The sequence below is a fragment of the Manduca sexta genome, chromosome 19 (genome assembly GCF_014839805.1).
Source record: "Manduca sexta isolate Smith_Timp_Sample1 chromosome 19, JHU_Msex_v1.0, whole genome shotgun sequence".
In the NCBI taxonomy this organism is placed as follows: Eukaryota; Metazoa; Arthropoda; class Insecta; order Lepidoptera; family Sphingidae; genus Manduca; species Manduca sexta.
In genome coordinates, this window is record NC_051133.1 from 12,862,411 (window position 1) to 12,986,308 (window position 123,898).

The 123,898-nt window shown below is 36.3% G+C and overlaps 7 protein-coding genes across 8 annotated transcripts; 4 read left to right on the forward strand and 3 right to left on the reverse strand.

Annotated features, from left to right (window-relative positions):
- Window positions 1-8,092: 8,092 nt before the first annotated feature.
- LOC119189860 (liprin-alpha-2-like) lies at window positions 8,093-8,677 on the reverse strand. The gene has a single exon (XM_037440543.1). The coding sequence runs from the start codon at window positions 8,399-8,401 to the stop codon at window positions 8,108-8,110; it is 294 nt and encodes a 97-aa protein (XP_037296440.1). The 5' UTR covers window positions 8,402-8,677; the 3' UTR covers window positions 8,093-8,107.
- A 1,633-nt stretch (window positions 8,678-10,310) lies between these two features.
- Window positions 10,311-14,645, forward strand: LOC119189811 (transmembrane protein 183B-like). Its single transcript, XM_037440437.1, has 3 exons — window positions 10,311-10,589; window positions 11,379-12,049; window positions 14,287-14,645. Exons 1-3 carry the CDS (start codon window positions 10,550-10,552, stop codon window positions 14,599-14,601), a joined length of 1,026 nt encoding a protein of 341 aa, XP_037296334.1. The 5' UTR covers window positions 10,311-10,549; the 3' UTR covers window positions 14,602-14,645.
- Window positions 14,646-15,317: 672 nt separating this feature from the next.
- Window positions 15,318-17,638, forward strand: LOC115445918. The gene is made up of 5 exons (XM_030172419.2): window positions 15,318-15,533; window positions 16,038-16,100; window positions 16,583-16,657; window positions 16,895-17,128; window positions 17,420-17,638. The coding sequence occupies exons 1-5, from the start codon at window positions 15,495-15,497 to the stop codon at window positions 17,570-17,572; spliced, it is 564 nt and encodes a 187-aa protein (XP_030028279.2). The 5' UTR covers window positions 15,318-15,494; the 3' UTR covers window positions 17,573-17,638.
- A 109-nt stretch (window positions 17,639-17,747) lies between these two features.
- Window positions 17,748-64,659, forward strand: LOC115445914 (vacuolar protein sorting-associated protein 13A). Its single transcript, XM_030172416.2, has 55 exons — window positions 17,748-18,492; window positions 26,513-26,673; window positions 27,004-27,404; window positions 27,781-27,992; window positions 28,262-28,436; window positions 28,587-28,860; window positions 29,075-29,318; window positions 29,607-29,737; window positions 29,895-30,095; window positions 30,442-30,650; window positions 30,867-31,011; window positions 31,341-31,477; window positions 31,954-32,223; window positions 32,473-32,660; window positions 33,077-33,306; window positions 33,604-33,746; window positions 33,867-34,001; window positions 34,389-34,560; window positions 34,846-35,007; window positions 35,367-35,492; window positions 35,602-35,668; window positions 36,028-36,185; window positions 36,625-36,832; window positions 37,376-37,487; window positions 39,881-40,099; window positions 40,505-40,707; window positions 40,889-41,023; window positions 41,307-41,494; window positions 41,753-41,927; window positions 43,068-43,342; window positions 43,682-43,858; window positions 44,131-44,450; window positions 44,903-45,068; window positions 45,221-45,446; window positions 45,702-45,815; window positions 46,405-46,492; window positions 46,660-46,807; window positions 47,029-47,163; window positions 47,495-47,697; window positions 47,959-48,095; window positions 48,230-48,478; window positions 48,749-48,909; window positions 49,181-49,381; window positions 49,657-49,929; window positions 53,361-53,492; window positions 53,647-53,789; window positions 53,937-55,160; window positions 55,327-55,531; window positions 55,748-55,898; window positions 59,648-59,758; window positions 60,518-60,541; window positions 61,298-61,443; window positions 61,703-61,848; window positions 62,203-62,329; window positions 62,619-64,659. The coding sequence occupies exons 2-55, from the start codon at window positions 26,533-26,535 to the stop codon at window positions 62,757-62,759; spliced, it is 10,584 nt and encodes a 3,527-aa protein (XP_030028276.2). The 5' UTR covers window positions 17,748-18,492; window positions 26,513-26,532; the 3' UTR covers window positions 62,760-64,659.
- Window positions 50,637-52,797, reverse strand: LOC115445916. Its single transcript, XM_030172418.2, has 2 exons — window positions 51,549-52,797; window positions 50,637-50,960 (listed from the first exon to the last, which is right to left on the reverse strand). Exons 1-2 carry the CDS (start codon window positions 52,692-52,694, stop codon window positions 50,721-50,723), a joined length of 1,386 nt encoding a protein of 461 aa, XP_030028278.2. The 5' UTR covers window positions 52,695-52,797; the 3' UTR covers window positions 50,637-50,720.
- Window positions 64,660-65,058: 399 nt separating the features above from the next.
- LOC115445915 (coiled-coil domain-containing protein 130 homolog) lies at window positions 65,059-67,513 on the reverse strand. The gene is made up of 3 exons (XM_030172417.2): window positions 66,981-67,513; window positions 66,169-66,429; window positions 65,059-65,916 (listed from the first exon to the last, which is right to left on the reverse strand). The coding sequence occupies exons 1-3, from the start codon at window positions 67,290-67,292 to the stop codon at window positions 65,242-65,244; spliced, it is 1,248 nt and encodes a 415-aa protein (XP_030028277.1). The 5' UTR covers window positions 67,293-67,513; the 3' UTR covers window positions 65,059-65,241.
- Window positions 67,514-67,924: 411 nt separating this feature from the next.
- Window positions 67,925-86,902, forward strand: LOC115445911 (WD and tetratricopeptide repeats protein 1). 2 transcript variants are annotated; one of them, XM_030172413.2, is made up of 13 exons: window positions 67,925-68,387; window positions 70,384-70,495; window positions 72,516-72,694; window positions 72,895-73,099; window positions 74,545-74,662; window positions 75,118-75,227; window positions 75,634-75,819; window positions 76,298-76,425; window positions 76,822-77,066; window positions 77,812-78,007; window positions 78,346-78,514; window positions 78,839-79,000; window positions 79,729-86,902. In XM_030172413.2, exons 1-12 carry the CDS (start codon window positions 68,191-68,193, stop codon window positions 78,998-79,000), a joined length of 2,007 nt encoding a protein of 668 aa, XP_030028273.1. In that variant the 5' UTR covers window positions 67,925-68,190; the 3' UTR covers window positions 79,729-86,902. The 2 variants fall into 2 exon arrangements, with proteins under 2 accessions (XP_030028273.1, XP_030028272.1); XM_030172412.2 differs by having other exon boundaries at window positions 67,926-68,387; window positions 74,542-74,662.
- The last annotated feature ends 36,996 nt before the right edge of the window (window positions 86,903-123,898 follow it).

The window sequence follows — 123,898 nt, forward strand, 5'->3', positions numbered from 1 at the left end:
CTTGGCGGCAGAAATAGATTTTGCTGTGATGCCTACCCAGGCGGACTGTCACATATGAGAAACCTACCACCAGTAAAAAACACATATTTAGAATATCACAGTTCGCAGTTACATTTATTTTAACCTAATATTGCACAACTCACATAGAGTTTACACTGCATGTGATGCTAAAATACTTTCAGACGAAATATGATTGCGACCAGCGAAATTCGAATGGCATCCAAATTCGATTTTTGTATTTTGTATACACCAACTGATCCTACTACTGCGCAAAATGAGCTACTCTGGCGAGTTTTCCACCACTTTCACCATCCGACGAAGTAATAAGATAACTTTTTAATATAGCGTCAAATGATCGCAGATACCACTTCTCAATTTAATCAATTCGCAATGGCGCATCTCGAGGAACACAGCGCTGCTCATTATGTGAATGTTGTGAATTTATCTACAAGTATCAAAACCTCATTTAGCGCGTAACTGGCGTTTCTTGGTAATGTTTTATAAACGACCGTAGTAAACCTAGAACATGAACATAAATAACACGAGTTCATCAATTCTGTTAAAATACTTCGATCTAGTGGTAGTATACTTGGAGCAGTAACCTTGCAGAGATTTTGAGAGATAATGATTGAAAAAACGCGTGAATACGAACTGAGATTTATAACCAATATGGTGATGAATTAGTTCACTAATTTTAAAATACTGTTTGGGAACAGTGAGTTATGTTTTGTATCTATCTATAAAGTATAGTATTGGACCATTGATAATATAAATCAACTGAATATTTAAATATATTTATGATGAGTATTAAAGGCACTCACAATATTACGAAATGGAATGCAGTTGTAGTTAGTGGCTGCTACCGCTGAGTGAGTTATTGAGATTGATGGATGAAATTAATTTTGACGGCCATATGAACTTTATGCCAACTGCTAAATAATATATGTTGGTCTTTTTTGTATACCAAATTATTGACGAGATGAGCAAACAAGATGCTTAAGATGATGATGACACTTAGATGTTAAGTCTCAAGTCTGGCAAATAATCACCACCTGATAGAATATTAAAATATGTGTAGAATACTGCATTATACTATTCTACATTCATTGCCCTCAGTGTTAACTCTCAAGTCTGCCAATTATCACCACCTGATAAAATATTCAAATAGATATGTGTAGAATACTTCATTATAGTGGACTATATTCGTCGCCCTCAGACATCATTTAGTTTCACAATATCCTGTAATTATACTTTCTAGAACAACTGGCTTTATGAAACTATATTGCATCGTGATCCTAGTTTTTAGTAACTCCTTAATCTACACGTGTTAGAAGGAACACAGCTTCGGAAGACGGTGTAGGATGTCCTCACTGTGACCGGCGGGCAGATGAAGCGATGACCCGCGAGATCCGATTGGTCGTAACTAAATGAGACGAGCGGAGCGAGCGGGCTCAGTGACTTGATATTGGCGGGACCAATATCTGGCTATGGATTGGAATAGACTATTTATGCTAAACTTAGCTAAAATTGAGACGCGACAACTCTATAAATAAGGTATGATATTATTTACCAGAAAAGTATTTTTTTAAGAAATTTATTGACGAAACGAACTGGTCGTTCTCTTTATAATACTAGACTGTCTACAAACAGAGTGCCACCTCGACCCTCGCATCGTAATTGCATAGCACCAATGTGCGATCTTCATCCTGAGTTAGATATTAAGTATAAAACTCCCAACAGTGTTCTTCAAACATGAATACCAACACTTCCAAAACGCTGCTTGAAATAGGCAATGCGGCACTAGCGAAGCGAACTTTCATTACGATACTTAACACCTATATTTAACCATATTACATAAAACCACCAGAGTCCAAATCCGCCTATCATTCCCGAAACAACTCCAGAACTGTGCGACCTATTTGGATTTCGTATTTTCGGATTTACCAATCCCTATTTAAGTTAACAGAGGACAACGTTCTGTAGTTAGGTCAATAATCCAATAATAACGTCTGGTGAAATGCCGCAGCGGACCGTCCCAATATCGCAAATAGCTGTGTCAGCGTTTAATGCGAAAATAATTGTAGATCTTATTTAAATATTTGGTGTAATTCTAACAGTGTTGTAATAAGTTGCATTTAATATATCTATTATCTACCAAGTGTATCGTGATGCCTGTATCCTCGAAAGGGTAAGCACTAAGCGCGTATGCAATGAGTATACTTGCCGCTTACTGCTTCCAATGGTATTTCAGTCCTAGGTAGGTTTCATAACTGCATCGAGACAAACTTTTGTAGGTTTGCTAGCACACACTAGCTTTTGCTGGCGGCTTCACCCGCGTGGAAGAGTTTTTCGGGATAAAAATCCCGCTATATATTTTCTCGGGTTAGAAGGTAGCGTATGTCCTTCCCAGGGGCTCTAACTCCAAATGTATCTCTTTACCCAATTTCATCGAAATCCGTTGGGTAGTTTTTTAGTCTATCGTGTAAAGACAGGCAGACAGAGTTGGGCCTTGGACTTTGTTTTACAATATTATTTTTTATTTAAGAGGAACAATTTCGTCGTACAACACTGTTGCGTAATTTTAACCGTTTACGCAGCGCACGTAACAGAAGCTCTTAAAAAGAATAAGATTTCCCCGTTTTTGCGATATTCATTGATGCTCCGCTCCCATTGGTCATAGTGTGATGTTGTATAGCCGATAGCCTTTCTCGATAAATGGGCTATCCAACACTAAAAGAGTTTTTAAATTCGAACCAGTAGTTCCTGAGATTAACACGCTCAAACAAACTCTTCAGCTTTATTTAATAGAATAGAAGAATAGAAGTCGGATTTGGGTATTGGGTGCCAGAAAATCTTTTCCAATCCCTGATACCATCCAGGAACTTATTATATCCTTTATCCAACCTAATATCTTAAGTCAAAGTCCGGGCCATTTTTTGGTTATATGACATAGTTACTATGATTCCAAGAGCTTAATAAAACATTACCCGATCTCAAACCATAGCATAGGAAGAATAGAACATCGCTTGCCCATCGGTCACTAAACTACGAACACCACTCATAAAATTGATAAACTAATTATGCAGAAAGCTATTACGTTTAAGTGGCGGCTAGTGCAATCCAGAATCGGTTGTGAGTGGCTCATTAATCTCAAACATTGTGTCAGCTTTACAAACATAAACGAACGTTTATACGTGGTACGTCCCTCGGCGGACTCCGTCTCATAGGTATCATGGAAATGTCTATTCTTATCGCCAAGCAAGAGTTTGTATGCATTGTCGTTGTTGTAAAGGACTTGGTAGCCAGTGTACTAGAAGATTTAACATCCTATGCACAAAGTGACGCTAGCAGCGCAGTACAATTTTTTCGTATTTTTTATTTCGTGTCAAGTCTATCACTTACCTATACATATATCGTACATATTGTGATCTCTGCCGACATTCCCTAAACATATATTATTACACGAAGCTGTGGTCTTGTCATAAACGCGCTAATCTCTGAAACTACTGGACCGATTCTAATTTTTTTCCCTTATAAGAAGTAACACCTAATGTTGTGAGCTACATGTAGTTTTTTTCAAACGTAACCTTATAAATATAAGTGCGATTTTTGTTAAAACCTCACTGTTGTGTCGCTATATCGCCTATTACATACTCATTTCACATGTAGCATCATCAACACGTCAACAAACATAGCTAACGTGTTACACATGTTAAATAATAATTGATAGCATCCATTAATCTTTATTTGTAAACGAAAGGCAAAGGAGACGATCGGCAAGTTCACGGGCATTCAGTCGGCTGATGGGAACGGACGAGATTATACCGTGAGGAACCAACGTTTAAGTGTATAATTGATTAACAAGGGTCGACCGAGACGAGGTCACTTCGACGACTTCTGGTTATCTTAAAAGATGATGAATCTTATAAAGATGGAACATGGCCAAGAACCGATCTCCATTGTTTTAACCTGCACACAACGTAATCTTAGAGTTGTGGCGATATACTCAAGTCACTTTACATTCCACAGTAACTCTAATCAAGGTTTTCTTTAATACTCGAGTTATTTGAAGAGAGAGAATAAAACATCATTGATTTACCTTAAATATCTGCTTAACAATGTTTTGCGAGTAAGTCTTCATTTCCAATGCTTATAATGTAAAGTTGTAATATTTGTACGACCATGGGCTTGCTTACGTTGATTTAACAAACTCATAATTTTAAGCGGAAGCGGACAAATATTTTCGCAATACCAAATATTTTATTATTGTACACAATATGTATGCTAGGGTGACAAGTGCTAGTGAAAGCGGATTGCAGAGCATATCGCAGAAGTACGTGTTCAATATTAACAAAAAATTGTATTATACAATAGTTTATAACATTCGTTCTTAAGTACGATATGGCGATTATTAAAAATACAAATAAGGACAGGAAATAAAACGTGTCAATTGTAAAAAAATATCAAAACTGGCAGTCGTCTAATGGGCGAAATTCGAACGTTGGATTTAATATATTTGTATTATACATAAAGTTTATTTTTCTGCATATGAACTTTAATAATACTAAATCACACTCCTCCATGCGCGCAATGGCCTTAAAAAAGATGAGGTGTTTTATCTCCGCGTATAAATATGAAGAGCGAACAAAAAAGCAAAAAAAAACAACTGACTCATTCATACATAACGCGGTCCACTCGAGTGGGTCGTGTGAATGTGACATAACTCGGCCGATAACAATGCTGATGTGTTGAACCTTACTTGCTCGATACACCGCACGCCGCGCCGCACGCATACCGCGACTAAATGTTGCTAGATATCTGCTTTGTAATGCCCCCATACGAATTAAATTTGCTTCAGAATATAGGGATAAGCGAGAAAAAACTCACCAAAAATGTTTGCTGAACCAACAATAACTTGGATTTATACAATGTATTTCCGCTCTGGGAAGGTTAATTTCCAAAAGTCCCAATAAACATGATGTATCCCCTAAATTTCCCTTTTGCCCCCAAATTTGGGAACGAACCCCCCTATTTGGCAATTGTGCCGCGACGCTATAAAACACTAGATAACATTCCCAAGAAATGCAAGATAACTGCAGGTGATAAGGAAACAAAATGCACCTTGTATCCTAAAGCTATAATGCGTGAAGATTACTGAAAGTAAAGCATAATGATAAAGTCAAGATCATGCATGCATGAAGATTTTTTTATAATTTTATGTTAATTAATTGAATGAAGCAAAAAGCAATGTGGTCAACTACTTAGGGTGAGGAATGTAATGTAATTAATTCAAGGCACACAATTGTTGATTTGAATACTAAATACTATAACCATACAGCTTATATTCTTTGTATAGACTTTAAAACTTGTAATAAGGCAAAAAGGCTTTTGTGGAAAACACTTAAAACCTTAAAAGTGTAAAAATAACTATGCTTACAAAATTTTTTTTGCTTGCTAGTTAAAACTTACACACTTGGGATTTCAGTTTGTTTAAAAGGATAAAATCTGTGGTTATTATACTGTAAAATATACTACAGAGCTTGAGAATAAAGCTTTAATTATACAAGCAATATTCCTTACCTACAAATATTTTATTATCTCTTTTGTTTGTTTAACTCTTAAACTGTTGGATCTAGCAAAGATAGCGTTAAAACAGTAAATAATTATAAAACTGATTAAAAATGTGGTAAGGGGGAATTTCTGAATTTTAAATACCACACAAGTTCACAATGTTTGTTACTTATAACATACATATTATGTTTATTGTCATAATATTTACAGTACACTTAATAGACTATGATAGAATTATATAAATAGGAGCTAGAGAATGAAAGTAGATATTTTATTATAAGAAAGTAAAAATTTCATCATGAAATGTTGCCATAAAAAATATTATAACTAAAAATTTGATGAGACAAATTTTGAGTTTTAATAATTTTTAAGCTGCTTGGATATAATTAATATAATATATGCCTGGATATGATAAACATATGAGTAACAATTTCATTTTTAGGTGAATAATTTTCTAAAGCACTACTTGTTATGTATACACACTCTTTCTAGATAATTTTCTGCTGTAGAATATATTATGTTTCATATAAATTGATACCATTTCTGTTAATGCAGCAGGAACAACACATTACCCCGTATTGTGACCTAAATAGCCCATATCCAAGTAAATGGTCCACTTTGAATGCTCTACACTGAGTCATGTGATCTGGTTATCTATTGATAATAGAATGTTTTATATAATTAATTGACATCAGTACTATTCATGATACTATTGTGTATAATAGTATACTAAAATTAATTTACATATTCGGCAAATTATTACAATATAAAAATAATCATATTTAACTGAAAGAATGAAAAGATATTAGAAACAAAACATGACAAACAATGATTTTATTTATCTACCTTTACATTGTTTAAACACAAACTAGCATTCCACCAGTTAGAACAAAAGATAAACCAACACTGAAGGTCATACAACATGCTTAAAAATTAAAACACATTCTAACATATTTTTTTATGATTATGTACCAAATAGTTGTAGTAATCAAGCAAAATTAAATATGTTTCGCCATTGCGTTCCATTGGCTGAGCATTATTTGCAATGGTTCCCTTGACCCAGTCATTTAATATTACCGTCTAACGCATTACAATTGTAATTACCAAGACTGGTTTAAAATATATTCAATTTATCTCATCTTAATAGCAGTTAAGATTATTTGTTTTTAATGAGATTAGTGTGAAATTGTTATAGGAAAATTTTCCAATTAATTAATAAAATATACTAGCAGGTTTGACTAAGTTTATGGTTCTACCGAATCTAATTGGATGTTAATAAAAGTGTATCTGAGCCTGCAAGAATAATAATTTTTGTATTCATAAATGTTGTCTGGTCCTCCAAATAAAAATAAATAAATGAGAACAATTAATATTGAGAGCTAAAACACTTTGTAGAGTTGATTCATTTGAATGGAAATATGTGGTAAATACCAATACCAAACATATCCCACCCAGCATATGGTTTGAAATCAAAATTGCCCAATAATGTGAGACGATGCATAACAAACACATTGTGTGGTCCACACCACACAAATACTGTCAAAGGATCCTTTGATCATTTCTCAGTACAATCCACTAGAATAGGTTACTCAACAATGGATGTAGTAATTCTGTGTACAATATTACTTAATCTAAATGAACCATTTTGTGTTATGTAAATATAAACAAAATTATGTTACATTAATAACATGTTAGTTAGTTTTGTCAACTCAGAGACAATGAATGGTTTATGAGTTATGACATTGTTTGAGTATATATAAATTATTATTGGCTATTTTTCTGATAAATGTATACTATTAATTATTGAATAAATGTAAAGAATTCATATTTTTGATATTCTATATATGAGTTGTAAAATAAGAAACAAAAGATATAATTTATAGTTAAAGACATCAGATCGATATTGAAGATAGATTTTAAGAAAAAACATTAATTTTATTTAAATAAATTGCCATACATGTATGAACAAAATAAGCAAAACCATTAACTAATTACTGATTTTATTCATACAAACATGAAAAATTAAAATGTTAATACAATATATTTACAAAAAAAACATATATAGATGCTTATTTAAAGATCTTATTATCATTTCAAATTTTATGTTCATAAATACACCTTTACATCAGTTTTAGCCCAAATTATTCATAAGTACAAACATAAATTAATATTCATTAAGTCTAAAAGAAGCATTTAAAGCTCCAAATATGTATTGTCTAATAAATATAATCGACCATGTAATAGCTACTTCTAAATGCTAACCAAATAATAAATCAACACTTTATACAGTAGAGAGCCAATGACCATTAAAATATTTGTCAAATGAAATAACTTCAGGAGAATTTCGTATTTTCATAGGGAATAATATCTATGTTTTAGTTTCGTAAATTTACTATATAATTTTTTACATAACTCTAAAATATAATATGCATCCTAATTAGTACATATACACATATGTACACATAGGAAAAAGATACATTGTCTTATTTGATAATAAGACTCGCAGTTCAAAGACGCTAATCGCGACAAGCTAATACTAAGGATAGGGTGAGCTTTGCAGTAGTGGGTAGTGGGCACTGACCTGGGGCAGGTTGGCGGCGATCTGTCTCTGCAGCGAGTCGCGCTCCTTCTCCACCTCCTTGAGCCGCAACTCCGAGTCACCGAGCCGCTCCTGCGTCTCCCGCAGGCTCTCCACCAGCTTGTCCCTCTCGTCCAGCATAGACACCATAAGCTGTTCGAAGTTCGCATCCTCGCCGGATAGCTGCGAACTCCGCTGGCTGATACTGTCCTCGGATATCGTGGGCATCACGTCGCACATCATATTCCACATTTTAATTTAACATCAAACCAGAATACTTATCGTACACGACACACCGAAAAATACAATTTCGATCACTGATTATTACATATGTTCCGGCACAAACGTTACCTAAATCTAACGCACGTAACGCGCGGAAGCAGTTTCACATCGTAACAACATTCGTATAAGACTTTAGTCAAGAATTCGGGAGACATTCTATTTCGATATTTAGAAAGACACACCTAAAAATCGCACTCCTACGATTCCATACTATCATGGCTCAAGCGGCATGTCTGCCATCTTGGAATGGAACGTCACTCACATCAAAGAATAAATAGTCGTATATTTCAGAGACATGCAAATAGGTAACTTGTACTTCTAGGGCATCATTATAATCAAACATACATTTTATTTTATTTACAACTAGCTCTTGGCTGCGGCTTCACCCACGCGATAAAGTTTTTCTGGGGTAATTATTTTCCTAAAGTAAATGTAGCTTATAGGAAATTAACGCATTCAAACAAGGTTTTTAGATTTATATATTAAAATAGATTATTGAATAAAATGCATTTGCGAACAGACTTAAATAATACCTTAAAGCCTCATTTAGACGATGCAATTATTGATAACAATAATTATGCTATTTAGACGTAGTCGGGAACTAAAAACGTGTATGTAATTATGTCATATAAGAATCGTTTCAGCAACTTTCTCGCCAACTATGACTATTTCCTTGATGATATTTTTTCTCGAAGATGGTACATTTTTTATTAAATATCTGTTAAAAGCTAAATACGTTTGTTGTTAACGCTAGGCGCGTATTTTCTGTCATCGCGGGCGAAAATTACCTCATATTTTCGCATATTCAACCGGTGCATCGTTTTTATGTCCTTTTAAGAATAACACGTGCGTAGCTTGAAAATTGTTTAGTCTCAACGAGGCTTAATTTATTCGTAGTTATAATACGTACAATTTGATTGTCGGATAAGATATTATATAATTCAATAATCTAAGAGTATTTGTAGATTAACTTTAACTACTTAAAAAATTTTGATGTGCATGAATGTTGAAGGGTTTACGAAGATCTCTTCATAAACAGAATATATTGTGGTTATGATCTTTTACAGAAAATATTACATTAATATACTTACTTACTAGCTTCAGAAAAATTCATATTATCACGGACATATCACCTACAATGTAATTCTTTTATGTTCAATTAAACAAAGGTATTAAACTAAATTTACATTTCATCAGGATATTTTAATAATTGTCATCGATTTTTCTAACTATTCATGTTATATATAAAAATCAATGTTTAATTGTTTATTATTTCTTAAATGCGCTATTTCACCACTCTATCGAGTTTAATCCAACTCTATCAACTTATTGTGTGTATTTTGGCCAATGTGGTAAGGATAATACAATCTTACAGTAGGTAGGTATAAGTAGAAGGAAGTTACTTTAATGGTCTTTTAAAAACATGTAACATATTTACACGCGCTTCTTCACCCATTGACACGCGCTAAGTAAAATAAAATTGAATAATATTATAACATTGTATTTTATGCGGAATAGGTGTAATACTTTACCATGAAGTTACAAGATCCTTAGACTTATTCTTTGACTGTGATAGCCGTTCCGCCGATTACAGCTTATGTCAATAGATGACGCTAAAATCCTGTGAATGAAATTTACAAAGACTGTTACGCTAAAATGTATTATATCACATGGACTTTGACATGGACTATACAAATAATAAGATCAAAAGATTAAAAGGAGTAATAAATAAAATGTATTATGTCTTGTTTTTTTGGATATTCTAGGTATTTATAATAATATTTATATTTGATTGCTATGTTAGAAAATAGAAATTCGTTCGGGAATAACTCACTTTACTTTTGACACAGTCACAGTGTATTTGTCAATAAAAACTTTGACATTTTCTACATTTTGTTGGCAAAAAAGATATCGTATAAATATAGCAAAAAATAAAAACAGCAATCAGAAAATCAACATCCTGACTTATTGAATTTAAACTTTTAGTGCTCTATATATTTTGTAGTTTATAAGATAGCTTGACGCTGGTGCACATTGGAAAAAGTGTAAAACGTTGAAACTTTGAATGCAGACTGGATATCGAAGTTTTTCCGGCTTTATAGTCCGAACAGTGATTAAATGCCGAAGAAAAAGGGGCAAAAAAAGAACATACCAAGAGGTAAGTCACTCTCATAATATATATATTTTTTATAAACCAATTGCAAAACAAGATTCAGATATTTCTCTGGATAACCTATGACTGTGTTTATACCATACGTATATGTATTAAACATAGTTTAACCACTCACAAGATATAATAACCTAATCGTATTTGGAGTTTTTTTAATGGATTACTTATTGCGTCATATTTCTTTATAGATTATGTACAAGAGTTATAGATTCCCTCCAATAATTTTGGCTGTTGATTCACGTGTATTCAGCCTGACGCACTGTTTGCAACACTTACCAAATATCTTACTTGTTTTGTTCTTATAAGATTAGCTCCAATAAATGAATGTTTGTATGTTTATTAAGTTATAAATATACACAAGTTATTGCTGTTCAATCTACACCAGCATCATAGATATGAATGTCATTGTTGATATTTAAATATATCGCTCATATTAATGTATGCTATAATACTTGTAAGTGGCAATGGCCAAATCCTATTTGAAGGGGTTTGTGCAAAAATGGCACTAAATTTAAAATCCTATCCAGCAAGTTGATGTGACACAGTCATTTTAGCCTAGTTATTACCTTATTAAGGGATACCATCTTTTTAATAATTAATTAGAAATTTATTTAATTGTATATTGTCATGAAAATTACAATTGCTCCAATATAAATAATAATTTGATTGTGCATTATTCATTAATTTTTGGTGCATATTTGTATACATATTTTGATATTTGATAGTGCATATAATCCAATGTCTAGTCATTAATATGCCTATTGTAATTAATTCCAGACTTCACAATAAACGACAGTGCCAATGCACCTAAGCCTGTGGCTAGAGTAAAGAAGTCCACCACTGAAGTTACCTGGGATCAGATTGCTGACGACGATCTTGACATTGTAGAAGAAATCAATGAAGATGGCACCAAAAACTTTGTTTACAAAAAGAAGCGTAACAACTCAAAATGTGAGGACAACATTGATGACAGACCGGGTAATGTCTACCCTGAAATCATCTGGTACTGGATATCACAGTTTATAAAACCGGATGATATTGGTAATTTTGCTGGGATAAACAGAGCAACATACTTTATCACTAGGTGTGAATCGTTTTGGCGGGGGATATACAGAAGGTATTGCGAAAAGCATCCTAAACTGCCGGTGAAGTTGCAGATTGACACTTTCAGAGCATATGGTCTACGTCAGAGGGTGATTCGAGCTCTGTACCATACACATGATGTGTTTATTAAAAAAGTAGCGCAACAGGCCGCTCAGGATAGTAAACCTCATGACCTGGTCAAAAGGAGGTGTGTCAGCGTATGGTACTGTAAGGGTGCGGCACACTGGTCAATATATTTTAAGTTAAAAAAAATGCAGGCAACAGAAAGTGTTCAGAGTCACGATTTTTTTGAAGAGTTGGGAAGGATTGATGCAAACCCTGAGGAGAATACACAAGTGTTACAGGTAAATCATTATTTAATATTGTAGTGTATGCTGGTTAGGGATCTTTAAACATTTTAGTATCTGGTGTTCTTTACATACAGATCATAAACAAATTTTAAGCTATATCAATTGAGCAACATGTCTTCTAAAAGAACATTTTCCTATTATAAAAATGAATAGTAAGAACATGGTAATTAAAGCGTTCCATAAAAAAAATATAAAATTTTAAAACCAACAGTTTTTTCTGCATAATGAGTAGTCACTAAAATAGAAACAATAAATATAAACCTTAAGGGTGAGGTTGGGATATTCTTCCTTTCCTTCTATTCATCACAGTTATACTTCTTGACACAATTCAATGCATCAAATTATATAATTATGTTATCAAATGTAAACAAACCAAACTGCATACAATATTGTTGTGCTGTGCCTACTGATAGCTTATCTTTTGCACTACACTCATTGATAATATTATTTGCTTAAGTACTTTTCCATTTTTAAAATAATCTTTATGTAGGAAATTAGCTGAAGTATGTAATATAGTAAGTCATTTAAGATTATATAAGTACATTATTATATTATGCTAAATTAACTAAAATCTTAGTAGAAATATTTTTAGAGCATTTTGGCAATTTTCGTTGCATACATAGATTTACGATCATAAGAATATTTCTCAAAATAAATGTAGTTGTGTAAAGAAATGGTTTTTACATAAATGTCTGTTTCATTTGACTTCTATTTGTTTGTCTTAATACATTTGTTGTATTGAGTTAGAGTGAATGTATTTGGACAAACAACAAAAAACGGATGAGGAAGAAAAAATGTAATGACATTGTCGGAAAAACTATTACATTATGTACATAACATAATACAATGATATAAATGTTACGCAAAGAATCTTCAATAGTTTTATATAGCATACTAGCTTTTGCCCGCGGCTCCGCCCGCGTTATAAAGTTTTTCAGGCTAAAATTTTACGTTATAAAGGTAGTAGTTTCCCGGGAGCCTATGTTCTTCCCAGGGTCTCAAACTGTCTCCATACCAAATTTCATTTAATACATTGGGTAGTTTTTGAGTTTAACACGTTTAGGCAGACAGATGCAGCGGGGGACTTTGTTTTATAATATTATTTTTTAGAACTTTTTAAGAGGAATAATCCCGTCATTCATCATTGTTGCATAACTTTAACCGTTTACGCAGCGCACGCAACGGAAGCTCTCAAAACTAATATTTTTTTTCCGTTTTTGCAACATGTTTCATTACTGCACCGCTCCGATTGGTCATAGCGTGATGATATATAGCCTATAGCACTCCAGGGACAAAGGGCTATCCAACACAAAAAGATTTTTTCAGTTCAAACACGGTAGTTCCTGAGATTAGCCATTACTGCTCCGCTCCTATTAGTCATAGCGTGATGATATATAGCCTATAGTACTCCAGGAACAAAGAGCTATCCAACACAAAAAGAATTTTTCAGTTTGGACCGGTAGTTCCTGAGATTGGCCATTACTGCTCTGCTCCTATTGGGTATAGCGTGATGATATATAGCCTATAGCACTCCACGAACAAAGGGCTATCCAACGCAAAAAGAATTTTTCAGTTTGGACCGGTAGTTCCTGAGATTGGCCATTACTGCTCTGCTCCTATTGGGTATAGCGTGATGATATATAGCCTATAGCACTCCACGAACAAAGGGCTATCCAACGCAAAAAGAATTTTTCAGTTTGGATCGGTAGTTCCTGAGATTAGCGCGTTCAAACAAACAAACAAACAAACAAACAAACAAACAAACTCTTCAGCTTTATATAATAGTATAGATATTAGGCGTGCACCTAAAAATTATGTACTCTGGCACTCACTTGGTAAAGTTTTGCACAAAATTATACACAAGCGAACACTGGACAGTTTAATATATAGCTCGTACTTGTATCGCCATCGATGTTTCATTTATTAACCATGTTAATTGAATCAGAAATTAGAAATCCTACCTATTAAGTTAAAAAAAAGAAATGTAATTCCAGTTTGTATAGGAAAATCGTTTGTGTTTCGTAAGTGCTGAATTAAATCTCATTCAATCTCAGGATTCTTTTTATTTTGAATTTGCGAAATTTCTGTGTATTCATACCTAATGGCCATGCTCGCAAAGCAATATTTTCTGATCCAAGGCCAATTGAAGCCAATATATACCAGTATTACATCAGTAATAGATATAGCATTACCATTTCAACATAGTCATAAAAATACAACTACTGTTCCAGGTAAACTGCCAACACTTCTACGAAGTGCCGCCACTGATGGGCATGACGCTGTCCTCAGTAAGCGTGGTGCTGTCTCAAGGATTCCGCCACCACCGCCTTCACCTGGGCTTCAACACGGGATCCCACAACGTCTCCAAGGACATCCTGCCAGAGTGCACAGTGGTGCTGGACAAAGTTGTGAATATCTTCGTGTTTGATTGGTGGCATCCAAAGTACCCGCATTTTGATAACAATCTGCCAATAAACGTTGTGGATGAGGAGTCGTTGCCAGTGCTGAAAAAAGATTTTTTCGCGACACGCGATGCTGATTTGTAGAGAAGCATAATGTGATATAAATCTAATATATTTTTTAATATGTTTTTGGTGTTTTTATTTGATAGGATCTAGATTTATATATTGTCTTGCTCAGTATATTGTGGAATTTGTTTAATCTTTTAGTGATATTGTCTAATTACTTCAATCGATTTAAAATTACATATTTTAAATGTGAATATATACTTCTAAAAACTACAGGTAATTTCTCGTAAAAACACATTAATTGTTTATTGACTGGGAATCAATTTCGGTATCACACTTTTCACAGCGCAAGTAAACTGTCATCAGATCAGACATACTCATGTTCTACGGAGTCCAAGGGCCCGCGACCCCTTTGTATGCGTATACTGACTGCAATGGAACACTATGTTGGACATGCCACTCCCAAATCTCTTGTATCAAGCCTGACACCAATTAATTCAAAATAAAATGTTAATGTCATGAAATACGATTATAAATAAAGAATTGATACACAAAACCATACGAACGTTCTTTTACTTAATTACATATTTTAGGACTCAGTTAAATATTAAGTGTTCCAAAAATGTTTCGTACAAAAAAGTTTGGGCACATCATTAAACTAATAAGACTGCAGTTTAGACGCGGTTCCAATACCATCATACATAACCAAATATTATATCGTTTCCATTGTATCATCTAGGAATATGTAAATAAAAAACGCATTAATTATTCTAAGCATAATCGCTTCAAGGCTGGCCAGTCGTACGTATCAACTTGTTTATAGTTGTCTGAACATCATCGAACACGAGTTGTGAGCGACCTCTTGTAAATGACCTAATGATAGCACTTATTGAGTTGACTTCAATGAGATAATTCCGTCATTCTCAGTGAAGTGACCCGTTCCGAACTCTTCTGTTGGAAAGTGAACAAAAATGTTTAAAATTGTTTTAATTTGTGCGTTTGGGATTGCTGTGAGTATCTTTCTATTGTTATTTAGTGATTCGATAATTTAGAATTGTGTTTTATTTTTATTAGAGTTCACCATGTTTCATTGATGTTAAACTAATATTTTATATTACATTTTTCGTGTTTAATACAAATCTAACTTATAAGGACTCTATTAACATTAATATTTATTTCTGATTAGCCTAATGCGAAAGTAAAATTAACGCAATAATGATAAATCAAAACACTGATTAATGATGTTTATTTCTAAGAGGGTAAATGTTATCGTTAAGCTCAGTCTATTGAACTTGATAGTTACCATATGAACAGCTAATTAGGTAATCATAGTGCCCATAAAATCATATTTTAGTAAAATAACTTGTTAAATTAAATATTTTACCAAAATAATGTTTGGTAGGTATCTAAGTTCGATGTAATTAATTGAAACAAGGCAAAAGCTAACGGTTTCTTGAGTGAAGGTTCAAAAGCGTCGTAAATAGTTTGCTTTAATAACAAAGATGTTATTCTAGGCCAGCAATGCAGACGCTCCGGGAGACCCGCCCAAGGTGTACTGCGGAGAGATTCCTTATAAGGTAAGTTACACATAACACACACGCACATATACACCTTTACCTCTGAAGGGGTAGTCAGCGGTGCAACCAGGGCATTTAATTTGCCCAAGTGTGTTCCGTCCCATAATGTCATAAGGAGCTCGCCTATCGTCATATCCGGCGCAAATTTCAGACTCCGTGCTGATATTGAGCAGAAAATGCAATATCGCATTGCCATCCGAAATTCGAACCCAGGACGTTAGAACGCTATCTTACCGCGCACGCAAGACAACTACGCCACTGAGGTCAGTGATCAAATTTTTGAAACATATGTTTTGGCAAGTGGAAGGGACACTGCCTATAGTTTTGCTAAATAGTAATACGGCGTACATTACACGTAATGCTTGTTAAATGCGTAGGGTGTAATGTGACACGTGGCGCACAAAATAACTGATCTATGGTCCCACAACTTTACTTCGCTCGTAATCTTAAGGAACACAAAACGCATTTTCTTTTACTTTCAGATATTTGAATGTCTGGGCAGCCCGAGGATAATAAAGCCAGAGAGCTCTATGAAATGTGACAAATCCATATCCGAAGTGAGTATGAGTTTTGGGATGTTTAAAAAAATTATTAAGTGTGTAACTATGTATGGGATAACAAACATATTTTTTTGGGTTGTTTACCTATTCGTCATGCCTTTTATTTACTAAGTAGGAACCTACTATCTTATATAGTCTAGTATATAAAGGAAACAAACAAATCTCTATACTAATAAACACATAAACTCATTAGGAATATTAGAAATTTGTTTAGTTCTTGTTCTATGCTTCCAGTGTGACAAAATGAGATGCATCTTCAGAGAGGAAGGTTGGATGGTGAATAATATGGTAGACAAAAGTAAGGTTGGCGCGAACTTCGACCAGTTCGGCAAGGACAACCCCGACTGGGCCGCTGCTATCGGGGCCGCTAAGACCGAGTGCCTGGCGCAGGAGCTGCCAGCCCAGGGGGTTTTCATCGGCTGCCCAGCGTACGACATCTTGCATTGCACGCTCACTACTCTTATTAGGGTAAGTTATTTTTTTTATAGTATTTGGATTTTGGTCTTCTAGAAATTTTCAATGACAGCATGTGGAGGTCGATAATATTTAAGATTTCCTAATTTTCACAGTACATTTACCCAATCTTTGTGGCTGCAAAACAATCCACAAAAAAATAAAAAATAAAGTTAAAATCCTCTTAAAACCTGATTTTCTTTGTATCGATATAGATATAATTATTAATTTAGTCTTTAGTTGCGGGTAATATCGCAAGTATGCACCAGCTACCCTATTTAACAAAAATAACTTTTTTCCCCACAGAATGCTAACCCAGCCAAGTGGTCTTCCTCTGAAGAGTGCAAGTACCCGCGCCAGTACGCCGGCGCCTGTCCCATCTGCCCATCCAACTGCTTCGTGCCGGCCATACCCACTGGCTCCTGCAATGCTTGCCTCTCACTGCCTCGCACACCTTGATCGATTCTATGAATATATAAACAAATATGTATATACTACAGCATTAAAATATATGTACTTATTATTTGTTTGGGTTTTGCAAAAATATATAGAGTGTCCGAAAAATAAAGTACATCTTATCAAAGACAAGACAAAGTGAAGTCATTCGACTAATAAAGCTGAAGTTTCTGGACCAAATTTAACTTAAACACAGTATACGTTATTTATAAGACTATATAATTATGCCCTTTATGATTAGGTATACAAAATATATGAAATTAATTAAAAACTGTATAATCATCTAATGGCAATTGAAATAAAGCCGTGAAAGTAATCTACGCTCAAGTCCAATCAATTTCTTTAATATTCGCTACAAAAATTGCATAAATACGCTCTATTTGTAAGAATTCAAAAACAATCAATGAATCTATTACTAATCTCAGCGGTGACATGAATGCGGACTTGTATAATAACTTACGACATTTTATCAGGAGGCACAAATCTGCGCATCTATTAATAGAAAGCTCTTACTGTGAGCTACCTGGGATTTGTGGTAAACTATTGGCTGTAGGTATATTGCCTCTTCAACATCATTCAAATACCAAGAATATAATAAAACCTTATTTCTCCTTAATACTTTGTAAGTGATATCTTAATGGATATAAATCTTAATAAGATAGCATTAAGTATTAAGAGTGTGAGATGTCCATTTCCTTTCACGTGATGTCACGTCCTGATGCGCATATTTATCGAGCGCAGCCTTTTCCGCCCACGGTTTTCCCATTATTTTCCACTGGCTGTGCGCATGCGTGCGGTCGTCGCGAACCGGGTGACACCTGTCAAAAACAGTAAGCATCGGCCGCCGTGCTGTGAGGTGCTTTGACGTCATCGCTGGCATTTCCAAATTAATTACTGGATTTTTGGAACACCATGTAAATTAGGTGAGACAAAAAAGTATACCCATTTGATAAATGTAGATTTTTATTTAGTTATAGCTTTTAGCGTCCCGAAGATATTTTTTAGTAAAATATTTTGTAGATCAATTTATTTAACAATTTTTTTTTGGTAGGTATGTATTTAGAAATTTTAGTTTTTAATTTCCCGTGTAGATCTATTTTTTTCCTGAGTTTTCCTAGCTTTAATCTGTAGTGTGTGGGATGTATCCTTGATCTGCTATTAATAGATGATAGATGAACGATTACAGAAACAGACGGGCGGGTGCACATTTCAGAATTCACTTATCGTGACCTTTACTCGATATCTTTTATCTTTAATACTTTAAGGGTAGTCTTAATCAACGAGTTTTAATTGAATAATTGGTTCTGACCAAACGCTTGTAATTATCAAATTGATAGAACAAAGTAATTGTTATTGTTAGAGAGATATCTTGAAGTAGGTATACATGTATTTGCTTTAGTTAATAGCCATTTTATTCCAGATAATACAAATTTTGAACCTGATTAAGTAACTCTTATTATTCAAGTTGTTAAACATTATGTTCTTGAGTTTATATGATATTTCGTAGTCGTAAATCAGACGGTTGAAGCGATATGACTCACGAAATCGTCGCTTGTTTAAACTATTAAGTATGTAGGTACTGCTAGATAAATATTAATTATCTATACTATCATACAGTTATAATATCTGATTTATTATTATATATGGACAGTTTCTCGCATTAAAAACGAGAATATAAAATAAATAAATAATTTTTGTTCGTCTCGTCTTCATCTGTTTATTGTACCTAGTAAAGGTATGTAATGAAATATTAAATGGGAGAATCGATGAAGCCTCGAATAATGTCGAATACGCGACGTTTTGGCATATTTTGATCTCTGGTCGACGAGAAATCCTTGTGTATATCCGGTTTAATATAATTTGAACTATATGTATAATGTAAAATTTCTGAATTATTTATCAGAAATGTTACATACAGTATTGAATCTGATAAACTGAAATTACTTAAATATTATATAATTCTCCGATACTTCACCGTCTAAATAATGGTTTTGACTTTTGAGTCGAAGAAAATCTTAAAAAAAAAGAAGTTTAAGCATTAGATTTTAGTATTTTCATTATAAAAATATTAACGAATCAATATTTTAAATGCTCAATTCGATATTTGCTTTTGTATGTCAATGAGAAGAAATTTTATGTTTCGATTATAGGTAACACTCAGACATTTGTCTCGGCGCGGGAATTGAACCTAACTCTTTTGTTTGGTAGCTGGTACATCGCTTATTTATTACTCATGGAAGAACTGAATCACCCCTGGGGTGGCCCAGCGCCAAACTAATTTAAAAACTGACTTTCCCTGAGACTCAAGATATGTAAAACAGTATTATTCTTTTGTTATAATGATTTATGACTGAAATACTTATAATGTAAGAATGATTTTACAGTCTGGTTATTTTCCCGAGTCGTTTGCTTCGTATTGTTTTAAAACTTCGACGTAATTGTTATGATAGTATCTATTAAATTTCATTACGGTCTGGAGAATTAAATTAAGGTTATGTTTTAAAATTCTCTGAAACAAAAGTATTTTAAATGTTTATAGTGTTTATCTAAATGTACCTCGCTCCACCTCCGCTCATTAATAATGAGTACCTAATAACAGTACACGCGACTCGGAGCCTTCAATTGCATTTTATTGCACTCGTTACCCTAACACATTATAAATCTTATAATTTTAGTAATTATCGGAATATAAGCGACTTTATACTACTGCCTGGCGACAGAAAAAGACTAAGTGGCGATACATGCTTAAATCAACTCTTGTACACAAGTAAGCAGATACCTAGTAAAACTGTACATAAAACCTTTACTTCTTCGTGTATTTAGGTTTGACGACGACGACGACGACGAAACGACATTTGCAGTAAAATATCAATACATAGCTATACTTAGTGATTAGAAACCTATATATAGCTTATTTCCTGTCTGTAGGAGTGTGGGCGACAATGCTTGAAATGTCAGCAAGGTAAGCGCAGTTATCATAAAAATATTTTCCCATTCATGTTTGGAGACAGCGCGTGGTTTGCAGCGGTACTCTTTATAAATAATTTCTTCTACGAATAATAGCAGTGATATTATGCTTGTTTTTGCACAACTTACCCTTCAATCCTTAATACTTACAATAAGAATCGAGGTAAAGCGTTGGAAGCTAATACTTAAACCTTCAAGTCTTTATCCTTCTTCTGATATATTTTCGAAGCTTTTTTTATAACTGGTAGGAAAGAACACTAAACATGCAAGCCTTGCGTTGACTGGCGATGGGTATTCATCTCTCGTCAGTTGACATTCTGTTTGACCCCCACTGTCTATCATCAGGTGCAGTGCGGTCACTTATTAGTGGTCACAGAGAAATAAATCTTTCACAAAGGAACCTACAGTTTCTCTCGGAAGAAGACTTTAACGCGGACGGTATCGTGAGTGGGTAGTTAATGAAATATGCATAGTTAATGACGGAACTGAATTACTAATCTGCGTGTCACTGAACTGCGCTCAACTATTTGGCACTTTCATCAAATATCTGACGACTATTACAAAACATTGAATTTTCTCTTCTACAGTAAAACTTTCTGTATGGTTTAAACATTATTCGAAGGACTGCGTGGAAAAGATATTTAACTCTAGACGCTGCCCGCGGCTTTCTTCGCGCAGTCATAGCGATTCATAGCGCCAAATGTGACCCGCTAGCGGCAACAATAATAAAATCCGTTATTTTCCATGGAAGCAAATAACCAGGATAAAATGTAATCTAAGTTTTAATTCAGGACATGTCCTATCCACACGGATAGGACATGATCCTCAATGGATTTTGATGTTATTTGGTACACACCAAATAACATCAAAATCCATTCAGCTGTTTCTATGTTTACCTACTTCTAATAAACATACACACCTTTTCACATACTTTCGCATGTATTATACTAGTAAGTAAGATTAAATTTTGATAATTATTACACTTTGGTCACAGATAGGCATAGTATTTGGCTAAGAGAGAAATAGAATTTCGCTTATCTCACCACCGAAACTAATACACAGACAATTTATAACATTTTAGTTTAATTACGGACGTGTTCACTGTTCGTGCGCACCCTTTCCGACACAATAAATGGGCCGGGCGTGCGTTCGTTACCATTTTAATGATTTTCTGGGAATTGAACCAGCGTACTCACCGCTTTCAGTGGTCCAGCGCTCGTTTACCCTTTTATTACGTCTGGGCTCGAGGGCTGCTTGCGGAGGATGCTCTATAAACTCGATATTGGACTACTTACCTGTGCCCGACGCAAACATAGTGGCTGGGATTGGAGACGTTGTGACTGTGATATTTTATTAGCTGTAAATAGTATTTATGTATTGGACATAACATTTATAACTTGTTCATTTTATTAGCAGGTATTAGAGACTTTTTAAAACTTGTCTTGCCGCAAATTTTTGTAAGTCATAAGTCGAATGTCCCTGGCCTTTATTCGAATATATAAATGAAATTTGAGTTCAACGCACCGATAGCAACTTAAGTTTAGTAAAAACAATTTGTCGCTACAAATGTATACAAATAGAATAACGAAATAATACAATGTATTAATGAAAAAGCTGGTAGCAACTGATCATACTATTACGAAGCTGGGCAAATCAGTTACAGGTGTTCTCTACGAAAACGCGTTACCGGAATTATCATCAACAATATATGAATTTCAGGGTTGAACAGTGAAATTCTGTAGTTTTTTCCCCTACTTACACGATACAGGCTTTATCTATGTAACTAAAAGAACAACATGTAAGGTGTAGTATATCTAAAAGGAATTTCATCTGTAACACGTTATTGATCAAAACAGAGTTGGGATCTGAAGTGACCTCTTAAAACTCGCATCGTCTGCGGCTTCATTTAGATGACGTAGGTATAAGAACCTCCTCATTAATCTGGCAGCGTTCTGAAGCTGTTAAATTGACCTGATTCTAGGACCAAGATTTGCGAACGAACGGCAAGTGTGAGTTTTATATTTCTTAAAGAAAAATGTCTAATTTTTTAATAAAGAATAGTTTATTTCTTAAATGGATCAAAAAACTTAAATCCGTTTTGTACAGAATTGATAACCATGGAGAGTTGCTGGTTCTGTAGGTAACTGACTCCTAGGAGCGAATCATTATGCCAGATATTCTTCCCTATAAATTGTTCATTATGCATTTCGTTTGAAATATTGATTCTTCTATTTTCCAGCGGTAGTAAAAATATTGTCGATGTTATAATTTTATTTACATTTCACGCGTAATATAGCGGATGTAATCCCGTAGCCATTCTGTACCAGTCTATCTATTATCTCTCGGATATTCCTCCCCAGTTGAATGAGATTCTATTTCCTCTGCCACTGGATATCCAACAACTATGTTTACACTTATACTTGTTCTATGTGGATACTCGATACTGCGTTGACATGCCTTATGCAACTAAGCTGTGATATAGTCGAGTTATTTATGTCTGAATGCCGCCCTTACATGCCAATAAAGGTTATCCTAGATTCAGTTATGTAAACAATTATCGAGTGACGAGCGTTGACGTCAGTCGATCGGGGAGGGCTTAATTTTCAGTAAGGTTTTCGAGATAGTATGATTGAACTATTATCATTCCTCCTTCAAATATTTATAGCACTGTTGGTGTACTAGATTACGTCAAGGTTGTTGATACGACTAATGACGTTACTTAAACTTTGTGTAAGCTTTTTAATTTCTAAAATTATTGCCTATATGCCTGAAGTGGGTATAGGCTCACCCCCTCTCACATCACGGAATATACAATAAGTTTAGTGAAAAATATTATGACCTAGTCTTATAACTACAGTGTCCATGAAATTCTAGAGGATGTGTGTAAGCCCTTATATAGTTTTCTGTGACAAACATATAAGAAAACAGCAATAAACTTGAACAGGATTGCTACGAACACAACTAGCAAGTAATTGCACGAGCAAACAGCACAAGGCGACTGAGTTCACGCGCAATTTCCTCTCAGAGATTAATTGTGAAACTGCTAGTCGCTTGTGATTGCTTTCGGGGTGTTTTACTTGTTACTACACGAGACGACTAATTTCTTCTTTACGATTACTTTAGTAGAATTTGTTTCGTTATAGATTTAGTAGATAAAAGTAATAAGCAGTTATATTTTCTATTTGATTTGAATGTAGAGTCGGCACAATGTCATTTTTCGAATGTCGTTGAAAATGTTTGCAATTGGAAAAGCTGAAATGACCGTTTCTTTTTGACAGTTAGTTTTGTAAAAGTTGTTAGGATTTCAATTAAATAAATTTAATTCCTAAAAAACCAAGATTCGACAACAGAAGCGGCAAAACGTATTGTCGTCACTACTGATCAGTAAAGTAGGTGCCTGTACGTATACACTCTAAATATTATAAAGATGGGATATGAGTAATTTCTGTAAAAATCCAGACAGATAGCGTCGCTGGCATAACTTATTATATTAAACAATAATGACAACAATTAACATTGTTTTCTTCAAGCCTCACTTTCAATGAGAATGAAAAATAATATATTTAAGAACACGTCGCGTGGAAGGATATTAAAAGATACTATCCAACGAGACGTCGAGACAATATCAATTATTTTGATTTCATTCTTTTCTTTGTTTATTTTCCTTTTTCTTTCCGGCGAGGCTTTGGAAACGGGTCCACCCCTTTAGAGCTTTCAAGATAATTAAGTATAATTCGACAGTAAAATCTTTTTAACGTAAAATTACTGGCCTTACTGATTTTAATTAAGTTGTAATAAAAATAATATTGTAGCCAGTTAATTCCTCAGCATATTTCAAGGTATCATCTAAAGTCTCAAAGTAATAGGCGCAGTTTTGTCATGCGATTTACTTATACTTTAGTAAAATTTGTTTTAAGATGAAAAACAAATCACAAACTCCTAGTCATTCAGTTGTAATAAATCTAAATTGGACGGAACTTTGTTGTCCTCGTTTATCCCTAATTATGTGCTGTTATAAAGAGCGCTATTCTCACACCCGATATATCAAATGAACATGTCTCGGCAATCACCGACACTCATCTCACTACAAAATTGGATTTACATTTTTATGCGTACATAACTTTCATATTGGAATTTTCCATGAAGGAGAGACAAGTTTAGACGATTAGTATTCCGCGCGATCCCGAGCTCTAATTACCAGAATCTGTGTCAAGTTCCTCGGGGTGGATACGCTGTGCCAGCTACTGGCTTACAAGTTTGCTATCATACTAGCAACGTGACTCACAGTCAAAAATAAAATTGGTTTAATTAGATAGCGTTAGTACCGGCTTAACTTAACTGAAGTAACAATAGCAAGTTGTGACGATGATCTTGGTCGACTGTTAGATTGTTTTTGAAGACCTGAGCAGCTTGTTGAATCACACCAACACTTAATTTGGTGCCACAAACAGCTTTGAAAACTCGAAAACCAAACCTTGCTAAATTTACGTTTTGAAATTGTTGTGAGTGTCCTAGGAACTACGCGGTGCAAGTGTTCATCGGGTAGCGAGTAGAAAGAAGAAGGAACGATGGAACCATTTACCATTAGATGACCCATTTGAGCCGAACTACAAGCTACATGCGGCGATACGAGTAGCTGCACTGCGGTGATCCAACTCGCTCTATGTGGATAAGACATTAGATGCAGTGCGCATGCCGCTCGTATTGACAAATCTCTGATACGAGGGCTATCTACGATATCGTGTGATAATGTTTCAATAAACCGAACACCAGTCGACACTCCACGCCGCCTGTACAACACTATCTTTACATTGTTTGCTGATGTATATTTGGGGATAATGCACTGTCATTTTCTAATACAATGGCTTTGCGTGGATCCAATTAGTTCCGAATAAACAAGGGAGATGTTTTGAATTATTACAATATTATGTTTGCTTACTGAGTTGGTTTTTGCTCCAGACTTCTATCTACCAAGGGCAACCAGCAATCCTCTGTATTATTTCTACAGACAAAGAAACGGAGATTAGAGAGAGGATGGGAATTTTTAGTTTTCGGAAATCTCAATCATCATACAAAATTGTATGCAAAACACTATGAAACTGTGATTACTCGTCGGTTTTTATGAAACTGATCCCTACTGTCTTCGTCGACCTGCGTCATTCATTCTATAAACAAACATTTCAGTGTGGCTCTACCCTTATTCAACATAGTATTTCTAAAGAGTAAGAACGAGGGGAGCGAAGTGCGAGTGGAGAGCGGGGTTACCACACTTTGTATTTAATTAAATGAAAGCTGGATTATAAAGCTATTATATTAATGAGTAGGCGCTTACTTCAATAGACGTGAAGCTACTTACCTAACCTTATAAGTATAACTTCAATTCCATGATATCATTGATAAGCAGATATACAGATCAAAAAAGTTTTAGTAAGGAAACATAAAAAGTAATAGTTGAGTGGTGCCGTTTTTAGACTTTAGTGTCGACCTTGCGTTTCGATAAAATTGTTACAAGCGCCGACAGTGAAAATTCAATCAATAAATCCGTTTCTAAATGCCAGAAACATTACATTCTGTAGTCTAACTGCGTACGTTGTATTAATAAATAACACCGTATCGATTCCCACACGAGCTACACATAAATATATTTTCCTAATCTAACTATCAATAGTACATTAGCTATGTAGCTTGACTAGACCTTTGATGTGATTTAAATAGCACTTGTACGTACTTTCCTCAGGCTTGTTACTTGTAACGTAACCAATTATAAGTTCCTTGCACTACGCTCGTAACCTTGAAACATTGGATGTTAATTATAATCAAAATACATTATTTACAGGATCTTTCAATCAAGAAATCTGGACATTGATGTCATAAATACACAAAACCATAGTCCGCAATATACATACATCATCCTTGTTGCAAAAAAAAATTACGGTTCCTAAATTAATCAAAACTATCAACCATTCTCATCTACAGGTCTACCAGCAGCGTTCACAATGTTCGAGGGCGCGGTCGCCGGGTTCCTGAACCGGTTGCTGGGCAAGTATGTGCAGGATCTGGACACCGAGAACCTTAACGTAGGCATATTCTCCGGGAATGTCAACCTTACCGATCTGAAGTTAAAGCCTGAGGCCTTGGTAAGTGTCGGTAGATAAAGATAAAGATTTTGAATTTATACGATTTGTTTGAATCGAATTTGATTATACTTTACATTATATTTATTTGTCTGTATATGATGTTAAATTATTATTCCATGTATCGTTTAATGACCTTATTTAACTCGATATAACACATGTTAATAATATTTATGATCAATTTACTAATAATTTCGCATAGTATCAAGGTATTTATTAGTGATACGTCATTTTGTTCTATATTTCAGTTATTATCGATCTACCCAATGGTTACGCATATTCGTTGCAAATTCCAAAATTAAATAAACAATTAATTCTACACCTTGTTCTCAGTATGAGCTAGACCTACCTATCGATGTGAAGATAGGGACTATCGGCCGCATCAGTCTTCAAATACCCTGGACAGGACTTTACTCCCAACCAGTAGTAGTTCACATAGAAGATGTGCTACTGCTAGTCGGTCCTGCCATCTCGAACAGCTACTACGATCCAGAGCGAGAGAAAAGATTAACCAGAGCGGCCAAGAGGAAGATTCTCCAAGATCTCGAGGCAGAGAGCGAGGTCCTGAAAGGTCCTAGAAACTTCTTCGAGCATTTGTTTACAGCTATTGTGAATAATATTCAGATTTACGTGCGGAATGTTCACGTGAGGTATGAGGACTCAATCAGCTCCAAGGACGGGCCGCTGGCATGCGGATTATGCCTGCAGGGCTTGTCTATTGAGACTACTAACAGGTGAGTTGAAATTGTGTAAATTAATTTTAATCTTAATGTTTGTCTGACAAACATTTAGTTTTAGAGATGAAGCCAGTCTCAATTGTTTACTAAAAACATTAATACTTACATAATTACTCAATTATATCAAGCTCATGGAAGCGGAAAGTTTGTACTAAAAACTAGGTCTTAGAAATGGAGTTGACAAACATAACAAAAATCATAAAAAAGAGATTAAACATTATTTATCAATCATAAATTGGAGTGCTAATTCTTATCTTATACGTCTCAAAACAGCTTTAATATTGTAAACTCTAACTGTCCACCATTCTCGATAAAGAATTTCTGAAGCAAAATCGGGCACAAAATGCTAGAGATTTCAATCCTGCCCTTCCAGCAAATGGAAGCCATCAGTGACTCCGCAGAACGCTTCCACCGTGTACCAGATGATGCGTGTGGAGTCTCTCTCGCTGTACTGGAACCCGACAGCGACGACCCTGGACGACACGGAGACGGCGCATATCACCCCCGTCCAGTACTACACCTGGAAGCACTACATGCTCACCGGGCTGGATAAGTTCTCGATGCATAGGGAAGACTTCGAGTTCTGTGAGTTTTTAGTGTTTTTTTCTGCCTGGTGTTACCCTAGTTTAGTAACCGAGTCCGCCTCTCTAGGTTTTACCATCTGTTTTTATAAAATTCTACCTGTATTAGCTACTTACTTCAATATCAAGAAAAAAACAATTTATAAACCATTATTATTATGACCAAGAGGCAACTTTCTTCTGTAATTCTTGATAGTAGATAGTATAAGTTGTAACATAAAATGTTTAATGACAATAAAAATGCTCGCATCTGATACAACATAATATTTTTAGTATTGAAGCCGGTGACGTGTAAAGTAAAGGTGCTCATCAACCGTTCTGGTGAGGCGCGCGTGCCGAGACTCTTGCTGGATGCTGTACTGCAGGATAGTGCCCTGCAGCTGTCACGAAGGCAATACCTTTCCATCGACAATCTGCTCTCATCTTTTGCTAGAATCAAACTCAACCGGTAAGTTTTACAAACATGTTTGTATCAACAAATTACCATTTATCATTCATTTTGATATATTACGAGCATATAAAAAAAAATTAAAGTTCGTTTTTGGAAAATTATGATAATGCCTTTGTCTCAACCAAATATTATTGTTTTTTATTCCAGAAAATATCGCCATCTTCATCCAGGAGTACCTCTCTCCAAAGACATAAAGAAGTGGTGGCGATACGCATACAACGTGGTAGTGGAACAGCGCGTGCGTCCATACACCTGGGCCTCTATACAGAAGCACAGGGAGAACTACAACATTTACAAACAGACGTACAAGAGCACGCTCCGTAGCCCCAATGATACAGAGTTGAAGCTAGACCTTCAGAAATGCGAGGACAGTCTGCCGATCGTCTCTGTTGTTATTGCTAGGGAACAGGCCAAGTTTGAGGTAAGTTTTTAGTTTTTATTTACAATCGATTCGGAGAAGACCTTTAAAATATATTTTCCTTCATACCATGTATTATGATGTATGAACGTCGTAAATAGAAAAAATATAAGTATACAATTAAGTTTTGTAGTCCAGTAAATAAAATTCTTAAGGAAAATTTAAGGTTGTTATGAAAGCAATTTATGTCATATTGACCGATCTTTGTATCTCCTAGCTGCTCTCTCAAGAACCAGATCGCATCGAGGTTGTGGAATCAGAGTTCGACTGGTGGAAACCCACCAGCTCTCCTTCAGAGAGTGAGTCCGAGGATGCGAAGGCTCACGTGGAGTTGTGCGTGAAGACCGAGAGGAGCAAGACTCTGTGGAGTCATCTGTCCAGTCCGGAGAAGAAGCGAGTCTGCGAGCTTATCGGCTACGTGGAGGGTGCTCCTAGCAAGGATAAATCTAAACAGTATATTGGTGAGAGATATTCTAAATTGGATTTGCTTGGGCTTTCTAGGTATTTGGTGCTGTTAATCACTCGTTATAATATATGGGATGCTAACAGTTGGTCGATACTTAATCTTGTACAAACTGTAGAAAGATTTTCTAAGAAACTATAATATTTCTTTCATTGACGCTTTAATGGTGTTAGTCAATGCTACAAGCCAGTTGTTACACCGTTTGGCCACCGATCTCTGCTATCTCAAGTTTCTCGGCAATAACAGTATGTTTTTTGGTTGTACATCATTTATTTATTTGTTTCAGAACACAAATTGAACTTAACGCTAGCAAATTGTTCACTGACTTTGATAAACAGAAGCAAAGAGGTACTCGTGGTGACCCTTACACAATTTTTAGCCTCATTGGAGACCAGACCTTCAGCTAAGGCATATAAGGTAGGAGATTACAAATCCTTTTGCTAAATTTCTCGAGGTTGTGATACGTAAGTACATTGTTTTTCGCATGAAGCATTGTTAATCTCCTCATTGGGCTAGTGTTAGAACGGGTTATTATAAATCCGCGAGGTAATAAAACAACTAAATATTTTCACAGTTATCAGCTCGGGCAGAGAGCATAGTTATTGAAGGAGTAACATCAGACGGAGAGTTGACGCCATTAGTGACTGCCGAAAAGGGAACCAACCTAGCTGGTACTAATCTACTGGCAATCGATCTTGAACGCAATCCTGCCAACATAGAAGCAGACTATGCGTTATGTTGTCTGCTGGAACCACTGGAGTTATTGTATATTGAGGTAATTTCTAGAATTAAAATGATAGTATAGAATTTAATTTCAAAGTTGGGTTTTTTAATTAGAATGTGAAGATCTAATTTGACTGTCATAAATGTACCGTATTTGAGATCTAATCAGTGTGTATTCGGTGAAAAGCATAATTGGGATTATGGTTTCGAGTCCTGCGGCAAAAAATATATTGAAGAAGCTACCATAGAGTGCACCTCGTGGTGTTGTTTATCAATATCTGTGGTGGTGTTTAAATTTAGAACAGATATGCCACCGGCCACCCCACCTGTTTCACACCCATCGCCTTCTGCCTCTTGTTAGGCCACTGGTAACATGTGATCTGTTGTTGGTTCCACAGCACGCGTTCACGGAGCTGATAAACTTCGTCCAAACGCATTCGATGTCGCCGGAGCAGATGGCGGCGGCGCTGGGCGCAGGCGCGCGCGCAGCGGCGGCGGGAGGCGGTGCACTGCTCGCGCACGCGGTGGCGCGCCGCAAACTCTTCCATCTCAACGTCGACGTCAAGGGGCCTTGTCTCAGGCTACCAGAGCATGGATGCGTCCACAAGTTAGTATGCAAATATGCACAGGTATCGTGTAGATGCTTATGCTTTGGAACTGACAGTTGCTTTAACAAGTTGATAGGGTCAAAGCTAAACCTAAACAATATCAATAAAAATTTGAATCAACAAATAAATAATATAATTAACAACCAAATTATAAATTTAAATACTATAAATTAAGTAATAAAACCATGTTTTAAAAAGTGATTTTCAACTCCTAGGTCGGGTCGATTAATGATAGTGGACATTAGCCGCATCATAATAAAGTCGGATTTGCAACCGTCAAACCTGGCGCTGGAAGACGCAACTTGCATGGAATTAGAAGAACGGCTCTACGATCGTCTACATGCGGAATGCGTTTCTCAGGTAAGACTGGATATTAGCAACTTGTGATCCTTGAATTTGAATTATTTACTTTTCATAGTCTTTTTTATTTTACCATCATTCGGTAACATAGTAGAATTTATATTTATTACTTAAAAACATCGACTGAAAATGCGATTGTTTTATTAAGTATGCAATTAGCTTCCTGTATCGTCGGATTCTAACACTGTTTATTGCTCTACAAGATGTAGATAGAGGTCTTTTTTCGCCATAGGTATTTTAAGTAACATCTTTGCTGTGCTCCAGATATTGTAGTTCCAGACTAGTCACAGACCATCTTATAGACTGTAATCAAAGTCCCAAATTTCCAGGTGTTGTTCTGTGAATGGAACGACCCGTGGAGGGAACAGCGCAAGCATGCCGACTCCGAGTTGCATCTAATACCCAAGATCAAGGCTCAAGTCGTGTTCTCCAACAGCATCAAGAAAGAATACAAACTTTTACCACGGTAAGAGTGATTACTTTTTCCGACCTGGATTTACAGTCTAAAAAATTCTTGAAACTCGTCACTCAGAGGACTACCAAGTAATCATAACATCGGGTTATTCAGCGTTTACCATTAATGTGTCTAAAATAATACTTAGAAATTGATTAAATATTTTAGTCCGCCTATACTTTTGTATATAAAGTGGTAAATAAATAAATAATAATAACTAAAGTTGTCTGCTCAGTACCAGCCCCGAATTTGGAATTTGTGCCCAATATGGCGATAGGCACGCCCCTAATTACATCATGGCATGAAATACATATGGCGAAAGCTGTATCATCTAGTAGCACCTTTGCCTATCCTTTCGGAGGTAAAGGCATGTCGTATGTGTATTTTTTTAAATACCTACTTTAAAATTTTGAGATGTATTTGAGGCATTAGATCGATGGCCAAGATTAACATAAAATACTTTTTTTTTTAATTATCCTTTTTTTTAGATACAAGCTCAACATATCTCTATCAAGTTTCAAGCTGAACCTCTCAGACCGTATCATAGGTCTTCTCCTGGACTTTTGCGACAACCTGCCAGCTCCGGTGCCCAACACTGTCCCGGTCTCGTTCATGGACTCCGGCGACTATGCCGAAGATATGGAAGACCCTGAGCTGATTGAACTCCTCGAGTGTGATAGAGTAACTGCGGATCCAGGGTATACCGACCTGCTTAAATTGCGGCAGAAGATTGTCGCTGCCTATTTGAGAAGGAATAGGTAATTTAATTGGCTATTACTGGAATATAATTTTATGGAAAGTAATGGTTTGTTCAACGATGTTAAAGTAAAGCGTATCGCACGCATTAGGCCTGCCTCTCCGATGTCTACACTGACATATTCTGAAACACGTGTCAGTAATAGTAAATACCACACATAGTAAATATCTATCGTGGATATTTTACCGACGTCCTCTTCGACAGTAAAAAAAAGTTTGAAGCATCATTATGTTAAATCTTTATATGCTAGGTTGGCGGAGACTACGTTCGACAAAGCGAGCGCCAAGCTTGGCTTCCAAGAGTCAGAGCGTGCGTTCAGCACATCAGAGCACAGCGACGAGGACATGGAGTTGTTCGCACGTTGCGTCGACCTGCCCGGCTTCGACGACAACGTCTCACCCAACAACACCATCAACACGCTACTTAGGTTTATTGTTGGTAAGCACTTATTCATTAAGGATTTGTTTTTATTCAAGGACAGGAATGTGACCCCACTGCACCGGATGGTAAGTGGAGTGTAGTCCAGATAGAGTGTCGACTGACGAGATATGATTATTCTTCGCCTGTCGACACAATTATGGCAGTCTGTATGAATTCTCTTCCATTGTCAGGACGACGACGACTAGCCACGGTTATCTTTCCACAATTGTTCTACGGCAACTAATTTGGCCCGTAACCTAAGTCCTTGTAGGTAATATAAAGCAGTTTACAATCACTTATATCCAATTATTTATATATTTCCCTAGTATTTTAATATTACTAGAATCGTGTTACTAAACGTGGCAAAAAATAGGTAGATATATTAGATAGATGGATATTTCTGATTTTTAAAAAAATAAACCATTCTCCTTTAGGTGAAATAGTAATCAACCTATCTCGATCGACGGACCAAACTGAGCGTCCGTACATAATGCTCAGCATCACGAAGGTATGCCTGGACGTGGCGCTGATGGAGTACGGGCCAGCTGTCCAGCTGTCGGTAGCCCAGGCCTTGCTGACTGATAAGCAACACCACAGTAGCAACGGGCAGTACTTGGAACTGCTGACTAGTTCGGGAGAGTTGTTTAATTTGCTTTATAGGAAGGTGAGAACATTTCTTTAATTTCCTAAACTGGCTGTGAATGTAGTTTGGCATAGATAAAGATATTGGGTTGCATTTATCAAAATGGAGAACTTTATGCAGATCAAACAGACCCATCTTCTTTCGAATCTAGTTCTTAATTTTAACAACTCAGCATTTTCTTTTTTATTAAGGTGCTTTGGAACTATACTCTATAGAGTATAGTTCCAAAGCACCTTAATAAAAAAATGCATTATAATGCCGTAATGTAATTTGGAGTGTTACTCCAGAGCAGAATTATAACATTTAGAATGTTACCAGGTGCGAGCCGACTGTCCAGAGTTTAAGTCGCATTTCCACAGCGTGGAGCAAGCCCTCGTCGCTGACATGGGACACGTTTCCCTGCTATTACATGCAGACGCTCTCAGAACTCTGATGAAATACCTGCAATATATTTTCGACAAGTGAGTTTCACCTATTGTTTAGTTAGGGATAGTTTCAGAACTCATGGATAATGGGATGTATTCCACCGTTTCAAAATACTCTGATTTAGTCAAATTCGTTATTATTATTTTCTGTAACAGAATTCAAAATCGTCATTCACTGAACATTACCAAGGTAGTGGTTCCGAAGACGTTGTCCTTATGGAACTCTATGATGAAATCTGAAACTGACCCTCCAGTTCCACCAGGTGCTACGAAGTTCAGTTACTCTGTCAGGTAAGGTCTACCCAGTCTAATTCATTGGATTGTATTTCTTTACTCAGGGCGGAAAGTGCGTCCACCAGTTGCGCCTCTACTAACCTCTTTGGGGATAAAAAGTGTGAGAGTGTGTGTGTATGTCTAGCATGGTAAAATGATTACACTGGTTCTAATTGCAACAACATTTAGCTCTGATGTAGCATTGAGGACCTGTCCTATTAGAATATAATCACTGTGTTGATTAGGAATTCTATCCAAAATATGACAGTCAATTTCGATATGATCACAGCAGCTATTTAACAGGACTTTACGATGGTTAGTTTATGTTAAGACTAATCCACGTGGTCTATGTTTCTCTCAAGGCTGATGCAACAAAAATGCGGTAAATTAAAAATGGATATTTAGGGTATCATCGATATCGATAAAGCTGTGCCACCTGGAGTGCTCGGTGCTGGAGATCAGACTGTCGGCGCTGGAGAGCGACTGCGTGTTCCGCGCCAACGACCGCATGATCTTCAAGTTGTTCCTCAGCTCTCTGCAGCTTGATGACTTGTCTGAAGCTACCCTGTATCCTAAAGTAAGTATATGTTTATCCTGCTTATAGGAGCACTGGGTTTTAATTTAAATATTTTTTTTAGAAATGTAATCTGACTTTACAGATATAAATTCAATTTTTTTTAGTACAAGTTCGATTTATTTGGTTTATTTAACGTTTTTAAAAACGCCATTTATTAGGGTTATTCGAAGTCAATGTAAGTAATGGCTAACCGTTAGGTTACATCATAGATTTGTTTTTCTACTTTTGAATCCAGTGATATTGGAACCCTTTTAAGTCAAGTCTAACATTATCATTCTTGTCCAGCTGGTATGGCCTGATGAGGACAAGGTTCTCGAAGTAAAATATGTGCGAGCAGCTCCAAGGGTCTACGGCTCGCAGCACGACATCAAGGCTCATGGAGAACTGCGCGTGTACGTGGGCCGACTGCACGTTGTTGTCTTCTGCTGCGTGCTCTACCACCTACAGGTTTGCCTATTTTTATTCTAGGGATTTAAAAAGACATAACTGTACGTAATAACCTGCTGGTCATTTTATAGTTAGAGCGGGGAGTTAAAAAAATGTCAAGGAGAACTGATTATACAGCGTATTACAGCATATTATGTAGTTTATGGGTACAGTGTCTTTATGCTTCGATATAAGTGGGATCTCCGCACTAATATAGGATTATAGTAGAAATTGCTATAGCTTTAATACGTATTTATAGTAAATATAAACCATCAGTGAAATGATGTCTAGTCCGCTATGATCATTGCGATTTGATATTGATAATGAGGGACATCTCAAATACCCACTTGCAACATTCAAGGAACTTTATTTATTTGCAGCAATTCCTGGAGCCGTTAGTTCCTGGCTCCGTGGCGTCGGAAGCAATGATGGCGACGGAGAGAGTGGTCGAGAAACACGCACAAGAAGTCCGCTCCTGGTCTACCAGACTTAATCTAGTCATTGAGGTATGGTATACACATCCAAAAATTTAGTAAGATAAGATGAGATAGTAAAAAGTAAGATAGGATAATCCGTAATTTAAAATTTTTTAATTTTGCATATTTCTGTTCGCAGATCCATGCTCCCGTATTACTCCTGCCGCAAAAACCGTCATCACCTAATCTTTTAGTGCTCAATTTAGGTATGCGAGCTCAGTAACATTATTACATTATATTATGACTATTTTACTTTTATCTTCTGGAATTCCTCGTGTTCTTGTACGCATACAGCAAAGTAATCCACTGAAACTGATGGCAAGTGGAGTATGGTCCGGATAAAGTGTCGATTGACGAAAGATAACCAATCCTCTCTCACCAGTCGATACAATTATGCCGGCCTGTTTGGAACCGGATATACACAGGCTGTAACGAGATACACTTCGTGCGCCACTGTGGCGGATTTACACTTTGTATACGATGCTTGTTATTGGGGCGCATACATATATCCTACCACCAACATATAATTCCCAGTATACTTAATTGAAGTATTTGCTTTTGCCAGGTGATCTGCAAATGGAGAATTTCTTCAAGCAAATGAACACTAACCAGGAGGTGACTAGTCCGATACAGAGCCCCGTCATAGACAACATTCTTATAAAGCTAAGCAATATTACGTTCTCACGAGCGGTCATGACGCTGGCGGGGACTTTGGAAGTTCAGGCAAGAAATTAAATTATTTCGTGTTTATTAATTAATGTATGACGTATAAGAAAAATAAATTAAAACAGATGTGCCTAGTGTTTAATTCCACATAAAAGTAAATCTACTTCGACCAAAATTTATAAAGTATTCTTTATAAGTATTGGTCGAAGTAGATCTCCGCCGCGGTGGCTTAGTTGTATTGCATTCTGTAGATAGAATTACCGCACGTAGAACTTGCTGTAAAATCCCGGATCGGGCAAATTGATATTGTGTTTTCTGATCAGTATTAGCCCGGAGTTTGAAAATTATTCCCGATATGACAGGCTCGCCGCCATCACATTATAGGACGGAATTTAAACGGCGACGAGACATGCACTAGTTAGACCCCACCGACCACTTTCCGGATAAAGGAATGACCGCACGTACACATAGCAAACGATTATAATTTATGCTCTAGGAACCTATTCTGGAACCGATGTGCATCCGCTGCGACCTGAAGCGCGCGGTGTGCTACCAGCAAATGGTCACCATCGCAGCATACCGAGACTTGCTGGCATTGTCCGCTGATGTCTCAGTGGACACCATATTCCTCAACATTGGACAGAAGGACCTGGCCACCGTGCTCGCCGTGTGGAGCGATAACTTGAGCGAGGGACATTATATAGGTAAGATGGGAAACCTTTCGAGAGTTAATGGTACCGTGTATGTAGAGTGATTGGCAAGTGCAGGTCGCGAGTAAGGTCCAACGGTAATGAATTTTTTTTATTTCCATTAGGCCGGATCTGGGATTGTTCTCGGTTAATTGAAATAACATATGACTTAACATAGTTCCATGGTGTGATATAACACTGCTAACCTAATTCTGAAACGGGAAACGCTTCATGGAATGTTTGTGTGAATGGAAACACAAAAGAATGCGTGGTCTCACATCGAGTTTAGGAATAATTCTTTACGAGACCATCCAACTTAAGCACCGTTCTTTAAGCCAACCAACCAGGACTCTCTTTTTTTTAAATTGGAATAATACTTAAGTATATATAATGTCATTCACATTACATTTAACTCGGAAATGCGTCTAGCTCAAAAACAATTACGGTAACATTTTTTTTAATATTCTATAAAAAAAACGAGAGAACGAAATTAAATCTCATATTAAACCATGACTAAAGAGAAAGGTGGAGATATAATTACACGCCTTGGTTGTAAAGGAAGCATCGTGCCAAGTTCTCCGGTGGACGCTCCGCCAGTCGACACGTCGGTGAAGAAGCTGCAAGCATTCTTCGCGCAAGGAGAACCGATCAGGAAAGAAGCTGTTTTGAGGTAACTAATAACTCTACGTAGTTTATTTGTTACACAATTTGTTATCTATATCTATACTATTATATAAAGCTGAAGAGTTTGTTTGTTTGTTTGTTTGTTTGTTTGTTTGTTTGTTTGTTTGTTTGTTTGAACGCGCTAATCTCAGGAACTACCGGTCCAAACTGAAAAATTCTTTTTGCGTTGGATAGCCCTTTGTTCGTGGAGTGCTATAGGCTATATATCATCACGCTATACCCAATAGGAGCGGGGCAGTAATGGCTAATCTCAGGAACTACCGGTCCAAACTGAAAAATTCTTTTGCGTTGGATAGCTCTTTTTTCGTGGAGTGCTATAGGCTATATATCATCACGCTATGACCAATAGGAGCGGCGCAGTAATGGTTAATCTCAGGAACTACCGGTTCAAACTGAAAAATTCTTTTGCGTTGGATAGCCCTTTGTTCGTGGAGAGCTATAGGCTATATATCATCACGCTATATTCAATAGGAGCGGAGCAGTAATGGCTCATCTCACGAACTACCGATTCGAACTGAAAAATATTTTTGTGTTGAATAGTTCTTTGTTTGTGGAGTGCTCAAAGTTATATATCATCACGCTATGACCAATAGGAGCGGAGCAGTAATGGCTAATCTCAGGAACTACCGGTTTGAACTGAAAAATCTTTTTGTGTTGGATAGCCCTTTGTTCCTGGAGTGCTTTAGGCTATATATCATCATGCTATAACCAATAGGAGCGGAGCAGTAATGAAACATGTTGCAAAAACGGGGAAAATTATGAGTTTTGAGAGCTTCCGTTGCCTGCGCTGCGTAAACGGTTAAATTTATGCAACAATGATGTATGACGGGATTGTTTCACTTAAAAAGTTCTAAATAATATAACAAAGCCCCCGCTGCATCTGTCTGCCTTAACGTGTTAAACTCAAAAACTACCTAACGTATTAAGATGAAATTTGGTATGGAGACAGTTTGAGACCCTGGGAAGAACAAAGGCTCCCGGGAAACTACTATTTTTATAACGGAAAACTTTAGCCTGAAAAACTTTATAACGCGGGCGGAGCCGCGAGCAAAAGCTAGTATGTTATGTAACGACGTATCTATACTATTATATAAAGCTGAAGAGTTTGTTTGTTTGTTTGTTTGTTTGAACGCGCTAATCTCAGGAACTACCGGTCCAAACTGAAAAATTCTTTTTGCGTTGGATAGCCCTTTGTTCGTGGAGTGCTATAGGCTATATATCATCACGCTATACCCAATAGGAGCGGGGCAGTAATGGCTAATCTCAGGAACTACCGGTCCAAACTGAAAAATTCTTTTTGCGTTGGATAGCCCTTTATTCGTGGAGTGCTATAGGCTATATATCATCACGCTATACCCAATAGGAGCGGGGCAGTAATGGCTAATCTCAGGAACTACCGGTCCAAACTGAAAAATTCTTTTTGCGTTGGATAGCCCTTTATTCGTGGAGAGCTATAGGCTATATATAATCACGCTATATTCAATAGGAGCGGAGCAGTAATGGCTAATCTCAGGAACTACCGATTCGAACTGAAAAAATATTTTTGTGTTGAATAGTACTTTGTTTGTGGAGTGCTCAAAGTTATATATCATCACGCTATGACCAATAGGAGCGGAGCAGTAATGGCTAATCTCAGGAACTACCGGTTTCAACTGAAAAATTCGTTTTGTGTTGGATAGCCCTTTATTTGTGGACCGCTATAAGCTATATATCATCACGCTATGACCAATAGGAGCGGAGCAGTAATGGCTAATCTCAGGAACTACCGGTTTGAATTGAAAAATCTTTTTGTGTTGGATAGCCCTTTGTTCCTGGAATGCTATAGGCTATATATCATCATGCTATAACCAATAGGAGCGGAGCAGTAATGAAAAATGTTGCAAAAACGGGGAAAATTATGAGTTTTGAGAGCTTCCGTTGCCTGCGCTGCGTAAACGGTTAAAGTTATGCAACAATGATGTATGACGGGATTGTTTCACTTAAAAAGTTCTAAATAATATAAAAAAGTCCCCAGCTGCATCTGTCTGCCTTAACGTGTTACACTCAAAAACTACCTAACGTATTAAGATGAAATTTGGTATGGAGACAGTTTGAGACCCTGGGAAGAACATAGGCTCCCGGGAAACTACTATTTTTATAACGGAAAACTTTAGCCTGAAAAACTTTATAACGCGGGCGGAGCCGCGAGCAAAAGCTAGTAAATTATAATACAACGCGATAGTTATATTAGAATGGCTGTACAAAACAAAATATGATTACTACAGCGATGCTTTCACGAGCGTCAATAGTTCTATTAACACTTATCATCTCTACCTAAACGAAAAACATAAATATAATGCTTTAGTCTTATTAATATCTATGTGTTATATTTATTTCTAGATTCACTCTCGAAGGCATAGAGCTGAAACTATTTTCGGACATGGACGAAGTCCTCAGTTCCCCTGTACGGGATCTGAATCATGGACTTGCCAAGCTGACCGCTGGAGAGACGACGTTGCAGCTGGAATACTCTTCAGATGGCAGCTTGGAGCTGAGAGCTAGTCTCCAGAGCTTGTTGGTAGAGGACATACGACCGGATCCTACTGTTCTCATCAAAAGGTAAGTGTATAGTATTCTAAACTCCGTAGAAAACTTTTCTGAATAGGGTAAGCTACATACTACATTCAGAATTAATACATTGGTTATATTAGATTGTTCCTTCCGTGTCAGTCGTTAACCACGATTTTTACATAATAATTTTTCCAGTAAGATGTTTGATTTTAACCTACATGTAATATTTAGACACTTTCTTATAATATTCTAAATTCTGATGGCAAGAGCAGGACGATGCAAGCAAAATATGTTCTTCTTCCCCTTTCCCTACACTTAAAGTGAATATATTGTAGAACATAAATAACAATAGTTTAACCTAAAATAATACGGAATATATAATCAGCCCAATATCACAAATTTACAGTTTGTCCTTAATCTTCATGGATCTGATAGTAATAATGTTTTATCTAGGATCTTCCAATCTCAAGGCGGGTCTCGTCGCGCCTCCGACGGCGGGTGCATATCAGTGAGACGACCACCTCTCATTGACGCCAGCGTCCGCGTCACCGCAGCCAAGGCTCGGCAGCTTGACGTCAGGGTCGACAGGACCAGGCTTAACTTAGCACTGCCCTTCTTGCTGCAACTAGCCAGGACTCTGTTACTATCGATGCCAGGTAGAGTCCATTTACTTTTATATTTTTATCAGATTTTTTGGTAAGTGTATTTAAAATATTAAGGAATAGAGAGTTTTTTAACACTCGAGTAATGCTTTCGTTATCTTATAATACTTTTTTGGCAAAGAAATTAGTCAACTTATGACGTCAAAATATATACTTACCAACCAATATTCGTTAGGTGAGAAAACCATGGAAGGCGGTGTGGTTAACCACGGTTATGTGGGTGACTTGCACCCGTCCAAACCTGGGAACAACAACAGAGCTGCTCGGTTCCCCAGCTCCAGTGATTCCACCAGCGGGTATTACTCTGCATGTAAGTCTATATTATTTTAATAAATAATAAAAATATACTAAATTAAATCTTGAATGCTATTTTACTTAATCGGAAAAAATATTGTAATATTTTCGCTTTCGAAATATTTTGTAAACTGAATACAAACAATGTTTTCTACGATAAGAATTGAAAAACACCACGTTCAGAATTGAAAAAAACACCAGAGTCTACATGATAAAAAATTCTCCTAAAATATGATGTAAAAATTTAGATCATTTTTAAAAGAATTTCATGATTCATCAATACTTTTGACTCCCTTTAGCAAACTCAGTGACAGAAGAGACGCCCGGTCTATCGATATCAATCCAGTTCAGACAACCGGAGGTGATGTTCTTCACGGACCTCACGAAGACAGAGGGCCACGCGCTGCTCCTCCGCACGGAACTCCTCATAGACTATTCGTACCACTCCAATAGTGAGAGCCTGGTCGTGTCCTTAGCTGGACTGCAGGTAACAAAAATCAGTGTTTTAAAATTATGTTTAAATTAAAGATAAATATACTTGCCTGCCAAAATTGTAATGTTTTTTGGTATATTTTTGGTGCCAAAGTAGGAAACTATAATTTAAGCGTCAGATCGGTTAACGGCAATATAAAATTGTTTAGACACTTCCTAAATGTGATATGTGAAAAAAAAAACAACGTTCGTTCGAATTTATTTTTAATTACCTTCTTTAATAATAATTGTGAGTTATGCTGACTGCTTACAGATGATGTCAAAACTCCAGTCCAAACTGAAGAATCTTCCTCCTCAAACCGTTCTCAAGCCATGCGACATAGAGTTCTCTAAAAGCTTCAAGAACATAGAAGAAGGCATCATGGTGAGGCTGAAGGTGTCAGAAATAGAAGTGCATATAGCCGCTACTACAGTACACACTGTAATGGGTAAGCAACTTCCGAAACTTGTCATTTATTTTAACGAGAGCTCTTGGTAATGTAATTTATCATTTAATTATATTTAACTAGCTTCCACTCGCAGCTTCGCCCGCGTGGATTTCGGACTTCAAAAATGGAGCCGGTCGGGAACGTTCGAGAATGTTCGTTTTACGAAGCTACTCGCTAGGTGATTCGCTAGCCTCTAGGTGCCAAGCAAGCCGCCTGCCTGTGCGTTCGCGACCTTATATATATACAAAAATAATCCTTATAGCATGATTCAGTATTCACGCATGATGGCTTATTATTAGCGTATTTCATGTATAACTTTGGTGTTTCTATACCGATTTCTATGATTCTTTTTATGGAATATTTAATAATGTTAACTTTTTTAATTAGGGATGACTGAGAGTGTTATAAACGTAAGAGTAGACAAATATAATGAGAAAGCTTCGAACTGCTAAGCTATCGGGAGTTACACGTGTTATTGTGAGTCAACCACAAAAGATAGACATATGCTGTCGTGGGATATTTTTACATAATTTTAAGGAGAACATTTCCGTCATACATGATTTCTGTGTAGCTCTAACCCTTAAGGTTGCACACGCGACGGGAGCTTAAAAATGGAGTAATTTCTCCCGTTTTCCCAACATTTCCCTTCACTGCTCTGCTCCTATTAATTGTAGCGTGATGAAAAGTATACTATAACCAGCACAGGAGTATGACAAATAATTGTACCAAGTTTCGTTAAAATCCGTCGAGTAGTTTTTGTTTCTATAACGGTTATACAGACAGACAGACAGACAGACAAAAATTTTACTAATTGCATTTTTGGCATCAGTATCGATCCCTAATCACCCCTGATAGTTATTTTGGAAATATATTTCATGTACAGAATTGACCTCTCTACAGATTTATTATAAGTATAGGTGACATAGAAGCCTTTAAATTTTTTGCGATGCTCACTCATAGTTTGAAGTCTGATTACCTAAGACGACTAAAACCGCAGTAAATGAAAGTTGAGACGTCAGTATGGGACGTCCTTCGACTTTATCTCTCCTTTACAAGGGTATATGCCTCATCCTTGTATCCTCAACTTTTCTCTATTTGGTTGAATATAGATAACATCTAAAATTTAAAATTTATTTCTAGACATAATTGAAGAAGTAACAACCGAACTAACTATGCCTGACGAGAAAGAAGTGTTCAATTTCGCGACATACAACGCCAAACCCGAGAAGGCAGACGAAGACCTTTGGTCTCCGAAGAAACTGACGCCGTACGTGATGCTGAACCCTGAGGATGGGTACGTGCAGCCGAAGTACCCGTGCATGAGGCCCATGGAGACGTTCCTCATGACCGTGCCAAGTGTCAGGGTGTTGTTCGAGATAGAACAGAATGTGCGGGTACCTGTTGTGACAATGAAGGTAAGAATTTAATCGTTAATGGAGAACTTAAAACCTAATTGAGTGCTGTTTTTTTTTTAATTTATGACGATGTATTTTCAAAAGCTATGCAAAAGTTATGTAGTATACATGTATTTTGGCATTCAACTTGGGAACAAATGGGCTGTTAAAATCTCGGATGCGTGCGTATATGTGAGTTATTTCACATTTTTTGTGATGATGTCTGAAGTAAATAGTGGCAACTGTTCAACTACCAATCATGTAACCGCCCGAGTTCTAAAAACTATTATAATCACCTTATAAGTTCCTTATATATGCAACAAGGGTAAGGTCATGTAATAATTTGTGATACCTCAACAGTTAACAGGCGAAGTATCGCTATACAATTGGTCGCAACAAATCCACGGCGGCGCGCGGCTGAGCGCGGTGGCGAGCTGCTACAACGAGCGCCTTGACATCTGGGAGCCGCTCATAGAGCCCGTCATGATCAACGAGAACCTGCACCGACCTTGGGATATTAGTATCACCCTCTTCCAGGTATGTGTGGGCTATAGAAGTTAATGATTATGTATATAGTAATGTTATGTTTCGTATTATTTTTTAATGGGTAAGTAACAAGTGCATAAAGTTATAAATCATTTAATACATTGTTTAAGATTCAAATGTAAGACACCAAGCCAGTTTTACCTAAGCTTTGAAATTCAACGATTCTTTATCCCTGGCAGTCAACGGGCAAGGCAATGGGCTCATCCCACTATTTGGTAGGCACTACTATTAGGGTTGATATCTATATTTTCATTTAATTTCAGGCAAAAGCTTACCCAATGTCTACACGTCTTGACACAGCCCAAAAAGAGACAGAGATCGAAGTCCCAACCACCACGGAACCTAAAAAACCAAAGAAACGAAACGAGTTCGAATCGGAAACCTCAGCTGAAGAGAATGACACCGACAATGAGATGACGTTCATCAGAAATCCATACGGGAGGGAGAGTAAACATTATAACGTAGAGTTTGCTGGAGGAAACATGTCACTGCTCGGCATGCTAGATATGGACGAATCTGACTCGGAGAATGAGAGCGGGTTGATGGACAAACTGGCCACTGCTATTGGACATCTTTTTACTGAGTAAGTTTGTTATAGCATTTTCGGCTGAAATATGATCCTACTATCTTTCCTATTCTTTTAAAGTTAGGAGAACAAACTTGCAAATGATTGATTTGCTTTCATAGCTCATACAACGTCAGATGAGTATTTCCTTCCAAATTGGAGAGAAATTAATCATCAAGAGGGCAAAATCGGAGGAACAAAATGTTAAGGGGGACTTTTTGGAGAATTAGTTACGCACAATAACTTTTTAAGAAGAGCGGGGGCGGGGGCTTTTATCTTGACTACAAAGTCTCTAGGGATTTCTCAACTCAGTTTAAAGGTATTACAAAAACACATTTGGCCACAACGTAGTAAGTCCTATCTAATAAGGATTCTAGAATAAAGCCTTTATATATACAGAGTAATAAAGAAAACATAAGATTTCTTTGTTTAGGTTTATCAGTAGGCACTTGTAATAATTTCGGTTGTAGTGATTCAAGCGCTGAAGATCTGAGCAATGAAGACGACTCATCAGCCCCGGAGCACAGCGAGCCAGACGCCAGCAGCGAGAGGGAGGACGATGACGATAAAGTGGGCAGCTTCACTGACGGCACTAAGGCTAAGAAAGAACCGGAACATAAAACAGTTACACTTCAGGTAAATTTACATAATTTTTAATTTGCCAATGTGATAAGAGGCTTAACTTTACCTGACCACGAATAAAATAACCCATCCTTAGTTACAGTCTTTTGACCATGTTTATAATTCTATGAACTTAGCTAGTATAATATGATGTGATTGTGCATTAGGATCCAGTGCGTGAGGACAGCGTGGACTCAGGACTGGAAGCGGAGAGTTTCTCGGAGCAGACGTGCACGTACGTGGTGGTGGAGGCGGCCGACGCGCTGCAGGTGACGGTCACGCCCGCCGCCGCACGCGCCTTACTCGCGCTCGCCGGCGCATGCGCAGACCGGGCGGCCACGGTCACTGCCATAGTGGCGGGTGATAGCGGCCTAGTGCTGCATAATGATATCGGTAATTCAGAATATGAACATGAATTTTCCATAATATTAATTAATATGAATTCTAAACGGTCGAATAAAGGAATAATAACTAGTAACCAATTGCAATGATGACAAATAACATGCATTCAACTGCATGCTATAACGCTGTATGTCCTAAATCAAAAAGAAAATGGCTAGAATTAATAAAGATCTGATGAACCTCCTTGAGAAAATGAAACTCTTTTAAACAAGAAATATTCTAATTTAATTCCTTTTGCCTACTTAGGGCCTGGCTCAACAGTTCATTTGAAAACCCACGCTGAAACTGACCTGGCAGGAAATGACCGAGTTATAGCAATAGCAGATTACGATGTGGACACGAGTCGACCCAGCACGCCTGGTACGTGCTTACCTCTTTTGCCTATTATCCTCTTGAACTTGATTTTCCACTGACCTGAATGGCATTTGTATTATCTTGTACTTGACTGGATATCAATTATCATAGGCATAGCAAAAACGTCACATAGATTCCGAGATCAACTTAGGTACCTCCAGTATTGTACGCCAATTAATTCTAGCAGCTATCGAGGTGCTTATATGCGATTTGCCATGATGACACATTTTTCAGTGTTCTCTACTAAACGCCGTTTTTAAAGGATTCCAATCGCTTTTGTTATTCATCTCATGCACCAATTAGAACAAGAACATGCTGACAAATGTCTAATTTATATAAATTTATTCTTAGTATAGGGTCGAAAAACAATATTGGGATTAATAATTGAAAACGACAGTAAAAAGTATAGAGATTTTAATGTGTTTGGACGAAAATATCCATAATGAAAACATTTCTAAATCAATCTTTTGTATTACAAAAAAAATATAATTTAAGTGTGTTGTTTTTTTTTGGCTCTATGAGCGATATGCCTCTTAAATATGAATACCTAAAATAAGTTTTAATTTGCAACATAAGATCGGTGCCTTCATTTTAGGTTGCGACACATCGTCTGCTGATATCCTCGACGAAGTTGAAGTAAAGCCGAAGAGCGAAGCCAGTGACGTCAGCGACGAATGGGACTGGTGAGAAAGTGACCCATTACGATCATAATACCTATATATATTATTTTGTAGTTTGATATATTTAATGTGATGATCTTTATCGCTTTATACGGTCTTCATTACCGAACTTTTGCCCTAGACTTTTCTATTTACTTGCTATTAAAAAATAAATGCAACGGAATTTGCAGCTTTGAAGGCGGGTTTCCCGGAGGAGCTGTATCCCCACCGGAAGAAATCGCGTGTTCTCCTGTACCACCTCCGAGCCCTGCCAGTCTTCACAACAAACTTACAGACCTCACGCTTACCGTCAAACTTCATGACTTTGATAACCTTACGGTATGTAATATCTCAAAAAATTTAGTTATTTCTTTATAAGGCCATGAAAAATTTGCACTACTATATCTAAGTGCAGTGGCATTCAGATAGATAAATAAACGAGAGATGATTAGCCCTCGCTAGTCAACAAAATGATGACATGTTTGAATCCAGATACACAAGAAATGACTATCATTTTATTCCTTGATGAAGAAGAGAGGTTAAGATCAGAATTCTTTCAGATCCTGTGTCCTCAAAGAACAGTGTCAAAATTGCACGTGCTGCATCCCAGCAAGAATAACACACGCTACTACATCGTTGTGGAGAGGAGTTCAAAATATAATACAAAGAAGATCGTGGTCAGGTCACCACTGCAGGTATGTTTCTGTTTGATGTAGTCTCTCTGGTCTATCTATTGTTAATTTTCTTTGACCATAAACCATGAACAATCTTGTCTATTAGGACTTTTGCCTGTTGGGAAATACTTGGGAATGAGAGGCCGCGGATTATAGGTAGATCCTTACAACGAGTTATAAGTTCTGTAGATATTTTTTTCAAGCTGACAAGTAACTATGGATTTCTGTTCGAGAATATCCGATCTGATTATGTGATTTTGGTAAAAGATATTATAATCATAGTTATTATTAAGATAGATCGTTGAGACGACCTGTTGGATGAATGTACTGTCATTTCTATTGGATTAAATAGATCCGAAACGAGACATCATACGCCCTCGAGCTGTACTATAAGAAGACCGACCTGCAAGCCATAGGCGTGGAGCTGGTGGGATCCCTGACAAATCCCTTCGACGATAAGATGCGTCTGTGCGTGATCGCTCCTCAGGACACGTACAACGTGCCGCTGTACATAGCTTATCACTGCAAGCTGTTCTTTCTGCCTTCTAATTTCGAGTAAGTTGTAGGATAAAATGTGTTTCTTTTTTCATAAATAAAGAATTTTTTATAAGTTACATGTTCTTTTATAGGAGAGTCAGTAACTGTGGTAACGTAAATAGAAATAGCATTTATAAGGTGTCTTGGAATATTTTTGTTTCATCTATAGGTCTAGCTGCTCTTTGGAAAATCGTACATGACAAAAAAAATTAAAGAAAAATATACATCTTTACTAATATATAAAAAGTCTTGAAATCACATTTCTGTTATTATTTGTAGGAGCTACCAGACAGCCACTCAGGGCATCTGGTGGATGGAATTGGCGAATGATATAGGAACACCACGCGACGTTGTCTGCCCGGCGAAAGCAGAAAACGACAACATGATTTTCGCCATGAGGATATTGACAGTTGAAGGTATTGCATACCATCACGTCATATTTTATACTTTGCTATTAATATGCCTTTGACTGAAGTACTCAGCAATACAAAAACTATAGAAAGATTAACAGTACAGGTATTAGAATTACAATAATTAATTATTTTTCCAGGTTGCCAATCTCACAAAGTGGCTCGATCCATTCCAAACTACACTATCCGCGTGGTACCCCCATTGGCTCTTTACAACCGGCTTCCCTTCGCCGCCGAGATGAGCTGCCTGGACTCGGACTGGCGCGTGAGGCTTGAAGCTGGCGAGAGAACCCATGTCTATACCCTGAGGCTGGACAGCGCGCATCGGCTGTGTCTGCAGTTGCACTACATGGGCACACAGTGGTCTGGCACCTTTACGTTTTCGCCTGGTAAGTTTGTAGAATCTGTTTAAGTGATCTTGAGTTTCTGATCAGATTTTGCAGGTTTTCTTCCAGCATTGCTTGTTGAGCCGTCCCTAAGGTGGCTTCTTATAGTTTACTATCTTATCAATTTGATTTGAGTAGAATAGAAACATTCATTTAAGAATTGTATTATTATTGTGAGCTTCGATAAAATTTCTTCTGTTTGCGGTCTATAAAGCTAGTCATCACCAGAGCTTGATTGATTGCACTGAGCGGTTTGTTCTCGTGCGGTTGCAGAGCTGTCGGACAAGTGCGTGAGCCTGTCGAGCGCAGGCGAGTGCGAGGGCGGGCGCGCGCTGTGCGTGTGCGTGGCGGTGTCGCGCGCGCAGTGCTGCCAGCTGTTCCTGCACGCGCAGCACTGGCTCGTCAACAAGACCGGCCTGCCGCTGCAGATGAAGGTACTCTCTTCCTCACTTCCTCTCTTCACGCTCTTTCAATCAATTCATGAACATTTCACTATGGAATAGTGGTTGATGAGCAGGCTTTGAGATATGTATAAGGGACTGCGGACTAAATCTCTACACCGAAAAACTTTTGTCTGTTGTACGAATATTTGACTCATCTCAGTATGTATGTTGAAAGTTTCTCGTAATTCTAGATAACTGCGACAGATTATAATTGCCGTTAGGGATATATGTCTGACAAGATTGTGTGTATTTTATGAAACAGGGTGGTCACTCGGATGTAATCTACGATCTGTGCGAAGAGCCGGTATTATGGTGCGGATGGCGCGGGCGACGGGGCGTGCGAGTTCGATTCCGCGCGCACCAGTCGGGATGGTCGCGAGCTTGCAGGCTGCCCGCCGCCGCGCCCGGCCTCGTGGTCTGTCCTCATGCAGAACGACGGATGCACTATCGTCTACTATTACATGTAAGAATGTCTAGCATTATAACATATCTATTTATTATATACTTGATATAATTACATAATATAGTGACCATTAAAGACTTTGTAGTGATCTATTTCAAATTATCAGAGAAATTTAATCATCGATACTCGCAAGCAGATGTAATTAATTTACTTGCCAGTAGTTGAACCGTTTAGGTAATTTTAACCACCTACAGAACAGAGAAACAATCTATTCTACAACATTTCAAATCATTTTTATTTTTACCAATCTACTACTAAACCCATTTACCCAACAGGTCACACTATCTGAACTATGTCCCCAACTAACGAAGATCGTCACCCTTCTGCCGTATTTCCTGGTGTACAACGACACCAAGCGGCACCTTCGCTTCATGGAGGAGAACGAGGCGGCGGACCTCTGGATGGACCTCACGCCGCAGCAGTGCGCACCCTTCTGGCCCCAGACTGACTCCATGATGATGCACTGCAAGTACAGGGACTCGACTGTGGTTTCCCAGCACTTCCCCATCACTAGGAACCATTTCACCGTCTTGAGGATGGATAAAGGGGTGAGTAACTATAGAGGACTATATTAGCAGTAATATTAAGGTTGAAAACGAGCGAAAATTGTTATTGTAGTTGTAAAATGAGAAAATATTTTATAAAGTCACATGAATCTAGTACAGACTCTAAGACATGACGCTAGACTTGTGAATCAAACTGACTGATACTATGAAAGTCACTGAGAATAATATTGATGCTGACATTGCAACAGAGTTACGCTGACACTCGGTCTGACTCTAATTTTAATACTAAAACTGAAACTAATATTGAGGGTGATATTGACCCTTATACAGACATAGGAACTGTTGTTGGAGTTGGAATGGAGACTGACCTCCGCCAGTATCCTATTCGTGCGTTTCCTTCGGTGTTGACCGTGGGAAACTACTTTAAAAAAAACAGGGTCTAACACTGTAACCTACTCTTGCACTGACTTTCTACACTGACGACAATGATCATGACGTTTATGACTGTATGGCTCTAGGTCCTTTCTTCTGAGAAAAATATTAGATGCAGGAATCGAGCTATCGGAAATAAGTATACTCTAGTTTCTTAACACATACTTATGTATTTTGCATTTTGAACCAATAACCTCTGTGCTATTGAATAAAACATTTTAATTTAAATAAGTTAATTTTATTAACAGTATAATAAAGTTTCGTTATTATTTAAAGCTCCAGACAATATTTTTATAGTAGATTTATTGTCTTTTCATGTATGATTACATAAATAGTGCCTCTAAATCTATCAGTATGTAATATCTACCCTAAGTATTTACAATATTTGGTACAAGAACTCTTCAATAAGAATCATAGCTTCCCTTCGGTCGGGAAGGCAGCTCCAAAGACAATGTTCCATCGTTATGTAGCGTGTAAGCTGTCCCTTTGGATTTATGGGACCAGATCTTCACTGCCTTCAAGTGGGCATCGCTCTGTTCCTTCGCCGCTGAGATTGGCGGCGCTGGTTCAAGTGGTGGAGCCTTTACTGAAGATGAAGAATCTGTTGATACAGTTCCCCGGTATTTCGTTGGCGTTGTGATCTGAAAACGTAATTGGAAATTTAAAACCTTGTATATAATGCCCAAATAAAATACACCGGACGCAATCAATTTATTGCATATTTTAATATGGTAATAAAATACACATTCCTTTTCACATCGATATTGATATAATTTATTTCTTGTTATTAAAGCGGACGTAAATAAAATGCTTATAATTTTAGTGATACTAAAGATGTGTTAATTACGAATAAAAAATTACTTTCATTTCCATAAAGTTATGGATAAATATGAATATTTGAATATAATCAAATAAAACTTTCAAAGATGGTATGTTTAAAATATTCAATTTATTTTTAAACATTTTCTATTTAATGTTATGTGTTTTAAAACTGTTTTATATTATCGAAATCATTTGGTATCGATAATTTTATTCCTGTTTTTGTATATTCATAAAAAGCTTATTTATGTTTTATCTCATTCAATATTTTTTTAATGACCCCTAAAGTCCAATACGCTGTCCATGTACAAGTAATTCACGTCGACAAATTAATTATTCAGTGTATCATCGTGCCACTTTAGATGAAACCCTTTAGTAGATTTAAACAAGCGTTATTCACCCAAACTTACCGTATAATGTGGCACATGATAGGAACTAACTGTGTCTAACTTTGAGTTATAATTCATAAGCGGCAAGTCGCCGAAGTTTTCCACTTTATACGCACTGGCCTCGGGTTTAACAACGTTTGGCACGTTGTCAGTGTACGAACCATCGTAATGATCTCTTAAGTTAGATGGTTTCGGCAAATATTCCTTGTCATTGCTATCTCCGTTTTGATTAGCGCCAAAATATTCTTGCTTATTAAAAGTGGTTTGTTGGTTTTCAAACTGTTTTGTTCCGTCGCTCTGGTATACTACACGCGATTTAACAACGTAATTTTCAGGTTCTTCTGTCGCGTAATTATCGTACGGTTTCTGATCTATGTATGGACCATTGAAGGTGTATTTCTTTTCTTTTTCTGCAGGCGGTATGTTGTCCTTGTATTTGAAAGTTGTTTCCTCTCTTTGAGGAAAAGAAACTTCTTTTTCAAATTGCTCGAATGCCTTAAAATCGTCGTTATTTGCTTTATAGATATCGATTTCTTCCCTTTTCTTGGGATATTTGTTGTATTGATTACTGAAATTATCCAATGAATTAGGATACGGTCTTTCTTCCCTTTGTTTTTCTTGTGCAAATTCTATGATCTTGTCCAAGTCTTGTTTAGTTAGATGTTTCATTAGATTGTTAATTTCATCGTCTCCCAAACCGTCGTTTGAGGGTCTCTTACTAACCTTGTACGGTGACGGTGGTCCTGGGCGAGGCTCATCATCTTCTGCCATGTAGTTCGGTGGTGGAGTGTAGGAAAATGCTCCTATGTATGGGAAGCTTACAGGCGGCCGGCTGTAGTATCTCTTCGGCGGTCCCGGATACTTCCCACGCTTGATTCTTTTATACGGTATGAAACGGCAAGTCTTACAACGTCCTCTATCACATTGTGAAAAATCGATCATCGCGCACAAAACCACAGATATTAGCAATAATCTAATCAACATTTTGGCCGGATATCCGTCGGACGGCGCGCTGAAAACTGAGTGAAAGGTACAGTGCGACGGTCTTATAATAGTTGAGTGGAAAGTGGGTGCTAATTTGGTTAGAGATAACGCGGCCGCGCCTGTGACGCGAGTGACGTAATGTGTTACATGGACTGCGGCCAGGAAGTACGGATGTGGTGACATGTGCTAAGTGGACCTACGTGATTAGCTGGGCTCTTGCAGCCTACTTTGATAGTATTGTGTTGTTAACTAAACTTTTTATTGAGAGTTTTGGAGTGTAAATTAAAAAGTGCCATATCTTTGAATGTTATATCGGAATGGGTATAATCAAACAAATTCAATGCATCAACTTGATGTTGCGCGTAAATACTTGTTTTCCTTAATATATATTACGACACAAGCGCTTTTCTTGAACGGATGGTATGAATGGTTTGTGTAAATAAATATTATGCGCCTGTATGTAGATACAATGTACACGTAATATTCAATACGTTGACAATGAGGATACTATTGTATTGAATGTATCACAATAACCATTAGGATGCGAAGTCTGTAGGTAAACGTAGGTATTTATTTTTAAATTAATAATAAAAACTATGAATTGAATTTTCAAGGACATTGTAAACACTGTACAGTAATTATAAACAAGAAGGTGTAACATCTTTAAACGAATACTTCGACTTGCCATACAGTAAAGGCAAAGTTGAAGTATTTTTTTAAATACGCTTTATCTGGAACTACTTATTGAATATTTTTTCACTAACAGAACTTACAGATTACTATTACACACGGAAACAGTATAAGTCGAAAGTACCACGATCATATTACTATAAGCAATTTTCTTTCTAGTCCGCAATTTGCGTGGAAGTCACTGGTGGGACTGACCGTCCATTCACCATCACCTTCAAGCCATACAACGTGGGAGACGCCCCCGTACGCATTGACAACCTGTGCGATGATCTCTTCCTCAAATTACATCAAGTGAGTATGACAGTATTGAGCTTGTGTCCTGAGTATCTAGACTTAAATAAGATTCAGCTAATAGCTGATTTCTTTAAACAATTTAATCATTACCGTTGGATAGGATATTTTTTAAAAATATCCTTAAAATTATTCACAACATTATATCACCCAGGCGGACTCCGGTCAGGTGGCTCTACTCAGCCCATATCAGTCGATGCTCTACACTTGGGACGATCCCGCTAAGGATCGCAAACTCATGTGGAATATTTACAACAACAAGGGCAAAGGTTATGTCGCTGATTTTTGGCACGATGGGTGAGTGTTTTTAATATTTTGGAAGCGGTTTCAGACGGTACGGGGCACACGATATATTTATGTGTTCCTTAAATATTTTATACACTCTCATGTGATTGGACTACGTTTGAAAGTACCTATTGTATTAAATTCTAATATTCTTTTCAGTCACGGCGAAGAGAAGGTTAGTTTCCATTCAGTGAAACACACAACTCTTGTTGCTACAAGCAGCGTCACATCCAAATTGTCCTCAACCCTCAAACGACTGACTCCAAAGTCCCCAGAGCCTTGCTCATCCAGCAGTGATGACTCAGACAGCTCTGAACTACCAGAGGCTGTTACAAAAACCAAGAAAATGAGGAAGGACAAAGTCATCGTGTATTGGGCTTCGTATATGGACGGATACCAGAGAGTCTTTGTGTTAGCTCAAGATGAAAGGATAGCTTATCAATATAAACTGCGAATCACCTCTGAAAGGAGTAATTACGAAGTTTATTTGTCAATGTCCAGTGTTAACATGTCTGTCTGTGTGCAATCCGGCGCGGGAGTTAAAGAACTGGCTTATGCAAGTATCACAGATTCCCTACCTCGGTGGGAAGTGTACGTCAACCATAAATGGAAGCAGCTATCCCCAGATCTGACCGCGTGGACTGAAGACAAATACCAGACCGATCAGAAAAAGTGTGCTCTCAAAGAATACATTCACATGGACTTAGAAAAGATGCAGATGACGAAACCGTTTTATGCGGAACTACGCCGGACCTATAACCCAGGTGTCTGGCTGCAAATAAGAAAGTCAGACACACAAACATTCCTGCACATGAAGCTGCAGAGGTTCCAAATAGACAACCAGTTGCACGAAGCGGTGTTCCCGAGTGTGTTGTACCCGGCGCCACTTCCTCCCAACTTGAAATCGAATGAAGTAAAGCCCTGTTTTGAAATCGTCGCGTTAAAACAACACCGGCCTTCCTTAAACCAAGATGTTTATAAGTACCTTAAAGTTCTCGTTCAAGAGTATTGTCTCAGTTTGGATCGTGGGTTCGTGAACCACATATTCGATATTCTAAATCATTGGAAGATTGAAGAGAAGCCAGCCGTGAGGCTTAGAGCTGATCTCGCTCTAGTATATATGCCGATGCCAGTGATAGCCATGAAAAGTCAAAACCCTTGCCAGAAAAATGTTGTTTTTGAATATATTCACTTGTCTCCTCTAAAGTTGGTGCTAAGTTTGTCTTCACGAGGATATTTGGTGGAGAATGTAAGTAGTCCGACCAGGATAATGTTTGGAACCAAGAAAGAGAACCGGCCTAAGTTGTTTAACAGCGACCTGTTGGAGTACTTGTTCAATTCGTGGGGTACGTCGCTTTGTGATATGAAGGATGTTGTCTTTAGGTAAGTTATGAAGATTCTTTCTTTTTTATTAAATAATAACAAATAAAAAAGTGCGTTAATTGTAATCACTACTGGTAACTTGGCCAGCTTATTCCTTTGCCATGTTCTCTAGTTCAAACTTCAAACCCTACTTTAATTTGACCATCTCAAGATAAACTTTTTCTAGGATGACATACCTGGAGCTTCGAAACGCGTCGATCACTGGCCCAGCATTGCTGGAAACGGCGCGGTGCCACTACTGGATTCAACTGATCCAACAATTTCACGTGCTGGTGCTGGGGATGAGCATCCTCGGCAACCCATACGCGAAGGCCACTCACTTCTGCACCAACAGTCCCATTACGCATCAGCAATATTATGAGCCACATTTGGTAAATTATTCTTTGCTCTCTTTTTCGCAAATAATTATGTTTCTAAATTATATTCATTACATTTAAGAGAAAAGAAAAAAAACAGGTTTTATTGTGGCTTTCAGCACAATAATATTTTCGTCAGTAACGGTATGCATATGTTTCTTTAAAAGTGTAAATGTTTGCGTAGTCTAATTTTTATTTCATCCTAATATTTTTTTTAAATTCCTATCACAGGGTACAATCCAAAGCCGTAAGTCCATGGAGGTATCAAGCCGGCTGGGCCATGCGGCTGCCTCATTGATGGGGCTTTGTTCGTGCTCTGAAACTAGGACATCAGCTATGTTCGAAGACCTTCCCAGAATGCAAACACCAAGGCGGCGGACTGGTGAGAGCTTTATTGCGACATGACAGTTTATACCGTAAAAAATAGAATATAATTTTAAAATGGTGTCGTTAGATCTGTATTTACATCATAGAGGTAGTCTATTAAATAATAAGTGCATTATTTAGAATTATTAAATCAAGGCTAAAAACACGTATATTCTAGAAATTTCGTACTATAGTTTTGCGGTATTTGACTTGTCCGTCTATCTTCGGATAAGGAATTGGTAACAAAGTTGAAAACTATGAAAAGAAGAGAAATTATAATGTGTGTGTGTTGTTGTGTGTATATAGGCCTCCTTCATCCAACATATTAGCTTTTATCTCTAAAATGGAGGATATTCTAAAAAAACTTAAGATGCATAGTAAGATTTTTAGTCTGCGGAGACTTTAATATAGATTTACTGATAGATACAACAGACAAAAGTTTATTTTGACTTTGCTCCAATCATTTAATCTTAACTGTCACTTTCTCGAGCCAACTAGACTAACTACAACTTCGGCCACGTGTATTGATAATGTTATCTCAAATTTTAAAATTGACTATAATGAATTATTAAGCGGTGTTCGCTCAGACCATACTTGTCAAATGGTCAAACTTAATTGTGTAAAACAAAGAAGTAAAAACATTATTAAATTTAGACCACTATCCCTACGTAATTTTGCAGAAATTTAGCACAAAACTTAATTCCGTGCTGCCTATGCTGACTTGCGACTCGGACAACCCAAATAATATGTTTGAAACATTATTAAATAGTGTGACAAATGTATTCAATAAAACATGTAGTGTAAAATCAGTAACACTAAAAATAAAAATATCTTTCAGTGCTTGGGCAACCAAAGGTATTAGGCGTAGTAGAGATGTTCTATACGAATTATATGACAGAAGGTCCTTTACACCTGATGTCAAATTTACTAATTATGTAAGAACATACTCTAAAATTTTTAAAAGTGTATGTAGGTATGCCAAAGCTGCTTATATTAGTAGAAATATAAAAAAATCGGATAATAAAATTAAAACAACTTGGAGAATAATTAATACTGAAACTGGCAAAACTAAGTGTAATGACAAGATTGTATTAAACATTAATGACGAACTAGTTTCAGACAATAATTCTGTGGCTAATTACTTCGAAAAGTTTTTCAATAACATACCATTTGAGACGACAAAATGTCTGCCATCCTCACCAGAGGCAGCTGAGTCATTCTTAAAACAATATTTAGATTTATCAATTCCAAATTTCGAATTTGAATGTGTTACTCATTATGATGTTATAAAAGTATTCAGGAGCTTAAACATGAAGAGTACTGAAGATCTTTGGGGTTTGTCTGTTAAAGCGTTGCAGTCAGTGATAGTTAGCATCGCCCCAATCCTTTCTGATATTTTTAATTGCTGCATAAGAGACGGCATATTCCCTGATCTTATGAAGATAAGTAAAGTAGTACCAATTTTTAAAACTGGTTGCTCCAACACCCCCTCCAATTATAGGCCTATTTCTATTTTACCAGCTTTAAGTAAAATATTCGAAAAGTTAATGCTTAATCAAATGCTGGTGTTCTTTAATAAAAATGAGATTCTACATGACAGGCAATTCGGTTTTACAAAGGGTAGGTCCACGCAAGATGCAGGACGTGCATTAGTTAAAGCTGTGTTGGATGCCTGGGAGGGATCGCAGGATGCTTTAGGGGTATTTTGTGATCTTCCAAGGCGTTCGATTGCGTTGATCATGGAACCCTCATTTTAAAGCTCCACTATTACGGCATCAGGGAGTGGGGCTTAAACTAATATCTTCATATTTATCGGGTCGGAAACAAAAAGTTTTTATCAACAACGTTTCCTCTGCAGGGTCCACAGTTGGGATTGGGGTCCCCAGGGTTCAATTTTGGGACCATTTCTGTTTTAGTTTATATTAATGATCTACCGTACATTATTAACAAAATGGCTGAAGTTGTATTATTCGCTGACGACACTTCACTAATATTTAAACTAAATAGAAGGGAAGGAAATTTTGTAGAGCCAAATAAAGTATTTAAATTGATTTCTGACTGGTTTTCTGCCAATAATCTTCTATTAAATGCAGCAAAACTAAATGTGTTCGATTCTCGTTACTGAACAAGATTAATGGAACTGATATTGATTTAGACGGGAATAAACTAGAATTAGTACCCTCTACAGTCTTCCTTGGGGTTTCTATCGATAGGAAATTACAATGGGGACCCCACATTCAAAGAATTTCGAGTAAATTGAGTTCTGCAGTCTTTGCTATTAGGAAGATCAGATATTTAACTGATGTGGCTACGGCAAGGTTAGTATATTTCGCTTACTTCCACAGCATTATGTCTTATTGCATTCTTCTGTGGGGTACTGCAGTAGATCTGCAGACCATTTTTATTTTACAGAAAAAGAGTGATTCGTGCAATTTATAACCTTCGGTCTCGCGATTCCCTTAGAGAACTGTTTAAGGAGGTGAATATACTGACTTTGCCAGCTGAATACATTTTTCAAAATATTATGTATGTCCGTAAGAACCTAGGTACTTTTATGAAAAACAGTGACTTGCACTGTTTGAACACTAGAAATAAGAATAAACTAGTTGTTCCAAATTTCCGGCTCTGTAAAACAAATAAATCTTATCTAGCGAATTGTATCAAATTCTATAATAAAATCCCCTCCTTGGAAATAAACCAATCTGCCCGGCTACAAATTTAAGTGTCATGTTAAGCGCGAATTAATGTCAAAGGGGTATTATAATGTAAAGGATTACCTCGATGATCAGACGGTTTGGAAAAACAGTCCTGCACACCCTGTCCAACCCTATGTTAACGCCAATATTATAAATTAACTACATAAACGTCTCATGTGTACCCTTCTACAATTTTGACATTATACTTTTATATTGACTCATTGAATTATCAATGTATAATAGACGACCGACCGATCATTTTGTTGCACCAGCCTTAAAATTTATAATCTTAATTATATTGACCAAGATCTGCGACAAAATATGAAATGAAAATATTATGTTTGTAAATGTAGGCGTATGCACGCTGTACACTGACTGTTTCATAGTTTTTATAATTTTTTAGTATTATTGTTTTTTTTCGTTAGTTTTAGTTATTGCTAAATACTTTTATGTGGATTTTCTCCGCAATTTTACGGTGATGTGCGTGTATTAGCTTATATAATTAATCAGACTTTGTATAGAAAAGACTTATTAAAAAATATATATATATTTAATAACAATATTATAAATGAATAGACAATTGATGACAAAAAATAAAGCCCGGAGTTTCTTTCTGCCTTTCTTCTTCGGGTAGTCATCGCTTAGGTAGTTAGTGAAAGGCTGGTAGGTTAGCTAGGTTAGGGCTTTTATTGTCCTCACCGGTGAGGATCGCGACGCGTTTCTCCCTTATTGCTTATTTAAAAATACATACATACATAATTTTATTTCTTCCCTGCCAGCCCGAGCTGGCTTTGTTTACTAAGTATATTTTTCATTTATTTTTATTGTATTTTGTTTATATAAGCTAATCTAATTAAGTAATAATTGAATATTCTCATGTACCTTGACTTATCATAAGTGCAACTATGTTCGCCTACGTGATGAATAAAGCATTTTTATTTATTTTTTATTTTAATGGCGACTTTGTTAATCTCTTCCACCTGTGACCTTTATATCAAATGTTTACAAAATATAACACAAAAATAAATCGTGGTGTTCGCCTTGTACTTATAAATGAGTCTGTCGACAGTGGAGTCTCCCGTGGTGAGCAACGACCTGCCCCCGTGGGTGGTGTCGAGCGCCAACAGCGCGGCGAGTGCGGCGCTCGCGCTGGCGGCGCTCGTCGCGACGCCCGCCTTCGGTAACACTTATTATATTTACTTCTTCATACAACTTCTAAGTGTGTAGTTACTAGTATAATATGGTATATATGCATGGTGATTGAAATCATTCGTCTTTCGTATTTTCATCTTATTGGAATTATAATATGACATTAACTTCCTTGTTGCTACGGTGGGTCGCTCATTATAGGTAAAATCAACAAAATAATAAAATCACATTGCTAGAATGTGCTATCCTTCATGGCTTGGAACAAGAGCAAAATAATAATGCAGTGGATTTACTTTACCAAAAGTAATCTCATGATTTAGAATTTATTAAACTATGTGTCGAGACACGGTCTTTTTGATCAATACAAAAGTATAAAATAATCAAGCCCATCTAATGAGAAAAGTAAAAAAGTACAACATAACACTGTACTGAGCTCTTCGTGTAGTCTATATTATTTTCATTATAACATTTGCTCGGTAACTCATCGTGTCATCTATTCAGTGAATACTTTCAATGTTTACAAATTGTTCACTTCTTATTGTAGTGAATGAATCAATATCTTTTATTCTAATCATTCTGAGGGCACGAAAACAATATCTCATGCATTCATACAAAAACGAGAGTTGCAACAACAAAAGAAAGTTTTAAGAATGACAAGATTGGTTTATTTTTTTATATAATTTTGGTAAATGTGTAATATTTGATAGAAACCGATAGTAACGTTGCAACTGCCTTCAGGATTGATGTCAGTGTATTTTTGTCTTGTTTTATCTCCCGTGCGACCCGACAGACGACGACAGTGCTATAGTTCAGAGTAAGTATGCATGTTTATATTTATTGAAATGATTCAAATGCATGACACTTGTTAGATTTATTACTTTAAACACTAAATTCTTATCATATTGTGAAGATATTTTTGACACCTGGGTGTCTAAATTGATGCTAAATTTGACAAAATTGACTTTGAAAAACCAACCATGTTTGTAGTCTATTAGAATCTATTTTATGCCCTGTAGGATATCGGTCAGCGAAATAATTCGCGAACAATTCTAGTAATTATAAATTATTGGTAGTAGTAATTGTAAGCAACAATTTTCTATCAGAAATTAGCAATACTTTTAATAATAAAACAAATCACTCCCTTGCATTTCGTTTTATTTTGCTTATAAGTCTATAAATAACAAGCTGGATGGAGGCTGCTTTCGACAGGTCCATCTGGTAATCTTTAAGGGGGGCCGATATTCAGTAGTGGACTTTATGTCGATGGCTGATGACGATGGTGAAGTTCATAGAATCATAGACTATGATACTTTAAATTCTAGTCATTGAAATGTAGCTGCAAAGGACAATTTATATTCCCATATTTCCTGAGCATATTTCACTTTTCGTCATATGTTTAAATCTGAAATTGTGGAAATTAGTACCTATTACAAGGAACATGTTAAGCTTCACAACTTGAATAATTAAGATGCACTCTGTCGATAATAAGTTTTAAAAGATGAGGGCGGGTTAGAATTTTAGTCAGTAAAGCCTTATAAAAGCATTATAATCTGATGTGTCGTGTGTCCAGACGTGTGTCGCGAGGCGACCCGCGCGTCTCTGTCGCGGCAGGTGTGGTACTCGAGCGCGGCGCACGCGCTGCGGTCGTGTTGCGACCGCAGCGGAGGACGAATAGTCGCGCGCGTGCGCCTGCCCCGACACACCTCTACACTACAGGTAACATAAATCAAGGTTTATTTATTATTCTATACAGTGTTCTTGTTACTTTCATATCTCCTTAAGCAAATTTCAAAATCAGTACTCCTATTGATTGGCACCTCAGGTATATATTTTTAAATTAAGAAAACAATTACTTGTATAACGAGATAATCTGTTAGTTGCGGGTATGTAGAGCGTTGTCTCCATCACTGTCAAAGTCTTCGCAAGTCTGTGTATATCACTAAAAGTGTGTCATCTCGATATGTGTGGTGTGCAGGGCGTGCGCGCGTACTCGCAGCACGCGGCGCTGGGCGTGCAGCTGCTGCGGGCGGTGCGCGGCGCGCGCGCGCCCGCGCCCGACGAGTACCTCGCGCACGCGCACCTCTCGCCGCCCGCCACGCCCACCATCCTGCTCTCCACACAGTACGTCATTCTATTACTTTATCATAGTTAAGCTCGCAAACTAATCATCTACAAGTAATTTCTACCTACCACATTTGGTAACATCGCGCGTTTTACAATAGATAGATTTCTCAGTAACCTTTCTGATTTGACGATCACTTTTCTACTGATGATTTTATTGTGATGCGTTGATTAACATAGAAACACACATAAGATTTTATTTCAGACCCTCACATTGTCTAGAGTATGTACATTACATTAGGTAAAACACCTTACAAGCACAGACTCTACAGATTACACTACCTCCTCCTTATTCCTAAATAAAGTTACAAAGACCTCTTCATTTACTATTTATATAATTCGAAATATTTCCAGGCGAATCTACATGGTGCGAGCGGGTGGAACAAGCGGTTCCTGGCACGTAGACTGGGTGGTCCAGCTGGATGACCTACTCGGACCCCCCACTGTGGACGGACACAAGTTAGTGCTCAGCATCAAACAGGTCAGTATTCCATTAACATTGTTAATATAATTCGATATGGACGTATTGTTTTAGAATTAGCGGTGATGAGATGTCGCGGGTTGATAACTCGTGCCCAAACAATTATGACGTATAATCCTTTATTCATTTAGAGTTTGGGACCTGGGTGATGTGGGAAAGGTCTCGAGACCCATTCAATTTTAATACATTGGGTAGTGCTACAACTTAGTTGTTAGGTACTATTGACTATATTTAATAATTTTTATTCAGGATAATTTTCTAGACTAAGACTTTGACTCTAACATTTCAGGACGAGATGGTTAACTATTTTTCTACTGACGAGAAGGTAATAGAGGTGCCAGACCCCGAGGTATTGAAGTGGCTGCAGGCGAAGATCGAGTGTGCACTCATACTGGCGCTCGAGGACAAACGATGTCCCGTCGAACAGTAAACTAAAACTATGGCCACATATAACGCTACCCACATTATGTTGTAACAAGGGCTTTATTTTTAATATCGTACAATAATTTGTACATCAAACATAAATTAAGACTGATTTCACGTTTTGGCGGGCTTTTTGACATTTGAATGTTATGTTTGTTGGTGGCCATTTTGATTTGTTATCTTTTAAACTGTCAATGGAGCGATCAGTATTCTGGATGCGTAATGAATGTAATTGTTGTTAAATCGTTAGGTATATTATGTATGTCGACTATGTTAGTCATGTATTTCATACACGGTTGTATGCATCTTCATATTTTAATTTGATATATTATTATTAACTACGACATAGCAACCTATCGATTTCTAAAGAAAAAATATTAACTATCTATTATATTTTTTAAAGATAAATTTGCTATGTTGAGTTCATTAGGCTTCTGCAATTAGCGAAAAAAATATTCTTTAGAAGTGATACAATGCCAAAAGTTGTACGCACACTTTTATAACTTAATCCTAACTATGACATATTGCCAAGTCAATATGATTTATTAAAGGACTACGAGTATTTTCTATCATTTGTGATTGTATATCGGTGAAAATAGATTTAATAGAAAAAAACGTCGCCCGAGAATCGTACTAGCCAGTTAGCTAACCTAACTGGCTAGTACGATTATAAATACGACAGATAATTACGAGTCGGTATTATTATAATTGATTTGTTATTGAGGAACCTTATATCTATTTTGATCCATTAGTACGTAGTCAAAATCTCTAACTTGCTATACTGAGAAATGGTAAGTATATAAAACAACAATATATTATATTTAATGATTCTATCTACTTGTTCCTATATTATTTTATTTAAATAGTAACTCCAAACTTTAAATCCAATAGGAATAATGCTTCCCATTTGATTAGTTCTATGTTCGTAGAAAACAATATTCATAGAAGTTTTAACCATCTAGTCAACAAATCAGAGCTGTAGATTAGTTTTATGCTATAATAAGTATTGATAAATTAATGTCAACATCAAATAAAGGCAATTCAGAAGTGACAATCTATGGATTTATAACAGATGTATGATAAGTATAGAGAAGACGGAATACACTTACAATAAAATAAAAACATCAACAGAATGCTTTGTGGACATAAATAAATTTGTAATAAACTACGATTTGTAATCGGAAAATTTCCCGCCTTTACAAAATGAGGTTACGGATAAAAGGCTATTGACATTTATTGTGAACGAATGATGAACTTTACGATTTTGAAAAAGGAATTTTATGTTATAGGTATGCAGAGTAACATTTTCATATTTTGTAGAAACTAGGGTGTCATATTATCAAATTTAACTAATATTATGAAACTAAATGTCTGTTTCCATGATTGTCTGATATTGTCTTTTCCGTAAGATAGTTATGGAAAAGGTAAAATATATTTTTGAATGTATGTATGTTAGCTGTACTTTGTTAATCTTACTTGTATTGTATTAGTGGTAGATCTGTCTTACATGTCTATTATTTGCTTCGTAAATAAATTTATATCGATATTTTAGAAATGTGAGTATCAGCATTAGTAGAAAAAAAATGTTAAATGTAATTGATCACTATATTATTTGTATCCATAAATAATCGACTATCTATTTTTTAATAATATTTTGAAATCGATATTTTAATCGATTATCAATATTGGAATTGAGAAACATTTAGGGGGAATCCAATAAAAACTATGCACAAATCACGGGAGAAATAATTTAATTATTCCAACATCATATAAACAGTGGAATAATTACATTTATCATAATACAAAGGCTTAAATCACCATAACATGAGGGTATTATGCTTACATCGAAGCGTGTTAACCAGTACTATAGATGTTTTATAAATGATGAAAATAAAAGTTATTATTCAGTGTGTTGTTTTATTAAATTGTTTTCCTAACATACCTTATTGACTAAGATAGTGCCTTTGAAAACAAAAATATCCAAATTATTAGTATAGATGACCAAAGTCAAGTTTGTTATAACTCCCTAAAAGTATGTTACGTAGCGTCATGCCTTTTTCCTTTTTTAGGGGTTGGCAGAGGTATTACACACACTCATTAAGCTAGCTATGTTAAGTCCTACGTATAAGAGGTGAGCTTACATTTATCGGGAAAAATTCCAGGCTGATGCATAAGAAAAACTCAATATTCTGACCTGGGTTTCGAACCTGAGACTAAGTGACAGGGTAGTTTTATCACAATAAACAGTTTTAGCTGGATAGGATTAGATGCTGATCTGGAATTAATTTCCATAAAAACTAAAAAAATCCAGAAAATTAATTTTGCCATTCCTTTATTGGAAATTGTATACTACTTCATATACAATAGTATGATCTTATAACTACAATGTTATATAATTCACATTTCATGTTCATTCCCCTGTTAATCACACTCAACTTTTGGCTTCAGACATCTATTTATTCGTAAAAATCCATATTACGATTATTAGCTCAATCTGACCCTTCTCCACTAGAACTATAATCACATAATAACTTAATTCCAGTAACTTGATGTGTTCCAATATCTTTTACCATTTCAACATTATTTTTACTCTCTGGTGAATCATCATTTTTGATAGTATTTACAGCTTTAGAATCAATTTTATTGTCAGTACTAATTTCATCATTTTTAATGACATGTGCAATTTTTTCTTCACTCTTAACTCTATCAATGGTTTTATCATCATCTTTAACATTACACCCTAGTTTCTCATATCTTTCTTTCTCATTCTGCATTTCAACTATCCCTGTCTTTTCTTTTGGAACTATTGACTCAAATCTAGTTACTGTCTCTATTTTTGCTGCTTTATCATCTGCCACTTTAGTCTTTTTAATCAGTATACCTAATGAATTCCTTGTTAACTGGGTGCTTTTGAACTGTTCTTCTTTTTTGAGACCTCCAAAACTTGTGATGAGTCCTGCAGAGCTTGGTAATGCAGGACTGTTTAGGATAGTGTTTCTTGTATGCTTCTGCTTCTCTTCTATGCTGGATGATGGCCTGAGTGAGAGGAGTGTTGCCATGTTTCTGTCTTCCTCTGTTTCTGGCAGTAGATTAATGTCAAGGGAGGATTTGGCCAAGAGTAAACCATCACTCACTGCAGCTTCTTCTAGTTCTTTTCGTCTTTTCTGTGAATTATATAATAACTGTTAAATAATCAATAACATAACATTGTACACAAAGGTACAGAAAATTTTGATAGTTTAAAGATATACTTTTTACCATTGCACAATCTTATAGACCATTTTATTATTAGTTAATAAAAAAAATTTAATCATTACCAGAAAGTATCAATTCCTAAATTATAATCATAATCAAAACATAGGTCAAATCATTTAAAAATTTCAAATGCCAATATTTCAGTGTTCTTTGATACTCACTCTAAAATTCCTTCTCAAGGAGCAGTTAGCTTCATAATCATCCTTCCAGACAGTCTCATTCCTGCCCACAAGCCTTCCAAGCCGTGGTTTATCTAATTTAGCACCATCTTCATCTCCCTTCTTATGTTCCAACTTGAACATAGCATCATCAAACAGCCTCATCTGGGTCTCTTTTGTTTCTGGGACAATTTGTCCATTCTCTGTTGGGTCCCACCTGTTCTCTTGTCTCCTAGCCCCTGATACGATGACATAGTCTAAATTCTATAATGAATTGAAAATGTTAACAAATTAATTTTTAATGTGAATTTTACTTTTATACTACTAAAATACTTTTTGGGAAAATAATATACCTCACCAGCAAAATAAAAAACCTGCTTTGGGGGAACTACTTTTGTGTTTTCGTTTTAAAGCTAACATTTTTCTTACCAAAAACTAACTCTATATTTTACCATAACATGGTGAGGATTTTTATATTTTTGGCCAGGCTATCTATATATTATAAATTAAATCCTTATAATAGAAATGATAAATGATTTTGGAATACCTTTTCCTAATTGGCCGAGATAGCTCAGTTAAGTATAATTGAATATGAAAAACAACATTTAGAATAATTTAAATGTATTTGTAATTCAAATCCAACACCTTTACACAGCTACTGGTAAATAGAAAAAAGACAAAAATGTTTTGTATCAACATAAATAAACATTTTGGGTATTTTGTTGTGAAAACTTATAGCCAATTCAATTTCTAATACCCATAATATAAATACTATATGTGAGTATTGAGCATATATATTCATGAAGAACACTTACCCCGGGATCCGTCTTGATCTCAAAGTGATTGTCACACAAGTGGCATTTCATACGGAACTGGTACACTGGTGTACTATAATACATTCCCACTTTCTTCTTCTCTGCATTATATCTCACCCCCATGCCGATGTGGTTGTTGCATCCATCACACCAAATGTTGTATGGCATTTCAAACCGGATGATCAAGATACCCATGTGAAGCTTCCTGGCACGTTCCCTGAGAGCGTGGGTGCCCAGGAACTTATTCAGCCCCCCGACCTTAGGGTCGTAGTCGGGGGGATAGTAAAGGTTCTGCCCTTTGCGTTCACCCATCTTTGCTGTTTAGCTAGATACTTTGGAAGTTATTTGTTTGAAAACTAGTAATTCACTGTCGCAATGAGAGGTACGATAAGACAATACCGCGATAGGCGTTTAGGTTTTATATTAAATAGTTATTAGTTATAAATTTTAAAATTATCTTATGGATTTAGGTGTAAAATGCTTTTCTTAAGCAAACTAAATGCCACTTGTAAATTGTAATGTTTGTCATTAGTTGTCATTGGTTGTCATTTAGAAAATTTACAAACATTTATATCTGAATATTTGCCATATGCAAAAATTTAAGGTAGCAAAAATCTTATAGGAACAAGCCTTATTCACAGCTTACAAATTTGTGTGACCATCGTGTCGCAATGTATATAGCCGCCTTAAAACGTTTTCTTTTTATATGACAACAAAATACCTACGTACTATCTATGCATGTTTTTTTGAAGTTCAATTAATGTGCAATGAAGAGGCTCATAATAGGTATATCCAGGGTATATCCAGAGTGGACTATGCCAATTGGCATTACCAATCCCACTAAGCATTGGGATCAACAACCTGCAGGGGGACGTCTTAGAACCTCATGGTAGAACTCAACTACATTTATCATAGACCATCATAGACAAAATAACAAACTGCTGGCAAGTGGCAACTCAGTGACAGCTGTTTGACAGCTTCGCTTTTATTTTCTTAGCAAATTATCTCTCGTCGTCAAGAAAATAGATTTTTGTTGATTGTGTTTGTTTGTTCAATGTGAATTCCTTGCATATTAAAGATTATTTTCATTACGCACGCATGCATTACTTTGTAATGTACGCTGAGATGTGGAAAACTATAAATAGATCGAGCCGCGTATAGTTAATAGTTCTTGTGATGGTAAATCAGACATATTGATATATTGGTCGATATGGGTAGGAGACAAGAGTCGGCATGGAAGAAAGGTACCGTAGGGCTTACGGTGGCTCGGGAGCGTGGCGACATAGATCGCCAGTTCCAGAGCCGCTTGACCGTCACCAGAAGTATGGTAGACCGTCTCGGTCTGGAGAAGGAGCTTCACGGACATATGGGATGCGTCAACTGTCTAGAGTGGAACACTGATGGGTCGTAAGTGTGTTTAAAATATCTAACAATTGCTAAATATCATTATTTGTTTGTCATGTAATAATCTTGATTGTTACAGTTTTAATAGGTCTGTGTACTTAAACTGCTGTTTTTATATGTAATATTATATATAACTACAAAATTGTTTTATAATTTATGTCTGAAACATGACCTTTAAAGTAATAATTCATTGTTTTCTTACTAGAAGAGTTTAAAATGATATTTCCAAGGAGAAATGCATTGTATCTATGATTACAATGCATATTTTATGTCATATCATGTCTGCTGACAATATTTTATGTACTCATAATTTTATTGATTAGTTAATAATATTTAACATAAACAGATCAACATGAAGTGTCATAAGGCTATAAATTACTTTATTTATAATTTTATGTTTTTTTTTAGTTTATGTTTTTATAAAATTTATACCCTATAATGCTATCATACATGGTTATCAAATTATATACAATATATATAATATTTAAAGGATTTGAAATAATACTTTCAAAAAGCTTATTAAATCTAAATAAATTAATTTAGAAACTTTCACATTCACTTTCAAATTATTTATATTAAACTAGATTGTGCTCACAGTTTCATCCAATTGTAATATATAGAGAAGTCTTTGACAGTATTCTACATTGTGGCTTTCAAGTAGTAAAAGAATTATATGATTTAGATTAGTAATCTCAGAGATCTACCTCCACATCTTATTTATAATGACAATGTTGAGATTATATTAGAAGCATCAATGTTCCATACAGTTATTGTGTTTGACTCAACTATACTGCAATCCGTACACCTGACATCAGTATGATTTTAACATTAACAGCATGTGGTTATGTACAAAGTGATGCTCATGATATAAGAACTCGAGTTTTAGTGTACAACTGAATGTAAATAAAAAATATTACTCCAATAGGTGAAATTATTTGTTGTTCAAGTGAATGAATAGGTTATAACAGTGATGTTTTGGTTGCCATTTTAGTTCTGATTTTAAACAAATAGTTTATACTGATGTTAACGTCTATAGAATATACATGAATGATTAGAAGGTAACCATAACAACTTTATGATTAGCTTCTAATCATTTATTTAAAAGATGTATAAAATCCATTTAGTTGGCAAATATACAAAACAGAAGGTATTATTTGCAACAACTTAGGTATATAGTGTCCAAATTACGTGGTCCCTTTAATGTTGTTATTACCAGTTTTCATAGTGGTTACCTAACAACAGGAAAATAAATGCATCTAAAATATTATTGAATACTATGGACATACAATTACTTTAATGATATCATGAAGGCTTTGTAGCTCAAAAGCAATCTCTTTCAAGCATAAATATTAATTATGGTACTAATCACACCTGTGAATACAGATTGAAATTATAATAAGTTCCGTTGCTGGTGTGTGTTGTAGTCATGGTTAGTTTACAAAAGTATAGACATAATATGATTGATGATATACATATTTTATTATTATTTAACCTCGCATACACATTGTCCAGAAGGCAAGGCAAGGCAATGTGACGGTGAGAGTGTGAATAGCGCCCTCGCCTTCATGCGTGCCTTAACTAACTTTGTGTGCCGTCTGCTCGGTGTTTGTTTTTAAAAGATATGAGACACGAGGCAAACAAATCAACCAGAGATTTGTCAACACTTGTAAACTTGCAGTGTGTTATTCTGTCCTGTTGTGATGTATTATGAACATTTACCATGTTGTACCATAGTACAATAATGATTTTATCCATTTTAATGCCATTAGTCCTGTAAAACATTTTTTATCATAACATGAAAGTTTTACTGCTTTCATACTACTGAGTTCCAATAATATAATGAACTATGGTATGTTTTTTACTGTAATTTGTAAAAATCCTTGTGTGTACATGGCAACACAAAATGCTACATATACTAAAATAATTAATACCATACTGAAAATTTTACACTATACTAATATATCAAAAATTTAAGGTATAAAATTGTTTATGATCACAGGGTCCTTGCTTCAGCTTCAGATGACCTGCATGTAATACTGTGGGATCCATACAGATACAAGCAACTGCACAAAATTGCCACCGGACACACAGGAAATATATTCTCTGTGAAGGTATGACTTTTCATTTTATTTTGTGGTTGTGTTAACCTTGTGTCCTCATGGTGATAGCATAAACGATAAAATATAGTATATCCCCCTGTTCTCATATACGGCTTACAGAAATAATTGGGCTTACACTATACAAACTTAGTGGCGTAAATTTTCGGCAAATTATTTTAGTAAAATTAAAACAGTGTGACTATTTCTACGACACAATGTGATGATTCAAGCAATTGTGCTAGTCATTATTCATTTTCCCCTTTCTTTGTTACGTGGTGTTCCTGGTCTTCTGTATACCCAATCCACACTCCTGTAATCTCCAACCATGTCATAGACCCTTATTTCACATATTGTTACCGGACATACACCTCTTAATAGTGCCCTTACATATTTAAATACCATACGCATGGATACCACAGATATCTTCGATCAAAACGAATCTAAATCGATGGCCTCAGACAGCTTTTACTTGGAACATAAATCCACTCCCAGTGTTTTTTGTATTGGACCATGCAGTCAATGATGGATGAAACCTGCGAATGGGGTACTGGAATCCTCTTGCTTAGTAACTACAGAGACCTAGAGGAAAGTCGGGAGGGGATATCTGGGGACGGGTATGTGAGGAAAAGAGAAGGAACCCTCTTAGGATGGGAGAAACATTCACGAGCCCTCACAGGCCACAATCTGGATTGACAACCATGAGGTATACACACTGAACTGTGAGCCTTGGTTCGCGTCAAATGTCCCTGTGCAAGGACGTGCAATCGGTGTGGAGTCCGAGCGCGCAAAAAAGCCACTGTCAGTTGAATACTGTAATTTGTTAATGACCATATTCTGATATTAGATATGTTGTTGGTCGTTATATGAGTAGCTTACATGTTTGCTTGAAACAGTAAATGTAAGTGAATTTATAAATAAATAAAAATGGAATGTGTAATCCCTAAAAGCCTCCTATTCCTTAACTTATTGAGGTACTGGTTTGTAGCATAGTGAATGTGTTCTAGAATGTTGATAGATATAAAAAGGCTACATGGCTGTTTAGGTAATCCATTCAATTAAATACAAACAGAATTTTATTTTATATAGCAACAGTTTGTAAGTATTTATATACCACAATTAAAATCTGCTTTTGAATATACAAAATAGAAAGTAGGAGAAATTTTGTTTGGCACAGATCACTTGCAAATTATTTGTTTTGAAATGTTATGGAATATTAATATCTTATCCATATCTTAACATATCTTACACAACTGATAGAGTTGAGTGTTCTTATTTCTTTTTTTGTAAATTGGCAATCAATCTCACTTACCTTACTTCTTACAATACATAAAAGCGAATATTTCAGATATGTTTGGATGTTTGTTAGAGGTAAACAGAGAAACCGCTGAACGGATTTAAATGATATTTGGCACACGGATAGACCATGTCCTGGACTTACATATAGGGTACCTTTTATCTCGGTAATTGCACCAACGGGAGCTAAATGATTTTTTAATCAGATTTTTTAAAAAGATGGTGCTGGTGTCGCTCAGATGATATGCATTGCTACAATGATATAAATTTTATTTACTTTTGTAGCAGGTTCTGCACTGTTCAGATAACTTTGTAGCCGGAGTAATTATTGGGCATTATCATAACTACTTAATATTGTACGTGTGGTATACCACGGAGTACATTGTAGTTTGTAATTGAATGTTCGGATTATGTTATACAAGGGAAGTCGTGTCGCCCGCCATCTTGCTCGTTTTGTTGCATGTAAAAAAACAAATAGAGCTGTCCTGGGCAACCTGGCGAAGGAAACATTGAAATTATATAGTATAGAAATTATGCAAGACAGAAGGTTAATTAAGGAACATAAATTAAATAGTAAAAAAGAACATCGCGTCGCCACGCCATCAGGTGGTGTAGCCACGCCATCCGGTGGTGTAGCCACGCCATCAGATGGTGTAGCCACGTCATCAGGTGGTGTAGCCATGTCATCGTGGGTTGTCACCATGCCATCAGGTGGTGTAAGTTGCAGTATGTTTGCCAGTTCCTGTCGCCGGACATGGTGGCGACGTGTGCGGCGGACGGTACGGTGCGGGCGCGCGGCGTGACGTCGGGCGCGGCGCTGCTGGAGTGCGCGTGCCACTGCGGCCGCGTCAAGCGCCTCGCCACCGCCAGCGACAACCCGCATCTGCTCTGGTCCGCCGGCGAGGACGGACTGATTCTGTAAGTCTATGTACAGATATTTAATTCATCTATTTCATGAGTTTCATTTATTTTGTTTTATTAATAGATAGATAGTACAAATAGAATGACAAAATTTTACAGCAGCAAATTGATCAAGATTACATTCTTAACTTTGTATTATATAGTTTTGCTTTTACAGTATTCTGTATTAATTTTTTTCGCTTTTTTTTTATTATCAGACAACACGACATGCGCACCTCTCACCGGTGCAACGCTGACACGGCCAACGTCCTGGTCAACCTGCTGAACCACATGGGCAGATACGCCGAGGCCAAGTGCGTGGCGGTGAACCCTCGCCGGCCGCACCAGCTCGCCGTCGGCGCCAACGACATCTACGTGCGGCTGTACGACACCAGGATGATCAAGCTGTCTAAACTGCAGTTGGTACGGAATTGTATACATTATAATAATAATAATATCAGCCCTGTATTATATACTTGCCCACTGCTGAGCACGGGCCTCCTCTACTACTGAGAGGGATTAGGCCTTAGTCCACCACGCTGGACTAGTGCGGATTGGTAGACTTCGCACACCTTCGAAATTTCTATAGAGAACTTCTCAGGTATGCAGGTTTCCTCACGATGTTTACTTCACCGTTAAAGCGAATGATAAATTCACAAAGAATACACACATGATTTTAGAAAATTCAGAGGTGTGTGCCCTTGGGATTTGAACATGCGGGCATTCGTCTTGGCAGTCTGTTCCACACCCAACTAGGCTACCGCCACATTTTTTTTTTGTATACATTAATTCCTTGTAATCCTCACGGATACTCAATGCCTGGTTACTAGAGATTTATACAAGTTTCGTCGTGTGCCACGATCTGACTGTCGCTTAAGCTTCTGTGAGAATCGTGTTGAAACGCAGCGATGGTCAAGAGGCCGGCATAATATTGTCGACGGGTGAGGAGTGAACAACTCAAGTCAGTCTGGAACCTACTCCACTTAACATAAGGTTAAGTGGTGCTACTGCTGAATCAATGCAAAATGAGTAATGTGACAGCCGTTTTCAAGAAACAATCCCAATAGCTTTTTTTGCCAATCACGAAAACGACCAATCGAAACAAACATATATTTACATCACAAATTGCGTATGTTCAGTGGTTTATTGTCGGTTAACGAAGCGTTTTCAAATTTCGACTTTCATGCCTACTAAAATCTAGAGAAATCATTTGTGTGGTATTTGAAATAGTATTTTTTCCCCTCCTGTGTTTTATTGTGGAAAGAGTGATAAACGTTGTTGTAGAATGTTGTGTTTATGTAAGTGTAGCCAGAAAAGGGTAGGGCCTAGCTCAGGTATGGCGAACAAGTGGCATGCGTGCCAGTATTGGTACGTGGCAGAATAATACGTGCACGTGAATAATATGCCAATTAAAAACATAGTTGAGTAATGCAATAAGTCGCTATAAAGGAGAACTCGAATTGATGGTTCCGTATGGCAGGTTACAGGCCTTATTTTTTTGTTATAAATAATGGCACGTCAACCATTAAAGGTTTGCCATTCTGGCCCAGCTTTTTGATATGATGGCGTTACGAGTGGTTGCCTCAGTGGCGTAGTTGTACTGCATGCGCGGTACGGCAGCGCTCTGAGGTCTTGGGTTCGAATACAGGGTCGGGCAAAGTAATATTTGGGTTTTTCTGCTCAGTATCAGCCCGGACTCTGGAATTTGTGCCCGATATCGCGATAGGCTCGCCCCCTATCACATCATGGGATGCAACACACTTGGCGAAAAGTGGGTGCCCTGGTTGCGCCTCTGCATACCCCCTTGGTAATAAATGCGTGATGTGTGTGCGTTCCAAATGATACAGTAAGCGTTGTGGTTGCAGCAGAGCAGCTCGGGGCAGTCGCGGCTGACGTGGGAGCGCCAGAACGTGCGCTGCTCCCGCGCGGGCTTCGGCGACCCCGACAACAACATCCCGCGCGCCGCCGTGCAGTACTTCGCGCCCGGTCAGTACTGCCGGAGTCTAACACTTACACATTAAGGACCGCCTAATTGGAAAGCTTTTGTGCACTTATTAGCGGGATCTTGCTTTTTAGTTATAACCGCTGTCATTATAACCGGGTTCACTCACCATTTTTTTTTTTTTATGATGTGAGACTGTATTTTATATGTCGTTGGCAGAACCTTACCGTTATATTATATTGGCTTTTGTTTACACTTACATTGTTCATTTAAATAATATTGTCTATAATATTTTATTTACGTTTCGTGTGATGTTTATTGAATGATTTTTAGAAACATGTTCTCGCATATCTTTAAAATCTAGCTCGAAACATGTTCCTATAATGTATCAATTACAACATTTTCAGTACCAGATTAGTGATATAACAGATTTCAAACTTATAGCAAACTATTCCGTTATTGTTCTAGATCACAATGCATTTACCCAAACACTTTTCAGGTCACCTATCCATGGACCCCAATGAGCATCCGTTTCCCAAGAAAGCTGCAACATACGTGGCCTTCAGCCATGACGGCAACGAGCTGCTCGTCAACTTGGGCTCCGAACAGGTAATAAACACATTAACTTTCACATCCAGCTATTCCAAGGAATCAATTAGGGTTTTTTTTGTTGTGTTGCTATTATTAAAACATAAGGCGCTTATCTTTGGATAAGTGGTTACTGTTCCGCTAAAACAGTTTACTACAAGCTTTTCGTTACGGTTTTTCAGAATAAAAATTCCTTTGTCGATAATTACTATTTTCAAGGATAAAAATTAATCCAGAACTTGTCTATTATATGACAAATTATAGAAAAATCAATTGAACGGCTTAAACGTCTATTCATAAGACCCAAATGTCTACAAACATTACCATATAATACTAGACTTGTAGTATACAGATAATGAAAATTCAAAACTAAAATGTCTCAATCACGATGTAGAATAATTTGGTGCAATATAAACGTTGTCCCCAGGTGTACCTGTACGACATAAACTCCGCGCGGCGTCCTACGCTGCTGGAGAGCTTCATCATCCAGCACAACCATGGCTACCGCGAGGCGGACGGCAAGCAGCCGCCCAAGAACGGCACCACCAACGGCACCGTCGTCGTCGAGCCCGCGCCACAGCTGCCCGACAGCGTGCGGGAGATGAAGGAGACGGTAAGATGTCTGTGTATCTGCTTTTGCAGTCCAACGCATTCGATTTAACTCGATCGTAATTATCGATTAGCCCTTGTCTTCACCTATTAATTCCTTTTTTTTTCTTTTTTTTTTTAATATTGTTTTAGTACGCAAATGAGCATGCGATTCTCCTGATGGCAACCAGCATCCGCCATCCATGAACTAAAGCAATGCCAGAAGCACAGCCAAGCCGTTGCCTACCTCGTTCTTGCTAATACCGATATCAGGAGAATTTGATATATCGTAATATTTCTTGGCCAAGTGTTTCCTGCTGTTTCACTCACATGTGAAGTTGATTTCACTATAAAGGTCCCCAAATCATTACAACTGCCTTGTCCTGGTGGCAAAAAAAATAATAAAACGCGCCATTGGACGTGACCAGAGGTCCAGGGATGTCCTGGTGTCCCCACACGATTCCTGAAGAGATATCGGTGAATAACATATAGTTTGTTTGCAGGCGAACGAGCTGGTGAACAAGGGCAGCTACTCGGCGGCAGTGGAGCTGTACAACTGCACGCTGGCCGAGTGTCCCGACTGCGCCATCCTCTACTCCAACCGCGCCGCCGCCCTCATGCGACGCGGCTGGTATGACTCGGGACTCTTGCAACCGGAAATGACATGTCTACAATGATATGCAAATAATATTTAAGAACTAGACACACATTCTAGCTTTTGGCATCCATCACATCAACAACTACCAATGGAGGACCAGCGGTGGCTATATTGCCAGTATATGTTGAGTTGATATGCTTTGTAGTAAACATAGTTTTATGCATCTCTTGGTTGTTTTTTAATGTGTATACATTGTGTACGAGAAAAAAAAATATTTGTAATGTAAAATACAGACAATTTCAATAGATTATTAGTTAATATTTTTTTTTTATAAAATAAAAATATAACTAATTAATACACATAAAAAGGTAGGTTCTCTTATAATTCATAAATTCATGGAATACTTACAAAAGTAACTGTTTGTCCCAGGTCCGGCGACACATACGCCGCTGTCAAAGACTGCTACACGGCCATAAAGCTGGACCCTACACACGTGAAGTCCCACTTCAGACTGGCCAAGGCCCTGATGGACCTCAAGCGGGCTCGCGAGGCGTACGAGTGCCTGCTGTACTTCAAGGACAAGTTCCCGCGACACGCCACCAGCCACGCCGTGTTCCTGCTGCAGAAGGACATCAACCTGGCGCTCGAGGGCATGGACACGCAATCTGATGGCGGTGAGGGCATCAGTTTGAACTATTACATTCTACTGAGTTTAGTTTTTTCATGAAGCTTTCTGGAGATATTACTTTATCCAGAGACTAGTTAAACTGCATTTTGAGATGATAATGCGAACTACGATCAATTTTTAGTTGAGATGGTGGAAATTATTTGTTAATAATGTTTTCATAAAATATAGGTACCCAATTAACTAAGTCGGCGTGGTGGACTAAGTACTAAACTCTCTTAGTAGTAGAGGAAACTCAAGGCCAGCAGTGGGACAGTACAGGGCTTGTACTATTGTTATATTAAATTTCCGCTCGTGTATAATAATAATAATATAATAATATCAGCCCTGTATTATATACTGTCCCACTGTTGGGCACGGGCCTCCTTTACTACTAAGAGGGATTAGGCCTTAGTCCACCACACTGGCCTAGTGCGCATTGGTAGACTTCACACACTCTCGAAATTCCTATAGAGAACTTCTCAGGTATTCAGGTTTCCTCACAGTGTTTTCCTTCACCGTTAAAGCGAGCGATAATTCACAAAGAATACACACATATTTTTTTTAGAAAAGTCAGAGGGGTGTGCCCTTGGCATTTGAACCTGCGGACATTCGTCTCGGCAGTCTGTTCCACAACCAACTAGGCTATCGCCGCTTTTTTTTTGCACTCGTGTGATTGGCCCTATTCTGGGCGAATTGTGCGTGTAGTAGATGTTAATGTCAATGTTATATAATAAAGTGACTATACGCGCCAGGAGGTGGTTCAGGGTCCGGCTCCGGGTCGGAGGAGACGGCGGGCACGGGAGTGTGCACCGCCACCAGCGCGCTGGAGCGGACCCTCCGCAACGCCTCCAGGGACTACGAGCTGCGCTTCCTCGGCCACTGCAACACCACCACCGACATCAAGGAGGCCAACTTCCTCGGGCCCGACGCCATGTACATCGCCGCTGGGTGTGTAACAACACGCGTACATAAACAAATGTTCATTTAATTTTTTTTTTATTTTTGAACCTGACTATACATTGATTGACCAGGCAAGGGTCGACTTATACAAACACATCGGACCTTTGGGTGAGCGCTGTAGGCGACATGATTGTGTCGACTAGCGAGGGTTTATTTTCTCGCCAGTCGAAAATATTGAAAACATTCGGACTCTATTTATCGTCTGGTGCAGTGAAGTCATTTTAGCGTGCCCTTAGAAAATAAAATCTAGTGACTTGAGAAAAATCCCAGAACACTCAGTGGAAGTACCTTGAATACATATAAAATATGATAGTTTCCGTTTCCAGTTCTGACGACGGCAGCATGTTCATCTGGTGCCGCAAGACCGGCAACATCGTGCGATGTCTCCGCGGCGACGAGTCCATCGTGAACTGCATCCAGATGCACCCGAGCATGTTCCTGCTCGCCACCAGCGGGATCGAGCCCGTCGTGCGTCTGTGGAGTCCTCGACCTGAGGTATACCATTACTCCTTACACCTCCCACCTCTTGCTTACACGTTCAGGTCTTGAGGAATGAATTTGATTTGATATTACTCAGTATAGTACGATATGAGTGACATAAAACTGCCAAACGAAATGACGGCAGCAAGGTTTACGCAACGCTTGATGTATATGTCGGATACAAACATTCTATTCTACTAACGGAGGGGTTCTCGGTCTGACCAGCTGCCCACTTGCTTTATTAGAGATCTTTATCTTTACACTGCCATTTGTTCCTGTAGAAATGTTAAGAAATGCCCAACCTTTAGCAGTAGTACATGGTGGTGTGGTGTCCCTCAGGACGGGTCGGAGGAGTCCCGCGTGGTGCGCGACTGCGGCGAGGCGGCGCACGCCAACCAGCAGCGCATGCGCAGCGACCCGTTCGAGGCCATGCTGCTCAACATCAGCTTCGCCGGCGACCCCGACCGCGACCTGCACTCGCCCGCCTGCCGACCCACATAGGTACATCGCCTTATCCACTACAAACCAGTTGTAACAAACTTCCCGGCAAATATAGCCGGCAGCTATCAGATATAGCTTTCAAATTAAGTGGTCTTTTTACAATGTTATAGCTGGTTTTCGATGATAATATACAAGATTCTGAGAAAATCATACAATTAATTATAAACAGTTCATTAGGAAGTTACTTCATATTACAAAATAAAATAGATTTTTATTTTGTAATACGTACCCTTAGTTCAGGGATAGCGACACAAGCTACGATTATTGTGGTACCTTTTTCTGAAAAGTTATATATATTTAGGTCCCGACTTAATATTTCATGCGGTTATATCGCATGCCGCAGCACATTTGCGATCAATTCGCCGTGCCTAACATATTAATTAATGTAGTCAGATACTAAACAGCTATCTGAACAATAAAAAAAATATCGATGTTACAAAAATGATGTGGTAATGTACTACTGTTGTATATAGTTAATAAAGTTTAAAAAGTTTTCGCCACGAAAATGCACCACCTGCAAGAGACTATCCCCCTTATTCATAGACGTTCTTTAAGCACGGAGTAAGGTGTGATAACAAGTCTGTTTCTCAGTGCTGACGGCATGGCAGCTTTACTCCGTCCTTAGATAAAAAACGTCTATGAATAAGGGGGTATTTCTTTCGACCATCGTCATGACTACATCAGCCTAATTTATGTTCTACTGAAGAATTGAAGTAAATTATTTGCAGATAACTTCATCAATAATCGTTTAGAGAAGAGGTTACGAGCGATCAAATGTCCCCTGATCACTGTCAAGTCATTGTAAATAATTATATTATAAATAAATTATAATAGAGTTGTTATTTTTTACCTTTGGGTGTTGCCACATTAAAAGCCTTTAAGAAGTTTAAAATCGTAAATGGTGTGACGTTGGTGTTGTTTATGACTAGGGGCTTGCCATACAGAGAACTATTTGTTTTTTTGTTTTATTAAAGAGAAATATAAGAAGACTAGCTTTAGCTTGCGGTTTCACCCACGTGAAAGAGTTTTATAAAAGTATATTTATTTTCCCGAGATAGAAAGTAGCATATAACCTTCCCAGTCTTAAACTATCTCCATACCATATTTCATTAAAATCCGTTCAATAGATTTCGAGAAAATCGATAACATACAGACAGACAGAAAAGGGACATTGTTTTATAAATATGTTTATATATAAATTCCACTTATGGCCGCCATTATTAAAAAACCTAATAGCTATATCTAGTATGATTCGAAAAATAAACCAATCAGAAGTGAGCGTTGCGATCAAACTCTCTTCTGATTGGTCAATTCTCCGGATCGTAAGGGTATATTTGTCAAATTTGATTGTTAAATTCAGCTGATGAGGTATAAGTCAAATGTAACTACAGAATTTAAAATATTAATTTAAAACTGACTGTAATAGTGAAACCAGCAGTGGTGAACGGTCCATATAACCCGATTCTTGCCGACTTCCCTTTTTATAGAATTTATGTTTAATCTTATAATCATTAGAACGATTTGCATATTACGCATTCATGCATATTAGTATAAATTTGAGCTTTAGAAACTAGTATGGATACTTTAAAATTTGATGGTTAAAATTTATAGGAAAAAATGATCAAAATAACTACTGTGTATGTATGCTTGGGGATAAATATTATGATGGTTGTAGAATCCTTACACAGACTATGGTTCCCAAAAAATCGAATGATTAAAACTATTTTGCGTTTTAGGGCACACGCAAAATACTTTGTAATAGGGTATCATGGAAGTCGAAAAAAACATTAAATAATTTTATCGAACATGCTATATCAGTAAAGTTTTTAATGAATAAGTAGGCGGTATGATAAACACACATTAGGTGTTATGTGGTCTATCGACCCGTTGAATGCAGAAAATTAATTCAATCATAAGTATTTCTTTAATTACAAAATACATGCTTTAGTAATAATATCTATCAACATAGGCCTCTAAAGATTACATAAACATCAAAAATGATTACCAAATATCTCACACGCACGTAAGTTGAGTGCGAAACCTCGATTCGACAAGTTTAAGATAGCAATATCTATTTGCCAAATCACGTCAGTTTTCTATCAAATAATGGTCCTATCCCGACAAAGACGATTGGTTACTCCCGTCAGAGACAGCCTTAGGAGGAGGGGAACCGAGCAACCGCTCGGGACCTCACTCTTACAAGGGCCTCGCGTGGTGCCTAAGAGGACACATTTTTACGATCTTACCGACGAAACTGTCAAAATTAGGAATCTTTTTTGCATCGCCCGGGATCTTGCGTCGTTTAAGACTGCCACTGCCTATTGTATAGCAAATTAGTAACAGTTTGTTTTCACATACACTAAGAAAGTGCCGTCTAAGTTGTTAAGAGACTTAATTTACGAGCAGTTTTACAAGCCTGTCGTGAGTTTAATAATTGTATTACATATATTGTCTGCGGATCACGGACAAATTAGTAAAAACTTACATTGCTTTTTATTCTTACACAAAACAAAAACAAACTACAATAAAAGTAAATAACGCCATTAGACGATAACGTCAACCAACAATAATATTTTTTGGTAACTGTTAGTGCCTTAAACCAAGACTGGAGATTTAACCATCTAATCAGTCTTGTTAAATGCCAAATTACTTGAAGTAAGAACACAGTGAAAAATTATGATTTATTTATAACACTGATTCATAACATTTATAAGGAACTATGTAGCGTGTAAAGATTCCAATAATTACAATTGCAATCTAGAGTAAGTAAATTATAACTAAACCTTAAGTTATTTTTCATCTCCTCAATACACGGAATATGTCATCAGTTTATGGTTTTATACTCACTACTATAATTTCTATGTATGTATATTATAATTATCTTCGATTATAATGTAAGAAGAACAAATAACTTGATGTCATACACAGCCTTACAGGTATAAGCACACATTTTATATAAACGTCAACATGTCCTTTACCTAATCTCCAGTACGTTGTCACTGTTCATACCCGCTAATATGTCCCGCTACCACCCGGACTACTCGGCTGTGTGTGGCCTTATACTCTTGTACGCTGTTATGTTTAAAGTCTTATTTAGACAGAGTAATTATTACCAGCAATTATCGTACTTGGTTATTTATTGCCAACAATAATATTTTTTGAATATCTGTCAAAAGACTAGTATATGTACGTCAACGCTGGCGGTAATTGCTTCGTCATTCCCCATATTTAAACGGAGCATGTTTTAAGCAATAATTGAGTACGATTATTGCAAGCAATAATTGATCTGTCTAAATGAGACTTAAAAATGCTGAATATATCACTCCTGCACTTTCTAAAGACACTAATTAAGCTCTTTTAGTGTTTCCAGGCTAAAAACCTGCGTGTAAATATGTGGCAACACTCAAAATTCGCCAATGCTATGTACGTTCATATACGCAGTATCCAAAATGGTGCCAATTTTCATTTATTTTTTTATGTATACCCAGATGAAAAAACGGTGTCGATTAGAGGAAGCCATTTTTTGTTTTTGTTATATCTTTAGAAATATTTATCATGTATTCTTCATATTTTTAGAGGTATAAAAAAACAACTGCTATATTCAATAACATTTAATGTTTTGCATAATCTTTATATTACTATATTGTAATGTAATAATCACAATACTCCATTATATTATGTCGAAGAAAATAAATTACTCAAATATTAGAGATCACAGAATATTTCAATGGCTCCTAAGTAAACTATTGTATCTGGCAAAATAGCGAAATTCTTTTACCGTTAAGTTATCTAGATAGGTTTACTACCAAACCCATCTAATTAAAAAGATAATAACTTTTTTTTAATGAATCGCTAAAAAGTTAATAATGCTATTTTTTTCAGATACAATACTTAGGGGTCATAAATTTATTAACATTATTTTTTGCGAAATAATTCTTCATTTTATGACAAAAGAAATCAATGTTATGTAAGTTGATTGTCCTCTGTTGCTCCTTGAAGATGCAGGTAATCATGAATATATACAAGCTACTCTAATCGATGCAGTTGTTTCCTAAAGTTATTAATCCAGATAAACATATTATTGTAAGGATAGGTTCAGACCAGCGTGATAATAGTTTTAGTTTTAAATTATTAATTTTTATTTCGGATGTTACAATTTATTTTGTATTAAACTAAAGTGTCGTGTATATAGTGAGAATTGTCGTCAATATAAGATATGTCGATATTGAAAATTAAAATGACACTTTATTAATGTGATATAAAACAGACTTTTCAATGGTGAAATAAAAATATTTGCAACTGAGAGAAATTTTAAATCACAATAGCAAAAATGTAAAGTTTATTCTTCAACTTTGATACTTATATTATAGTGTATTTATTTACTTTCTTCAAATTATTGGAAATCGGCATTACGCAATTAATTTAAATTATTTATTTCTTAATAACTTATTTCTAATGTATCACAATATAAAACATTTTTTAAACAATCAAATTTAGTATTTATTTGTATTATATTAGGTACATTTTTCTTTTGCTAAGTGGTTACCACATCCCTTGGGATCATAAAGAACTGAAAGGATGCGTAAAAAAACTCGTTGATAGGCGGGAAGGATTGAGAAGACGACTGCAGCAACAAACCGCAGACTGCACTGTAGGAATTTGCGCGACCACACATTATTGTGTCGTCATGTGAATAACAAATTATATAAAGTAGATGAGATAGATAACAAATTATAAAAACTGCCACTAATTTTGCTTTATAACATGTTTATAATAAATAAAATTAAGACAACCGTGCTTGCACTCCTGGCTCTACTCTTAATTACCCATTAATAAATCAATCACTTTGAGTAAGATCTTAAGTAGACATTTAAGGTATTGAATAAACTTGAATTGTCTTAAGCGCCTGTTTTTAATAAAGTGCTGTTCAATAAATGAAACTCAAAATCTAGCTATGCTGAGACTTTCAAATTGAGATGTTCTTGATATCTGTTTATTAAAAACGACGATCATAAGATGCTGTAACTTGACAGCATCTCAGCTGATATGGTATTTGAGAGCGAAATCAAGTTGGGTCTATGAATACGTCATAGAAGATAGTGCACGCTGCGGTCGACGAAGCGTAGATGAACTCAGAATATGTATTGTATACTGGAATATAAAGCATGTTTGTGACAGTCTCGTTTGTCACATTACGGTAAACCACTCGCTCACTATTATAAGGTTCTATGTTTTTTTTTTTTTGCATAAATTGAGGTATGTGTATTTTTTAAATATCCGATATCCCGAAAGATAAATAATGGGGGAACCATGAATGATTGTCTTTTCTAATTATTATCAATATGAACATTTTCACAAATTTTCTCAATAAATATTAACAGTGAGCCAGTGAAATGTAATTTGTTTAAGAGTTGAGAAGTCTCTTCATTCAACATAGGTTTAACAACAGCCTTCAGAATACCAATATTGAGTTTATGCAATGAAAAAATACGACACAAGTTTTTTTGTTTCAAAATTGTAATTACATTATTTATTAATTAATGTTGAGTCTAAATTATGTGAACACATGCTGCCAGTCGTATGTCCGTATTCTACAATATATGTCGTGTAGACGGCTTGCAGCATACCTCACCTGGTCTGAAACTACATACTGTGGTGATAAACCAAAATAAGTAGCTATTAATTTTAATATAAGACGTTGCCTTGATATCGTGTAATATGTAGATTTTGACACTCCAATGATGCTGCGGTGGCCCTGTATTGTCGAAATTTAAGTGTCTGGTATAACTGTGATTTTGTTGTGGAACAGTAGCGATTGGATGTATCCAGCGGTGGGCAGGGCAGCCGCTTGATATCTGTAAAACAAGTTATGTTATTCAGCTATAACGCGGCGCTGTAGTTGTGGCGCGGGTTGAGTGACTTAAGGCTCGTACGACAAATAAGACTAGTGTGTAACTAATTTTATAAATAGTTTATGTTTTATTTTCTTGAATGGCGAATTAAATGTAACTACAATATGATACAAATAATTCTAAGCATTAAGAACGCCCTGCCTCCCAATAGCTTATGTTCGGATATGTCCATAATATAGATGTGGCGGCTCAATTGTTTTTGAGTTCAGTTTGGGTGAGTTTGAGGCTGCTTCGTCCCGGTTGAGACACGACTCAACGCGAGGCAGGCTCAAGTTGGACTCAAGCTTTGTGTAATACGAAACATAGTTTATGTACTATATATACGAATATTTGAATTTATGTAGCGTGTAGTTCGGCAATGTAAAGGCATCGTATAGAAAGTTCATATTTGCCTGAACCTGTGGGATTAGGAGAGGAGGGGGGGGGGGGAGAGGACAAGAAGGGTTACTTACGAAAGTTACTTGCGCTCCATTCTCTCCTTCTCTTAACTCTTACAGCACCAGCAAATGCAAGAAAACTATTGTTTGATACATCATCGAAAAGACAAAGATTTTGGTCATCTACCTACACTATTGTTTGATAAAAAGCCTCTTGATTATCTGTCCTTTTCACATATTTTGTACTACCTACTTGGTCTTCCGCTCAAGCAATGACGTTTCGGTACATTATGTAACATTCTAGCATCTCAGTTCCCTATAATTGTATAGTGTCTAAAATCTATCATGATATTTCGCACAAATTCCAATTGAACGCAACCCACGTGTTTCTGCATCAAACCCCCACGCAGAGTATGAATACCCGGCCCGGGCATCGAACTCGGATCTCACCGGTTTTAGTCAGTAGGCTGCTGCTAATACCAAGCGGGGCATTTTATCAGAAAACAAATCCACTAAAAATCCAACGGCGTGAAGTCACTCTCACTGTAAATATCTCCTTTAAACTTAAACGATACGGCCGTAAATGTTTATCTAAAACAGTTTTTTGTCCGTCTGTACGTAAACAGAGTTATTCTTGTGACAACCCGCTTTGGGAAGGGACAACCCTCGAGCGCATCCCCTTTTTTACACCTTCCTATGTTTACACTTTATCGCCTGGTGACCGCGCCGTGCACGTAACAGGATGGAACCTGTTTCGGCCGGAATTAACTGGTTTTCACTGGATATTTGTTGGCTGTAAAAGTGGATTTTTAATAACTATGCGTTATTGATTGTAGCTTCGAAACGCTGTTCGATTTGAAATAGATACATTTTTATATTTATGTAATGTTCTTCAATTCCTAGTATTGACATGCCGCAAGAATAAAATAGAACAATCCACACATAATACTTTAGTTAAATTCTTCTATTTTTAATTTCATAACCTTAAATTTTCAAAGGTATTAATTTCTCCCAATACTGAAAATAATAATTATTTGCATCTCTCACCAACATTTGACAGGGTCAGTTTTTTGTAAGATTATTCCCCCCTGATTGATATCCTTACCTTCTAATGAATCCTGGTGGAGGTTAAGACGTGAGATGGAAATCAGTTGGCTCCTTCATCCAGCGTGATGATGCATGGCAAATATTTAAGGATTCCTGTCATCAGACTACCATCTTGAAAGTTCTTCAGACGCACATAGTTTAACTATGGAAAAGAAAAGACAGACAGATCAAATGTATTTTGCACAATATTTATACAGAATTGTGGGGCGGCATTTGTAATGTTTTGCGTCTAGAATGAGATGAAAGAGCATTCTGTGTGAAATAAAGGTGCCTTTACATTGTTGACTGCGCGAAGCCTAGATTAAGACCACGTAGAGTGTGTAAGACGCTTTGGAAATATTCCCATTTTATATAAAAATAGATATCTTTTTTTAAACTCGGTTAGATGTTGTTAAATTAATGATTTGTTAGTAAAATGTTGTTTTATTTTATATCCACCATCTGTAAAGAATCCTATACGTATGTCATTTGTTACATTATTAAACGCAAAAACTACCAAAAGTAGAAGGAAAGTAGTTTTGTTGATGGCAACATTTTTCTGCTCTATCATTTAATATAATGAATAAAATATTTTATACTTACATAAAGTGTCGACTTATATTTATTATTTGAACAAATAAATATGGAGTAATTTCTTTTACAGTTTTTTGGTATCAATAAATCCGCTAATTTCAGTTTAGCATGCACAACCTTTTATATACGATTACCTGTTATAAAAATAAATCCGCTAATTTCAGTTTAGCATGCACAACTCACCCACAAACTGTATTAGGTATAGATAGAAATTTAATCCAACAATTGAAATCTCATTCTTGTAGTGCGTATCATTCAGGTTCTGTGAAACATGGTAAATTAAATAACACACACTCTTAGATTTTTAAATTATTAAGAAATAATTTTCGATATTATTTTTGGGTTGCCAATTAACGAACTGACAATTTTTCACACGTATTAAAGAAATGAATTATATTGCTATATAAATTAGAGTTATAATTGATTGTTGCTGTATGTCTTCTTGAATCTTCTAGAAGGTAGATCGCAGAACCGCGCATCTAGGAGCGGGAACTCTGCCCCCGTTGGCGCACTGGCACCGCCAACGGTGGTGGAGTTACCAGGCCCAGGTACGTCCGAAGAACATTTTCCAACCATCTTGGTCTTTCTTCATGCTTCTAGTATGCTCTGGTGCAGTCTTTTGGTTTCGGCTCTTGATGTTTTATTGATTAGCGAATTTTTACTAATTTTTCGTGATTTATCAAGAATATATTGTTTTACATACAACAAAGTTAAAACAAAATGTCTAAAATAAGCATAAGTTTACATAATTTTTTGTTTAAAATTGCAAGTTGTCAGGAGGGCGTAGAACTTTGTAAAATATTACTGTATGCTTTCTAAAAAAAAAAATATTATGCGTACATAAAATTAATATATATTAGCACTTATCTTTTAAATCGTAATAAACAACATCTCTTCACACACAATGTTAGTAACATGTATATTTAATAACGGTAATTAGTCGATAGAATATATACATTTTTTCTATATTTATTTCTACATACAAGGAACTTCGGTAATCGAACTGACGCATGCCAAGAATTTTTATATTCCACTGATAGGACACAAAAAAAATGGATACCGTTACCATCACAATTACCAAAAAGTAGTAACAAAAGCACTCAAAAATTTGAATTTGTAGTTGAGATAATTGTCGCCAGTAAATTCAGCCCTTGTCCGACAATTGAATTAACTTTAATTGGAATGATGCGGGTCAGGCGTATGGTCCGATTGACTTTTGCTAATAAGGAGATATTATAGAATAAACGAGAGAAATTGGGCGACTTGAGGATAAGTGACGCTGTTCAAATCCTTTAATAATACCAGATAATTATGCGTTTCGGATTCTCGAAAGAGGTATTTTTTTTAAAGTCTCTGCTGATTTCATAAAGGAATGGCCAGGGATCATTTCAAAGTATTTGTTGGTTTATTGGATTAACTCATATTTTGGTACATATGCTTACTATAGAGTAGCTTTTGCTCGAGGCTCTATTGTTGAAAAGTTGTTCTGGAATAAAAGTCACGCTTTATATTTACCTGGGATAAATTGGAGCATGTATTTTAGTTAGACCCCTGACAATACATTGGTGAAAACTGCATTTAATTCTATGCTGTCATTTTTGCGTGATGCATGTACAAACCTAATGACAGACTAACTTATGTTGCTCTAATAAAGATCTCCCATATTAGTTTCTCTTTAATATTTGTAATAGGCATCGGCCTGTTACAATTTTATTATATGTAAAGATAGGTTTTATTACATATTATAATAAAATGTTGGTCTATGCGTATTTGTGATGTTTCTTAACACCGACTCCATTACAACAGTGAATACAATCTACCTGTTATTTCCCGTGGTTCCTATTGATCTCGGCTCGTGTTTACATGCATATTGATTGAGGGTCACACATGCAGTGCGTCAGACGTCCTGTGTCACCTCGTATGACCGAATTCCTAAATATATGAATAAAAAGTTTATTATTCATACTTAAAATACACCGCGTCTGGTTTTGAAAGCGTGTACGGGCTGTGAAGGGGACGTCGTGGGTTCATATTGATTGTGCTTGAAAATTGTAAATTGTGGACATTGGGGTGATAAGGGCGGATTGAAGAACAATAGTCGTGTAGTCAATTTCAATCTACATGTAGTTACAAATCTTGAGTGGATATAAAAATTATAAAATTACTAAAATTGTTTGGTAATCGAATCTGCGGACCCTCATTCTACAGCCGGTCCCTGACCATGCACGAAGGGTGTCCAATATACTTATAATTCGAGAGTCTCGGAGGCAGAGGTAAAACAAAAAAACCGACAATCTATGACATTCTTATGTAACAATGTAATAGAGAGCGATTCTATCGACACATCGAGAACAAATTTCAATTCATTTTGAAATGAATAAATAAATATCAATTGTAATTATAGGAACTAATTCTCTAGTCTCAATGTCTGCCGATGCTATTGATGGTCTCCCTTTAATATAAGGTTTGTTTTTTTATCTAAAAAACGTCAATGTATATGAAAATATAAAAAAATCAATCCCTCTCCGATAGCGAGGCTCAAGACCCAAGCTACTGGTTGTTAGGCATTCGAAGTGAGGAATCTTCTTACATATTAGTCTTATTTATAAGTGATACACATTAAAAACTATTACTACGTTAATTACTTTTCGTAACAATACCTGATTTTCACGTTTATTCTTCTAGACTTCTGCTTTTCCGGCACCCTGAAATTGTAAACGAAACTAGAATCAATACATAAATATAAAAATAAACTAGTATTCTACTTTCATATTCGCCATGTACTATAGACCAATCATTAGATTAAAGTAATTTCTAGGGACAGGATTTAAAAAAAAATCAAACAATTTGTCAGTGAGGCTCATGCGGATACCTCGTATTTTGTATCATACAGTATCATAATCATCACTATTTTTAAGAATACAACAGCCAAACCTAGGCCTCCGCTAAAGATTTCTAGATCAATCTGTTAGAAGCGCCCTGCATTCAGCAATTTCTTGCGACTATCATCAGGTCGTCTATCCACCTTGAAATTAGGCGTCAAACGTCAAAGGGGTTTCAAAATATCTCTGTATATGTATATACCTGTACACGCGTCACGTCACGTCATGCATGCATACCATGGGGGTAGGCATGGGGGTTAGTAGTATAACAAACTTACGATATTTTCACTTCCTTAATAACTCAATGCATTTGTGCCGCTTCTACCTACATTTGACTGATAATTTTTCATAAGCCGCCTTTTATTTTATTCTTATTTATAATTCGTTTTATTATAAATTAATCTTAATCAAAATGATTACAAATACACACAACCCATTCATTATTCATATATTGACGTAAAGTAGAAACAAAAATACCTATTTAGCAAAGAATAGTCCCCTCTAGCACTACATTTCAAATGCATATTTCTTTATATTCTATATTAATCTGAGAGTCGATATCTGCTTCATAAAGTAGGACTCGAAAGACTTTTCATGAAGCACACTTTGGGATTCGTAATTTTCAAAACTTGCTCACAGCATATCTTGCTATTGAACTGAGCACAAAAGTCTCCATAATCCAAGAGTTCAAAATTGAGATTTGATCGACTGCGCGAAAACGAATCTTCAAATATCTCTGACACATCCGTAACCAAATCTTTACAGAAAGTTTGATTGTCCAGGATTGTGTGGAAGCTCTCTAACATCTAACTCGCTGGACAGATCTTATCAAGGATGCCACACAAAACTCCATCGTGGAATGTTCGCGAAACTATAATTCGAAGTCAGTGGAAACGCATCATAAACGCTTCTATGTGTTCATCATAAACCACAACCACTCTGCCAAGAATATACAGCTGATGACAGACTACGAAATATTAGGAACTCAACTTGAGATTTTACTTAAACTTTGAGTTTCATGAGACAATATATCAATAATGAAATGTGCGTTGTAAAACTAAAAGACGTCGGAGCGGTACTCGAGCCCCCGCGTTACTTTATGACTCAGTATGAATTAACACGCATACGCACCCCTCGTCTAATGTCAGTTCTAGGAATCTGTAAAAATATTTTGACTATATACTTACCATACATACCCAGTTCACATTGTAGTATATCGCAAGATATTACGATGCGACGGTAATCTTATTTCTACACTTTACCAGCGCACTTAGCTACAGGTGTCAGGCGGTGGTGTAGAATGGGTTCTTGTCGACAGGGGCAGAAACAAAATTTGCCGTAAAAAAAATTATTTATAAAATTTTAATATTTTACATTATTTGCCGCGCCTCTAAGAGAGACGACTAGGCTAAAAAAATAAGGCTTTTATAATCTTTTGTCTAGTCTATTCTTCATTTAGAATACTGATAAACATAAATGTAAGGCACATGCTTGCGTTCACTATCGTTTCCCGAAAGGGGGAAAGAATTGCAAATATTGCAAGTAGTGCACTCACGGTTCACGGCGTTTATTTCCGTTGCACGATGTTATAGGGGACGATGGTGGTCCTATATGGGTACAAATTACGAACTATTTCAAATTAAAATTCTCTCTTTGAACATTGAACAGTACCTCATTGACTTGGATCATTTTAAGGAATCAAATTTCTTACCACATACTCTGCCCAGGTGCAGATGATAAACTGCTTATTTCTTTCGACTTCTTACCTATTAAATTGTTAACAGGAACAAGTTATAGGGAAGATTATATAAAATATTAAAGCAGGGTCGGGAAAAACGGCAAAGACGCAAATTATATGTTGTGTCCCGTTTCGAAGAGGAATAAAAGATCCAAAATCTCGTAAATAGAGAGTGTTTTATTAAAATCCGATTTAGAAAACCAAATACAAAATAGTATTTGCAACTCTTACCCAGTGTGGAATCAGTGGAGTGGTAATTTCTTTTAAGTGATTTCTAAAAACAGCTTCTACTTTACAATTCCAAAAACTTTATTGATTTCGTAAATGAATCATGAAAATTGAAATTTTATTGCTCCAAAAGAAATAAATACGTATTCATTTAAAAAAGAATACCTTTTAATACAGCTATGAGCACAGACAATGGCATCGTACAGCCAAATAAAAGAACTTGCGAGTACCAGTTCTATAATTTCTTTGAAACGGCCTGTATACTAACGACCCGACACGTATGCATCCCCTTTTGTTTCTCGTCCCGGCACTGCACTACACGGTTCACTGCGAACACTATCACTCGTGATAACGCTAAAGTGCCCCTATACCGGCTTCCGAACACCACCAACGCGTAACGAAACTGCTTCTTATAAGAAAAAGGAAAGATATTCACACAGTATCTATCTCCCTTGCACGTGTAACTCGATTCAACCCTTGAAACCGACTGCGGGCGTGTTCAGACTATTTGAAAATAAAAACGAAACGAAAAAGCTGCGCGCGAGTCGACCGCCATCTTGTTAGAAACGCGCTGGTCCAATTTGAATGGTATTTATGCATACGTAAAGAGTAAAAAAATTGGATGGTAAATTTAGTCGTAGGGCTGTCTGATGGATTTGACGTGTTTGAAGTTCCTTCGCTAATTTAATTCGAAAGCGTTTCTCTAATTAGAGTTGTTCTCTGTATGGGTATTATTTTTTGAATGGCGCGTTTCCTTAATTGCTTTAGGTCTGTAGATGGAGTTGTTAATTTTTTAATGCTTTTATTGCATAGCGATGTTCACATTCAATTTTAAAATTAAGTAATAATAAGAGTATGCTTACAGATAGGGACTATATATTACTCTATTATTTTGTGAAAAATATAAAAATCCCGTAAGAAACACCAAACCAGCGATGGTTAGATATTGCTACATAACTAAACTATTTCAACTCACCTTACCACCACCAACCTACCTAAAACTGTTGTCCCGAACACTGTAGTACTAGTAGTAGTACACTAATCAAAAAGTTATCGACAACAATCGTAATTAATTAAATAATAAATAAAGCTGGAGAGAAGCTAATTCTTTTAGTTTGAATGCGATAACAACGAAAATTTCTGTTCCGGTTTTGAAAACTCTGACTAATACAGAAAGCTACAAATATTTCCCTATAAGCAATTTTATATTTAGAGAATACACTAAAATAGAGCCGGACTTACCAGCAATAACTACTGGGTATTATCCGTAATTTCCCGCAGGAAATATACGATAATATTTGAATACAACTGTAAGGTAATTTCGCTACAAATGCCATCAGATGAGATGGAGTGGTCCGTCGATGCGCTGCAATCGATTGGTTCTACTACGACCTGACGGATTCCATTCCTTTTCAAATGCTTTTTTCTTAACAATGCGTTCATGTCAGCTAGATCTTTTTATTATATGAAGTGTAATTGTGTGTTTAACTAATAAACCTATTAATGTTACATCATTTTGTTAAATTACGTTTCGATTAGTTAAACTTGGTTATTAATAACAAAGATGATGATGATGTAAAAAGTACTAATCATAGCGAAGAAAATCCATTGAATAAATTAATTTCAGTGGGCTACAAAACTCGAATTAATAAATCCTAGGGTCGAATCATAAAACTTATAGTTTCAAAACCTTTTTGATACTATACTTGTAATCACAATTCTTAAATTCAGTAATTATACTGGGTAACTTGCCTCCAACCCAGAATACACCAGTGCCAGTATACTTAGTGCAATATAGACCAAGGGATAATACTGACGGGTTGTCGCATACGACAGAGCTATCTAATAAACTCTATAGGTAACAGCCGAGTCTCGGAATTCCGTTATCATTTAGGTGTCAACCCACATCGAATGCAAATCAAACATTCTGATAAATATGTATAAGACATTGTGATAGTTATAATGCAATAAATAACTTAATAAAATTCACTTCCCATAGATTTTCATTGTGTGGGCGCTGCCTACGCCAGATAGCGTTTGTTGGTTTAAGGACCTTGTGATCTGCGCGATAAGATTTTAAATTGAGTAAATTTGTAGCAAGTGTCTTTAATAAGATGCATAGTAGGATGCACACTTTCTTTGATATGATATTAAGCTTTATTGTAAGTAGTTCAATGTTTTAAAAGCGAGGTTTTGTATTTTAGTAGTTTGGTAACCGATAAGAAATGGAAGAACTAAGATTTATGAGTACTGGATCACTGCCGAAATATAGGGAATTTAGGGAACGCTTTGCGGCGACTTATATCATAGTTATAGGTATATTTTAATACTTGACTAGATAGCATTAGTACACAGCTATACACATACGTGTTTCAAAATACCTAATGTAGAGTCTAGCTACAAGTTGAGAACGTCTGCGTGGAGTCTTAAACAATATAAGTTGCTTGTGTCAGAGTTCGTCACTGAATTGAACAACTATAAACTAGAAAACCATGACACACGCATTAAATATAAATAAATGAATCAAGTCGAGTTTATAAAACAAACATGTCGATTGTCTATTAAATAATAACCGGGTCGATTGTCTATGAATTCTATGAGTATTTTATACCTATGACCAAAGAGTTTTAATGATACTATAGTTGAATTAACGTAGTAGTTATATTCTCTTTATAAGATACAATGTCCATGATCATGGCTTTAAATCTGAAATAAGTGAACCCGAGTTTGATTCTTAGGGCGGTCAATGGAAATATACATGCGTCGATCATAATTTATAGCCTTTGGGCATAACGTAGAATATATATAATATACACCAATGTAATATAAAATATCGCAAATTACTAAAAACGTACACACATTGAAATGCAATGACCAATTAACGATTTCTTTGCAATCGAAGTTCGTGATATAGAAATATTGGTTTGAACATAGTCATCTAATTTTACATAGATGTGGTCTCAGCGGCAGCAAGGGCACCGTTTGATTAAAGTTGACAGTAACCATATTTAATACCGAATCGGTCAACTTAAACTTAATAGTCTACCAATTCGTATTTGGCCAGCGAAAGCTATCTAAACAGCTATCGTCGGATCTACAGCGAAAAAGAACCAATCAGAAAAAGTTCGTTTGACACGCTTACAGATGAGTTATTTCGCTTAGTTTATTCTTACTGTTAAGGCATAGTTAGTTGTTGAGATAGTTAATTCGAATTTACCTTGACGAGAAATTGGTCAATTCCGTTTCTTAACAAAGATAGAAATTTTCAACCCTTCCATAATATCCAAGAAAACAGATTTGTTTTAAAACCTGCTTTCTCAAAACATGCCCTGAAAATACCCCATAATCAAAGTTAAATATTTAAGAGGCGATAAGGTTGACCCCCTCGTGCTATCTACTACTGTAACAGTTTATCACTCGGTTTGTTTGTTTAACTTATCTATTTTTAACTGAACCAGTATTGGGGTAGGTTGGGCTCGGGTTACTTCAACCGAATTCAGTTTCATTACCTTATCTAGTAGTTAGGACTCATTTCTAGAGTAAAATATAAAAATATTGCCTCTTATACAGTACCTACACAACTTATTACTTGTAAGGTTATTTATTTTAATGTATTGGCTTATTATGGTAAATATTTGTTTGCCCACGTGAAGAATATTCAATACTTTGATAGGAATACAATTTTCGGATGAAACCATTCCTGTCGTTTTAAAAGCCATAGATAGACCTTTCAATAAATTGTAACTGAAAATTTAAATAGCCGTATTTCGCAATTATACGGTACATCAAGTTTCAAGATTTGATTTTATTAGAACGAGTCTACATTTGTAAATGTTTAATATATAAAGCTTTTCCCAACCATTTCTAACTAACAATTTAATGGAATTTAGAAATAAACTCTTCTAAGAACTACAGATTGGATTTGAACCATAGAGTAATTATAGCTGAAGCGTAGACAGTAGACTGCTTTTACACGCTTCTTGGAAGCATCTACTTAAAGTGTCGTATTTCAGAGGGTGTTAAATATTACGTCCTAATGTAACATCTGAAATGAGTTTCTTGTTCTGCCGCAATGTCCAGACAACAGACAGAACTGAATATTATACGTAAGTAACTCTTAACAGATGACAAACTGAGTTGGATGTAGTTACTAGTACACTATAATTTTATTATATAACTTGGTGAATTTAGTACTAGAATCTTGTTGAATTGTATTTGCGTTATTAAGTTCTCCCATCCGTCTTATTTCTAGAAATCTTGTATTTTACATTTGGTGTAACCTGTATATGTCTGCATATGTATTGACTGTTTTGCAGTAACGCGCGACTTGATTTTTAAACTTTGAACGTTTGTCTTGTTTACTTATCAATCTATAATACAGATTACCCTATCTCTTTAATTTTATCTAGATCCCATGGTTGCTTATAAAATTGTTATATTAATATTGTAATTCTTAAATTTTCTTTACTAATATAGTCTGGCTACTAACATCTTATTCTATGATATGTTACATGGATTTACATGAGAGTTACATGAGATTAAAGACTTGTGTTACAAGTTTCAAGTAAAGTTTAATTGAGTTATCGTATTAAACAGCGAATATAGATTAAGAGTGTGAGTATTGTATTTGACCAGCTTATTAATTTATGTAACGAGTGGTATTTACTTAGAAGTTGTGAGACAGGGCCTTAAAGATGGGAATACAAGATTTTGTCATCCATTGTATACAATTTAAATATAAGGTCTGTTCGTTTCAAATAATATTATACCTAATCGTTCACGAAAGCAAGTTTACGAAGTAGTAAATTTTGATTCTAATACGAAACCACGAAAAAAATGTTAACTTCCTACAAACATTTTAATGGATTAAAAAACTGTATCTGAATTAGACTGCGTTTTTGAATTGACTGCGATAAAAAGCTATTGAACGTAGCATGTATCGATTGCATGTCTGTAATTAATAAATGTCATGTATCGAAGCCTGTCGGCCGCCTGCGTGTTGCTAGTTACAACATAAAGTAACCGAAGCGTCATCGGCGGCCCGATTGTGCGACCTCAAAAGAAAGTTCTGTAGGTCATTTCAGTTCAGTACTGCAGGCGTTACGATGACACGCAACAAAAACTGACTCCAGTCTGGCCTTGAAGAGAGTCAACGATCGGAAACCCTCGCATCCGTCGACTGCATTCCACCGTCCCGCTCTAACAAGCACCGAGTCGTATAGCCGTCTCTGTCCCCCGCCCGCCGCATCGAGTTGCACCGGCCAATGAGCGGGCGGCGCAAGCGCAGCGGCGCGCGTCGTTTGCCCAACTGGATCGCTAGGGGTGTCAGCTTTTTCTAAAGCTCTCACGTGAGCTTTTATTCGTTTTTTTCCACGTCGAATTATTTAATTGAGTGGCGATGTCTTGGTTTAATGACGAGCTTGGTATTTTAATATCTCATTACTAGAAGTTTCCACAAATATAGTGATGTAACCCTAGACCGCGCTATTACCGCAGCCTTCGTGTGTCGAATGCATAATGATTTATTCCATGCACTGGTACAGTGTATCCACTCATTCTTATTCGTCTCTCGGTCTGGCCCTTTTGTTTTTCTTCCTCTATACTTTTTTTTTCTTACCGAACTCTTTGTGTAGACTATTTGCTTTTTGACAAGTGCGATGGAATTCTTCGGGACAAATATCGTTGGCGCAGGGTTCGGTTTTTGTCGGCGGTCCTTGTGTTGTTAAATATGCAAGGAAAGTGTGCTCCGAGTTATGCTACTCGTTTTGAAAGGAGCCTTTTGTGGCACGTTAAATTACACAGGTTAGGTTATATCATAGTTTGCTTATGTACATATGTGTTTTTAAAAATGTGGCCGTGCCTTGAATTGGCTGGTGTATTCTACGTGTTTTAAGGACACATTGGAAGTTTTAACGGTAAGTTAACTCGCTTTAGAACATATAAAATTATAAAGTTTTATTTTACTAAGCCAACCTTTGCCAAGTTTTCATGATTTGATTCTAATATAAGGCCCTAATCCACATGCAGATAAGCTTATCTTGAACCGGGAACACATTGATAAAGCAAACACCCCTTAAAGTTTAAGCTTAAATCATTAGGTAGGTCTGTTAAATAAAAACCAGCCGACAAATATTTAAATGTAACAAATTAATTTACTATGCCGGTACAACGACCTGGAATGGCCACTGGCATCGATTCGGTAACACCCGTCATTGCCTACGCATACGCTGAAAAACAGGGAATTTCAAATAGACAACATAATTTTATGTAAAAAATACACATGTTAACACACCTCTGTCATATATTTTAAATGTTTCTAAAATATACTTACAAAAAAGCCGAATTTTGCCGGTATTGCATTAACTGCATATTAACTTCTAACACACTTAACATCTAATGACGATCGTGGTGCAAGGGCATGCAATATTTGAAAATCAAGCTTCAATCAAGTTTTAGGTAAATTACTATCGCATCTTAATAATAATAATATCAGCCCTGTATTATAAACTTGCCCACTGCTGAGCACGGGCCTCCTCTAATACTGAGAGGGATTAGGTCTTAGTCCACCACGCTGGCCTAGTGCGGATTGGTAGACTTCACACACCTTCGAAATTCCAAATATAGAGAACATCTCAGACAAAAATTAAAAATATAGAGAACTTCTCAGATGTGTAGGTTTCCTCACGATGTTTTCCTTCACCGTCAAAGCGAACGATAAATTCACAAAGAAATCTATCTATCGCATCTTACATGGAGGCAATGTTAATAAAAACAACATATATAATAATATTAGCCATTAATTTATGCTTTTGATTGCACGATGGGCAATCATACGACTCAAGTTTAAACTATTCCACAAAGCTGACGTGTATAATCGTCACTCGATGTCAATAGCACCATGACGGATACAGCCGTCATCACGGCGCATGAAACATTGTACATCGGGCAAAAAACTTGATTTCTCGTAAGAACGATCGCGGAGATAGCTCCGTGCAGAGATCGTATCATGTTTTGTTTAATCGACTTAGTCCGGGTCTTAAATGACTCATTTCTAGGCTTTAATTCGGAACCCCAGCCGATGAGAATCCAGAGCTCAGAAAAATCCTTGAGACACAAAAGTCATTTATGATAGGTAATCAGGACTTCAGTCATGTAATATTCGACTTGGTGTTTGTAAGATGTCAGCTCTAACATAAAAACTTATAAGGGAAATATAGTCACTTAGAACTGATCCGGTTGTCTACAAAGGAGCAATTGAAACTCAGCGCTGCAGTATCAGTCAAGCTGGTACTGCAGCAAGGAGCTGCATGAGGTTGCTGATTGTTGGCACAAGGGATAAAATTGTGTTATATTCCGTTATGTATTGTTTATTCTCATTTTATTGTACGTGTTATATTGGTATTGTCCCAATAATAAAATCTTCCTTCAGTTAAGATTTATAAAAAAGATACTTAGACTAAAACTATGAGCCTTGTGTGAAAGTAACCTACTGCCCGTTCAGGCCTGATGTTTACTACGCTGATATAATTAGAGTTCGAAATTATTATGAAAAATATTATATGCATTTTTCCACTGTTTAAGTAAGCGGTTGAACGCATATATGGTTTTTAAAAATATCAGATTTCTGTTTCGGAAATACATAACTCTTCCCTAGTTAAGATCTTTGTTAGAAATTCTGCGTTACATAAGTTGGTTAACTGTATTTTTAGTCTGTGGACTAGTCAGTAGGCGCCTTCCGCGACACATCCGCGGACTGCTAATGGCCGAGCGTTTCTAGTAATTCGCGGGTTTTCCATGAATTCCTAATTCTTCAGTTGACTCAATGAATCTTAAACGGGTTGAATTTATAGAACACAGTACTTGGACGATGCCCTAACCCCTGATATAATTAAGCTTTTATACAAGGAAGATAGTTGATAGACAGATATATGGCTGAGGTGTTGTGTCAACATTTATTTTTTAAACTACATTATTGTCTATTCTTTGATTTTCTAACACTTGTTTTCGAGGAATTCATTGCGATCCTATTGAATTTAGTGATAACAAGTTAGATAACATAACCGTCATATCGACCGTTGACAGGCAAATTGATTTAATCAACATATTTTTTCGAAAAAAGTTCCAAAACTAGAGAAAAAATTGTTGATTTTAAAAACTCAATGGCACAAATAAATGTCCCCTGACTTAATTACCCTGAAAACCGCCATTATGCTAACTTATAGGCTTATTTATCGTCTCGTTTCGCTAACTCCTTAACTTCCATTCGCCCCGAAAAAAAATATTACCGCTATAAGACATACGGAATTAACTAATATAAAAACTAAACATTGAATTACTAAATCGCTCACCCCTTAACTTCCTTTCGAAATAGTTTAATACCATTTTAAGACATACGTATTTAAGTAGTACTAAAAACATCATATTATTAAATAAATACTAAAACATCTAAACAGCAAGGCATTCTATAATTATTAACACGGCATGATCAGCCGTCGGGCACCGCGCTACTCTCACCATTGTTCAAGCCTTTCCCATTGAAAATGTGTTTCTAGATGCTATCTCATATGGTTTATGTGCTGTCATATGTGAAATGAATATATAACTGATTGTGCCTAATAACTGTGGACTTTGTTATTTAATTAGTAAGCGCAACTTGGTTTGCTTATTTAATTTATCGAGTGTGAAGTTGATAATGCATCAGATTCCTAATTTTTTATAACTGATGAGACGGACAAGCTGCTTGCCTAATGGTAACATACGACCGCCCAAACCAATACAACCATAACCGTTTTGAATAACAATGCACTGCGTGACAACCTTCGTTATCTTATTAGATTATAATTCTTAGTAATAACATCAAGTATGTATAATACTTTCAAAACGGAACATAATAGTGTTTGCACACATGGCCGTCTTTACCTGGGAGTCCAAGAGGTGTGTGATACTCCTGTGTACAGAATCAGAAGGAAAAAAAATCACCCACCTTTTTTTAAATATGAAAATCTTTTTTTTGTAAGGAGAGGCGCAGATTGATTGTCGCCAATATGAGTAAGACGGCCTTGTTTCCACATTGTTGTTCAGCACCAGAAACAGACAATGTGATGACTACTCAAATGAACTTTCATATACAAGAGACCTATCATCGAATATATTATCACCAGGTTTTCTTAAATGGTATTTAGAAGCTTGTATTCAGAATACGCGAGCGTGGATTTACGATGTATTGTGGAAGTAGTTCCTTATTGATCGCGGCTTGCTAACGGTACGAGCAGATAGTAAACTACCGATATTAGAGTAAGGCGCCGCACAGACGCTGTCATTATTGCCAAGAACAACGCTGCTATGAAACTGACGTTAGGCAAATTAAGCAACTCATGCTTCTGTTCGACTTAGCATTTTTAACCGACAATATACGTTTTTTTTAAATAATTTATTCACAGTTTAAAAAATAGAAAGAAAGAAAAAATAAAGAAAAATATTTTGTTCACGGACACAACTAACATACAGGAAGTGACATAAACTCCGAACTTGTCGTAGTCTACGACTCGTAGAGAATATTGTGGCTGTCGCCATATTTGTGGATCGTTTTGAAGTATGTGTCAGTAACTGCGCAAGAGTGCACTTTATCTTTTAAGTTTAAACTATACTATAGCCTGATTGGAAACATAACAACTCTTGCCATATTGTGGTAAAATATGGAACTAAATTCTTGTATTGACAACGTTAACTTTAAAACAGAAATGCAAGCCCCAAAGTTGTTTTTTTAATGTTCCTAGTCAGGCTACAGATACGCATACATACAGCCGCTGCGATATCAAAGCGGCTTGATATTTGGCGAGTTATGTACCCATAGTAATACTGAATTATCGCTTGCTTTAACGGTGAAGGAAAACATCGTGAGGAAACCTGCATACCTGAGAAATTCTCTATAGGAATTTTCGAGGGTGTGTGAAGTTTACCAATCGGTACTGGGCCAGCGTGGTGGACTAAGGCCTAATCCTTCTCTGTAGTAGCGGAAGCCCGTGTCCAACAGTGGGACAGTATATAATACAGGGCTGATATTATTATTATATAATACTTATTGTATTTGTGGTAAAGGTCGATTTTACCATTAACATAGTTGCAAGTTCGACGCTGTTGGCGATGATGCCAACTTTAACGGTATCCGTTGGAGGTGATTAGTGCCGCGGCTAGTGCCAGAACCAAACCTATGCTAGGTTTAGTCTTTGTGCATTTTAGTACTGTGCTGCAAATTGAAATGTCTGTTTAAGTAATATTTATTACCCGACTGGCCTAAAAGGAATTAATTAATATAAAATTGTGAATAAAATTTAACTTTTTGACTACGATTTCGAAATAAGTTATTTGTTGTGACAAAAAATAAAAACAGTTTAGTAAATACACACTTACACCCCCATGACTTTTATCCTCGAAGGGGTAGGCAGCGGCGCAACTGATGTAGCCACTTTTGCCGTGCGTATTTCGTCCCATGACGTGATAGGGAGCGAGCCTATCGCAACATCAGACACAAATTCAGGCTCCGGGCTGATACTGTGTAGAAAAACTGAATATCATCGCCTGACCCGGGAATCGAACCCGAGAACTATTGCAGTCGTGCCGTAATACAAATACTTCACCGAGGCAGTTCACTAAATATCAGTCATTATTTTCGACATAACTACAAACACCTCTGTGTTAATATAGACAAACGAAAAAATATCTAAAGATCTATACATACAACTAATAAAACAAAAATAATTTCAATATAAACGAAAGCGTTGTTCATAAACGTTCTGAATGGTTTTTTTTTGTGCCCGTTTTGAGAACATCCCTATCGCGCTCAGAACACGGCACTGACCTTTATTTTTTTTGTCCTTCACTAGCCCTTTGTTGGGTTCAAGTTTTTACAAATGCTATCCGTCAATTAGCGGGGAAGTAGACACAAGTCGTGTAATTAGGACTTAATGTTTGTAATTTAACGGTTTAAAATGTAATATGTATTGCTTGGGAAAATGTTAACGGATTTTAAATTATAAAGTTAATATTCCAGATGTAAGCGGATATTTAGTAGTTATACCTGCAATATTTATTAATGGTGGTTAAGGACGGAAACTATATTATTGAAATTTCGATCACAGATGTTTAGATTTCATTTAACTTTTGACACAATACTGGGTCCAAATTTTAATCTATAAATTTATTAACATGCTACGAGACGTAATTATAGCTTACAGTCCTTAGACATTAAAAATATATCATATAATTTATAAAACAAACTGTATAGCTACTATATAGTATTTCTTTAAATATATCTATATTTTGCTGTGTTTATCTTTGTATATCGTTTGGATTACAGGATTATTAAAGATTTAAGCTTTAAAAAAATATATAATTTAAAATAAAATTAATAGTACATATTATGTTAAAGTTTAAGAATACGTGTTGTTTACCCATAAGTAAGTGTTGCAATACATATTTTTTTTTATTGTAAATCGATTTTAGTAAATGATAAAGTTTCAACAAATGTGGGTAACTATGTATAAAAAAAAATGATCTTAACTATTAGTAGACTTTAAAAAATAGTTTTTTTCCCTTTTCGCGAGTCCTGCTCCTAGTACGTTCCAGACACTCTGCAGCCGCGGGTTTCCGTTACAACCGTTATCCCGTAATTATAGTTTGTCGAGACACCGGTTTTTGGTATGATATATTACCGGTTTTGACATTTACTGATCAAAATAGACCAGTTAATTATAACTGGCTAAATATAGCAGGACAAATAGCTTAGTAATCTTTAGGGCTATTTCAATCGATCGAGTTACCCGTATTTAGTTTTTGTTCGAAGGACGAGCGAGTATGTTTATGGTAAACCAGCTGCGTAGAATACCCAGAATCTTGAATTAAATAAGTATTGCACGGTTTTGTACTGTAATCCTCATGATACAAATGTCAAGACTTATAATGCATTACATTAGCAATATTTTAACTTCCGAAGAACATTATACTGATTGAATAGTATTGCTTGGTGGCACAAATAGACCATTTTTTTATTTCTTTACTGCTTTGAATGACTACAAGTTTGCCGTTCTCTTGAAAGTGATACAACTGCCTATAAATAGTAGACACACCATCCAACACCTTGAATTACAAAGTATTGTTTGGTATTTCACTGCGCTCACCATTCTGAGACATAAGATATTAAGTGTTATTATGTCCAGTAGTTACACTAGCTACAAGCGTTTGGCTTATCACACTGTCTCTCGTATGAAGATCTGTCACCAAATATTAAAAATAATTGATAGTAAAACCCTAGCTATAAAAAAAATATTTAAAATACTAAACAATGAAATCGTGATAGCGGTCAACAAAGTCAAATTATCTTATTTACAAACTAGCGACCCGCCGCGGCTTCGCACGGGTGCAATATTTCTCCACTATTTATTGGATGTTATTATACATATAAACCTTCCTCTTGAATCACTCTATTAAAAAAAAAACGCATCAAAATCCGTTGCGTAGTTTTAAAGATTTAAGCATACATAGATAGGGACAGAGAAAGCGACTTTGTTTTATACTATGTAGTGATTAAGCCTTACGCACCAATAGAATAGTAAAGCACAATCCTGATATTTTATTGAAAACCGGTATCATATATGGCCATATAACCCAAACTTTTCGAAATTGGTATAAAATTTAAGGGTCACAAAGTCCCCTAAATTTAAGTGGGTCGCGCTGACCATGTTTGAACGGTCAACAAATATTTGTCTGGGACTTCGATATTTTGGGAGCGCGTCCTGTCTAATTTCTGGGAGCTAGGTAAAAAATTCAGTTTGTGACCATTCTCAAATATTTAACGTTTTTATTTGTGTAGCTGTTAGCGGCCGGTCGCGCAGTCTGACGGCGTTTCTAGGCCGAGATATTTTATTTCAAGGTTTTTTAATACGCATGGGGTTCAAGAAATGTCTTCAGTATTGTTAGCCTGTTCTGTAGTTTGCTGCAGGATGAAAGCAGACCGTCTAGCGCTCCGTAAATCATATTAACTTCATGACTTAATTAAAAATCATGAGAAATCAAATAGTGTTGCATATTATCATAACGGGGAATTGTTTAACTCGGTACAAGGTAGTTTCAAATACGCTTTACAAAGGTTATACTACGAGTTCAAAACGTGGGGTACATTACAGATGCAGGACAATGTCATCAACCGTGTTTCCGTCAATTTGAGGAGGGGTGTGTTATGTGTGTAGATATATATCTAGATAAGAGCTATCATTCAACGATAAGCAATCAGAATGGTCACGAAAGTTGGGAATAGGATTCCGTAAGAATTAAACCTAGGACTTGACTTTGCTCATCTCTCGTAACCACGGGACAAAAGTAGCGTGCTTATTTCAAGAAAAACTCTAGTCGTACAAAATATATCGCGTTCCAGGTACCGAACTTAGGATTTACAGGTCAAACTTCACGATAAAAAAGAATACATTTTATAAGGGTTTTTTTTACAATTATTTCCCGACGTTTCGAAAACTTTGCAGCCTTCGTGGTTGCAACGGGGACTGAGGAGTTAGTCGTCCGAAAAGTCAAGGTAACAATATCTACCTACATTTTATAATTATACAAAATACGAATTTTCTATATTCGAACTATCGCAAGTAAATTGTAGATGAAATTTACGATTAAATCCAAGAAATTGTATTATTTCAATGACTAACATTCGCGTAAACATAAGAAATCATTATGCCAACCGCTTGCACCTAATCAATAAAAACATTTATTAATTTACTTTTGAATTTTTGAAATAAGAACAATTTATCCTTCAAATTTTAAACGTTCAAAAATAAAACCGTTACGCCATAAATGAAGAGTATATAGTTGTATAAGCGACTCTTGGATAAATTCAATAAATGATCCATAAAATGGAATTCAAAATGGCTCGGTAAGGAATAACGCGCGTGTTTTATTGTCGGTGGGGTAGTGCGGGACCTTGGCAGTGAAATGTCAAACCGGCTGCCGTCACAACGTGCCGACTAGTGCGGTACGAGTATCGATAACTTTAACTATCGGTTTGTGTGTTTGTCATGCTTTGGAACTTGAAATTAGAAAGAAAATTATTTATCGTTTTTTTTCTGTAAGGAAAAGGTTGCTGCATTTCATTAAATGCCTGCTATAGTCGATAATTGTCCACTGGAATATTTTTTGTGTTTTATTTTTACAATAGTCACTGACAAAATATTTCTGAAGTAAATATTTTGAAAGAATTGCTATAAAACACACATAAGTATTTTTTTTTATATTTATTCACATTTAGCATAGTTTCAATATAATTGTACAATGTAAACCCAGAAATTACATAATAAAATTGGCTTTGACTTTAATACCTATTTTCAACAAATATACTTAATATACATTTAACAAAACAGAAACTATACACAAAATAATAAATGACATAATAATTTATCGATAATCGATAAACAGCTGATACACAGTCGCATCACTAAACTCGGAAACAAAAACCTGTCTGGTGGTCAGTGGTGACCTCAGGTAGGGTCCTCCCCTCCACGGCTCGGGAGGGACAAATTGTTATGTTTTACGACCCCATAGCTACGGACCTTAGAGACCTTTTGTGCCATAGAAATGTTTTATATCGTGTGATCAGAATTGAATGACACAAAAATAATATATTCAGTTGGACATATCTTTTTGTGTAGCAGTGTTCTGGCTTTATGATAATATTATTTTTTTGATAGTTGTACTAATAGGATTATTCTCTTTTTAAGAGAAACGTTAAAAGGATTTGATAGTTGCTAACGAGAAAAAGCTATAAGTCTTAAAAACATAAAAGTGATTACTATATCCAATATTGTTGTCCGCCCTAAAGATACTCTCAACTACACTTTAAACCTTTCCCTTTAATCTCTAAAGTCTAACTTTTACGCTACTTATGTCTGCCTTTAACACAGCTGAAAATATTAGTGTTTGATGCACACCTAGAAATGTTTATTTTCCTGAGGAGCTTGTATCGTTGTTCTCGTGAGTTTTATGTCTAAAAACAGGGAGGTACAAGGATCAAAGCCAACTAGAGTTATTCATATTACAAATGATTTACCCATTTTGAATTGTACTAATGCATCAAAATGTCAGATGACAGTATCAAGCAAACGATATAGCTATATCTTACTATCAATTCCAAGCTTAATAAGCTTTGTTGTGAATTAACTTTTGAGACTCCGAGAGCTTGAAAATACTTTTGGATATAAGTATCATAGGAATGGTGTAATTTTTGGTATAAGGAACTCATATCACTTTGATAAATCCGCCTGGACCTAACCTACCGCTTGCTAACCCTATTACCAAAAGGCTTATGGATTTTAAACTGATACTTATCCTTAGTTACTCGACAAAAGGCGTCAATAACAATAGTTAATTACAATAATGAGTTTAGAATTGACCGATGAATGAACATTACTACGTTACTATCTGACGCGTCGAAGTTGATAAGTATTGTGACGTAGGCGTTCGGCCAACGTCGGCCGCGCTCGGCTAAAGTCGGCGAAGCTCACTGACCTATGATAAAGTGCGTTACCCATCGATTATTTAAATATCGAAGTTATGTAACTGAATTATTTGTAAATTATTCGGTTCAATTTTTTACTGTTTAGAACTATTAGAAATTTGAATAGGGTTCTTTTTAATACTTCGTGTTATTGGTGCATTGGTAGTGTGCCTGGGCGGTGAGACACATTAGGTTCGATTCCGATATCAGGAAGTATATTAATTGAGATTTTAACTTCCAAAAAATGCTTTATGCGCAAGATTGCCAGTTTTGTTAGGCGATGGACTTGCCACCTGTCGCAACGTAACTTGGCGAAATATTAGCGTACTAGTTGCCTCTCTGGCTAACTTTGATTTTTCTTTATCTTCCAACGCATATATGCTAAAATGAATTATATTTCCTTACTTTAATAAATCTGAAAGTGTTTATTCTACATTTTTCTTCTATTCTCTTTCTTGTTAATGAGCAATGAACTAACAAAAAAAATGCGTAACGGTAATTCGGCTAAGCAGCGAACCAAGTTTTCGGATAAAAACATTTGTACAGACAGATCACCGAGTAAACATTTATAAGCAATTGTAAATTTATAAGCATTACTTTTATGAATATGAAAAATGCGTTATTGAGTAAAATGACATGTAATCTCAAACGTATAGTCTGGGATATGATTTAAATGGTGACAAACATACATACATACATAACATCACGCATTTATCCCCGAAGGGGTATGCAGAGGCGCAACTAGGCCACCCACTATGGTGACAAACTAAGTACCAATATCTTACAGACAGAATCCACTGTAATGATTAATGAAATACAAGGCGAGAAGAAAGCCTATTCGAGAAAAGCTCACAATTATGCAATCAATATTTGTGAAAAATAAATGAAACGTCAACTTCATATGTTATAACGCAAGTCTTTAATGTTCAATATCCAATAGATATAAAAAAATATTAGGTTATGAAACAGTTTTCAAACTTGAATTTTGAAAAGGCTCTACAGATCCCATTTTTCCGAAAAGTCTTTTCTATGGCGAAAATGAATTTTTAACTTTTTGTTACTGCCTCTTCGTTATTTGAAATTATATAGTCTGTAATATTAAAACTTGCATGTACTCAATCATATTATAATATATATTTAAAATATTTGTGATCATTTCGAAGTAACTTATAGTATGCCTTCTAGGTCCCATTCTACGATTAACAATGCTTTGGTGTTTTTATAACGTTAACAAACCTTATGATGACCAATAGAAATTGTGTGTTAAGTAGTATATTATTATGCATGTAACAGTGAAACAGTATGATAATATAAAAGAGGCATAGGCGTACTTAACGAAAAACAAAAATGGGTTTTATTCAACATATACATATATTTTATTCAAAGAAGACGGCATCAATAATAGTATAGACTCCTTACCAGAGTCAAGGTTTATTTGTACCATGAAATTTAATATGTGCAACTTTAATATAGTCATGTTTGAATTTAGAATTTTCACCATGAAGCAATTACCAATTCTACGTCTGATCAAAACGTTTGTACCAAAGATAATTGTATGGTTTCTATTGATATATATGACCATAGATAAAAATAAAATATTTTACATCATTTTATACCATTTCATATTTATTTGATAATTATAATCGACCATAGAGCTACGGATTTGTCCTAACGACTGTCGCTTGACAACCGCTGCAGGCACATTAGCGTGGTTTCTGAACCATGTAGCCTGTACAGATGCTATTAGTATTTAAATAACTCCTACGAGTGTAAAATGACATTGTTTCTTATAGTAGACTAAAATTTTATTAAAAATGGTATAACCAATTTGTACCCCACGGCATAAATGGTCATGACAGGTGTACTACGCCGCGTGAGTTCGTAGCGTTTATTGTAAAATGGGTAGCCTTAATATGGATGGCAGTTTTGACGTTTTTCAGCCTAATGACAAGAATTTAACTACGATAGTGACGATAGTTAATGAAACTTATGTGAAATTATACGAAAATTACCTTTTTTATGGTGTGGATTACAGAAGCATAATGGTAGAAAGTTCTGGTCCATTTTAGATAATCTCAATTTGAATCAAAGCAATAGAGGTGATCTCATAAAGCAAATTAGATTAGTAAAAAAATTTAAGCATAATGGTAGAATGGTAGAAAGTTCTGGTCTATTTTAAATAACCGCAATCTAACCCAAAACAATAGGTGATCTCATAAAGAAAATTAGACCAGTAATAAAATTACAAATGACGGACAATTTTACAAAGCATTTTTTGAGAAAGTATTCCCTCATGCTTTTCGAAATAAAAAACGAAAATTTGACAGTCCGCCATTTTTGTACAAAATGGACGAGCCGATGGTCGGTGCATCTCGCAATTAGAATTCCAACACTCGCCGGAGACTAACATCGAACACGTACAGTTCTATTCCCGTGAAAGTGCACGGCCATGACCGAGTGTATTGACCTACGCTTCCGATCGACTCTATGTTGGCCTAGGTTATGCTCAGCGTCACCGCTTACGTGGAACGCTTTGCCGACATTTAATAAACGTGAAAATGCCCGGGAAAAATGTGTCGCTGAAGCGGCCATGTTGAAAAAACATAGATCATAGAATACATGGTGTTCTATTTTTGAAATTATTGCAAATGGGGTGTCTGTGTTTACAGTTAGCTAGTGAAACAAAATTTGAGGCGTACTTTTAATAGCACGCCTTTTAAAATTAGATCTTAAAGCAAACTCTTAAGTTATCAACGATGAAAGAAATATAAAACACAACAAAAATAATATACATAAAGGTAGACAGTTTAGAAAATTATTATATGGACAAAAACGAGACATGTTCTAGTTATTCAATTCATGCGAGACACTTAACACAGTTTTTATAGGAGCTATTAACAATGTGCAGCAAAAGTATTATTCAGAATCGATCGCATATTCATAAATTCATAAAAATTATCTCGTGTAAAACTATGGCATAAGATCACGAAGATTTTTTATTCATAAGTCTTAACAGAATTAGTCAATTATTCTTGCAATGAAAACAAAGTAATTTTATTTTATGCAATGCTAAAATTTCTTTACTTTCATTTCAAATATTTTAAAAATTAATGACGGTTACAATATAAAAAATTGTCTGGTGCAAACAGAAAACTTAACAAACTCAAATATATTTGTAACGATAACCAAACAGAAACTTATTAGAAGACCTTAGGGGCTAATATATTAGAAAAAAGGACTTACATATTCCCTCCGGGTAGGTCGGTATGACGTCACGACACGTGCACCGTCGCGTCTGTGTAGTGTGCACAGAGTGTACAACTAAAAAATATCAAAATGATCCCGATCGAATTAGAAAGCTATTGGAATAGTGTTGCCAGCCGCCAATCGGATCGTATTTGACGTAAAGTTGTGAGTCAGTATTGAGTGTAGGTGTGGGTAGGTGTTTTGATGGGGTTGGTGGCGTGGTGTGGTGATGCGGCGCTCGTCGCGTGCGGGTCGCGCGAGGTCTCGCCGAGGACTGCGCCCGCGCCGCCGAGCCGTCGTCGGAGAAATTACGTCAGCGAGCACACTGCGCGCGCACCCCTTTCTTTTTTTTCAGTAATTAATTTCTTGCGAAGATTTTTGGCGATATGATTTTTTCTAAAGACTACACTGGATCGATTGTTGGATGGTTTACAAGAATATTTTTAAGATCTTTTTAATTTGTATGTGATGTTACTTCGTGCACATGGCATGTTTTTTGATGAATCCACGTACGTTGCAGTTTGTAACATTGACCATTTAAATTTAATTAACCAGAATATATTGAGTTATTTTACCGCTGGATTCCATAAAATACGTTCTAAAGTGTGTAGTGTAGATAGGTACCTACCTAGCCTGCATTTGAAATGCTTAAGGTAAAATTAGTCGTTCATGTTACATGACTTTTGTATGAACCTTCATACACATTTGTATGATACGGTACCGTTAGATACCTTTACCCTGATTCATATATACCACAGTATTTCCATCTCGATCTTTATAATCTTTGACTACTATCTTCTGTCAAAAAGCACTTAATTTTTTACCTTAAGGTAAATCTCGACGCAAAATAATACACAAAGGATATTCAAGCGTTACTGGATAACAAATGTTCCTAAACATTATTAACGTTAGTGCATAATTGTACCCTCCTAGTAAGAATCCTCTAAGTTTCTAACACGTTTTGTTAGGGCGCCGTGGACGCGGCCTATCCTGGCGCACCGCAGTCGATCCCGGTTACCTGCGCCCGCGCACACAGACACTCTCACACACACGCGCGAGACGCAGCCGTGCTCTAATGCCGCCAACGGACGAACCGACCAAAGCAGCAATTGTTTTTTACAAACATTTTTTGTTAATAAGAATATTAAAAGCGAAAGTCGTCTTGTTGGAATTTTCGGTTACTTTTACATTCTGTAAGGTTTGGTTGAAATTGGAGGGTTGAAAAAAAAATGGCATGACGTCGTGATCAATACCCGAATTCACATACATACTATGTAGACGCACAGTGCTCCTAAACGCATGGTGGCGGCAATTTCACAGTCGCCTTTGATTTTGTTCAGATTTGCTTATCTGATAGCCGACTGAAACAACGTTATATCTCAATATTAGCCGATCACAGCGCCTCTTTGCTTACGCCCTGCGAATTCTGTCATGTCGAAAGCACTAACAAAGAGACTTGCTATCATAGTATTGCTCCTTACTTAGTTACGTACCATTTGTAAATACGGGCCTAATTGATGGTTAATCCAATATATTGGAAAGAGAGACGTTGCATTTCCATTACGATGCCAAATGAAAACCACCTGATTTCCTGGATATACGCCCATTGAACCCGGAATGAGTCACTAAAAAGGGTTCCACCAAATGCACTGTATTACCTATAAAGTTGGGTAAAATTATATCCTATACACATCCCTTTGTGTAACATAGTTATTAATTGTCCACATAAAGATATAAATTGTGAGAACCATAGATGTGATAAGGAAGTCATAACAAATTCCTTAATGCGTAAGGGTTTTTTCACAGACTGGTGTTTGGTACGCTCTTAATACTAATCTTGTGTCTCCACTTGGAATCCAATGAGTTATTTCAGTATGTGTACAGCTATTTTAAAATTACTTTAATTGATTTTTGAGATTTCATTTATCATTTAATTTTATATTGCAAAATTTATTTCAATATTTTTTCTTTTCTAGTTTCATTGTTAGTTTGTATCTCTGTTTTTAATATTTCCAATTCCTTATTTTTTACATTATAATGCGTTATTTTCTTGGGATTCGTTCCTCTTCTTCACTTTAGTATTCAAAAATATAAACCACACTAGCCACATCAGAGTTGTTTTAAAGGTAGACAGAAACAAATGGATTTCTACCAAGTTATCCCTTAATTTGCCAAAGGTGAATTATTACTTTATGTCCAAATTCAGGTAGCATCATGCTTTTGATAAAACTAAACGCATTGTATCATGAACCTTGCCTTTTACAAGCATTAATCTAATTAGTATTTCGTCTTTTTGGCTTCCAAATTATTTGACGCAGGGAAAGTAACAAAGCAATGATTATACCAAAACTGATTAATAACCTTTATTGACAAGCCGGGATATCTCACCTCACAACTAAACATCATCAATAATAAATACTTTTGTAAGGACGCTTACCGCCTTATCCGTCTAACTCGGCGGCTAAGAAAGTATAAATAAAACATAAGTACGGGCGATGGGCAGTGGGTACGCAGAGAGGGACGTTGCCCGCGCCGCGCGTGTGTGCGTGCTCGTGTGCCGGCACGTAGTGTAGCTGTGTGCTCTAAGTACACCGCAGGCTGCACTCACACCGAATTGAAACGGCAAATTGAGAACGGGTGTTGGCGAATCTTAGGATATTTTAGATATTTTTGAATATGTAGAAAAGTTCTAGAATTTTAATGAAGTCTGTTCTGCTCAGTGTTGGAGGCCCCAGGTGTTGTTAGAGAGGTGGTCGTAAAACTTAGCGACATCGTTTCTAAAACATTCTTGAAAAAGTGTTTTGCTGATCTCATGTTGGAGTGAGATACGGGCTAGTGAAAAAAGAGATGGAAGTCAGTAAACCAGAATGTAGTAGTAGTCCGCTTGCTGATAAAAATAAACACTAACATTATAGTACTTAAGTAAAACCACAGTAACAAAAATCAAAACATCTTCCAGCAAACTCTCTTCATCTTGCATAGCAACTAACCATAAATCCTCCATCCCTTTCACACGCACTCGTCAACCAACCATCCATTCCTTTCTTCCCGTTCATTCAGAATCGAATATTACACCTCAGTGTGAGTCGACATCAAACCAAGCCAAGTTCAGCGGCGCACGGCCATCCTATGTAAATGGCGAGACCATAATTATGAGACACCGACTAGAACATTAGGCTACTGTTTGGACTCTTCCGTGATTGTAGACAATGTCATGACATCTAGGTATCTAAGAAGACTTTCGATAATCTTGTCTTTTACTGACAGTTTGCTTTGCTTTGGTTTGAAGGAAATTGTAGCCAATTCGCTGGACATTATGAAAAATTTGGATAGAAGTTGTTTGCGAGGATTGTTGACTGCTATGTGCAGACGTCTCATGCTAATTAACAGATTTTTTATTCATTTTTAATTTGTATTTCAGTGTGTTAAAGCGTTTATCTGGTGAGCAACTGCTTGTCTCGCTATTCGAGGTGAATTTATTAGAAAATTCGCGCTAGAAGCCTACAAGATTTAAAATTCGCTATTCTATAACTCACATCGTTTGACGAAATATAGCCTGTATACATTTTGAATTAATCAATAGAGTAAATCAATATAGTTTAATTTGCTTGATTTCAACCGTCTCAGAGACCAATCTTGGGCAAAAATATAGACCCACACAAAGAGAAGCCCAACTTGGAAATTGCATCCAGGGCCATTTACTAAAGTCATTTCAATACCCAAAGGACTTATATTAGTCGCCTGCCAGTCTGGTAGTTGACTCAGATTTTTTAGCCAAAAATGATGTAATTTAAAGATCTTGAGGTAATGCAGTAGAAACCCGTCTGCGATAAAATCTGTTGGTTTGACTCATCGCTGACGAGTTACGAGGGTTCAACATCCAAATTCAGATTGTATCAATGGCTACTACGTTAATTTTTGGACACGAATCTTAGGGTTAGCTCCAGATGCAGCGCAATAAAATTTGCTTTTTGTTGGAATGTGATGTAACACGTAATTTTTCCGCCCCATTGGTCTTGTGTCCCTTTTTTACTTTCCCACCCTCACAGCCACCACTGCAACTCCTGTAATCCAAAATCGGGAGCACTAGAGCATTAATTAGTCATAACCCGTTAAGAAATTTATCAAATAGAAGAATAGGAAGAAGTTGGAAATATATTTTTCCACTTCCCTTTATAGCAAAGTGGGAGACAAAATTATGAACTACAAAATATATTTATAAACCTTAATTATAGAGACATTTATGACTGGAAAAGCCAGATGTAGAGCACCAGGATTAAATGTAAAGGTCCTATTATTTGCACTGTTAAGATTTGATGCCAATAACGCAAGAAAGCACTCAAATTCTGCCTAGTCTCTACAAGGTCAATGTAGTATACAACTCCAGATTTTATTATTATTTATTTTATTTCGATGACCAACAATTATTCCATTAAAACATTTACAAAAAGATTATTCAAATATAAATAAAGCTAAATGCATAATCACACTAAGATAATCAAAGCATGCAATAAGGCGGGTAATTTCAGTATTTGCATACTATCTAAAATAACGTTACGCTTTTTTTGCTAAAAACTATTCTGCCAAATTATGCGATGTGCATATTCTTCGTTGTTACTGTCATTAGGTGAATATGAACGAAGGTGTATCAAACAACTTAGAGAAGAATAATTTGCACTTAAATCTACCGTGGCCTAAGGAATTGCGAAACACAATGACCTTGTCAATTTTGTGAACTGATTTTCTCAGTTCGATAGAAATAATACGTGTGTGACTTATTTTATTTTAAAACACATCTAAGTTGTACGGAATTGCAATTCGATAGGTATCACGACAGGTTCGAACCTTATCACATCATGGGTCGGATTATAAGTTAAACAAAGTGTGCACTTAAAGTATGTTTTGAGCAACGGTATGCCTGCGTGACGTAAACTGTTTGGAGTATCAAATACTGTAATAACAATATAAAAAAACGTAAGCATTACCCAACCTGGAATCAAAACCCAAACCTCCAGGTTGACAGCCTAAATAGATTTTAAATAACCCTTAATAAAGAAAAAATGTAGCATGTCAACCATAATTTTGCTATAACTTTGCGTATAATTCGTCCAAGTTAAGTGTTAATAAGAAATCTGTTTACTTATAGACGCCTTTAAAGGCTTGAAGTTAATGAAGATTGAGAGGAAATTATTGCAAAAATGTGGGTGCCGCTGTCGATTCATCTCAGTATCTCAGTATTAACAAGTTAATCTCTATAGATAACCGTGGCCAGCGCTTCTTAACTTTATAATTTTTGCATAAACAGCACGGTCAAGTGAGGTTATTAGTGATGGAAATAGTTTCATTTCTTTTTTTTCTTTAAAAAGGGAAGGGTAGCGGCCCTATTTCGGCGGAGTTGTACCTAATGTAATCTGATATTATGGATTTCCCTTTGCAATAAGTTTAAAACTCAAGTGTACGAATTTTGCTCCGATTGCAACTTGTAATTAAGTGCTACGCAATTAGGCTAGTAATTGATTTTTGTAAATAAGTTCTATAGCATTCAAATTAATGACTGAAGGAGTAAGACATGTTTGATTCAAACATCTGAAACCTTCAACATATGACACTTGTTGCAAAGATAGATCGATTGGTGATGGACTAAGGCTTAATACCTTTCAGCAGTCTACTGCTGAAAGGTATTAAGCCTTAGTCCATCACCAATCTTCTCTAGAAGGCCCATGCTCAGCAGTGTAGTATATAATACAGGCCTGGTATGATTATATTATCGTAAATTTATCGATTCTTAATTATAATTAACCAGCATGGTGTGAATTTTGTGCTCGATACCTACACCAATTCCTCCCTATTAAATCATGGAATTCCTCCTTATTAAAACACGAAGTATGTGTGTACTGTCCACTAGGTACTTCGCTTCTGCTAAACCAGGCATACGAGCTTAGCCATATTGCATATGGAACCGAGCCTAAACATTGATAACCACTGCCCCCTCCATTAATAACCGACAGTGTCTCAAGCCTAACAAGCGGTACTAGCTACAAGTATTGCGTGAGCTTCCAGCTTATCTCGTAATGACGGCCGATGCCGATCGCCTCTGCCACTTGTTAATCGGGCCCTAACATCGGACCCTGTAATGGAGCATGTTGGTTCAACTAATTGGAATTTTGTGTTTTGACAGATTTGATTTAGCGTTCAGCACGTTGTATTATTAATTTTGCTATGGTAGTAAATGGCAAATCGGGGGATGTGTTTACGTTGCAGTGATTAAATGACCATAAAAACTGATTCTTGTCGGCTTCCCTTTGTGGAGAATTTATGTCGGATCTAATTATCACCAGAACGATTTGAAGACCGCATTCTTGCATTTCGAAAAATCTCACCTTTCGCCACTGCTATGGCGTCAATTTGTCGTTACTAAAGGTTACTATTGCTTTACGTATATGTATGAAGAATTCGAGGAAAATCACTCAACATTGGGTGATCAACTTGTTCGTTTATTAGAGTTAGCAATAAAAAATAAAAACCACATTTTATCGCTTGTGATAGTCTTAAAATAAGTACCAAGGATTATAAGCTCTTAGGACGAGCAAATGATAATAAATTCTATTTTCTAAAACATGTTCAGGCTATTACTGCTAAGAGGCGCATTTATAAAGAAAATGCATCGTTGTCTTTTAAATTCAATGTATAAATAAACTAAATTGTATTGTATTTGTCAAATTAGTAGTAAAGAGCCTTGCCTGCCACAAAAGATCTTAAAACATTTTTTCTTTGACCACCTGTTCAACAGCGCCATCTATATAAATAATCTGATTAAAATGTCCTTTATTTCTCATGAGAACAAAGTAACAAGATAAAATAGCTTATGTGTTAATCTTAGCCATGGTCTACTAGTGTGCTAAATTTCATCGAAATCCATTCAGCTGTTTCTACGTTTACTTCTAACAAACATATAAACATTTTCTCAAATTTTCAAAATTATAACATTAGTGACATTACATGCATATAGAAGCTGTATTCTTTTCCACGGCAAAGATACTTTATTAAGCATTGTATTAACTTTAAATGTCTCTTGTCTATCAATGAGATATTGAAACAACAGTGCCTTAATACTGTTGCTTAGCAATATAAGCAATGACTACCGAAACTCTCGTATTATTGTGAGGACAATCAATTAACACATGACGTCACATCGTATATATTTGTTACCGAGGAGTCGTTCCCGATGTTCCCACGAAGCTTCCAATTAGAGTTGGCAATCTGAGGCTGCGACAACCCGGAGCGAGCAAAAAGTACGCCCCTTAATAACTTCTAATAAGTGCTGGTGGACAGGTTCTAAGACCGGCCGGGGTTAGACGCAAGCCGCGTTCGCGCTGTTCTAGAAAAACGCTGCGGTTTTTTTGTCGTATAACCACGGAGTTTTCTGTTCTGATCGCATAGTTGTTTCAGATTATAGTATACCTATAATCGGCTATATACTGTCGATAATCTTAAAATATGTTAGCATGGTAATTGATTTAATTTATAACAGATTTTGCTCGCAGAAAATTCTTTTGGGGTAATCAAAGTAGGTTAAAAACTGAAAATAATATTTTGCCAAAAAATTTATTTATTAAAGAAATTTTGAAACTGGGTTTCGTTCCGGAGTTTATCCTGTACAAACAAAATCACAAACCTAACTCTTAACTTCATACAAACAAGACTTACCAAAGTGCTCCAATTAGTGTTGTGCCTGTAATTCTACGATCATCGTAAAAATAAATTTGGACAAGTATAAAGGTGTGTCTAATTGTACGGCGAGCTTATTTCCTAGGTTTCGCACTTTTACCGCGTTTCATTGCAAAATCGCAGCGTTTCAGCAATCGTTCTACAACCCTCGCAACATTTATAGATATCTCTTAATCTAAGTACGTATAGTTCATTAATAAGCCATCTAAGTTTATTAATAATGCATGTACGCCGGCATACATTGAACCCTCCGTGAATATATGTTCTAATGTGCTAATCGTCGCCCGCGGCTGCGCTTGAGACGGCCACGAGCCTTCGGAATTAGTTATGAACAAATAGTTTAATCTATTTCAATTATGATATAAGTACACTGTGGGGATTGCTTCGATGGCGATGTATTACGGTAGTATTGCAGTGTTGAGGTCTCGGGTTCGATCTCGAGTCGGGTAGTGATATTGGGTTTTTCTATTTAGTATCAGGCCGGAGTCTGGAATTTGTACCCGATTAGGCGATAGGCTCGCTCTCTATCACATTATAGAACGGAATACACATAACGGAAAAATGGGTACATCAGTTGCTTCACTGTCTACCCCTTCGGAGACAAAACTTTGGACTGTGTGAACTGCGGGGATTCTTGTAATTTTTGCTTGTAACGATTCCGTCCCTAGGAATCACATCAGGATGGCATGTCTCACAATCAACCAAGATTAATTTGAGATTTGCTATTGTTCTGGTTATTCTGTTTCGTACTCTCTGCGGTATTGTGTCATACCTGAAACTCACCCCTCATTTTATTCCTAAAACTTGTCAACGTAACTTTAAATATAATTTTACTAATTCAAGTATAGCCCGGCTTGTGGTACCACCATACCATACCATGCTGTGGTAAAATATGGAACTAATTTGTTGTACTGAAAACGTTTAATGTAAACGAAAAAGCAAGAGACGCCACCAAAGCAGAATTTTTTCCTGGTCTGCCTTGAAGTGTGCCAATTTTCTCGAATTCTTGTACCTATTAGATAGACGACAACCCAAGCATTACGAGAATCAAGACGCCGATGAAAGATTTATTTTCTATAGCTTACAAGTTCGAAATGGACACGCCTCAATTGAGCGGTTAAGGCTTGGATGGATGACTGCGTCCAACAAAAATATTGAGACTTTCCCACAATCGGAACGGGTTAAGTCCTGTGGGTTGTACGTACTTCGATGGGAACATTTACTATATTTATTTCTGTCTGGAGATAGTAGAAAACCTAATCATGGTAATTATGTAACCTGTTCTTAATCTGTAAGTATTAATGTTTATTTAAATGTTTAGTTTCAACATCATGTAGGTTCTGATATTAAATATTTTTATTGACTATCTAACCTAAGGCAATTTCTTAAATGTTTGGTACAAAATAAATCAGTAGGGCCTTTAAAATTAATTATAATCAATTTGAAACGTTTATTAGTAGAGCAATGAATTTTTGCTAATCTATTTAACGCCAAGGAGTCGCGGAAACGTTGTCAACTTGTTGCTGAAACACTATACAGTTGCTTCAGCAACAACTTTACTACGTCTGTGTTGTTTAAAATCATAAAAACTTCGCTTTAATACCGTTTATCAGAAAAAAAATTATATTCGGTATCGTGTATGACTTTTGCGTCAACCCAAAGTCAGCATTATTATCTCTAAGCCCTTAATTTGAAACTACTTACATACAATGTATCATCGGTACGTGCTATCACCCGTACAGACCCTACTTATAAAATTTTCCGTTTATAATCAGGCTTTCGTAATATGCATTATGAAGCATGGACGCATTGTTTATTTTTAATGGTCGTGTTTTAGTTTTTAGGTTATTTAGGCTTGACTTACTCAAAGGTAAAAGGTAAGTTATTTTGTATTTTGCTATAATTACTTGTGTTAATGAATGAATATGGGTATGGGACAACTGGTTATAGAGTATGTGACCATAGTCTGGACAATTGACTATAGGCCACATGAGTATACAACAATTGGCTAGATTCCACATGTACCTATTCATGCGTAACGTAAGACGACAACATACAAAGAAAAACAAAAACTGGTATGTTTTCAGAGAAATGATTAGGGAATTCCCCATTTAAGAAACGATTTATTTCTCTCTAGAAATATAAACAAAGCCATATTTTCATTATATTTAACAATTAAAAGTACGTTAAACTAAACAATTTCTAAATAAATTGTATAAAAAAATTTGCTTAGATTTTGGGCATTTCGAAACTCCATAATTTAGACCCTGGCTGGCCCCACGAGTCCTCAGAATAAACGGAACTGAAGTAGATAATTGAATCGTGCGCTTTCAAGAAACTGGTTTAGACATGAATGTAGAGTTTTTGCTCACAATGTAACTAAAGATGCAAAATAGAAATTATGGAAAAAAGTTGTCAAGAAAATAATTGGATAAATTACTCGGGTCGGCAATTATATTTTTTTTTAAAGGAACGCTTAGCTGTTCGATTGTAATTCGAATTAAAGAAATCGTCAGTGACAACACTTATGTTTAAGTCAAAGAACATTGAAGCATATTCCTGATGCCTTCGATGTGGACGCCATTAAGCCACTAGCTGTCTAAGACTTATATAGCTAATCATGGGCAGTAAAATTCAATTACTCAAAACAAGCAGTTTTTATCGCATTATAACCAGCTAATCCCATCGGGATAGGAAAAAATAATGCATTCAAGTCCTAGCCAGGCTCCGAGTCCCTTCTAATAATAACAAAAAGATATTATACGACTACCGACCGCCCATGACTTCGATCGCTGCTCTTTATTATAATTTCCGCAATTTATGATGGTTCAAGATAAATGTGTACTTATCCTATAGTTTACGATACGACGGACCGTGTTTGTACATATTTAATCAGTTATTTATTTAATATGGGTTTAATGTGTTTTAAATAGGCAAAATAAAAAAAAAACTATATCTTTATCTATCTATCTATACTTTTATATAAAGCTGAAGAGTTTGTTTGTCTGAATGCGCTGATCTCAGAAACTACTGGTTTGAATTGAAACATTATTTTAGTGTGTTGGATAGCCCAGTTATCTATATGCTGTATAATATAACGCGACTACCAACGGGAGCCGAGCATCATGAAAAATGTTGCAAAAACCGACAAAATTTATTCCGTTTGAGAGTAAAAAGTTAAAGTTACGCAACAATCATGCATGACAGAATTGTTCCTTTCAAAAAGTTCTAACATATATTTTTAAAGTCCTCAGCCGCATCTGTCTGTTTGTCTGAATGCGACATACTTGAAAAATACCCAATGAATTTCCATGAAATTTGTTATGGAGATAGTTTCAGACTCTAGTAAGGCTACTTTCTATCCCGGGAAAATATAAAGTGAGACTTTTATCCTGGAAAAGTCTTTCACGCGGACGAAGTCGCGAGCAAATATTTTTTTTTTTTATTCTCGATTTTGGTATGCGTATTGTTTGTATCCTACTGGTTTGTTAATATACTTACCTATACTTAATTCTACACATTATTATAACAACGATATTTTATAAATAACTTGGCTGTTAATCTCTTGTATGTAATTTATGAATTCTAAAAAGCACCTAACAAACTTTCTAGGATGGTAATATGAAATATGAAAGAAAATGACTTCATTATTTTCTAAACAATATTTAATCACAAACAAGAGCTCTTAGCGATTTTATTAAATCTCTAGATAAGTATAGATGATAAAGAAGCAAAAAAAATGGCGGGCGTCGACCGCCATGTTCGATCCAATGCGCGGGAACGCGAGCTATCGAGTGCGTTCAATAAATTGACATAACCCTTATATGGTCCCCTCTGGAGACCCATTCGTCTTGTGCTAGGGTCTAAGACCTTAGCTCCACGTTAGATGCCGTGTTAAATTAGGCCTGTGTATGGCTAGACAGGAAAAAAGTAACATTCAATGTTGGTCCGCCATTACAATTTATGCGTTGTTAGGTTATGTTTTATTTTTCTAGATTATTCTTTACGTGCCGTTGATTAAAGTGTAGGCGTTAGGCGATAATATCTCTGGGAAAATATATTTAACTAGTTTTTAATAACTTGCGTTTTGTTATTTAAATCAGAATATCAAATAAGTTGGAATTATTTTTAACGCTGTCAAAGAAAAACTATGTGCCTGTTTCAGGTTTAAAATTTATTGGTGTTTTATTATCTGACATTACCTGGTTTTGCATTCTGTCTGATGAATACCCTTAACAACGTACATTTATAAAAAAATGCATTTTTTCAAAATTGCGTTTTTAATTTGTGCATTTCTTAATTTAACTTAATTATAAGCTATTAGTAGCCATTAGTTTCTACAAGTCTTTTTAATTTGAAGCTACTAATCAAACAGCATATCATCTCCTTGTATAAGTGCAATAAACCTTAGATGTAACAAGACGTATTTCACTTAGGCCGGGTTTAATTAATCTAGTTTATAAAAAAATACAGGATTATCGGGTTTGTATCGATTCGCTGTAAGTAATCTAGCACGGAACGTTTAAACGGCCATTCTATTGTCACTTATATCTTAATTAAACGTAGCAATTAGAGTGTGTAGTACCAGAACGTCATGACCCGTGATGTTGTAGGGTAGTTCAACTTGTAGGTGGTACTCCACTTAAGTCTAGTAACTTAGTTGGCCTTTGATTGGGTAAAACGAACACCTCTATCCAAAGGTATTTGGACTGAAAGGCATTCACTAACTTAGGCCTTATTTCCTATAAGTGCATGGAAAACACAAAAGTGCTCAATAACTAAAATGTAAGAAAAAAAGTCTATACTGATGTTAGTTATTATTTATAAACACATTGTTCATAATCTAGTCGTGCTCTCTCCTTAATTTAATTGTTGTTCTTTTATCAATTATATATTAAAATTATGTAATTTAGATTATTTTTTAATTTGTACCATAGCCCGTTAGTACTTACGTCCGACTTTCATTCTCTAGTAATTAGTTGTATTTTTCACGCGAACTTGAAATAGGCCAGTTTTGTCCTGAAGAGCACCATCGGTTTAGACTTTTACGATAAGCATAAAATTTTGTAGAGTTGGACATTTAAGTTACATTACCTCATGATGGTTGATCTTTCGTTTATTTTTTGTATGACATTCGAGAGACTTTCGGTCAAATAAAAACAGCATTAGTTGTTTGTATGAAATTATGTGGAAGCATTACGAGACGCAAGATTGGCGACGTAATTTTATCATGGCAAAGCCGTTGCCCATTTTTCTGAGTAAAAAAAACTTGATAGAATAAAATATTACGTGCTAAAATCATATTTATCAACGACTTTACAACAATGTTTCCATTCGTACGAGATCACGTGTGATTAACATACGAATCCCGCGGGAATCCATGGCGCTTACACGATATCCTATTTATTGTAAAGCTGGTTGTGTTTGAAATGCAGTAGCTACGATATTAATATTTAATGACCAATGACGAAGTCAACATGCATGTAAGTTGCATTACATAAATGTACATTAATGTTTGAGTCATTGACCACGTTCGAATATATGTAATAAGACATAT

Bases quoted from the DNA above. Each gene is read 5' to 3' on its own strand.
- LOC115445914 (XM_030172416.2), top strand. From the start codon at position 26,533: ATGTTCGAGGGCGCGGTCGCCGGGTTCCTGAACCGGTTGCTGGGCAAG. The intron at 28,861-29,074 runs GTAAGTTTTTAG...TGTATCTCCTAG, and splicing joins GGGAACAGGCCAAGTTTGAG to CTGCTCTCTCAAGAACCAGA. The intron at 44,451-44,902 runs GTAAGTTTGTTA...TTTCGGTTGTAG, and splicing joins ATTGGACATCTTTTTACTGA to TGATTCAAGCGCTGAAGATC.
- LOC115445918 (XM_030172419.2), top strand. From the start codon at position 15,495: ATGTTTAAAATTGTTTTAATTTGTGCGTTTGGGATTGCT. The intron at 16,658-16,894 runs GTGAGTATGAGT...CTATGCTTCCAG, and splicing joins GTGACAAATCCATATCCGAA to TGTGACAAAATGAGATGCAT. The intron at 17,129-17,419 runs GTAAGTTATTTT...TTTTCCCCACAG, and splicing joins CGCTCACTACTCTTATTAGG to AATGCTAACCCAGCCAAGTG.
- LOC119189811 (XM_037440437.1), top strand. From the start codon at position 10,550: ATGCCGAAGAAAAAGGGGCAAAAAAAGAACATACCAAGAG. The intron at 10,590-11,378 runs GTAAGTCACTCT...AATTAATTCCAG, and splicing joins AAAAAAGAACATACCAAGAG to ACTTCACAATAAACGACAGT. The intron at 12,050-14,286 runs GTAAATCATTAT...CTACTGTTCCAG, and splicing joins AGAATACACAAGTGTTACAG to GTAAACTGCCAACACTTCTA.
- LOC115445911 (XM_030172412.2), top strand. From the start codon at position 68,191: ATGGGTAGGAGACAAGAGTCGGCATGGAAGAAAGGTACCGTAGGGCTT. The intron at 74,663-75,117 runs GTCAGTACTGCC...AACACTTTTCAG, and splicing joins CGTGCAGTACTTCGCGCCCG to GTCACCTATCCATGGACCCC. The intron at 75,820-76,297 runs GTAAGATGTCTG...GTTTGTTTGCAG, and splicing joins TGCGGGAGATGAAGGAGACG to GCGAACGAGCTGGTGAACAA.
- LOC119189860 (XM_037440543.1), bottom strand. From the start codon at position 8,401: ATGTGGAATATGATGTGCGACGTGATGCCCACGATATCCGAGGACAGT.
- LOC115445915 (XM_030172417.2), bottom strand. From the start codon at position 67,292: ATGGGTGAACGCAAAGGGCAGAACCTTTACTATCCCCCCGACTACGAC. The intron at 66,430-66,980 runs GTAAGTGTTCTT...AATTCATTATAG, and splicing joins AGATCAAGACGGATCCCGGG to AATTTAGACTATGTCATCGT. The intron at 65,917-66,168 runs GTGAGTATCAAA...TATAATTCACAG, and splicing joins CCTTGAGAAGGAATTTTAGA to AAAAGACGAAAAGAACTAGA.
- LOC115445916 (XM_030172418.2), bottom strand. From the start codon at position 52,694: ATGTCACCACATCCGTACTTCCTGGCCGCAGTCCATGTAACACATTAC. The intron at 50,961-51,548 runs GTAAGTTTGGGT...TTACGTTTTCAG, and splicing joins ATCATGTGCCACATTATACG to ATCACAACGCCAACGAAATA.